We start from the raw sequence: 144,179 nt of genomic DNA on the forward strand, positions 1-144,179 counted from the left end.
CACCCTAATGGGTGGTTTTAAGCACCCTAATGGGTGCTTACAATGTAAAATGCACCCCCACGCCACCCCCCACTATAAACGTGAACCCGAAGCGTGGCGAGCCCGCGAGGGGCGGCGGTACGCGTCCTACGACCTTTTAATACCCCCACTATCCACGTCGGCGTGGAGTTGATTTTATATAGTGTGGCGAGTACAGCGAGCCACCGAGCCCGAAGCGTGGCGAGCGCAGCATGCCCCACAAGGGGACGCGTATACCTGTGAAGTTATACGCGTCCCCTCGCGGGGCTCGCTGCGCTCGCCACGCTTCGGGCTCGGTGGCTCGCTGCGCTCGCCACACTTTATAAAATCAACTTCGGGTTCACGTTTATAGTGGGGGGTGACGTGGGGGTGCATTCAACATTGTAAGCACCCATTAGGGTGCATTTAACATTGTAAGCACCCATTAGGGTGCTTATACAATTTTTAATCGCATCCCATCGCATTGTATGGCATTGTATGCCATATACAATGTCATACAATTTTAAAATTGTATGCCATTGTACAACATCGCGCGATATCGCATCGCATACCATCGTATGCCTTATGGTATGCAATGCGATGGGCGCCGCTATAATACACAAGTACCGAAACAAGTACCGAAATGTATATCTGCACATTTTACCCAAAATGTTTTAAAAGGATATACATAAACAGTGGTGTAGCTAGGTGCCATGGTGCCCGAAGCAAGGGCATGTATGGCGCCACCCCCCCCCCCCCCCGATTTGTAGTAGGCGGGGCAAAGGGGCGTGGTCTAACATTATACCACACACCGTAATGCCCATTGCACATTTTGTAATTTTGTAATACCCATTACACATAAGGCCACATGTCGTAATGTCAATTACACATAAGGCCACACATGATGCCCATTACATACTATATAACAAACCGTAATGCCCATTACATACTATATAACAAACCGTAATGCCCGTTACGCATTTGATACATAAGTGCCACTTACGTTCATGCTCGATGCCAGAAGCTTCATGCTCGATGCCAGAAGCTTCATGCTCGATGCCAAGGGACTTCATGCTTGTTGCCAAGGGGGACTTAAATTGCTCGTTGCCAGTGCAAGGCACCGGAGCGCCCCAGGGGGGGGGCGCTCCGGTGTTCCCCCTCTCCCCGGCCGCTGTACAGGGGGGTGGGGGGGTGCCGGTGATTCCGGGAGGGGGGGTGTGACGCTCCTGTGCACACCCGCCCCCTGGCTGCTGTACAGGGGGGGGGTTGCCAGTAATTGCGGCAGGTGGTCGCCGCGGCGTTCCAGGGGGGGAGTGGGACACTGTATACAGGGAGGGGTTGCCGGAGATTCCGGCGGCTGGCTGCCTCAGCGTTCTGGGGGGGGAAAGCTCCGGTCTTGCCGCTGCACGCGGGTGTGTGTGTGTGCCAGTCATTGCGGCCACTCACCTCTCTGCTCCCTGCTCTACGGTGCCACTCACCTCTCTGCTCCCTACTGGCGCCCTCCAGTGGCCCGCACCCAAGGCAATTGCCTAGAGCTGCCTAGTGGTGGCGCCGGCCCTGCTCATTGCCAAGGGGGACTTAGATTGCTTGTTGCCAAGGGGGCTTAAATTGCTTCTTACCAAGGGGAACTTTAATTGCTCGTTGCCCAGGGGGACTTCAATTGCTCATTGCCAAGGGGGCTTAAATTGCTCGTTGCTAAGGGGGACTTAAATTGCTCATTGCCAAGGGGGACTTAAATTGCTCTTTGCCAAGGAGGAATGCAACCCGCTTCCCCGCCCAGCTGTCCCTCTCCCCGCTGTATACAACGTTTGTAGTGGGAAAGCGCTAAACTGCTTGTGTTTGGTGATATCAGTGTTATACGGAAACAAATATGAGATTTGCAGAGTAATTAGGTAAAAATATATAAATTTATTAAATCAAAATAAAATGAAATGGAATGTTGTGGGATGAACACCAGACTCTAGTGTTGTGGAGGGGATGGGGATTGAGTCCTGATTACCCTAGGGGTAAATGGGTACCTTGAGCGGTGGTAATTGGTGTTGTAATTACACCTATATGGGGTCCCCAAGTGGGGAAACTTGGGGACCCCATATAGGTGTAATTACAACACCAATTACCACCGCTCAAGGTACCCATTTACCCCTAGGGTAATCAGGACTCAATCCCCATCCCCTCCACAACACTAGAGTCTGGTGTTCATCCAACAACATTCCATTTAATTTTATTTTGATTTAATAAATTTATATATTTTTACCTAATTACTCTGCAAATCTCATTTTTTTTTTTCGTATAACACTGATATCACCAAACACAAGCAGGTTAGCGCTTTCCCACTACAGACGTTGTATACTATTTCTGAAAAAGGGACTGGGATACCCTTAAGGGAAAAGCAGCACCTGTGTATAGTTTAGGAACATACACAGGCAGAGCGCAGTGTTAAAACCCTCACCTACGAATTCGCTGTGCCCGGCTGAGCCAGAGCTCAAGCAGCCAATGCTGCTTCTGATTGGCTGCTGGACCGCAAACGCCTGGGGGGGCGTTGAGCCGGCAGCAGAGTGCGCGGCTCTGGCGCCCTGTGATATTTCGGCACCCTAGCTACACTGCTGTACATAAACTGTATTACTTCAGTTGCATTGTGCCTCATTGTGTCTGGATAAAGAGTGCTCCCAGTAAGAGTCTTGTATCCTTTTTTTTTGTTTCACTAATAAGCAGGGGCGGATTTAGGGATGAGGGCGCCCCTAGGCACAACAATAATGTTTACTAAGTAGGACAGTTTATAGGGGCAGTGTCTGCATGTCCTATCCATTTACACTCTATTTAAGATGGAATATAGGGTACTTGTGAGTTATCCGGGCGCCCGATGTGGAAATTGAATGTCAGTACAATAAGCATACGATGCGACGCGATGCAACGTGATTTCCCTTGAAATTTCATCGTATCCAAAATCGCGTCGCATCGTATGCTATTGTATGGCATACAATGGCACGCGATGCGACGCGACGCGATTTTAACACATCCTGCCCAATTTCAAACCCGCCCTCTGCCACATCTGACACAAATTCACTCTGAGTTTTGACAGGAGAAAAGAAGTGATTTGCAGTGTTGGTGTGTCTCAGAGTTTTTGTGAGGTGAAATTTCTGAAATTTGCCCCATATTGCCCCATTTTGCCCCTTACACCCTATTTCCCAGTATGGCTTTGCCAGACAGTATCTTCAGCCTCCCCAAAACAGCCTCCCCAAAACTGAAGAGGATACAGTTAAAGGTACTTGTTTCCTAGCACGGCCACAATCTTATGGATCGTGTACCTTTAAGTTAAGGTACACGATCCATAAGATGGACCCGATTTCCTTTGAAATCAGGTCCATTTTGCCGGCTAGGAGACAATATCAGGGGCATCGCGTCGGTCGGGACCATTAACATTGGTCCCGACGCGACCGACGCGATGCCCCCGATATTTCCATAGGCTTCAATGTTAAAAAATATTTTAACATTGAAATCGTGTCGGGAAAGGTAAAATATCGGGGGCATCGTGTCGGTCGGGACCATTAACATTGGTCCCGACGCGATGCCCCCGATTTTTCCATAGGCTTCAATGTTAAAATATTTTTTAACATTGAAACCGTGAAAAAATGTTAAAAAATGTGAAATGGGCCAATATGACCCATTTCACATTATAGATGTCCCCGTCGTCACCCCACGATAGATGCCAACCCGAAGCGTGGCGAGCGCAGCGAGCCCGCGAGGGGCGGCGGTGCGCGTCCTCCGACCTTTTCATTCCCCTACTATCCACGTCGGCGTGGAGTTGAGAATAGAATAGTGTGGCGAGCGCAGCGAGCCACCGAGCCCGAAGCGCGGCGAGCGCAGCGAGCCCCGCGAGGGGACGCGTATAACTTCACAGGTATACGCGTCCCCTCGCGGGGCTCGCTGCGCTCGCCACGCTTCGGGCTCGGTGGCTCGCTGCGCTCGCCACACTATTCTATTCTCCACGCCGACGTGGATAGTAGGGGAATGAAAAGGTCGGAGGACGCGCACCGCCGCCCCTCGCGGGCTCGCTGCGCTCGCCACGCTTCGGGTTGGCGTCTATCGTGGGGTGGGGTTTACGCCGTTACATTTGGGGGGGTTGGGAATATTTTACATTGAATCCAATGTAAAATCGGGTCCCGGGACCCGATTTACATTTCATTAAAAAAAAAAATCGGGTCCAAAATCGGTCGGTCGCGTCGATCGCATCGCATGCGACCAAATCGCATGCGATGCGATCGACCCGACTGGATACAGTCACTTGAGAGTGAATCACAGATACAATTTTGTGGACCCGGAGACTGGAGCACACACCCAAAATATCGAAAGACTATGGGGATGTGCAAAGTGGCGGAACAAACGCCATCGGGGCACAGCCCGCCATCACCTGGACTCTTATATGCAAGAGTTTGTGTGGCGAAAGTGCCTGGCCGGTGACAGCCCATTTAACCGCATTCTACATGCACTCAGTTTGTTGGCTAAATAATTACGGCAATTAATTATTGTATGCTATGTGTTGTTGTTGTTATAATTTACTTGGCTAAATAATTACGGTGATTAATTATTGTATGCTATGTGTTGTTGTTATTATAATTTATTTCTGATATATGCTAATTACAGTTATTCCTTCAATTCTGTTGTCCTTAATGTGTCAGATATGAATGATATTGATGAATGATATTGGATGTTCACAACCAAGCCACTATCAACGTGAACCCGAAGCGTGGCGAGCGCAGCGAGCCCGCGAGGGGCGGCGGTATGTGTCCTCCGACCTTTTCATGCCATACTATCCACTAGGGCGTGGAGTTGAGAATAGAATAGTGTGGCGAGCGCAGCGAGCCACCGAGGCCCGAAGCGTGGCGAGCGCAGCGAGCCCCGCGAGGGGACACGGATACCTGTGAAGCCCACGAAGGGATGCGCTTACCTGTGAAGGTATCCGCGTCCCCTCGCGGGGCTCGCTGCGCTCGCCACGCTTCGGGCCTCGGTGGCTCGCTGCGCTCGCCACACTATTCTATTCTCAACTCCACGCCCTAGTGGATAGTAGGGCATGAAAAGGTCGGAGGACGCGTACCGCCGTCCCTCGCGGGCTCGCTGCGCTCGCCACGCTTCGGGTTGGCGTCAATAGTGGAGTGGCGTTAACAATGGGGATGGGATTTAAGTTTTGACACTTTTTGGGGGTTTTGCCCATTTTTTCATTGAAATGAATGTAAAATCGGGTCTCAGAGACCATTTTAAATTGATTCCAATCTTAAAATCGGGTACACTGCTAAAATCGGGTGCTGATCTCGTCGCGTCGCATCGCATGCCATGTGGTTAACACGCGATGCGACGCGATCCGATCCGATGGTACCCGATCTAAAATCGGGCGCCCAGATAACTCACAAGTACCGAATATAGTACAGTACAGTGGATATTTTGCAGTTATTGGTTCATTTTGGGCTGACAGTACTATCACAGGCATCCAAGTGCCGCCCCCAAACATGTGCCGCCCCTAGGCCGGTGCCTCACGTGCCTAATGGGAAATTCGGCTCTGCTAATAAGTGCTCCCAGAGAACAGCAACCCCCAAACTCCGGCTTCATGTCAATCAATTTGCGTACAGACAGCGATAAAAAGATACTTTTGTAGAGAAAAAAAATGCCCTTCAAAAATACATTACTTCCCTGGTTTGGGTTAAGGTTGAAACGCGTTGGTGGACCCAGCACAAGGGGAGCAGCAGTCCTCATCAAGTGGGACTTTAGGACTGACCAGGAGAACAAAAAACGGGGCCCCGTTTTTTTTCCTATAACCATCTGGACCGCTGGAGATCCTGAACCCATGAGATGAGTACCCTAGCTCCTTTTTTATTGTATACTATCACCCATTTGTAATAAAGGATCAACTTTATATATATATATATATATATATATATATATATATATATATATATACATATATATATATATATATATATATATATATATATATATCTGTAGTGGAGATCTACATTTATTCCGATCAACAGGAGAATTTAAGAACTCTTGATATGCACCTTTCCACACCACTAGTGTGAGTACCCTGAAAGAGGAAACCCCCCGAATTTATATCTGTGTTCACTAGCTATATTATTGAAGTGGTGAAACATTATCTATAAAGTCATCAGAATTACACAAGGCTGTAGCCAATCACTTTAAAATACATACACAGTAATGGGGCATACACAGGGGGCGATTGTAGCCCTATCTAAGCGATCTGACTAGATTGCTCCGTGTGTAGCCCCCCAGTGATGGTGATGCGCGGTCCTGCACGTCACCATCGCCAAGCTAGATTTATACTGCATGCAGTATACATCTAGTCTTTGCCAGTGTTCTTCTCACCAGAGAACACTGGCCATGCCAGATCGCTCAATGCACATCGCTTGTCAGGGGCGGATTGGGAATTAAAACCAGCCCGGGAAATATCTTGAAGCAGCCCCAATGAGGGGACGGATGATCTGTTGCGCGCCGAAGGCGCGCCCAATTTTTTGGGGGTGTGGCCTAGCAAACTGGGGGTGTGGCCTATTTCAACGAGGCCACGCCCCATTTTCGCCGCTGTGGGGGGCATGGCTAGTGGCTCTCTGAGCTGCTGGTTATGTCCCCAGCACCTCAGGCTGCAGAATAGGCGCATGGGAGGGGGGACGCAGGGTGGCGTAGAATTCTGGGAGGGGAGATGCAGGGTGGCTGAGGACGAAGGGAGGGAGGACGCAGATTGTGAGGGGGGCATGGTGGCACAGGATGCAGGGTAGGATGGGGAACGCAGAGTGACAGAGGATGCAGGGAGGGGAGTCGCAAAGTGGTGGAGGATGCAAGGAGGGGAGTCACAAAGTGGTGGAGGATGCAGGGAGGGGCGACGCAGAGTGGCTGTATATGAACACCACACACACACTGTATACGCGCACATCCCTCCCACACATGTACTGTAAATGCACACATCCCCCACACACACACACACACACACACTATATACACACATATATACTGTATATGCACACATCCTCCCACACACATATTGTAAATGCACACATCCCCCACACACACATATATATATATACTGTATATGAACACCACACTCTATACACACACATCGCCCCCCACACACACATACTATATACACACACATATACTGTATATGAACACCCATACACACACACACACACACACACACACACACACACACACACTGTATACGCACACATCCCCCACACACACACATACTATATACACACATATATACTGTATATGAACACCACACTGTATACGCACACATCCCCCCACACATACTGTAAATGCACACACACACCCCCCCAACACACACACATACACGTTGCATATAAACATATTTCCCCTCCCTCCCCCTGAAAAATACTACTCGCACATGTGCATTCAGCTCGCCTCCAAGATCCGGGTCGGCGGCTCCCTGCTCTCTTGGGGGCGGCAGGGCCAGGCTGTTGACCTGGTGCGTGGCATGGGTAATGAAGCCACGCCCACCACCAATCTTTGTCCTATCCTGCGGAGGCTCTCTCTAACACTGGGCCTGGTCCGCAGACTCCGCACGGCACAGCAGAATCCAGCGGTGACTGAGCGGTGCTGCAGCTATTGCAGACTTGCAGTGCTGCCAGCTAGCAGGAGCACTGTTAAGGCCCATACACACTAGAAGATTTTAATTTCAAAAGACTTTGCCAAAATCTCTGACAGATATACCTTTCACCAAAGTAGTGCGTACACACTGAGCTATTTTCACCAAAGAGCATGAGATTTTCAGGAGGCGAAAGACTTTGCTGAAAATCTTTCATATTAAAGGCTATTTACATAATGGGCGGGGTTTGAATTCCAATGGTGGGAGCAAGGGCCATCTAATAATTCAGTGCCAGGGCCGCCACTAGGAATTTTGCGGTTCGGGACTGATTTTCAGTCTGGGCCCCCCCAGTACCTTTGCCGGCATCTGTGATGAGGGAGAGGGGAGTGCGGTGGGATGCTGGGGGGAGGAGTACGGTGGAACACGGATGGGTTAGTGGTTCCGCTGCTGAGCTTTACGCCAGCGTCTGACATCAGGCGAAGGCGTCTCTGCTGCTGCATATGCCACACACTGTGGTGCCCATTACACATTATTACACATTATTTGACACACATGATGCACATTACACATTATTTGACACACTGTAATGCCCATTACATATTATACGGCACAGGACAGACAGGGGGGGCGGCAAAGATGGACAGATAGAACAACATAGATAGAAAGATGGACGAGGGGAGGGGGAGCACAGATGGATGGAGGGGCAGCATAGACAGAGGGAAGAGTTGGGGGGGGTCAAAGACAAACAGATGCTGGGATGCTCACCATTACTTTCTCTCCTTCATCACACAATGGCAGCGGCTCCTCCTCTCTGTGCGGAGCATTTCTGTCCAGCAAAGGCGTCAGCAGTGGGTCCTCTCCCTTTTCTCCCCCCTTCATGGTGAGGCTCTGCTCTGGGCAGCAGTGTCCTCATGATTCGGCTCTGGGCTGCGGCTAGTCAGTCCCCGTCCTCTCCCCCCCCCCCCCCCAGCTCCGGGCTCGATGACAGGAGCAGAGATAAGGTTAATAACCAGTGCCCTGGCTGCAATCGTGTGGGGGGGTGCAACCCCGGCAACCCCCGTGCGCACGCCTATGCGCTGGGATGGAGACATGCACTGCTATTTAAAATTCACATCTCCCGCTGGACCGCGCTGGCCAATGGGCGCTCGCGGTCCAGCAGCCCCCAGTTGCTTGGCTGCTGGACCGCAAGCGCCTATTGGCTAGCGCGGTCCAGCGGGAGATGTGAATTTTAAATAGCACCGTGTCTCCCGGACACCGCGGGGAGCCGGGAGCTAGCGGGGCAGATGGCGCGGTATAGAGAGCGCAGGGGAGTGGGCGAGCTGGCGGTGCCGGCACAGCTCCGGCGCCATGATAGTCTCCTGCGCCAGGAGCTGGTGCTCCACCGGCACCGCCCTCGCTACGCCTCTGGTGGGCAGGGATGCCAGTGATATATACATTGCTAACATGTGCCAGCAATGTATATATTACCAGCTAATCAATATACATTGGTGGGCAGGGATACCAGTGATATATACATTGCTGGCATGTGCCAGCAATGTATATATTACCAGATAATCAATATACATTGGTGGGCAGTGGTACCAGAAATATATACATTGCTGTGTCAGCAATGTATATATTACCAGCAAATCAATCATCATTGTGCTGCTGCGGGCAGGGGAGCCGGAGAACGGGCAGGCGGTGGACACTGGCAAGCTTTTTCTCCCTGCTCTGTGAAAACACAGAGCACGGGGAGGGAGAAGGGGGGCGGGAGCTGCGGTTTTGACAGGGGACCCGGAGATGCTGCAGACATCGGGCGGCTGTAAGCATATGGAGGAGCCGGGGGAGCCGGGAAGGGACGCTATGTGCTGCCACTGCTGCGGAAGGGGGCGGGCTGACGGTGGCGGCTTTTACCTCCCTGCTCCGTGCGGCGGTATATGGACGGAGCAGGGGGAGAGAGTGAGCTGCTGCACTTCAGGGGGAGGGAGAAGGGGACGGAGTGGGGGCGGTCCGCCGGGCTAAGTGGTAGTCTTTCAGCCCGGCGGCCGTGCGTTAGGACTCGGAAGCACTGCTGGCGGCCGGACTCCTAAGTAACCAGGCCGGCCGGCAGACATGACCAGCCGGCCCGACAGAGGGTGGATTGGGCCGGCCCAGCGGGATTTCTCCCGGTATCCCGGTGGCCCAATCCGCCCCTGTCGCTTGTGCATTGCATGTGTGCCAGTGATGTGTGCTACACTACATCGCTCAGCATGGAGGCTCCGTCGCCTTATGTATATGCAGCATCAGGCTATGTGCTGTCATCATTAGGGAATCTTTTTGGATTCTGAATTTAAATACCCTTACCCCAGAGGGAATGAACGAGGGATATGAAATTACACCTTTCCTGAGATGATTATGACTGTATTGTTTTTTATGGATATATTTGATCTGTATGAATTTTGTTTTTTTTAATATTTGGAATTTAGTATTGTATTTTTCATGTTTTTTTAACATATATATTTTTATGTATATTTTATGAATTTGGTTCATATGTTTCACGTTATGATATTGTGAAATGTAAAGAATCTGTACCATTGTATTATTGTGCTATATAGAAATAGCTGATATTTTAATGTAAAGCCATCAGGAAACTATATAATGGTTTATACTATGTTCAGATAGAGGACAAAGATAAAAAGTAAAAGACCCGTTCATTTAGGATGAGATCTAACCTGATAGGTACTAAGAGTTGTCCGTCAAAATGACGAGCAGCTTAACCAACGAAACAGAAGTTGGTAAAATCACTGTGGGAAATGCCGCTGTGATTGGATTGTTCTCCTGCCTGTCAGAGAGTGGTGCATTATGATTGGATGCACCAGGCCTCTTAGATCGTCCGTAGGCCACGCCCTCTGATGAAGTGTTCCACGAAACGCGTTAGTGCGTGGCTACGGTGACGCTCGCTGTCTGTGGTCCAGGCGTCCTTCAGCTGTCTGTTCCCGCAAAGGGTCTCGGCGCGCTGTCACTCCGTGAGGGGAAAGCAGCGTGGGCTGTAAGTGTCCTGTCGGTGCCCCGGACTAGCGTTGGACCTGCCTGGCCTGGTAACAATATATGTTTGAACCCTGTGGTATCCAGCCCACACTGATGTAGTTTTCGGTACGAGCAACCTTTGGCTTGATATGTTTTGCTGTGTGCTTTTAAGAAATAAATTGTTTTATGCACTATGGAGCGCCCCCCTTTCTATCCTATGTTCACAGACATCTTCTATTCCTGAGGATCCTGGGAATCTCTATCAGAGGGAGCTGCAGTCCGAATACATTGGGACATTTAAAGAAAGTGCTGTATATCCAATTGTTATATATATATATATAATATTATTATTATTTATATACATTTGGTCTACCTATAATACTTTAACTGACCCGGCATATACTGGGTCACCTAAGAGTCCATCTCCGTGCTTTGCTCCGCCCCTCTGGAAACCCCCTTCTGAAAATCCTGCGTTTGCCCCTGCACCAAGGCCCTACTGAGGCGTAAAGCAGAACTCCTAATGCTGGAAATGCAGGTACCCCTTGACCGAGCAAAGGAGGAGGAGCAGATTGTATGTGCACATTTGGTCCCTGGTCAAAGTATGTATATGTGTGTCAGTGTGCCCCAGGTCACTGCACAATGTATGTATGTGTCAGTGTTTTTCCCCAGAACCCTGTGCAATGTTTGTGTGTTGGTGTGCCCCTGGTCCCTGTGTAATATATGTGTGTGTGTCATTCTGTGTGCCCCAGTTCCCTGTGCAATGTACAGATGGAGCTGAGCTTATTAAATCTCCAGGTGCGCCCGAGCATTCTGTCTTGGTGCGCCATTCTCTGCGAATGGGATGCACATGCATGTTGTGCCACATTCACAGCAATTGGATGCACATACATGTGCATGAAAGCGGAGAGCTCTGGCATGGCGGAGGGTTGATTAAGCGTGTCTCCATCTGTATGTGTGTGTCTGTGTGCCCCTGCTCACTGTGCAATGTGTGTGTGTGTGTGTGTGTGTCATTGTGCCTTTGGTCCCTGTGGAGAGGGCCCCATAGCAAGATTTTGCTATGAGATCCACATGGTTCTAGTTATGCCCCTAGTGGGGGTTATTCAGACCTCATTGCGGCAGGGTGCTTTAGCAGAACCCTTTAGCTGCCTCTGAGACAGAGTGAAAAACTGCCCTGCGCAAGTCTGCAAAGGGCTTGCAATAATCACACTGATTGGCGGCCATCCATACGCAACTCACTCACAATCAAATAATTTTCCCAGTCTGTGCGTAACCAAGAACCTATTCTAACTGGGATATGGTCATTAGGTCTACACCAACTAGGTCGACACCACTAGGTCGACAGGCAGCAAGGTTGACATGGGTTTAGGTCGACATGGGTCAAGGTCGACATGGGTCTAGGTCGACATGTAATTAGGTTGACACAAGCATTAGGCCAACATGGGCTAGGTCAACAGTCAAAAGGTCAACATGGGGTTTTTCACTGTTTTTTGGTTTGACATGTGCCGACAGGCGGTATTTCATGCCCTACCATCCACTAGGGCGTGGTGGGAGAATAAAATAGCGTAGCGAGGTCTGTGCCCTAAGCATCGCTTCAAACTGTGTCCATGTCAGCATTCTGGTAAAAAACAGTAAAAAAAACCATGTCGACCTTCTGACTGTCGACCTTGCCCATGTCGACCTAATGCATGTGTTGACCTAATGTCCTGTCGACCTAGACCCATGTCCACCTAGACGGGTGTGGATTGTATTGTTGACCAGACTTAGGTCGACAGTCATTCGGTCAACACCGTTGGGTTCGACAGGCAACAAGGTCAACAGGGTTCTAGGTCGACATCAGTGAAGGTCGACAGGTGTCTAGGTCGACATGGGGCAAGGTCATCATGGTTTTAGGTCAACAAATGTGTTAGATCGACATGGGTTAGGTTGACAGGTCGCAAGGTCGATTTCGACCTTGTGACCTGTCGACCTAACCCATGTCGACCTAGACCCATGTCCACCTAGACGGGTGTGGATCTTATTGTTGACCAGACTTAGGTCGACAGTCATTAGGTTGACACCGTTAGGTCGACAGGCAACAAGTTCAACAGGGTTCTGGGTCGACATGGGGCAAGGTCAACATGGTTTTAGGTTAACAAATGTGTTAGATCGACATGGGTTAGGTCGACAGGTCGCAAGGTCGATGTCGACCTTGTGACCTGTCGACCTAACCCATGTCGAACTAACGCATTTGTCGATCTAAAACCATGTTGACCTTGTCCCATGTCGACCTAGACACCTGTCGACCTTTATCCATGTCGACCAAGAGCCCTGTCGACCTTGTTGCCTGTCGACCCAACGGTGTCGACCTAATGACTGTTGACCTAAGTCGGGTCGACAATACGACTGTATCCCCCTCAGTGTTCTGACTCTGACTATATAGCTGCTACGTTTAACTTTCTTGTCCTAGAAAAGGTATAAATCCACTAAAAGCTGCGACAGGCTTCAATCTCCACTAGGTGTCGCGCTTGTACATCATTATAGTCAGGAACATCGGGTGTATAAGCGCCTCCTAGCGGACAAGAAGAGAAGGGGCTTAGGGAATGACGTGGGCAGTACATGTAACGCCCCTTTTTAACCAGTATGGCCCAGAAGGCATTGCGTAAACATTACGTCATTACACCGTAGAATTGCAATTACGTCACTACGTACAGCACACGTTGAGGTTTATGACTAAAAATTAGACTAGGGACTGATTTATGACTGACGCTACCACCAGCCAATCAGATGATAGATTGTAGTATACCTTAGCCAATAGGCAGAGTAGTGTGATAGCCTTGGCCGCGGCATTGGCTTGTGTGTGGAAGTCTCACCGACTGAGCGCACGGATCATACACACTCTCCGCCAATCAGGTTGATCCTTACACAGTTGCTCCCAGCGAGCTCCGAGTCTCTTGCTGCTGCCGGCTGTTATGCTGTGTCTCCGCACTGTGTCCCTGTGATGATGAGGATGGTAGTGTCTGTCATGTCCTTGTGTTTCCTCACCTCTTCCGCCTTCATCTAGCGACTGGTGAGAGCTGCCCCCCTCCGAGTCGGCACCCACAGCTCCGTGCCCTCAGCCTGCCACATAGGCTACCACTGCCCGTGCCATACTGTGGCTTGTGTGTGAGGCTGACGTGCCACATAGCAGCGGCTGCCCAGGGGCGCCGGGGATAACAATACACTGCTGCTGCTATGTGCTGTGCATGTATGTGGCCCCTCACTCGCACAGGTCCTGCAGGTTTCATCCAGTGTCCTATACAGTCATAAACTCCTCTGCAGAACACTTTATTCGTCCCTAAAGGGTATATTGTGCAAAGTGCCAACTGCGGCTACAGGGCTCACGGCTACAGGGCTCACAGCCATAGGGCGTGTGCAGTTTTATTTTTAAACACAAATGTCCTCAACCTATTATGTAAGAAGAATGTAACAACGCCAGTGATAGCTGTGAATGACTCTCCGGTACAATGTACAGCTCTATAAAAATGTATAACTATATGGTGCTATTTAAAGAAGGGCTGACCTATGTGGAAGGAGATCTGGTCCCATACCACCAGCACTGTGCCCAGTGTAATACAAAAGGTCATATGTCATCACATTCTCCAGACTGAGAACACCCAGTCTGATTCTCCAACTCGGCCCTGCCTGACACGACACCACGCAGTTCATGTTTTCCAGCAGGTCACCTGTGGATTTTTGAAATGTGACAGTTGGTGATGCACAGTGCCACTGCCGGGTGTCCTGTGTTGGGTCCTAAGAACTGAGCTCGAGAACCCCTTGCTCTAATGTTATCTATTTCTTTGTAGTATGTATAGACCACAGGTTCTCAAACTCGGTCCTCAGGACCCCACACACTGTGCATGTTTTGCAAATCACAAGTGACATAATTAGCTCCACCTGTGGATTTCTTAAAATGTGTCAATGAGTAATGAATGTACCTGTGTACCTGCTGGGTGACCTGGAAAATGCAAACTGAGGACCGTGTTTGAGAGCCCCTGGTGTAGAGACTATGGGGCAGATGTATTAAGCCTGGAGAAGAGATAAACTGGAGATAAAGTGGAGAAAAAGTGGAAGGAGATAACGCACCAGCCAATCAACTTCCAACTGTCATATTTCAAACACTGCTGATTGGCTGGTGCATTATCTCCTTAGACTTTTTCTCCACTTTATCTCCAGTTTATCTCTTCGCCAGGCTTAATACATCTGCCCCTTTGGCCCTTATTCAGATCTGATCGCAGTAAAAATTTGTTCTCAAAATGGGCAAAATCATGTGCACTGCAGGTGGGGCAGATGTAACATATGCAGAGAGAGTTAAATTTGGGTGGGGTGTGTTGAAACTGAAATTTTAATTTAAAGTGTAAATATAATGCAGCTGGTATTTACAATGCACAGAAACAAAATAACTCACACAATAACTATCTATACATGTTACATCTGCCCCACCTGCAGTGCACATGGTTTTGAATCTGAATAAGGGCCTATGTCTGTACATAGTATGTGTATACTAATGTGAGCTGTAACGCTAGACTCCACCAAGTCAGAGTTTGAAATGATTTATAATGAAGGTGGTAACAACTGATCAGGCCTGTCATAAGTAGTACAGATCATATTGGTTGCTGTGGATGACACCTTTTCTACATGGGTCCCTAACAAACACTTTTGACAAATGTTGACAATGAGCCACCCTTTTTGAAACCAACATGGCTGATGATAGTATTTGTTTTTTTTTTCCCAGTAACAGCCACACATTTGTACAACTACTCAAATAGAATAAACCCCAGTAACTGGACAAAAGAGAGAGAAATATGAGCAACTCAATATTAAATGAACTATACAGATCTCATATACAGTACTTACCGAAAGCACTTATGTAACCTAAAAATATTTTATTATACGTTTTTTTTGGTAAACTCTACAATACATTGATTTCATATTATTTTTATGTAAGTAATGGAGCGAGAATAAATAGCACTGCTCGTTACATCTTTCTGTGTTATTTGTAAGTAATGTAATTATTAAAAGTTGATTGCTATTTGTTTTGCAGCTGTGCATTATACTGATCTCTTTTTGTATCCTTTGTAGGGTCACTTTGCAATCATGGAAATTTAAAGAAAAGAAACGTCCGCAGAGTGGGGGGTGAGGCCCTCCCTCTGGCCTTGCTGCCTCCTCTCAGTGCTGGACCCATGGCATGGACTTAGAGGAATATATTGCACATATCTATTTTTGTATACACTTTGGGTTGGGGAGGGAATAAACTTGTTATATTTGTATAAATATATATATTATTACAGTGCCAAAGAATCATTATTTTTTTTTTTTTATCCACCAAGAAGAAAATATTGCCATATATGTCTAGCCTGTCTGAGCTCTGTTCTTGGAATTTGGATTCTCTACTTTTAGTAATTTTTCAAGTAGGTTTACACCACCTTTGGAAACGGCAAGAATGGATCTGGTTTGGCCAGAATGCACTATGCGGTGCCGCTCTCTCCAGCATGCTTTAGATGTCATATCGGTGGTGACCAGGGGAAGCGAGCAGCAGATCCAGGCATTTCTCTCTACTTATTGCTGCAACGCTACCACATTGAAGGATGACCTTGGGCGCAATGTTGTGCATATTGCTGCATCCTGTGGCAAAAAGAGGGTCGTGGACTGGTTAGCTGCAAAAGGTGTTGACTTGTCAATCAAAGACAAAGAATCTGGGTGGACAGCTTTGCACAGGAGCATCTTCTATGGGCGCATAGATTGTGCTTTGTCCCTCTTAAAGGTAAGACTGAAAAGTATTTTAATAATAAATGTACAAATGTTCTACATTATCATCACACTTGTCCATATGTATTTTCTAAAAATTATGATTTCAGACTTCAAACCTATGGAAATGTATATTACAGTATTTATATGGTAAAAATAGTATATACTGGAGTTTCTGAATAACTGCTCCTTAGATATTTAAGGTCTGTGACCTCATCAATTTTTATATTTTCATTACAATAGTGTTTAAACCCATTGCCATAATTGTCCAGAGATTAAGATCCATTAAAATGGTGTTTAAAGAGATCTGCAATGTTAAAAGATACTGGCATAGCTTTTTCTGCCCCTTGCCAGTTTGATCCCAGCAGTGATACGGTTGATGTGCCGCTTTCATGAAATCCTAGTAATGGAAATGGGAATTTCATGGAGGAGGAACATTAACCACCCACTGTTTGTTCATAAAGGGCCATCTAAATTTGAGAAGTGCATTGCTGGAAAATGACAGGCAATGGAGCTAAGGTAAATTGCATGTACTGTATTTAGTACAAATTTCGTCTAATATGTATTTATTAGAATATTCCGACAGGCTTGTGCAGCCCACACGAGGCCTGGCATGCATGTGCCACTGTGGTGGCATGATTTCTTATGTCACCTCATCTGTGGGACACTGACAATTGTGGGTTTAGAAGAGAGGCTGGAGGCAGGCACCAAGGGGGGGGGACTGGGGACTGTTGGTCCATACCGACAGCCGGGACCCTGACCCATTTTCGTTTTGCTCAACTGCAAATTGCCAGGTGGGATTCAATTTCCCGCATGCCAGTCGGTCCAGGTAAATGCCCGTGGATTGTCGAGATCGAGCCGTGTTTGCAACAATTCATGGGCGTTCTCGCAAAACTGTCGCAACAGCTTTTTTTTTATACACTTTTTATTGAGTTTTCAATGTATTTTTCCATCAAGAACATTTGTATAAGATTACAATTAGCAATCACTGAGTTACTATTCCAAAAGCAAAATTAGGAGTTGTTCCTGAAGGAGGCATTTACACCGATACCATTACACTCTATACCTGTAAAGCCTTAAATCTATAAACTAAAACAATCAAGCTTACATGAAGACACGCAGACTGGGAAAAGGTGGGAGGGGAAGGTAAGGGTAAGGACTTGCTATGATTAGTCTTTCTGGGCAGCAATGCATACAGTATGGTGCTCAAATTATTCTTACTGTGTAAAGTTCTAATATGAATAGAAATATAAAATGGATAAGATAGGTGGAGGTACAGTATGCCGATTTAGAGGGACTCTTGGTTAACCTCGCACTTGGGGATAAAGTCCCATTCTCTTACTGATTGGAGTCCTGAAAATTAAAAATTGGTAGGGGGAGTGTATGGGATCTGCGTCAGGGCTAAATGGCATAATTACTGTATACATTGTTGGCCCTAGAGGTGTCTAGAGTTAGAGTATATCACGTGTTAATCGAGAATCAGTAAAGGGTTAGATCTATGCCAGAGACGCTTCTCAAAAAAGTCCATAATACACTGTCTTGAAGATTCGTCCAGTGAGCGGATAAACATGTCCCATCTATTATGGAAGGAGTCTGAGTTTGGCCAACAGCTTTAAAAGTCGGGGTCATTCTGACGGTGGGCATCTTCAAAGCTGTCGGACAAGACCGCATCGAATAGGTGCTCGCCGCTATTTCCCCCTGTCGGAAATAGCGGCTGGGATTGAATACCCCCTTTACTATGTAGTGTTGGAGCAGTGGTGATTTATGTTATATATTCAATAATAATTCTCTATTACAGACAGCTGCAACTCCTAATCATTTCTGATATAAAAGGTTGAGTTACTGCACTGTCACCAACCCTGCTGTCAAAACACCGACAGCCGGGTTCCCGACGGCTGTCGGCTATTTTCCCTCAAGGGGCTTTGTTGCGCTCGCCATGCTGTCTGGGTCCGGCCATTTGGGATCCCGACGTCGGGCTAATGACTGTCGGGATTCCGCTGCTCCCTCCCTCCTGCCTTCGGGTCTTGGGTCGCCTTTTCATCGCTGAAGAAAAGGAGACACTGAGCAATATGATTGCTGGCAATCTATTGCTAGCAATAGATCGTCAGCAATCATATTGCCCCGTGTGTGCACACCTTTAGTGTTCATTCTAGCACCTGCTATCTTAAAAAATCCATGCAGTTCCTCTTCCCTGCCTGGGGTGTCGCTGTCTGCTGCGGTGTTTCTAGCACAGGTCTGGTTTGCATATCAGTGCAGATATACAGACCACACTGTGCTAGAAGCACTACAGCAGACAGCGACACCCCAAGCAGAGAAGAGGAACTGCATGGATTTTCAAAGATAGTGGGTGCTAGAATGAACACTACTGACTGATCCACAAGACAATTGGATAAGCTACAAGTTACACGCTTACTAATTGGATGCTCGATATATCTGCCATTTAAATTTCCCTTCTCCGTTTTGATATCATTGTCAGTAGTTCCTTTGGCAGTAAAATGTGTGGGTTGGTGAGTCGCATGTTCATACATGCAGATGCACCAATATATTTGCATCCTACATTGGCAGTGCCAATGCAATAATGTGTATGAACGACTACCCAGCCTAACTTTATAAATACCCCACAAAATGTTTCCACTTGTTACATTACATTGTGCTAGTCCGATAAGTATGGGTGCCAAGCTGGGAAATGTCATTATTTACCTTGTTTTTTTTTCCTTTAAGCATGGCAGTAATCCTCATTTCCAGGATAAAGATGGTTTCACTGCACTGGACCTCATAATGAAAGACCGTCCTTCCCACATTGTGTTCCAAACTAGCGGTAAGAGCATTATTGTTTTCTGTTTAATCTGAAAAGGACCATAGCACTGATGAGTGTTTATCATTTGTATAATTAGAAGTCCTGTATGTGATTTCAGAGGGTTTTTATGCATTTTTGGTGTCTAAGGGGGGTATTCAATGTCAGGGTCACGGCAGTCGAGCTTGCTCGACCGCCGTGACCCAGTCCCGTTCTCGGTCAGCTCGACCGAGAACACGCAGGCGGGATTCAATGTCCCGCCTGCCGGGGAGCGAAAAGGGGGCGTGGCCGCGAGTTGCGGCCGGGAAGAGGCAAGCTGCAGCCGGCAGCTCGTCACTTCCCGGCTGTTCTCGGCAGAACGAGCCTAACAGCTAGTGATGTCCGGCTCGTTCTGCCGAGATACCCTGCTCAATGCTGTCGGGGAAGACAGCATTGAATAGGGCCCGGCAGGCATCTCCCCAATGGGAGGTGCTCGCCAGAGATTGAATATCCCCCTTTGGCCTTGTACCCCTGGTGGCTGTCTTGTGTGTCATACTAGTATTTTTAACCAATGACCCATAACCACTTGCAGTACTACTTGCCTGAGCTTTCCACCAGTGTTGCAGTTTTATAAATGCTGTATACTTCAGTGTTGTGGTTTTTTGTTTGTATTCCTCATTAGGGGAAACACTATTTGTGTGTTGTTGTTTTTTTTACTGTAATTCATTCTGGGGTTTTTTGACTACAATGTCACTGATATATTTGAGCATGTAAATAGATACTGCAACACTACAGAGACTATGGGACACACTGTCTGTGTTTTATTGTGGCCCAGATGTACACCTTTCTTTTGGTCATTGTGATTGAGTCGCCTAGTACTGCATATGATTTGGAAGAGGTGTGTTCACTGGTGTCTTCACATTCATGGCTAAATGTAATAGCCTCTGAGTTCAGCGACCTTACGAGACTCTGACCGTAAAGGGGCAATCAATTACAAGACATTGTTTTGCTTTGTAAATGACTGCCCCTTTAAAAAAACAAAAAACGTCAGAGTTCAGCCAGCATCCCGCAAGGCCACCGAACTTGGAGGCTATTACATTTGGGCATCAGTGTTAGAACATGGTGTATTATAAATTAAATGTTGGAAACCAAATGGTTCCCTGAAATATGCAATGAACACAGTTGTTTAGTGTTCATTGTAGCACCGTGCACCTGTGCCTCTTTTCTGCCTGGGGTGTCGCTCTCTGCTCTGGTGCTTTGAACACTCTGGGGTCTTTATCTCAGTGCTGAAATACAGGATAGAATGAACACTGTAGTTACTAATAGCTTGAAACAGTGCATGCACCAGATGGGGCGAACAGTGGTCATGGTAACTGTTCTGTTGGGGTATGTATTCGGCTTTGTTTACATGCACTACTATGTTGACCTCAGACTGCAGACATAGGGAGACTGACAAGCATGTCATGTTTTCACATACAGGAAAAAAAAGGAGGGGAGGGGGTGACTAGCACAGACTCTTATTTACATATTCCACATTTGAATAACCAACATACTTGCTATAAGAGGACCTGCCACGTCCTACCGGTATCTCTAGTTGGTGGTGCTCCCACGAGTCATAAACAGTTACAATCACACACAAGGAGAAAAAAAGATGACTCTCTTTGTTGGGGCACAACTTGTAAATTCTATTCTACTATATTATTATGTATTGAATTGGGAACCTATACTCCTGTCACAACTCAAGTCACTGCATCATGAGTAATATTATTGCGGGGATTATTTTTTTGAGATTTTTTTAATCTCACTTATATGTATATATAATTTTTGCATTAAAAAAATCTCAAAAAAATAATCCCCACAATAATATTACTCATGATGCAGTGACTTGAGTTGTGACAGGAGTATAGGTTCCCAATTCAATACATAATAATATAGTAGAATAGAATTTACAAGTTGTGCCCCAACAAAGAGAGTCATCTTTTTTTCTCCTTGTGTGTGATTGTAACTGTTTATGACTCGTGGGAGCACCACCAACTAGAGATACCGGTAGGACGTGGCAGGTCCTCTTATAGCAAGTATGTTGGTTATTCAAATGTGGAATATGTAAATAAGAGTCTGTGCTAGTCACCCCCTCCCCTCCTTTTTTTCCTGTATGTGAAAACATGACATGCTTGTCAGTCTCCCTATGTCTGCAGTCTGAAGTCAACATAGTAGTGCATGTAAACAAAGCCGAATACATACCCCAACAGAACAGTTACCATGACCACTGTTCGCCCCATCTGGTGCATGCACTGTTTCAAGCTATTAGTAACTACAGTGTTCATTCTATCCTGTATTTCAGCACTGAGATAAAGACCCCAGAGTGTTCAAAGCACACTGCCAGACACAAGCAGAAAGCAGACACAAGATAAGTGACAATAGCTGATCTCTTGGTTCTCAAACCATTCCTACTTTCCGGCCGTGTGTCGCTAGGACAGTGAACGGACCGAATGAGGGGGTGGTTATAATTGAGACCAAATATGGAGATCAGTGGAAGAAAGATAAACAGGGATCTGCTGTTGAAACCCAGATCCAGTATCACCCCAGTTAGTATAACCAGCGCAGGAGATCAATCTGTCACTGGGCACAATGAGAGTCCCTTAAATATAAAGATGATGATTCCTTCAATAGGGAATTTTCCCATAGACCAAAAAAAGATTCTCTTTCTACCACTATAGCAGGGGTTCCCAATCTTTTTTGAATCACGGCACCCTAGAGTATAATAATTTTTTCACGGCACCCCTAAGCCAAAAATGTTTTAATTAGATTGGGTTTATATGCGATTCTTAGGGTCAGTTATGTGGTAAAGGGCAGGATTTGCTTCTGTTTGTACACATTTTATGATTATAAGCAAAACCAGTGCTGGTGGCTGGCAAATAATAAACCATTAATAATTTTACTTGGTCCTAGACCACCAACCCAGGGCACCCCTGCATGTGTCCCGAGGCCCAGGGAGCCACGGTGCACAGTTTGGGAACCACTGCACTATTGTGAAAATTTATACTTTGTAAGTCTGACTCCTATTCCCCATAGTTAGCCAGTGTATAGATGGTTAATCCCTTAGTCATAGTCTCAAATTTTAAAGAATGCAACCCTATACAAATACAGGGTTCACAGTTACTGATTAATATGTGGATGTTTGGAAACAAATTGCTTCAACAAATAGGTGCTTATTTACTTAATCACAGCTTCTAATGAAAGGATTATACAGCCCTATGCAGATACAAAGATCACATATTATTTAGCCAAGAAATTTCGAGTGTTAGGAATACCCACCAGTGGTGAACAAGCTCGGGCGAAACGCGCGTCCAGATACAGGTCTGACGATCATGGATGGGTAACATAGGTGCTGGAATGAGGAATCATGGAGCACGTACATGCTAAGTAGCTGTATAAGTTGGCTATCCCTAAGCACCTATTTGTTGAAGCAATTTGTTTTGCAGAGAATCTTTTTTTGGTCTATAGGAAAATTCCCTATTGAAGGGATCTTCATCATCTTTATATTTAAGGGATTCTCATTGTGCCCAGTGACAGATTGATCTCCTGCGCTGGTTATACTAACAGGGGTGATACTGGATCTGGGTTTCAACAGCAGATCCTTGTTTATCTTCCTTCCACTGATCTCCATATTTGGTCTCAATTATAACCACCCCCTCATTCGGTCCGTTCACTGTCCTAGGGACACACGGCCAGAAAGTAGGAATGGTTTGAGAACCAAGAGATCAGCTATTGTCACTTATCTTGTGTCTGCTTTCCTATCTCCAAGGAATCTCTCTTAGCTCCGTAATTATCTATAGAGCACCTGATTATTATGTGTAAATGCGTCAAAAAATTACCACAGGACCATGTGCTGTGGTAACCCATCCATGACTGTCACCTGATACTAATAACTATATTTCGCTGAAATTTAAAAAATTTCATTATATGTTTATATTTTTTTCTATATAGAAAAAAAGATTTGTGCACTTTGTCACTGTAAATAAATTACAGCCTGGTTACCTCAATGCCTCATGGGAGATTATCCAGATTTTGAGACCATTTTAGATCAAGGCTGATACATTCACTAATTTTAGTACTAACTTTTCACTTATATGTATATATAATTTTTGCATTAATAAAATCTCAAAAAAATAATCCCCGCAATAATATTACTCTCATGATGTAGTGACTTGAGTTGTGACCTGAGTATAGGTTCCCAATTCAATACATAATAATATAGTAGAATATAATTGACAAGTTGTGCCCCAACAAAGAGAGTCATCTTTTTTTCTCCTTGGGTGTGAAAGCATTTCATGTGTGTCAGCAGTATAACTGTAAACATGATAATTCATTATGTATGTTATTTTACTGCTGACTTATGTGACTTGTCAATATCCTAGCCAAAATAGTCCCCTGCATTTTGTGGTCTATTTTGTGCTGGTCTTACTGTATGTATGCTAAAGTTATGGCTGTTAGGACTTAAGTCTGCATAACATGTAATATCTTAACATTTATTATGGTACTTGTGTAATATCTAGGCGCCCGATTTTTTGATCGGGTCGGAAAAATCACGTCGATCGCATCGCATGCAACCAAATCGCATGCGATGCGATCGACGCGATTATTCCATAGGATTCAATTTTAAATGGTCCTGTTGATACCCCCACTATCCAAGTTGGCATAGAGTTGATTATATATAGCGTGGCGAGCACAGCGAGCCATCGAGCCCGAAGCGTGGCGAGCGGACGCAGAATACATTTTCAGTAATCCGCGTCCCCTCACGGGGCTCGCCACGCTTCAGGCTCGGTGGTTTGCTGCGCTCGCCACGCTATATAAAATCAACTCTATGCCCACTTGGATACTGGGGGCATCAACAGGACCATTTAACATTGAATCCTATGGAATAATCACGTCGATCGCATCGCATGCAATTTGGTTGCATGCGATGCGATGGACGCGATTTTCCCGAAAAATCGCGTCCATCGCATCTGATTGTATGCCTTAAGTTAAGGCATACAATCAATCGCATAGGGCGCCCAGATATTACACAAGTACATTTTTATTATTTTAGTATTCAAATATTTTTGACTAAAAAACATCCGAAGAGTTAGTTTTGAGTTTTCTTCCATTGGCCTCCTTTTACTCTGTATACTAGTATATGTTATAATGTAGTAATATGGATCACTATAGGATGGTATGTAACAAAGGCTGTTGGTGTAACAAACTGTCTTAAACATGTTTAACTCCTGTAAATAACACGTATTCAGAAAAATGTTTAAACAATTTATAACAAAAACACATTAAAAGGATACCCCTTTTCCACTGCCTTCAGAAATCATGGGGGTGATTCATGTTGGTTTGCAAAGCACGTTTGGTTTACTAATGGATAAAACCATGTGAACTGCAGATGTGGCAAATGTATCGTACAGAGCGAGTTAGATTTGGGGGAGTTATTTTGTTTCTGTGCAGGGTAAATACTGGCTGCTTTATTTTTACACTGCTATATAGATATCAGGTTACACACACCTCACCCAAATCTAACTCTCTGCATGTGTTACATCTGCCCCACCTGCAGTGCATATGGTTTTGTCCATTAGCAAACCAAACTTGCTTTGCAGCTTACTGAGCCAACCTGAAGCGGGGCCTTAATCGGGTATCAAATAAGTGGCACTGAAAACACAGTTTTCCTCACCACTTTGGTAAATTGTAGCATCCGATTATAAGTAAAATGTGCAGGGTTGAAAGAAATAATTAAAGATGCTTCAATTAACTCTGCAGACTTTGGTGTAAATATAAAGTAGCTTTGGATGTAGATTTACATTAGGCAACTATAATGTTTGTTATTTACCAATTTATTAGTTGTTTTTAGAGACATACTCTAATTTGTATTTTTTATGTGCTATTTTGTTTCAAGTGTGGAATTGAAATGCAGAATTCCTATTAATAGAAGCAGTGATTTCAATGTACTGTATATACATGTCAATGCATGGCTCCATTGGACTGTAATACTTTTTATTTTCTAGTGAACTTCATTATAATTCTTGTATAAAGGTGGTGCACATACAGTATGTAATGCAAATGATTCAATTACCCTCTTTTTTTTTTTTTTTTGTACACATGTATTCTATGTTATCTTACCAGCTAGAAGTCCCTATACCAGAGCAGAACTACTTTGTTACACGCATTAGGAAGTGCTCTATGTTTGTGCTAGGACTAATTTGGATATTGTTTACATTTATTTTATTTGCTTTAGACCCCACCGAACTTTACACTTGGGGAAATAATATTAATTTCACCTTGGGACATGGCAGCCAACAAAGCAAGCATCATCCTGAATTGGTGGATATGTTTCCTCGTTCCGGCATATATATAAAACAGGTAATGCTGCTTCTACGGGAACCCCAACATTATCATGTGCACCTATTTGTGAGTAAGCAGGCTTGCATTTTGTAGGTTCCGAAAGAAAATTCGGTACTTGTGTAATATCACGGCGCCCAGCTATGCTACGTTTTCAACGTAGCCCAACGGCTGCCGCGGCAGCCCTGCGTAGTCAGCGTACACAGCGCCCCTGTGCTGACCTGGATAGTGGGGGTATGAAAAGGTCGGGAGGACGCATAACACGTCCCCTCGCCACGCTTCGGGCTGGCGTGGATAGTGGGGGTGTTTCAGGAACACATTCACACCTGTCATGTCAGCCAGGTTTAAATGGTCAATGGTGCCCACACAATGTAATAAGTGCTGACTGACTACGCTAACTACGTAAGCTGCGGCTGGACGCGAATGGGTGGGAACACGATGCTGATACTAGCAGGGACGCCTGACTGTCTACGCTGACTACGTAAGCTCTGGCTAGGTGCAAAAGGGAGGGAACACTACACTACGCTGACTGCGCTGGGCGCGTGAACACTACGCTGATTCTGACAGCGCCGCTACGCTAACTGCATAACGGACGCCGTGCTAATACACAAGTACTGAAAATTCACTTTTTAAAAAATTGTGTCATTTGCTGCTGTGTTATCATTTAAATGCAAAATGATGATTTATTTTTTTGGTAACATTTCAAGAACCTTGGACCAGATGTATTGCAGTAGAATTTCAGCCAAACTTGTAGGATTTTTAAAGGGGCAATTATTTACAAGGCATGGTTTTGCCTCGTAAATGATTGCCCCATTTAAAAAACCTCAGAGTTTGGACAGCAGCCCGCAGGGACTCGCATTGCAATACATCCGGCCCTTAAGCTGGCCCCATACATTAGAACGATTTCAGGGCTCGTACGATGCATTGTGTGTATTGTTGTGCACATCGTGAGGTGCTTTGGTAAGATTACAATCCGATGCACGTGCCCGCGGATTATGAAGTGGATCTTGTGATCTTATGTGCTGCACACTAGATCTGAAGAGGCTACAAACGACCAGTATGCTGGGAGTTGCAGATCTTCATTGTTTTCTATTAGATTTTGTTTATAAACAAAATTGAATCAAAATTGAATGGTTTTCTGCTGCATTCAATCCTGATGTGCAGATCCGCAGCATCGAAATCAAACAGAACAAATAGACTGTGCAGGAAACACTATATAGTACAGATCTGTACTATATTGTCTAAATTGAATGTGTACACTGTGTGGTGCAATTCAATCCCGATTGAATAGGCAATGAATCGCACCATGAGTACACTACTTAAGATCTATCGTGTGTCTGGGAAGCTGCCAGAGTTCAAGGGAAATTGTGTCTGCAATCTGAAAGATTTCAAATCATCCTGATGTATGGCCACCTTTAGTGTTGATGGACTTGTCATTTTTCACCCATTGGGATATCTCTTCCAAAGCCTGAGTGCATGTGCTGGGACACTTACCATACTATCCCTTTAAACTGGTACACTCATCAATTACACAAGTACTATGGTTGATTTTAAACCAGGTGAAATGCAGGCTTGAATTACTCAAGCCACAGCACCTATGTAATTTGTGTCCTGGTCTAAAGGTATAGTATGGTAAGCTTATCTAGATAGCATTTGATATCAGAGGATATATAGCCAATATTGCCATTGTTTCGTTTATTGCCTACTGTCTTTCCCTGCCCTCAAGAGCTCTGGATAGATAGACAATGGTTTCTCCAGTGCTAGTTATTTTTTTCAAACTTAGATAATTGTGGCAAGCTATAACATAAAGATTGATAACTTCAAACGGTACTTATGTAATATCTGGGCTCCCGTTTTTCTTATGAGACCGTGTCCCCTCGCGGGGCTCGCTGCGCTCGCCACGCTTCGGGCACGGTGGCTCGCTGCGCTCGCCACACTATATAAAATCAACTCCATGCGTAGTTGGATAGTAGGGGTATGAAAAAATGGGGTGCATTTAACATGGGAGCCCAGATAATACATAAGTACCCTTCAAACTTTCTTGCTTGTTTTTCTCTAACTGATTGCTGTTTATTTTTCTGCACTGTGTCATTTGAGTACACTGGTAATTAGTTATAGAACACACTATGCAGTTAGCAGAGCTGATTTTGATTCCACTATGAGCTCTGCTTTCTTTGTAAAATGTGATGATGTGTATCATCACATGTCATGTTGAGAGCTGTTAATATTTGTGTGCGACTAGGAGCCATACTTTTTTGCCCAAAACAATGCCAAAAATGATGCTTTAAAGGTACAATATTTATGTGAAAATGATTCTAGTCAGGGGATATTTAGTTTGGAGAATCTCTTTAGAGTAATGGGGCCCATACATCAGCAATCACAATTTATGGATTTCCAGATACAGGGATTTTTTAGCCAGATAAATGGATTTTACAATCTATCTGACTTTGCCCAAACATTACAGATTTATTTCAGTGATCGGCAGATTTTTCCATCTAAAGATTGCATCTTCATATCTGGAAATTGCCCAATCGATTGTCATTTCAGCTGTTCATAATGTAAATAGATGAAGAAGACGAATTGGGAATGCCCACACATATAAAAAAGATCGGTACTCTTTACTTAGCACGGCGCCCATCGCGGGCATTGAATGCACTACAAAATCGGGTGCGACGCGACCGACGCAATGGCCGCGATTTCCCATAGGGAACAATGTTAAAAGTCTCAATGGACGCGATTTTACTGTTCAATGCCTCAATGGACCCGATTTTTCCATAGGAAACAATGTTGAATGGGCCACAGAGCCCAAATAGGCCCCCTGAAGTGTGAAATGGCCCCCACAATTGTTAACGCCACCCCACGATCAACGTGAACCCGAAGCGTACGCTTCCTCCGACCTTTTCATACCCCCACTATCCACGTCGGCGTGGAGTTGAGAATAGAATAGTGTGGCGAGCGGACGCGGATACCTTCACAGGTAAACGCGTCCCTTCGCGGGCTTCACAGGTATCCGCGTCCCCTCGCCGGGCTCGCCACGCTTCGGGCTCGGTGGCTCGCTGCGCTCGCCACACTATTTTATTCTCAACTCCACGCCGACGTGGATAGTGGGGGTATGAAAAGGTCGGAGGACGCGTACCGCCGCCCCTCACGGGCTCGCTGCGCTCGCCACTCTTCGGGTTCACGTTGATCGTGGGGTGGCGTTAACAATTGTGGGTCCCATTTCACACTTCAGGTGGCCTATTTGGGCTCTGTGGCCCATTTAACATTGTTTCCTATGGAAAAATCGGCTCCATTGAGGCATTGAACAGTAAAATCGCGTCCATTGAGACTTTTAACATTGTTCCCTATGGGAAATCGCGGGCATCGCATCGCACCCGATTTTTTAGTGCATCCGATGACCGCGATCAGAATCGTGGGCGCCGTGCTAAGTAAAGAGTACCAAAAGATCTGCAGATAATACCAGATTATTAAACATGTTTAAAAACCTGATTAAGCAATCGATTGGCGATTTTGATTGGGATTGCCAAAAGGGGGAGCCCACACATCTAAAATTAATTGTGGCAATAATCTCCATATCTGAAAATTGTCACAATTAATTGCTGATGTATGGGGCCCTTTAAAGCTGGCCATATACTGTACATCTACAGATCGATTGTCAGATTGAGCTGGTTGAAACAAAATCCAGGTAATGGATGAGAGCAGATGACCGTTGACCATTTGCTTTGAAATGCTGGAAAACTGCCATTCAGATATTACCAGGTGTTTGTTCCAACCAGCCCAATCTGACAATCGATCTGTAGATGTATGGCCACCTTAAGTCATTGTACCATTTTTTTGTATCGGCTACTGTATCTAGGTTATTCATTTTCAGCTTTTAATATACTGATTAATTTTATTTACACCATGCTATTTTATAATTCATCCCTTTCCTCTGGGAATGGTTTTCGTCAGTAAAGGCATGGTGACATTAAATAATTTTGTTATGTAAAAATTAAGTGACACTGTTTTTCATTCTCCCTAGGTGGTTCTCTGTAAATTTCATTCTGTGTTCCTGTCTCAGAAAGGCCAGGTGTACACTTGTGGTCATGGACAGGGGGGAAGGCTTGGTCATGGCGATGAACTCACATGTCTGGTATGTCTGCACTGTGACTCACTGTACTGCGTTAGGTTGTATTCTGCATGTGGGACTGAGCAGCCATTATAGGCAGATATTGAGCCATGATTGCATTCCTTGTGATTTTATGTCCTTATTAAACTAGAATTGATTTGTCTCTTCTAAGTGTACATTGTTCATTGTGCTTCAAAGCTGTACTATAAGGAAACACTTTCTGTTACACACAGATGTCCAGTGGTATTTTGGTTGGGAAATCTTTATATAATGTCATTTTACCCAGAAGGGCCTTTTCAATACCCTTATTTTGTCCCTTCTAGTTCAAAACATGCAGCAAGAGGCTGTTGAAAGTTGGGGTACAATTACGACACTGCATATGTTTTTAATAAAACGAGTTAATGAACTAAGCACTAAATGTAACAGCTGTGATAGAGTTGTCAGTGTAACAGACAGGACTGGACAGGAGGATCTGCGATATGTGGTGACAGCGGCAACTGATGATGATGAGACAGGCCACTCTCATACAGAAGAGCGCAATTTAGTTATTTATCACTCCGGATCTCCCATCTAAAGTTATAGGAGATCACAGGGCAATATTCAATTTTTCTTCATAATCCTGCTGCTCTCATTAGTGTACAGCTAAATCTGACTAAACTAATGGGCACAATGCAAGAAGTCGGGTTAGAGCTCTCAAACAGGTCACTTTTCACTTATTTTAGCTTGCCACCCTCAGAGTTTGGGGTAGTGAGCTGAAGTGCCTGAACCAACTACTAATCTCCCCCCGACGGGCAACTGTTCAATTGTTCCATCTGGTATGCGCCACTGCTAATAATTGAATTGCGCCCATTATGTACCGTCCTCCTCAGTGATGAATTCAGTTTACTTGTGTTTATTCTCGCATCCTCACCAGCCAATTTGCTGCCGCAGTCTAGGAAACTTGCATATTTGAATGTTAAAGATATAAGGCTATTTTAGTGAAATTTTACTAAATACAGTTTTAATTCTTCAAAGGTTCCAAGACTGGTGGAAGGTTTGGCTGCTCATTTATGTAGTCAAGTGGCTGCTGCAAAGGACCATACCGTAGTACTGACTGAGGATGGCTATGTTTACACCTTTGGTTTAAATACATTTCACCAATTGGGCATCCTACCATCCCCCTCAAACTGCAGTAGCCCAAAGCAGGTATGTGTATGTTAGATTGGTGAAGGGAAACTGCTTGTGTTTCGGGTTTTTCCCCCCTTTCCCCTGGCACCCTGCCCTCCTGTGATCCTTTAGGGATCACTAGGTTTTGTTTATCCACATGTTTTATAATGATGAATGTTTGATTGTATTACGCATTTCCTAAAGGTACTGTTTTTAAAAGCTTTTTTAAAATTCCTGACTCAATACACATTGAAGTCCATAATGCTAATGACGGAAATATCACTTACAAATGTATAATACTGTGCACAGCTGCTAATCCTCCTAGGAGTGCGGTTCCCAGCATGTTTGTTAAAAGGTCAGCTGAGACCAAAGTGGAGTTAATTGTCCTTGGTCACAATATCATTGGCATTTGAGGTAACTTGTCCACTGCCCTGGACGCAGACTAGAATTGCACAAAATGAAACCGATTCAAGGCACGTTGATAGTACTGTTGCATCTTTAAGTAGCTGGATATTCAGGATAGCAGGGCGACATCACCATGGCAAGCAAAAGTGGGAACATAGGCCCTGATTCTAATTGACTTGGTAAGCTGCAAAGCTAGCAGCTTACAGAGTCCCAGAGGGCCTGTCCTGCCACCTGTCAAATCGCCACCACCATATGCCATCCCCTCACAACCATGCATGTCCCGGTGGCTGAGAAATTATTAGATTGTTGCCAAACCATCAAATGATTTCTTCAGTCCACTCAAATATAGGTCAGTGGAGACTGGTTTATATTTGTGGCCATTCCACCGAAGACAGGGCGGGCGGCTGACGTCATGCAACTATATAAGTTGCCGAGTCCGTTCGCCCAAACATTATGTGCATCTGTGCAAAAATAACGTTGCTCCCCCGTGCGGGAGTCTATTAACTAGAATGACCCCCATAGTTCATTGCATTTACAAAATATTCAATCTTGTGGTGTTCTTTGCAGCTGTTTTCTTCATTTTACTTTTCCTTTGCTGGACTTTTTTATAGATTATTTTTTTTTTTTATTGTGGTAGGACTGACTTTATAAGCCCTTTTGTTGTGTCTTCTTGTTTGAACAAATTATGCTGTATTACTGCCAGCTGAGATTACTTTATCCAATTTGGAGTCTGTGTTAACTAGGTAATTGTTAATTATGTTCTGATACATTTTTAAGAGAGAGTGCTTTCTTTTGTAAAAACTGACTAAGTGCTGTTTAAATGACTGTAGCTGCTGGTGTACAGTAGGCTGCAGATCCTGTCACACTTATCTCCTGTGACCTTTTGGTCAGGAAAAGCTGAGAGACTTTGGTTTGCTGCCAAAAAAAAGTTCTTTAGCTGCACAGCAAGCAAGCTCCTGCTAATACATGATAGGCATACTCTCTTCATAATTCTATGTTTAAAATGCCCCAAAATCCTGCAGAGCGGTATAGTCCATTTTAAATCCAACGGGGTACACGTAGCGCAACATCTAAGAAGAGGTGGTAAGTGCTAAATGCACTATAATCAGGGCTATTTCACACTAAAAAAAAAAAAAAGGAAATAATAAAAAAGTAGCACTAATGACCGATTTTGAGAAGACAAAAAAAATCTAAAGAAAGTGCTCTGGTTTAGGTATAGACAAATGCCAGTCTTGTTGTGTTTGGTATCGGCCAGTACCTATTAGATGGATTATTAAGATGTATATGACTCCTTGTTACTACATGTTGTTTATTGTGTCTATAAATATAATATTTAAAATTTATCTAAAGACTGGCATTTGTCTATACACTTTTTTTTTTCATCTTTTTTTTTTTCGTCTTTGACACTTACAACCAACTTCTACATGTACAGTCTGAAAGCAGATAATGTACAGTATTTGCAAACATCTGAGGATTTTGCTATTGCCATCTTGTTGTATTGGATGAAAAATGATTTGGATGTATTACTAAACAATCACACTTTTGTGGCTTATCATTTTGCGGGAAAAAAAAGTATATGAGGTTCACAGTGGTGGAACAGGATAGAGAGGGCCTTGGTTGTGGGGTCTTTCTTTTTTAGATGCACTTTTATGCAGACATATAAAAAACTACACATAGATGAAATTATACTGCTCTAGGACCTTACAGGCAGCACATGTGTACTCTTTATTCAAATATCACTTAATAGGGAGTCAATCCAACTTTGAGCAAGTTTGGTTGATAAAACTTGCATACAGATGTGTCCACATACATCAATCCTACATGCGATACCTTGTACATAACGCATGAGCTCCCTGTGACTTGGATGTGTCCTCTTGTGCGGCTGTATCTGCATAAGAAATGGAACATTGCTGATATCAGGTGGCGTACACTGTGAGATATCTGCAGTGCCAGATAAAAAAATGTCTGTCTGACAGGCAATTTTATCGGTACTTGTGTAGTTTCACTGCGGCAGTTACGTAGTCAGTGTAGCGTCCCTGTCAGAATCAGCGTAGTGTTCCCGCGGGCAGCATAGTCAGTGTCCCTGTCCATATAAGCGTAGTGTTCCCGCCCATTCGCGGCTAGCCGGAGCTTACGTAGTTGGCGTAGTCAGTCAGCGTTACGCAGTTAGCCTAGTCAGTCAGCGCTTATTACATTGTGTGGGAACCATTGACCATTTTAACTTGCCTGATATGACAGGTGTGAATGTGTTCCTGAAACACCCCCACTATCCACGTCTGCCCGAAGCATGGTGTGCATACGCGGTACGCATCCTCCCAACCTGTTCATACACCCACTATCCACGTCGGAGTGGAGTTGATTTTATAAAGTGTGGCGAGCGCAGCGAGGTGTGCGGACGCGGAATACACGTCAAGTAATCAGTGTTCCCTCACGGGGCTCGTTGCGCTTGCCACGCTTCAGGCTCAGTGGCTCACTGCACTCGCCACACTTTATAAAATCATCTCCACACCGACGTGGATAGTGGGGCTATGAACAGGTCGGGAGGACGCATACCGCATCCCCTCGTGGGGCTCGCCACACTTCGGCCAGACGTGGATAGTGGGGGTTTCAAATGGAGGCATTTGCTGGTTTGTAAAATGGAGCACTGGCAAATATGTCCTTTATTGTGCATGAGTTGCACTTGCGCACCGCAACCCCCCTTTGTGCAGGAGACGCATGCGCTACCGAACCCCTAACCCTGTCCGTCTCCCTGAAGAGGACACAGGCAGGGTTGACGTACCCTGACGCAAGAATTACTAAGACGCACAAGCGTCTGAGATGCTTGTGCATCTCAGACAGATGGAACGCCTCTCCGCCGGCTCCCGCTTGATCCCCTCTCCACCAGTGTCTGCCAGTGCAGGGGATCTGGCGGTTACCGGCGCTGTGTGAGGCTTGCCAGGGATGCCGGGGACAGAGCTGCAGCTCCCGGGGACAGTACGGTGACTAGCTGCCTGACAGGGACACTACGCAGCCTGATGGGGACACTACGCTGACTACACTAGGCAGCCTTTGGGCTACGCTGAAATCGTAGTGTCGCCGTAGCCTGTCGCCGTAAAACTACACAAGTACAATTTAATCTTACTGTACCATACTCTGTGTGCCCTGACGACAAGTAAAACGGTTTCGCGATTCAAAAATTCCAATGTGTACGCACAATGTTGCTTCCGATGAATGCTCCCTAGAGTCGTCAGCGACATCCTCCTTTGTCTGCGCTTGCAGGATGATGAAGGATATAGTTTAGAATGCAGCACGGCTCCCATGTCACCCCACACCTTGTTTAATGTGTACCCATCTTTGGGTTAAATGGCTTGTCACTAACATCTGCACCTGTACCATCACAGTAAAATGCTAAGCAGATCTTGGTACTTGTGTACTAGCACGGCACCCCGATAATTAGTCGCCCGATTTTTTAATCACATCGCATGCCATACATCAGATCGCATGCGATGCGATTTTAACGAATATATTTGATATTAAATTGTATAAGCACCCTAATGGGTGCTTACAATGCTTGATTGCACCCCCACGCCACCCCCCAAGTATAAACGTGACCCCGAAGCGTGGCGAGCGTAGCGAGCCAGCGAGGGGTGGCGGTACGCGTCCTAAGACCTTTTCGTACCCCCACTATCCACGTCGGCGTGGAGTTGATTTTATAAAGTGTGGCGAGCGGACGCGGATACCTGTGAAGCCCGCGAGGGGAAGCGGATACCTGTAAAGGTATCCGCGTCCCCTCGCGGGGCTAACTGCGCTTCGGGCTCGGTGGCTTGCTGCGCTCGCCACACTTTATAAAATCAACTCCACGCCGACGTGGATAGTGGGGGTATGAAACGATCGTAGGACGCGTACCGCTGCCCCTCGCGGGCTCGCTGCACTCGCCACGCTTCGGGTTCACGTTTATACTTGGGGGGTGGCGTGGGGGTGCATTTAAGCATTGTAAGCACCCATTAGGGTGCTTATACAATTTATAATCGCATCCCATCGAATTGTATGGCATTGTACATCGGCCGATATCGCGTTGCATCGCATGCGATATGGTCAGCGATGCGATGGGCGCCGTGATAGTACACAAGTACCCATATCTAATTTATTATTTATTTATTTATTACCAGTTTCTTATATATCGCATACATATTCCGCAGCACTTTACAGAGAATATTTCAACATTCACATCAGTCCCTGCCCCAGTGGAGCTTACAATCTATACTCCCTACCACGTATACACGCGCGCACACACAGACATTCTGGGGTTAATTTGTTGGGAGCCAATTCGCCTACCAGTATATTTTTGGATTGTGGGAGGAAACCAGAGCACCCGGAGGAAACCCACCACTGTGCTGGGAGGCAGTAATAGTAACCATTATACCATCTGTACTGCCCTATACTCCGCTACAATCACCAGAACAGGCTTTAAAAGAAATGAAAACATGAAATTGACAATAATGTATTGGTATAAATTGAAGCCAAAAATTGCATTTTCTGTAGTTACTTAGACAAAGCAATAAAGAAACAATGAATACAGATCACAAATTAGGGTACTGCTTATTATTATAACAGATAGCCACATACGTTGTTTTCAGTTCTTGAAAAAGAGTTGGAGGGTTAAGCTGGCCATACAGATGATTGTCATATCTGGCTGGTTGGAACAAAAACCTGGTAGTATCTGAATGATGGTTTTTGGCAGCTTTCCAGCATTTCAAAGCAAATGGTCACCTGTCATTTCCTCTCATCCGTTACCAGGTTTTTGCTCCAACCAACCAGAACTGACAATAAATCAGTAGATGTATGGCCAGCTTAAGGGATCTAAATTGATTATTAATTAAGTAGTTCCATTTAACTATAAACAAAATCTTTCTCTTAACAGGTGCAGGCTAAAACTTTGAAAGGCAAGACTGTAATAGGGGTGGCTGCTGGAAGGTTTCACACTGTGTTGTGGACTAAAGCAGCTGTGTATACAATGGGACTCAATGCTGGTCAATTAGGTACATAATCACATTACCAATCATATTTATTTTCAGAATTCTGAACTAGTTTGGAAGCTTCACTTCTTTATTTCCTGTAGGATATTTGCTAGACCCTAATGGAGAAAAGCATGTCAGCTGTCCTCGGCAGATCTCTGCCCTGCATCATAAAGACATCAGTATATCTCTTGTGTCTGCCAGTGATGGAGCGACAGTCTGTGTCACCGAGAGGGGAGACATTTACCTCCTTACCGAATACCAGTGCAAGAAGCTAGCATCCAAGTAAGACCTTATTCTTTTCCTTCAAGTTTCATATTGTTACTATGTATCCCTGTAACAAACTAGTATATGTTGTTCTTTGAACAGGCAACTAAATTTAAAAAAGGTTCATGTTTCTGGAGGAATTCTAGATCATAAGGCTGATACACAACATCTCAAAGAAAGCGGTGGCCAGCCTGTTTGCTTTCTTGCCTTGGATCAAGCCGGCAGAGTAAGTCTGACTTTTATTTAATGATGAGATAATTTACATGTGATACACATATGCTTAACCCTTTAAATTTATAATAATGGGGGTTGTACCTGCGCACTGAATTCTTGGGCTAGCTGCCGCACTTAACGGATGACTAATCCGTTGGATTTAGTTTCAGAATATATGTTGGTTTTAGTGCTGCGCTCCGCCCTTTCTTACGGTTGTAAGGAATATAATGGAATACAGAATCAAATGACAAATAAACTTTGAATGTTGATTTAAATAAAATGAAGCTTTACTGATTAATAAATGCCGCTAATTGCTAATACAATGATTCAATTAGTCAATTAAGTGAAAAATAAATAAATTAAGTGAAAAATAAAACAAAACAAAAACAAGAGCAAGAAACAAAACCAAAACCACAATCAAAACAATCAGTAAGGATCAGTGACTCGATATTGGAACGGAGTTTGATTCCCACTGCAATGTCCTGCTCGAGATTTCTGTGTGTTATATGCACAATCACAGAAAGATGATTGGATGAAAAAATAGTAGGTATACCAAAACAAAAATCAAAAAACAAACAAAATCAGAGTCGTGAACGTTGGTGTATATCCACGTTACCGGTGGCTTGTGCGCGCCGGGTCGATCCTGATTAAATGATCTGGCTAGTGTTAATGTGTCAGACAACGGCGTCCCGTTAGCTGACAGAGTCTGGTGGTGTACACCGACTGGTGCAGGGAACCCGTAGAGAGGTGAAGCAGGCACAGCCGCGGACCACATCGGTATCCGTGGCAGTGTCCTGCAAACCTCCGAGACAGGGAGACTTCACAGTGAGTGCACCGCAGCACAGGGTGCAGTGTTAACGCGCAGCCCCGTGTGCAAGCGATCCCACTGTAAAGAGTCTCCAGAAGTCCGGGCAACCTGTGACAGAAAGCAGACACTTTCCCCCGAAAACCGGGCGCCGCTGACCACCAATGTGAAAGAGGTACCTGAAGACTCAGCATTTAAAGGACTGTGTACACCACCAGACTCTGTCAGCTAACGGGACGCCGTTGTCTGACACATTAACACTAGCCAGATCATTTAATCAGGATCGACCCGGCGCGCACAAGCCACCGGTAACGTGGATATACACCAACGTTCACGACTCTGATTTTGTTTGTTTTTTGTTTTTTGTTGTTTTTTGATTTTTGTTTTGGTATACCTACTATTTTTTCATCCAATCATCTTTCTGTGATTGTGCATATAACACACAGAAATCTCGAGCAGGACATTGCAGTGGGAATCAAACTCCGTTCCAATATCGAGTCACTGATCCTTACTGATTGTTTTGATTGTGGTTTTGGTTTTGTTTCTTGCTCTTGTTTTTGTTTTGTTTTATTTTTCACTTAATTTATTTATTTTTCACTTAATTGACTAATTGAATCATTGTATTAGCAATTAGCGGCATTTATTAATCAGTAAAGCTTCATTTTATTTAAATCAACATTCAAAGTTTATTTGTCATTTGATTCTGTATTCCATTATATTCCTTACAACCGTAAGAAAGGGCGGAGCGCAGCACTAAAACCAACATATATTCTTAACCCTTTAAATGCCAACACCTCTGTGAGAGAGGTGTAAATTATCGACTAAAAAATGCCAGCGTTGCTCACATTTGTTATATAAATTAAAATAAAAAATGTTTTGTAAGAAAAGATTATATTTCCTGTATAAGGTAAACAAATTCACTTGGCATAGGGGATGTCTTGAGTATCCCAGTGGTTGAAATTCGGATTGTTAGAATGCCAACAGTGCAGGATTGGCTGGTTCAAACAACTTATTTTTTTATTCCTATATTATGCTGTAACTACAGCATGACTTATTTAAATAAATGCTATTATAAAGGAATCCCACCTGGTATTATTTCACATTCTAGTTGCTTGTGGTCTTCCATTGAGTGAGCTGAACCAATGCAGTAAATTCACACACAAATACACAGAGAAACACCTCATGGTGTAATCTCCTTTTATGTATATTTCAATTAAATATCTTAGGTTCTAATGAGAGGGCTCTGAGTATACTTTTTATGTTTTAATATGTATAGTCTACCTACATAGATTTAGATGTAATAATAAGCAGTAAAAAAACAGTTTTGAAAGAAAGTAAATCCTATAAAATCCTTATAACGTTGGATTGTTAATTTTAGAAAGCATTTAAACATGGTTGATCAAGTTTTCTGATACATAGCAATGTTTCAAACTATAAATATTAAGGGGTTATTCAGTCCGTGGCAAATTTTTCACAATAGAAAAAATACAGTTTTCGGAATTTTTAGGGAGAATTAGATTTGCCCTATACAAATTCCATGCCGATGTTTCGCGGCTGGTGAAAAATATGGCATGGGCAAAAACCACGTTGACTGGCTAATTGAATGCGGACCGGTGAATTATTGACGTTTTTTCACCTTGCAAAAAATAAGGCAATTAATGAATACCCCCTAAAGCGGGATTACATTTTTTATATATAATGGAAGTGTTAATAGTTGATTTTTATTAATTAACAAAATGCAAAGTAAATGACCAGTAGGTAAATGTAAATCAAATCATTATTTGATGTAACCACCCTTTTCCTTCAAAACTGCATCAATTCTTCTAAGTACATGTGCACAAAGTCAGCGATACAAACTGGTGATAATCATCATTTTCATATGTAAGTTGAAAGCATTTTTACTTTTCAGCACTTTTTCCACACCTGCTTAAAGGTCCATTCACAATGGGAATTTTTGCCCAGCATGTATAGATAACGATGATGGGGAAAATCGTTGGGCTGAAAAACGCTCAGTGCATACAAACTAAGCATTTTTTGCCCGTCTTAGCGATTTTCCCCAGGGTGGACGGCTTTCCATAGAAGTACGCTGTGGAAAGCCATCCACTCCCCTGCTCATCTGCTAGTAATAACAGCAGATAAGCGGCCAAGCCAACAATGATGCGGGAGCATGCATCAGTCTTCACCGCTCATTGCTGCTCCGTACACACTGGGCAGCTTTTGAGCTGAAAGCCGCTCAAATGAGAAAACTGTGCTGCTTTCAGCTCAAAGTCACCCTGTGGGTATGGGCCTTAAGACTTGCAGTATGGAGTGTAATATTTATGAACTTTTTTTTGAAGTCAGCAAAAGGAAATAACTAGATAATAGCTTTTAAAGTCAAAGGTTCCAAATATTGATAGTTTGTCCTGCAGGCAAGTCCTTATGATTTTCTCAAAGTTTCTGTCCTTCCAAAGACAGAACTCCTGTCCTAGCCCAGCTTTCATCCTGGCACTTTGCCATTCCTATAGCTGGATTCACAACAGGCTCTTGATAACATCAGTCAATTGGGGACCTCCCAAGTATGGGATTCTGTGTTCGGTAGATTACAGCTCAGCACAAATATTAGGATCATCATAAGACCAAACCGGTTTGCATTTTCAGCAACATTACTACAAGACTGTGTATCAACACTTATATTGCATTGCATTCTGTGTTTAACTTTAAGCTATTACAAACCGGATACCTTATTATGACTTCTAAGAACAATGTAATATTGCATTAAGAGGGAACAAGAAGGGCTATCACATTGAATTGGTATCTGGAGATATAAAACATAAATATAAATTAAGGTACAGACTGATTTTGGTATTCTCTAAGCTGGACTGTCTTGACAGTGGTCTCTTAGTATACCAGAACATCAGATGTGCATGTGTGTTAATAGCGTGTTTCTTTTTTTATGACGCAAAAAACTGCTGAGTGCATTATTGAGGAATCCGTAGGAGGTATTCCATTGAATAGGGATCTAAATTGTATATACAGGGATTTAAAACATTCCTTTTTTGGCAAACTGAAACAGGATGTTTATATTCCTGTGTATTCAATTGTGGGTTTTTTGGACCGTTTTTCAAGTCCTTTTTTTGCTGATGCGGTTTCATTTTTTTGGTTGAATCTGCATTGGTGAAAATTAACTAAAAACAAGTCAAAACACATGATTCAGTCAAAACACATGAATCGGCAAGTAATTTGCCTAGGAAAAATGCCTAGGAAATTCAACAGCAATTGAATATACCCCATAATCCAAAGACAGACACAAACCACCAAGTGTGTTAATTTACTAGAGTGTGTGTGTGTGTGTATATGTGTACAGTATATATACATTGTGTGTGATTTAAAAAATATATTTTATAAATGTATTTTTACTTATTCTGCTTTCAAGGTATTTTGTTGGAAATCTACCAGTAGTTCCATTAAGCAGTGCCGATGGGTTTATGGGAGACAAGTATTTATGTCTGACTTTGCCCTAAATAAAGATGAAATGCTGTTTGTCACACAAGAAGGAGAAGGATTTAGTGGAAAGTGGATGTCTGAGAAAAAAAATCATGTTGACAAAAAAGGTATTTTCTCTCTTTCTATGCATAATGTAATTATTGTATGTTCTGACCTTTTTTTTATTCTTAAGGCAATCTCAGTCATTTTTTAACCTTCATTCTTTGTAAGGATATTCAATTGCCTATCCCAAGCATGTTTAAATGCTCTCCTATGTATTTTCTCTTGCAGAGAATTCAGGATCAGACTCTGCTCACACCGATTTGCACAGCATGTATGAAAGAATTGGTCTTCAGAAGCTTCCCTTTGTCCATAGGGCTGTTAGTGTAACAACAGATCCTAATGGGTGTAACTTTGCTGTGTTGCAATCCGATCCAAAAACAAGGTAGCACTCATTTTGTTGAAGGTCTCTACGAAGTACAGCAGTGCTATACAAAGCAATGATACAAACAGGGTAGACATAATAATAATAATAAAAGATCTGTCCTGTTTCAAACATAAACATGTAGCGGGTGCCAGGGCCTGCGCCATAACATTACCATTGTTTGGGAGAGGTGATATACCTAGCCTTAGTGCAGGAGCCGACTGATGGTAATGGCTTAATTGGGAGAGATGTGGGACTGGGTGGGGGGGGGGGGGGATTGCAGAAGACAGAGTGTGGGCTTGGCTGGACAGATCATTGGGGGACTACGCAGATCCCGCATATGCTGGATCTCTTTACTAGGATGGGGAGCGGTCCCCTATCGAAAGCAGCTGAGGTAACCCAGCTGATGGCAGGGAGTAATGATGTAAGAGAAGGGAGATCCCTGCTTTTGAGAGCTTACATTCTCAAGAGGAATGGTATAAGTGGTGATAGTGAGGAGACACATAGTGGATAATGGTCGCACAGTGAGAAAAATGGCTAGGTGGGTTCTAATGGAGTGTTTCAATGAATGGAATCAGTCAGGCCACATCATTTAATTTATGTTTTAGTGTGTGAATGGAGAAAGCAGTTTGTGAAATGTACTCCTGTTTTTTGTAGAAACAAATATAATTGTATTCCTGCATGATTTCTATCTTTCAGCCTTTTTGAAGTTCCAGTTGTGTCTTCTTCCATTTTTACTGAAGATTTTAAGAAGCTTCTTGGTGAAGTAGATGAATTGGATAGCATCCATGATGTGACTTTCTTGCTGGGTTCCCAAAGTTTCCCAGCGCATAAGTACATCCTGGCCATGAAATGTGACTTCTTCCGAAGGCTGTTTTTTTCTGGGGACAGTAATCAGATTGACTTTCCAGATATTTACCATAATGGGGAGGATGCCGCGGGATGTGATGTGTTTGTTATTGAGAAAATTCCTCCTGGGCTTTTTACCTACATCTTGCAGTTTGTCTACACGGATACATGTGATATGTTGGTAAAAGGTCACAAACCCAGAGCCATTCAAAACGAGAAAATAGAAGACAATAAAGACAATATCATCTCCGATTTCCAGAAGATTAGTTTCAATGAAGATATGAAAGGAAAGTCTGCCTATGAGGTCTACAGGAACAGCGAGATCTGTGCAGATAATGAAAAGAAGAAAAGCAAGGCAAAGCCTCCCAAGAAACCCAAATATGTTAGTGAAGAACCTAGCCCTGTAAAAATGCTGCAGAATCTAGCCAAGAAGTTTGGCCTGAGCAATCTGAGTTCAAGGTGTGTTCAGAGATTTCTTTTTCATTATGCATATTAAGAGAATATCACACCATCTTGCAGTGTTCTGCCATTTAAGTAGAGAAATTCCAAATTCTGAACTTTACATCTAAAGAAAGATGAATGGGTTTTTGTCTTAGGCTAGTAGGAAATTGAGACTGGTCAGTAAACTGTAAGTTGCCTCACTGTTATGGGACCTGTAGCTGATTCAGATACACAGGAGATGTATCAGGCTTTCTAACAAGCTGCCAAGTGGAGACGTTATCCATAGCAAGCACCCAGCTTGCATTTATCAAGTACATTCTGTAGAATGATCGGTAAAAGCTGGGTGAAATTAACAACTTACTTGTCCTCTTCCCCTTTTAAATGTTTGATACATGTCTTCCATGGGTTGCGTCCTGGAGGTTTCAAAACTCTGTGTCGTGAGGCATTGCATAGACGTATTTTTCTAATCAAACATTTACATTGATGGTTTGTATCGGTGAGGTGAGCTACTATTTTCATTTGATGCTGCAACAAAATAACTACAGTATTCTAGGCCAAATAACCAACTTAATGGGCATACACACGGAACGAATGCGGAAGCCTTCCAACATCGTTCACGAGTGTGTGTACACATGGAACAAATTGATAGATAACAAGATTGGTCTATGATCTTTCTACACGCAGGGAAGATCATAGACCATCATTAATGATCGGCGGGTACGTGCTTTGTTAACGTTGCACAGAACAATTTGAACGATTGGTCGTTCCCATTGATCGGGAATGCCCACATTGTCCTTTAAATTGTTCCGTATGTATGCACCTTAACATGATTCACAACATCATTTATATACAAGTTAGGTGAAGGGGCCGCTAAGCTTGAAGTTGATGTAAATAAAATAGGGAAGTTAACATTTCCTGGGTACGAGCAATTTTACAGCCTTTCTGGAAACAGGCAGACTGGGTGTGAACAGTCAGGATTCTGATGGTGAGTATACTGACACCAGAATCCGGACTGTTTAAATTCCCTGGATCCCGACTGATGGCCACCGAGCCCGCAAGAGGCTTCTTTGCGCTCGCCCCACTATTGGAGTACCAGCGGCCAGGATTCCGATGTCTGTATACTGACCATTGGAATTCCGACTGTCTGGCCATCGTGCCACACACAGGCAGTCTGCAGTATACTTTTAAACGATTTGTCCATTTATCTTTATCGTTTGTAATCATTCAGTGTGTATGCACTATAAAGTTCAGATGAAAACAACAATTCCCTTAAACATTAATGTGCAGGATATTCAATTGTTTTTGGGCGACTGCAGCTCTCCTCTAAAGTTACAAAGCTTTTTGTTTGTAACAGTGGTTCTGAGTTTCACGAGTGCCCATTATTTCTTCTCACACTCTCCTGAGGTGGCAAGCAGATGCCTGACCATGGGTGCAGCAAGCATGATTAATAATGGGTGCCTGCAGCACTTGCGCCCATCTGCAGAACAATGGAATATAGCCCATAGGGCGCCCATTAATTACATGTGCCCGAAGACAATTAGTTGATAATGCCAAAAGATGTTTTATATGTAGCATGCTATAATGCTTCCCTTTTGTATTTTATAATGCGTGTCCTGCAGTAAAAACTGTTAATTATACCATATTACAAAGATTCTTAATTATACTCTGCAAAATTACAGTAATATTTTTACAAAGCAAAATAATGGGCAAACCGTATGGTCATCATTTGTTTCAGATAGAAACACAACAAAAATTATTCCAGTTTTAAAAAAATATCTCTTGTTTTATTTGTGATTGGTGGCTGCTTATATCTTATTTGAATGAATTATGTTAATAAATGTGTACTGGTTCCATTACAGATTGGATGGAGTCAGATATGAAAATGGAGCCATTGTTGTTGTCCAGAAGAAGTGTGGGAACAAGCCAAGATTCAGCCAACATAAATAGTATGTACAGGCCATGAGGTCATCAATGTGCCTCATTCTTGTTTCTGGATTCTACTTCAAATGTATTGCTTACCAGTAATGCATAAATCAAGTGTATGATTTTCATATGTGTTCAAGTCATAAAGAAGTTCTCCAGTCAAATTAATATTTCTCGTTATGGGGGGTATCCAATTAGCCCCGATGCTTTGTCTCTTGGAAAAAAGGGCTGATAGCCTGATCTATATCAGCTATACAATTTGGGACCATTTCGGCAATAACACATGGGGTCCTTGTGTTATCACAGATCCACAGCATTATGATTAGGGTGCCTGAGGCATCTGGAGTATAAGCTGCAATAAATTCCGGGCTGTCGGAGCTGTGAATCTATTTGCTGCGGGAGTTTATCGTCCTATATTGGTCATTTTTTCCTATTTGTCTTTATTTATGTGTTTATTCCTGCTCTGATAACATTGCTCCTGTGCCTGCACGGAAACTATCTAATATATTTCCTTGACCACCTCCTGCCACCTTGGGGCTGTGCTCTGTGTACTATCACACTTCATTCACTGTCCATAGAAACTAAAACCAAGGGGTATATTCAATGCCGTTTAGGCGAGCTTTGACGGCAAGCAGTGCCGATAGCTCGCTGTCATAGCCTGCGGTCAGTATTCAACTGACTCACTTGCCATTTCCACCTCGCTGGTTCTTTTCAGTGAGGTGAAAAAACGGCTAGTGCGGCCGTCAAAACATGTTTTTCCTATCCTGGTTAAGATGTATGTGGCAACAATAGTATTCCTGTAAATGTTTTTTTTTTGTACAAAGCACAAATGCAAAAATATTTATATTGATATATTATTAAACCATTAGTTCAGCTTTCCGTGTACAGGGGTAAGCCTGAGTCCAGCCTGATTTAATTTCACAGAAGTTTAACGTAATGTAACATTCTGTGAGTCCTATTGCATTTCAAGTACTTTGCTATTTTTTTACCAACCTTTTTTTTTTAACATATATATTTTACTAGAATTAACTAGCTTTAGATGATTTATGATAGACAAAAGTTCAATATTTATTATTCAACCTTAATCAGGAAACAGAAAAATAAAAAATGTCCTCAAAAAACAGAAATGCCTAATACCCCCTCGTTCTGGTTGTTAAACCTATACCTGGGCTCGTTGAGGTCTTACAGAAAGTCCTTATTGAAGTTTTTGAATGGTGCAGCAAAAGCTGTTATACCGGTACATTGGAGATCTACCCCCCCACGACTAAAGAATGGTTCGCACGGGTGGATCTGTATATGACCATGGAAGACCTGAGAGTACCCCCTGAACGTACCCAGGAGTTTGCGGCGATTTGGCTCCCATGGATGGAGTTTAAGTCCACACAAACTTACCTGGTTAACAACTAAATATAGATGGCTGTACATGTTTGTAAATACCAACCACACAATCCTCTTTATCTCTCTCATTCTTTCCTTTTTCTGGCTGTTCTTTTTTCTACTCTTTTCTTCTGTTTTTATCCCCATAATATTCTTATGGGTTATTTACATTTATCGTAGTTTGTTTAGAGCATGGGTCTTCAATCTATGGCCCTCCAGATGTTGTGAAACTACATGTTCCAACATGCATTGCCACATTTGTTTCCTATAAGAGCATGCCAAAACTGTCAGGGCATGCTGGGACATGTAGTTTCACAACATCTGGAGGGCCACAGGTTGAAGACCTGTGGTTTAGAGTTTGCACTGTGTGAATCAAAGATTGGATATGCTTCAGATATCGACCACTTGAAATCGATATAGTTGGCATCGTATGTTCTTTTATTGTTACACAAGTGATACATCTGAAATGTACTTTTCATTGTGTATTCCATATTGCTTACGATGGATGTGTGTTTGTACTATTTTCAAAGTCAATAAAAAGATATTGAAAAAAAAAAAAAAAAATGTCCTCAAATATCCTGTTCCATCACATGGAATGGCTCTACAATTATGAGCCATCAAAATCAAGTTGCGGAAGGGGAACTGACTAAAGGTTAATGTTAAAATGTGAATATTGTTGTAAATGTATGCTTTAAGCTGCATATACACGGGGCGGCACTGGCCTCCGTACAGATCGCTCAGCAGATCTCGCAGCACTAGCAATGCACCACACAATGCTGTGTGCTGAGGGGGTTTTGTCTGATGTTTATAGGCAAAACCCCAAACTCTTTCCCTGCAAATTATATAGTTTGTGTAAATATTTAGTTAATACATATATTCATCATTTAGGTTTGTTCTGAAATTATATTTCTTGTTACAGCTCCTCACTGTGTGATGTGACTATGAGATCAGAAGATGGAAAAGAATTTCATTGCCATAAATGTGTTCTGTGTGCAAGACTTGGTATGTTTATTTATTAGGAAGCATTCATTTGTTATAGCTATGTTTCCATAAATCCACTCATTTTAACACTGTCCATTTTGTGTTTTTTTTTTTTTTTTTTTTTTGCAGAATACTTTCACAGCATGCTTAGCAGCACTTGGATCGAGGTAAAATAAGTTATATGGTTAACAGCATTTTGTGTACGTTGGTCTACAATTAAAAACAAATTCAGTTAGCCTCCGGTTCTGTTCATTGTGAGTTACCTTGGGGGAAAGACATGTTGTCATTTTTTGCTATTCAATCATAAATACTGAATAGACTAATTAGAAGACCGCAGTTCCCATTCTCAATTGGGATTGTGGTCTGGCCCCTATTTACCAAGCTCAGTAAAGTGCAGGTCCCTCTCCAACCGCCTTTGTCCTCTGCTATAGGTTCTTCAAAAATGACACTTCTACACTTGCCCTATGTCATAAAAGGTAGCGAATGATATCAGGGACAGCGTGTTCTCACAGACACTATCTCTGCACTATCACTGATTTGTCATAATAATAATTACGGGAATACTGCAATATTGATACATAGACCCCTATGGTTTTCTATTGCTAGTGATTAAGGACCTTATTCTGATGGACTCGCAAGGCTGCAAATTTCACAGTTTTTCTAGTCCATCAGATGCCGCCCGCAGTGCGGAACACCCCCCCCCCCCCCCCCCGCACGCCTGCGAATGGATGAGTTACATAATCATCCATTCGCAGGCAGAGATGATCATCGGATGATTTATGCAGCGCTCGCCGTTCAGAGACACCTATATAGTGTAAGAATAAGATCCTAAGTGTTTGATTACATTAAGGTACTGTAAGTGTTTTATCAATAACTATTTTAAAATATTGTCTTAATTTTTCTTTATGGCACTGAATATTTCTCTTCATCCTTCTGTCTTCTAAATGTTCCATGAATGGAATATGTAGTTCACCATTTCAGAAGAATTAATGCTACACATCCATGTTGCTTGCTTGAAGTGATATTTTATCTTAAAATGCATAGACTGGTTATCAGCTTGCTCATAGTCTCCTATTATTCTTTTCATATATCTGGTTTGCAACTTTGAATGCATATAACAAAAATACTTCCCAAACTGTTCATGCTATTTTACTTTTTATTATAGTAACTCCATTGTGTATCTGTTGATTTATTACAGGCAACATGCTGTACAGCTCTAGAAATGCCTGTCCACTCAAATGTGTTACATGTCATTATTGATTATATGTACACAGATGAAGCTCCAGCTGTCAAAGGTGAGTGTGCTGGATTATGTGTAGATGATTATTGAATGCAAATATATCTGATGACAGTTACGTTTCTCAGAGCAAGTAAATCTGCCGCGCCTCTCTGAAGAATATGTCATCCAGTTTGTAGAACCTGTTCTGTGACTGTAGTAAGTTACCTAACTGGCCAGTATCCAGAAAGGATCTCTCTGACTGGTATGTGCAATAAGAAATGATAATTGGGGCAGTAAGAGGTATCCTAGAAGTTGCATGAAATATTCACTAATTATTCATATTTCTAAATGTTTGTGGTTTTCTGCCCTCCACAATATTTTCCTTCATTCCTTTGTGAACTACAAGAAAGAAAAAATGACGTGGTCTGTCATTTTCCAAATATGCTTTCTTTTTCAGTGATGCATTTGTAGACTTTATTTTTTTTTATTTGAGAATCCTATTGTAGTTGATAGGGCTAGTGAAAACCTAGGATACTGCATTGGCAATATGCTATCAGAGTCCTGCTTTACTGCATGGGTCCACAAGACCCTAGGACACCGCATTGCCACTTTGCTATCGGGGTCCTACTGTAGTGCATGGGGCTAGAGAAACCCTAGGACACTGCATTGCCTCTGTGCTATCAGGATCCTACTGTAATGCATGGGGATAGAGAAACCCTAGGACACCGCATTGCCACTTTCCTATTGGGGTCCTAGTGTAGTGCATGAGGCTAGAGAAACTCTAGGACACTGCATTGCCTCTGTGTGATCAGGGTCCTAGTGTAGTGCATGGGGCTAGATAAACCCTAGGAAACTGCATTGCCTCTGTGCTAACAGGGTCCTACTGTAATGCATAGGGCTAGAGAAACCCTAGGACCAGGGCTATTTTTCAGTAGGCTCCAGCAGGATCAGCATCATGTATGGTGAAGCTTGAATAATAAGAATCACATTCATTCAAAAAGTTGTTGTTTGCACAACAAAGCACATTGGTGTATTGCATCTAGTCTTGACAAATCCTTATTAAGCATAATGGACTCTAGTGCGTATATTTTACTATTTTGTTTAAAGTCTTGCTTTTTAAGGATTACAAACAGTCTGGTGAGTGCGCTCTTTGCTTGTCTGACTCAAAGATGTAGTTTACACAGTCCATCACAAGGTGGCAGCAAGTATCTTAGAGAATCCTGTTCCTGATCTGAATACAATATTAAATAAGAGAAAAAGAGATGGATGCCTGTAGTGCAGTAAATGAAATGATCAGCCAGTGGCTGATAGGTACTGTAGTCAGTTAGCCATACCTAATGTACAAATATCCAGACTAAAGCCTCGTACATACTTCACAATTTTTTAAAAGATGTTGCTCAGTAGGGCACTTCTAACCGATATCTTTAAAATAATGTGAAGTGCATAACACATTGTTAATGACTGCCCCTATTAGCTGAACATGCAGGTCAATTTTTGCTTTGTAGCTAACGACTTGCATGTTCAGTGGGGTCACAGTGATGTCACTGAATGATATCTGTAACAATATGGTTCAGTGTGTGTATTTTCAATATTGCTCATCCGCGGATGATACGGTAAACCCATCGGCAGCAGCACAAGTTGTCTAGTGTGTACGCGGCTTTCCTGTCTGTCCAGATATGCAGTATGCAGGATTCTTCCTTATCTTCTTTCAAGGAATTAGAATATTACTGTAGAAACTAATATTTTTTTAAATAGATGCATATAGTTGCCTGGGAATTACATTGGAAGGAGGGGGGGGGGGGGTCCATTCTGGAACAGTAATAAATGCAGGAAGTTCTTTTGGTACTTGTTTCCTAGCACGGCGCCCGTCATAGGTGATCGCATACCTTAACTTAAGGTATGCGATGGACGCGACCGACGCGATTTTTGGGCTATTTTTTTTTAGCCTTTTCCCCGACAAATAAAAAATCGCGTCCACCGCATGCTTTAAGTTAAGGCATGCGATGCGACCGATGCGATGGATGCAATTTTCCATAGGGAACAATGTTAAATGGGCTAATGGACCCGATTTTTTCATTGTATACCCACCCTTATGGGTATTTTACATGACAAATGACCCCCCCCCCCCCCCCCCCCCCCCGAACCCGAACTCTAACTGCATGGTAGATACAGTATAAATAAACTAGTGCGTTATGAAACAGTTTCTGGCTCTCGCCACGCTTCGGGTTGGCGTTAATCGTGGGGTGGCGTTAACAATGGGGGGGCATTAGACCCATCGGGGTGGGTGTACAATGAAAATTGGGGTCTGGGGGGCATTTAACATTGGGCCCAATGTAAAATCGGGTCTCAGGGACCATTTTACATTGGTTCCAATTTAAAAATCGCATCGATCGCATGCAATTTGGTTGCATGCGATTTGATCAACGCGATTTTTTTAGGACCCGATGGATACAATTAAAATCGCAGGCGCCGTGCTAGGAAACAAGTACCATTCTTTTAAAGAAAAATGGGGAACCCCCCCCCAAGCCACTTTAATATTTACTAACATTATTACCTGTTACTGTCCTGAAGAAAATGTAATTGGTGCTCTTATTTGCTTTTAAAAGCCCACCTATTTTTAACAAATGTGTAATAATTATTGCAGGTTTTTATTATAGCAATTTTATTCAGTAGATGAAGATATCAAAAATTCACATGCAAAAAACCCTGAAATTTCAGAAATGAACAGAAGACACATAAATGTGCATGTCGTATATAAAATATACACCGTATAAAGTATTTATCATCAACATTTGTAGTTTTTTATTTTAAGTTAAGTAAACGGAGAAGAGGTAAAAAAGGACAGAAAAAAGGCTGCCTAGCAAACAGGTCTGAATCAGGCCCTTTATCTCTCGCTAAGATTTGGTAAATCTCCCCTGTCATGGGGTACTGTGGTGATGCTCAGGATTTCTCAGTTTAGCCAGCTGTAGTTCGGTCCAGCTTTTGGGCTTTTAACCTCAATAAATAGGCAGCCATAGATCACCTTGATGTAGTATGCTTTTCTTCATAACTATCTTATTGCTTTGGTCTGCCCTCAATCCCAGATCCATAGGATGGGACTGGCAGCATCTTCATAATTGGATTAGAAGTACCTTCCATAGTACCTCGCTCACTACCACTATGGCCCGTATTCAATGCTCTCATGTGAGCTGTGACTGCGAGCAGTGTAGATCGCTCCCATCACAGCTCGCGGGTCAGTGTTCAACTGACCCCCCTGCACACGCTGTTTCCACCTCACTGGGTTTTTACAGCGAGGTGGAAATGGCGTGTGCGGCCCCCAATACAGCGGGGCTCGCGGCTAATGCAGGAAGTTTGGGGGGATCCTCAACGTTTTCTGACAGCGAGGATTCCCCCAGAACGTTGAATAGGGTGAGCGGCCGGCAAGGGTGGCTTGTTTTTTGTGATCCTCGCCGTTAAACCCCCATTGCCGGCCATATTGAATCTGGCCCTATGTTTCTTTTCTGTTGCTTTTGCTTTGGTAGTAGGTCTCTTCTGGGAAGTCCACATGGGTTTTAAGCAGAGCAACTCTGCAAGATGGGACCTGTATATTCTCCTACTTTTATGAGTCAAGTTCTGCTGACGCTGGTCTGAATCCTCTCATATTTTTATGTCACCTCGGGGTAAAGGACTCAAAATCAACAGAGGCTCAAAGTGTATATTTTAATTTTCCACCAAGGAATACATCCCTTGCCCTGGCAAAGCAAGGCCAGCTTATGTTTTCAAGGTTCTTTTTTTTTTTTTTTTTTTTCTTGGCAGTGGTAAACTAAAGGAAATGAGGCTGCAGAAATATTTGGTAAAGGTGGAGTTGGTAGTATATTACAAATATACTGCTTGCTATAAGGTAGATCCAAATGAGATGTATTTGTTTTGGGGATGTGGTATACAGTATTTATATCTGCTATTGCATATTCGCTGGTAGAAAACATTTACCGGTACTCTTGTTTGATGTCATTTTATTTCAATGATTTGTTTTAGGATTTTGGTTTTATTCCTCACTTTCTAAATTTGACTACTGCGTTATTTGCTAACCAAGGTATTTCCACGATAATGTGTCCACAGTTAATCATAAAATAAGACATTGCGTTGTATTTTAGTAATTATGCATACTGTAAGTTTTGCTTTGCCGAATACGTAAACCTGGGTTTGGGTCATTAGGTCCACCCATATTAGCTCGGCACACTATTCTATTCTCCCTCCATGCCCTAGTGGATGATAGGGCATGAAATACGGCCCGTCGGCACATGACAGATAACAAAAACTCATGTCAACCTTTTGACTGTCGGCCTTGCTATTGTCAACCTAATGCTTGTGTTGACCTTCAACCCCTGTTGACCTTTGCCATGTTGACCTACAGATGTAATGCCTCTCAGCCAGCCCAGGGAATCGTATCGGCGAACTCTGTCAGAACAGGGCACGTGAGCGTCTCATGCACAAGCGCCCCCTTCTGCGTGCTGGTGAATGGCGGCGGATGGTGATAGAATTGCTAGGAGCAGCTTTAAGGAGAGCTTATCATCTGTATTTCATGTGTCGACCTAAGCTGTGTCGTCCTTCTGTGGTCGACCCAATACATGTTGGCCTAATGACCGTATACTATAAACTTAGGCCTCAGTGCTTGGTGAGAATGATGTAAAGCAGTGTTAGAATAGTCACTTTTAGTAAATGAAAGCTTAGGTGGCTCCTAAAGGGCAAAGTTGTCTTATTTTTTCTCTCTTAATTGTATATAGTAGAAATAAAGATTACAAAAGTTTCATTGCAGATTGTTATTTTGAATATTAAATTCTACAACTTCTGATTTGTAATTATTTCTTGCTTTTATTTTTTTCAGGATCTTCAAATGTTGAATTTGTCTGCAATGTCCTAGTTATGGCAGACCAGCTGCTTGTTATTCGTTTGAAGGAGATATGTGAAGTCACTCTAACTGAAAGACGTGAGTAGGAGAACAAGTGTTGCTAAGGAGAAGTTATTCCGTTTCTGTTTTTAATCAAGCCCTTTATTGAAAGGAAAACAAGATAGTATGAGGTCTCACATAAAATAACACACATGCAGTAAATTAGCAAGCAAAAGGCTCTTACAATTCTATGTAATTTATGCACCACATAATGCACGGAGCACAGCTAACCGTTCTTATAAATTCTGCAAATAAACACTTAAATAGACAAGGCGGGAAAGAAGTCGCTGTTTATATTGGGCCTAAACCACATTGGAAATAATTGTAACAATCCAGGAGCATATTCTGCATTATAGTAATATGTAACCATGTTATATTCAATATGCCAGTCTCTAGACGCCGAAGCTTGGCTCAACATACTGTACTTTAGTACTAGTTTCTAAAAAAAAATCTCAAAAGTTTAAGGAAGATTATCTAAGGTTAGAGGATGGGATGTGACTTTGGGCTCCTTTATGCATCTGTGCTTTCAAAGGAATCTAATCGGATCCCTCCCAGCATTCCCGCAATGTCCGCGTCCTTCTGCGCATGCACAGATGGAACGCCGGGTAATAAACCTCAAATCCAGGGACCTGCGGTCATCACAAATGACATCTCTTATGGGGAGAGCTTCCCTTTACTATTACTAATATTTGTGTGCATATCCGATCAGTATCAGCGCAGTAAATTATGGGATGTACTGTGCAAGTTGGTACAGCGCAAGTGCAAGCTGGCCCAGAGAGAGAGAGATAAAGACTAATCCTTGGAGAGAGAAAAACTACAAAGCTATCATAGTCTGTCCTTTTACAACAGGGGTGGGGAACCTTTTTCGGGCCAAGGGCCGTTTGTAATAGAGGAAATTCCTTCGGGGGCCATATATAAAAAATCCACTTACAAATTGCCCTGCGGCAGCCGTCCCGCGCTCCGGCGGCTGCCACTGAATAGCACTCCCAGTGTCCGGATTGCACTGCAGATTGAGTCATCTCGCGAGAGATACCAACCTGTCATGAGAACCCCCCTGTACTTGACTCCCGTCCAAGCCACTGGATGGGTGAGTGGGCCATTTAGCCTGTCTACGTGTCCATTTAAGACCTGCGGGCCGGAGGTTCCCCACCACTGTTTTAAAGGCTAGGCTTAAAAAAGTTCAGAAGTGGAGTGGTTGGTACTTTATCTCTTTCCATCTTATCTCTCACTAGCTTTTTGGTAGCTCTCCCCCATAAAAGTCTGTATAGAAGAAAGTGGAGTTAACTGCTCCATGTGTACAATAATAGTGTATCTAGGATCCTCTGTGTGCATCACCAGCCCATTCTATAACTGTGTGTTTCCTTGTACATAAACTTAAGTACATCAGCAGTAATTAATAAAGAATATGGGCAGGGTCACGTAGATTTTGTATGATTCAGTTAAGTACAAGGTCCTGAAGGAGTCATTAGTTAGGACCAGAACCATTATCTAACCCTTTGAGTGCCAAGTGAATTTGTCAAAATTGGTGTGAAAATTGCCAAGCAAACATTTTTATTCATCCATAATGACCTTTAATGTTTACCTTATATAGTAAATATCTTTTCTTATACAACATTTTTTATTCAAATTTATATAACAAATGTGAGAGATGCTGGCATTTTTAGTGGATAATTTGCACAGCGCTCACAGATGTTGGCATTTTTAGAAAATATTTTGCGCATCTCTCTGAGATATTGGCAGACTATTGTGTCAACAGTAGAATATTAAATATTAGTTTAAGTGGAATGTATAATGTAGGAGCAGTATCACATCATCGTAATAATTATTTTATGCAAAAGGATCATTGCAAATCAAGTATCCCACCTTGGTATATAACAGCAGAGACAAATTACACACTTTGGGTTCCCATCCCAACAAAACGCTAAATTGAATATTCCTTGATCTTCATGATGAAGTGCTTTATTGTAAATATAATTTACATTAGTACAGCTTCATAGCAAGGTTGTTATGATGCAAGTGTACAGGAGGAGTGCTCCCTTAGTTGCATCTGTCAACAGATCTGAAGTGAACTTTGTTCCAGGGTATGTAACATTTGCATCTATCATCTGGATATTTAGCGCTGGTTCTTTGTAATAAGGTCTGTTGGGTGTTTTGGAAAAAATGTTAACATAAAGTGCACCTGCACTAGGACCTGGACATAACAAGCTCAGCAAGGTTGGTACTTTAAAAATAGGTAACCAGAGATGGGGTAATCACACTATTAAGGTAAAGTTTTAAAATTAATTAAGTATTTTTTGAGCTCATGAGTATTTGAGTGAAAGTAATATAAACTTTAGTAAAATATTTAAAAGTAGTGCTGGAAGTAAATTACAGATGTGTCCACATACATCTATCCTGTACGCTACACATGAGCACTGAATGACTCGGTAGCAGGGCTGTGGAGTCGGAGGAAATTGCGAGTACCTGGAGTCAGATTCGGCAAACAATGCTCCGACTCCGAAAATTATAATTAATGACTTCTCTACTGTAAGAATAAAGACCAATGCATGCAGTGCATCACGTAACTGCAAAACGAACACGTTAAGTGACCGTGAAAAAGCATGCTTTTCCTGTGCTTCACTATGTGGCACGCAACGCACAATTCGGAGCACCAATACTTATAAATGTATTCTCCCTTGTAGTTTACAACTTATTTCCAACGTTCAATAAGGTTTTCAATACCTTGTTGGTAGAAATCACCTGGTGTAGACTCGAAAAATTCATTCAACCAAGCGCTCCCACCATACGCACAACATCATTTTACGCGGATGAAGATCTTGTTTCATGTGCGGGGTCGTTTGTTTACCTTGGCTAAGCCATTCCTTACGCTGGTTCATATTGATGTACAGGCACCATTTTTCGTCGCCAGTAACGATTCGGTAAAGAAATCGTTTCTTGTGTCCATGAATTGAACAGTGACGAGCAAGCAAACCAGCGGAGATTGTGGCTCGTTGATTTTTGTTGTCGCCACAAAGCATGCGGAGCTCATGCTCCACACTTCTGAACCTTTCCTATTGTTTTTGTTCCCAAAACAACCAAATAATGTGTTTTTTATCTTTGAACTGGTAAAGTTCCTGTTCCTGATGTTTATGCCTACTGCTACTATCCAGCCATTTAATTAATTAATAATTTTTTTTTATAAAACTTTGTTTTCATTGTGTTTGTCATTTGCTTAAACTGTTCAATACAGTAGACTGTTGGCTTCCCAGCCTCTAGTTTTTGTAGTAATAATATGTATGTTGCCTTTCTTTCCTTCAAGGAATGTATCAAATACATTTGCATATTAATACAGAGGAGTCTGAGTCGAGGAGTCGGCGTCAGAAGTACGAGGATTCGGGGTCGGAGTCGGAACATTTATCTCCCGTCTCCACAGCCCTGCTTGGTAGTGCTGAGTGCCTTATTCAGTTACAATCTGTCTTATTCGCAAACCAGTGCGAATAAGATGCACAAGTAGGGGGGTTTCTCCATACAAAATGCTTCATTACTGGAAAACACTGTAATGGAACATTTCATATGCAGATACAGTTGTGGTCACACAGGATAAGGCACTAAGAAGGGAGACTTTGGGTTAGGCACGAAGAGGGCAGGGTTATGGTTAACAGTGGGGAGGGTTAGCATCCTTACCTAGCAGATGTTGAGATTCTACACCAGTGGTGTCAAACTCATGGCCCTCCAGCTGTTGTGGAACTACACGTTGCAGCATGCCCTGCTACAGTTTTAGCAATCCGTTGTATAAAATCTATGACCGTGCATGCTAGGACCTGTAGTTCCACAACAGCTGGAGGGCCATGGGTTTGACACCACCGTCCTACACCTCAGGATGCTGCTGTCAGTCCTCGGATCGCCAACATCCCATATGCGGGATGTGGATCCCGGTGTCAACAATCTGCTTTTATGTCAGGGAGCCCTTCAGTAGTAATATCTGTTTTGACTACCAGGGAGTTGTGTTAAAGAAGAAACACGTGGCAAGTTATTGGAGCAAAAACCACAACGTATGATTGAGGAAGTTACTAAATAATATATTTGCATCCATAATAAACTCACAGGGAGTAAAGGCAAGCTCACCATAACCCAACTGCTAATGCATGAGTCAGTGCAGAGATTTTAGGCCCTTTTAGACATGGGTGATTCACCCTGCATTGAAGCACAAAGCATTAATAAATACCATAATGCAAGTGATTGTAGCTCGTCTGGTGCTTGGTACCCTGCTATGCTGCAGGTCAGGATGAGACTCGGTGATATATAGTGTGTGTATTTTTAGCAATAGGAATTTCTTCTAAATAGGTTTGCGGTAGGAATGAAGTTGTGTGTTGCAGTTGAAAAACTTGCCAAGGAACAAAAATTGTAACAGATATTCTGTATACTACTGAGGCTCCTGCAATGCCACTGTCATCCCAGCAAGGAGAGTGCTGGGAATTGATCATAGCAATGTCCTAAGAATATGACCAAATTTATTGAAGGCAGTCTGACTAGGAATGGGGGTATCCGGTAACTGAAAAAATACAATTGTATTTATTTTCAAACCTCAGTGGATGTGAAATGTAATACAGGTGGTGTCTTTTATATCCACACTTCTTGGGGCCAGTAGTATTTTGGATTTTGACATTAAGTTACATCTTGGGTCCATAGTCTGAAAGGAATGGTGTACAATATTATATAATGTTGCTGATAAAACAAAGTTTGAGTAAATTGAACCATTACAAAGCAAAGGTCTTTTTTTCAGCACTCAAACTAATATAAAAAAATCTGTGACACCTAACAAAGGGAAGAAACTGTATATGATGCATTGATGTGTCCTGCCACTGCAAAGAAGAGGGACCACTGTTAACCAATTTTCCTGGACTCCCCAAGAGCTACCATTTAGTTTTTTAAATTATTCATCAGCTTGGACAAATTCTGGAAGACACAGGAAGAAAGGAGCTTACACCCTTATATACCCTCCTGTCCTTATCCCCTTACTGCCATAGAGCAGTCAAACACAATAAGCAGAGGTGTGCAAGGTCATTTTGCTTAAAACCAAGATTTGAAGATTTGTGTGTTTTTGAAGTCTCTGCAGCCATGATTTGGTGCCACTGGAGAACTGTGTGCTGATGGACTGTGGTAGTGAATCGATGACTGCTGTGCTGTGTCCAATCCAGTCCCCTTAGGCTCATTAGTGTTAACATTGGCCAAGATAGCTACCAGTAAACAAGCGGTTAACTAATTACTATTATTTTATATATATATATATATATATATGTATATATATATATATATATATATCTGCATATATATATATATATATATATATATATATATATATATATATATATATATATATATATCTGCAGCCACGAAGATACTATTTTTCATGTTTTTTAGGATTGCCCTATTATATCTTTTTGGCTTAGTGTTTATCATCATCTCTGAAGTCTTTGGTCTCACACTATTTCCGGACCCCTCTGTGGCTCTATTACACTGGTATCCTAGCTCAGTACCCCAGTCTGCCCATTATGTTTTAGGCCATATTCTACTATCCGCCAGAGCCATTATTGCCCAACAATGGAAATCCCCTTTCATACCCACATTTGACAAAGTGGTCTCTAAAACTAAATTTAATTTTGAAATGGAGACCAAAGGTGTCTCTTACTTCACAGTACTCTCTTCTCCTGCTGTTATGAAATGACTCCCATGGCATGTCTGTATCACAGGGGGAAAGGGAGCTCCATCAACACATACCATGTCGCAGTCTCAGCCTTCTCCTTTTGATTTAAATGAGTCGCCTTCAACAGCCTCTGATGTCTAACATATTCAATGTACTTTGCTTATCTTACCTCCTTTGTCTTTTTCACTACTTTAAATCATCAATACCTCTGTACCACCTGCTCCCTCAATCCCCACTCCCCTTTCTCTTTGTTATCCCCCTTGTTTTATTTTTACCCCCTTGTTATTACTATGAAAATTTGAAATAAAGATTTAATGTTGGGAAGAAAAAAAATGTGTGAGGTGTCTTTTGTGACAAAATGAAAAGACAAAAGTTGGGGATTTTTTTGGGACAACTTGTGTGTCCGATAAAGCTCCAAAGGTTTTTTAACTATAAAACACAGAAATTAGTGGATACATAACCAAAGCTTTAGCTCCACACCTGTGGACTTCCAAACATGAAAATATGTGTGCTTTTAAAATTCCCCAAGCACTTCTCAGCTATGTAGAGTTTTGTGAGCTTCGAGTTTATCTAAGAAAATCTAGAAGAATAAGAATTCCATAAGAATATATGTAGGAGTAATGCAACCATATGTATAATGTGTCTATACATATGGGTTGATAAGACAATAGTAGCCTCCTTATTCTTCAATACACAGAACATGTAGATACTCAGAGGACATTGATGACAATGAAGGGGCATGGAACTGCTGATACAGTCTTTATAACGTACTGTATTTTTACTCTTGTTTTCCTGTGCAAGCAATGCTTATATTGATGGCAGAGAATGATGTGTTTGCCATGAGTGTATTGCCATTACGTAAGCAATCAACTGAGATAGCCAAAGTTACTGCATATTTGAATTATACCTGTTTTGTATATGGAGAACAGCTGGTCAGCTCCATTACTCATGTTACTTACGCATTGTGTGGGTTGTTGGAGAGTAACGCCTCTAAGCAACAGTGACCACACCAAATTAGCCCAGAGCAACGTGTTATCTGGCTGGGAGGAAACATGATAAAAGATGACTTCTAATGTCTCCTGTTTGCTGTGCAGTGCTTGGCAAATATGAACGCAGTGCTCCCAGAGCTAGAGCAATAACCCATATGTACACACTGTTCTATTTGTGATCTTTATGACATTTACAATTGGGGAGCAAAGACCTTTTATTTGTAATGTCAACTGATTAAAGAGCTGCTGTGTGCATACAGTATATATTGCAATAAAGCACACATTTTCTTGGGATTGTGTGGGAATGCAGGTTCCTCTGCTTGGAATCTGTTAATGGGCGATGTGTCTGGACTTTTAACCTTAATTAACAATGACTATGTTTAATAATCTCAGTATATCTTTAGAAATGTTCATTTTATAGAGCTACATATATATTCTCATATCCTTATGCAATTCTTTTGTCTATTATTATAATAATAAATCATTTTATTTATTTATTACCAGTTTCTTATAAAGCGCATACACATTCCGCAGCGCTTTACAGAGAATATTTGAACATTCACATCAGTCCCTGCCTAAGTGGAGCTTACAATCTATATTCCCTACCACATGTACACACACACAGACATTCTAGCGTTAATTTTGTTGGAAGCCAATTAACCTACCTGTATATTTTTGGATTGTGGGAGGTAACCGGAGTAAACCCACGTAAGCACGGGGAGAATATACAAACTCCGCACAGTTATATTGCAATTTTCTCCTAAAAGGAAGGAGTGCTTTTCCATTAGCTTTTACAGCTTTTACATTTTTAAAAAATAAGCTTAGTAGTGTATATTGGTGAAATGGTTAAGTAAATAGCTATTCTATTTTTGAAGGATTCTAGAGTGACCTCTTGCACTGTGCAGGGAAGAGGGTTCCATAGAGTTGTGGCCACAAAGCTTAAAGCTAGACCCCCAGATGAGTTCAGGGAGATTCTATGTACAGTTAGTAGTCCATCATCTACAGATCGTAGTTATCAAGTGGGACAGTAAGGAATCAGAACCTGCTCCAAGTACTTTGGGCCCTGGTCATGAAGGGATTTGTAAGGCAGCCAATCCTGAAAGTTTTTTACCATCCTACAGGTAGCCAGTGGAAGGAGTAGAGAAGGGGGCTGGTTGGTTAATAGCAGGGCAGCTGCATTCTTCTGCTGAGAGATAAAGATAGAGCCCCCCCCCCCCCCCCCCCCCCTAGAGTCAAATCCCACCGTGCAAATTAATATGCTCACTTTGCCAATTAATGTGTACAGCTCCATATCTATTCGCAGCAATGCAAATATGTCCAAAACCCCTTGTAACAGGCTCACCATCTAATGATTTTTACAATGGACACAAGTCAACACAGGCACAGAGTTGGAGGTGCGATAGAGAAAGGCATATCCAGCTTGGAGTTGACGCCACACACCCTCCATTAAAACGCTCAAGCACGACTAGCATTTTTTCAGGAACTCCTAGCATTATCAAAAGGCATGCCTGCAATTTTTTAGCACTGTCCCTAAACGGCCGGTTTCCACCTCCCAGACGCCTAATTCCTGTCAATCACTTTGCGAAGGCTGTGCAAATAGAAATAAAAGCAAGGATGTTAGCAATATCAGATTTTATGTGCAGCACATGAAACCTAGCATCTGTTGCAATAGACCACTGGCGCATGCAATCACCCGTAGACACTGAACGATGTGGAGATTTGTCATTACAAAAATGCAAATCGGCTTGACATTACTCCAGTATGTATCCAGCTTAAGGGGGAAAGTCCTAAGATGTGTGCGTGTATGTATGTGTATATATTTATACTGATATTCTTAAAACCCCATCCACAAGAATATTAAAATTGGGGTAAAATAAGGAATGAAGTGCAAAAAAAGTAATTGGACACATGCTTAGTATCGCATTGGACACCCTCTAGTTTGCAATGTGAAACAGCTCAATTTGGCATTGACTCCTCAACTGATCGGAAGATCAGGATAGATGTCAATCCATACCATCTGGTTAAACTCCTATAGCTCTCTGTTATCTATAGGTACAGGGTCTACACTATGTCCCATAAATGCTCAATTGGTTTCATGTCGGGTGAATGTGGTAGCCACACCATTTGTTGGCACTCTCCAGAATGCTTCTCTAACCAGTTCTTGACAGCTTGGGACCAATGACATGGTGCATTATCCTGCTGGATACATGAAGCCAAGTGATCACCAAGTTTTGCAACATAGGGCGGTATTCAATGAGCCTGATTCGCCAGGTTTTTATGGCGAATTTGTGCTGTTTGGCGAATTTCTGACAAAAACGGTGAATCACCCTATTCAATGACCATATGGCGAATACATTTGAAGGTTTTTTTCGCCATGATTCACCGAGTAGCAATCGCTATCTTTTTATGGTGAAGTGGAATGTGAACTTTTAAAATAAAGTGTTTTGTTTTTTACATTTGGTGTCAAAAAATCAGGAATTTTATTCTGAGGAGGGGCATGCTATTTTTATTCATGTGCTGTAAGCACATGAATATATATTTAATTTTAAAAATAATATTTTTTTTTTAATATTTTTTTTACACAGCATCCAGCAGGTGGCGCCAGAGCGGAGCCGCTCATTACATATTCATATATTCACTGCACGATCATTACGATCCTGTGTAGTGAATATACGCTCGCCTGCTGGCACCCACGGGGGGGCAGCCTGTGCTGCCTGGCACCCGGGGAGCACACCTAACCCCCCACAAAGGTCTGGGCTAGGCAGAGAGACTACCATCTCTCTGCCTGGCACCGTCCTGAGGCTCCCTGCGGCAATCGCCGCAGGAGCTCATATTCGCCAGTCAGGGGCTTGCTGCCCCTGACTCGTTGAATACCGGAGCCCGCCGGCTCCGGAACGTGGCGAATGTGCAGCGAATCCAAAAAAGGATTTGCTGCACCTCGCAGGTATTCACATTGAATACCGCCAAATGTGGTTAATGATCAGTGACGTGTTCAGATGGACCAACAGACCCAACCAGTGCCACTTGAACACACCACACACCATTATGGGAACACATCTGCACTTTTATATAGTATATCTTTTATGTTCTGCCTGCCATACACTTTGCATATCTTACAGAGCTTGCACCCTAGTGACACATTAGTTTGTAGCTAGGCACAGTAAATGTATATGTGTCTAAATTCAACTAAATACAAATATTTAGTTGTATTACAGGTTTTTATTATACATAATACATAATGTAAACACCTCTCTGTGTTTTTTGTTTATTCCTTTCCCCAGTTACTCTGAAGAATGCGGCTGAATTACTGGAATTTGCTGCTTTGTACAATGCCGACCAGTTAAAACTTTCCTGTTTGCAGTTCATAGGGTTGAACATGGCAGCTTTATTGGAAGCAAGGTATGTTTATGTCATTTTTCTTTTTGGTTTTGTATTAATTAAGACACCAGCACACTGTTTGTTATGGTCTATGACAGTGGTTCCCAGTGTGCTGTGGCGCCCTGTTTTGCCTTGGGACACTTGCAATTGCAATTCAAATTGGGCAGTGTAATATGCAAAATCAGTGCTTGTGGTTTCCAATCTTAAAATATGTAGACAAACAGAAGCAAGTTCTGTCTCTCACCAACTTATCTAATGGCGTGTACACACAGGGTGGCCATCGATACCGATTTGATATCTGCAGGTGCCAGCATCGGCCGGGAGGGAGGGACAACACAAGGACCGTGTGCAGGGGAACAGAGGGGGAATGCTGCATTGAGCAGCATGGAACTGCTTTTGATCTGGCACATCAAAGCAGAAATAGACTTGCCTGACAGTCTATTTCTGCTTTCTATCCCAATGCAGGGTTGGTGCAATGATTGTGATGGGTGTCTAGAGGCAGTATGGCTAGCAAGGGATGGGTGTTTGGGTGGCATGGTGTGTTCTGGGTTGTAAATGATGGCAGTTTTGCCCATCAGAGGTGGGTTCTGGTGTAGCTAGTAGGTGGTGCATACTTGGCTTAACCCTGGAGATGGTCTGTCATCTTCTCTTCCACTTTAGTTAATTTCATTAGAGTAATGCAAACAGCCAACATAGTAGGCTCAGCGACCATTTAGCCAGCAATTCTGGCTAATATCGCTGTGTGTACGGTTAAGCTATCCTGGCAGTATTACTGACCTGTCCAATCATCTTCAGTAACACTCAAAATCTACTACTTGAAGTAGTGGTTAGAATAAAGGATTTTGTCCAAAAATGACAACCTATTTAACTTATACAGTATGTGTGTTTCTACATGTGCACAATCAATACACACACACACACACACACACACACACACACACACATTATGTATATACAAGAGATGCAGTGCATGTTAACTTGTCCAGTACCCTCCAAATAGACATCTATATGTCTGTCCCTGATATGTGTATATACAGAACATCATTATAATGTGTTACTTGTTGACATTCTGCAATTAACTTTTTTTTTTCAGGACAAACGTAACTCTTTCTACATTATTATGTTATTTAGTAATCTTTTATCATTTTGTAGGTCTTTGGATGTACTGAGTGATGATGTACTTAAGGACCTGGCAGAATTTTATAGAAGAATGGTACGCATACTTTAGGTGTGAATTTGAGATACTCTTTGGTAAATTTATTAAGATGAGGTTCTATTCAAGATTGGATGTTGATTCTAACTATTATCTACTAAAAGTTGCTAAATTGATAAGTAGATTCCATTGTGCTGTGAAGGACTCTCCAACTCACTTACTGTGGCTTTCTGTTATGTAGTTTCCCAACATATTTCTTACTATCTAACAAGACTGTGTTATAGAATTACTGGTTACTGATATCTGATGGTTCTTCTGCAGGGGAATATAAAGAGAACTAATCTGTCCCAAGGAGATTTAGCTTTAAATACAGTATTTCCTATTGAGTAGTGATCAACTATATGCAGTCCATACTGATGACCTTAAGGTGCCCACACACTAGAATGATATTTGGGCCGATTTACGCTAAATCGCCCGATATTTACCGATAATCAGTCGAAAATCGGCCGATGCTCTCTCCCGTGAAACTTTTGCTAAATCTTCTGATCTTACGTGCTGCACAAAAGATCAGAAGATTTAACAAAAGATCCATAGGAACGCACACGGGATCTTAAGAAAAATCTTTGGTAAAGATGTGCACTTGCCTGAAATCTTTTGTCCCGATCGGACAAAAGATTTGAAGGCTAATTTATGCGCACATCTTATGATCGCAGATCTTTCTAGTGTGTGGGCACCTTTAGAAATGTTAAACTATGACATTATGAAAATGTCACCGTTAGGCATGCCTGAAAACCTTCTGAAAGTCGGCATGGTAAATGTCAGAACGATAACCCTAGCAAGCATGTTCTTTGTCAACATTTGGATCATGATGCCATGGTCACTGTCAACCTAACATACCAACCACTGATGAACAAGTTGGAAATGCTAAACATTTGTATTTTTATGTCTTTAGAGTGCAATTGTTTTAATATGTGCTAGTCTAAACTTTTTTTTTTTAATATATATAAACTGAGATCCCTGCTATGGACAAGAGAATGATCACGCCATACTTGGATGGACCAGATGTTAGCGCCTTAGAATTGGAAGATGGCGACAGTTTCATGTCTCTTGGGGATGACAGTTTCTCTGAACAAACTACTCCGTAAGCCTTTCTTTAAAATTACATCCTGTGCGTTCCGAGTGTTACTAATTGGCATCTGAATATCCACCAATACCACAGGATACTACTATACAGTATATGTAAAAAACTCTTAGAACAGTGTTGACCTTTAACATCGTGTCACCCTACTATATTGCATAGTCTGACATTGTAATACACAATTGCAATTATTTAGCACTCCAGCCTTTTATAATGTGTCAGTGGTGAATGTTTGAGAATGCTGGATGTCATTTTCGGTCATTTTTATAAATCTCGCTATATTGATTCACTCAAATTCTTAAACGTTCTTCCATTTTTAATATGTTGTGCTGCTGTGGTATTGAACCTGGAGACCCTTGCTGTTTAATTGCTAAGAAATATATGGTTTCTACGGTGATGGGTATGCTAGTTGAATTGATTACATTCACAGTGTGATCGTGCTGTAATCAATTTCTGCATTACCTTCAGTCTAACTCCATGACTCAGAGGTACGGTTGCCTGAGACATGGGAATGTTCAGTGTTGACTAAAAGTGACTGTTACAAGCATCTTGGATATACTAGAACACATACAAGAGGCTGCTGCCATTTAAAAAAAAAAGTAATAATAATTTTAATTATTGTATTTAGAGAAACACTTTCCAAGAAAGCTAAAACCAGACCCAAAAAGAAACCAAGGAAGCGATCTGACAGCTCTGGAGGCTATAACCTTTCAGATGTCATTCAGAGCCCTCCATCCACAGGTCTGTGTCTGCAGTTACTTCTGTTTCAGTATGATTTTGTCATTTTTTTAATAGTATTTTTAGATCATATTTTAGTATTATGAATACTATCTACAGCTTTGTCCTCATACATCTATCCTCAATATGCGACGCAGCAGGGAATTCCTGGTGCGAGTTGTGTGCAACTCTAGTAGCAACATGATGTAACTAGGAAGTACCAGTAGACTGATGATTTGATAATTGTGTGCATACAGATTACAACTTAATTTATGTTCGACGAAAGCTGCAGCTGCTGCATTGTAGCACTTCATATACAGTTTGAGGGCCTGATTCAGAGATACACCCTAGCTCAATGGTTAGTACACATCTTCAATAGTGGCCGGTCACTGCATGAGCAGGATGTGTAGCCCTCCATCTGTGAGACCACTTGCAGTGTCTCCCAGCCACCGCTTGATTGATAAGCTACAGTGCTTGAGAGGCAGGCAGAGTGTGTCTGGCCAGCGTTTCTGGAAATGGGTGAGCGTCACCAATATTTTTTTTGAGGGACTAGGGGATAATGCCAGGGTACACGCAATATGGCTGCACACATATTTCATGGCCTTGCAAGCCGCCAGGAACTGGCCAGGATAAGTAAACCTCAGCTTATTCAGCCTTGCCACACCTGCAGCCATCGCAACCGATGGTTACAATGGTGTTCCGAGGCAGTGTCTATGCTTGCTGCAATCTTAGCACAGATGCAAAGCAGGAGATTTTATATACATACTCCATCTGTGTTTGCATTTTGCTGCTCTGATTGCAAAGCACTTGTGTGTGGCTCTGCTTTTCCATCCATCTCTGAATCAGGCCCTGAGTCTGTCACATATCAAATTAATCTCCTGGTACATCCGAGATGTATTTTTTTTTTTAAACGCCCTGTGCTAGTCTCACATGACCTGGCACACCATGATTGGCTGCAGCAATTATGTAGATGGACAGATTTGTTAGTGACTGTAATGATTTGGCACTAAATCATAATAACTTATTATTTCCATTTATTTATTGTGGCCTGTTACCAATGTCTATAGTGTTCAAGCTATGCTTTTATAGCAGCACCCTACTTAACTAGCCTGATTTGTGTTTTTCTAACCCACAGGCCTCAGTGTGCCACAGGTGGGATAGGTTACGGTTGTTAATAGATGCCAAGCGCACAGTGAGGGGATGGCTTGGGGGCATGTCCGGAAATGCTGGGCATGCCCACAAGAATGTTGGTAATAGGGCTGCGCCACGCCTTTGGTGTGAGCACAGATGCCCTCCGGCACCACAGTGCCCTGCCTTAATGCTACATTACTATATATGTGTGGGTACTAATATTCAGAGTTTTTCTCATGCATGTTGTTTGTAGGATTTTTCAAGTCTGAAAAAAACAATTCTGTAGAGTCGCTGCAAGACTTACTGACGTCTGATTCTGAAGGAAGCTTTGTAGGCGCAAGTAGCCCAAGAGACTTACAATCACCTGACTTCATGGCCAACTTCAGCCCAGAAAAAAATGAGGTTTGTCAATGTTCAGTACCAAATTCTAAGTACCTACTATATATGAAAATCAATGATTTACCTTTTTTTTTTTTTTTTTGTGCTCTTTTTTTTCATTCTCAAAAGTTGTCTTTCTTCCTATCCACATGGTGGATGTGTTTTTCTATATATTTAAAAATGCTTTTCATCATATTTACAATACTAATGAATACAGGAATATAACAAAGTAGATAAAAACATTAAATTAACTAGAACCCCTACTTTGCCTAGCTCTGTGTTACTCTTTATACCATCACATAGTTTTAGTGGCTTTATTTCAGCAAGCTATGAGCAACTTCAGGAGGTTTGAAGGAGATATATTTGTGGTTTCACCTGGCCACAGGTGAGAGCTTTTTTATAAATCCATCCCTTAAATATGTACACTAGACCAGCACAAAGTAAACCTGTACATTAAAAGCCATTAAAAATGTTATTTCAATATAAGAACACCCTGAGAGCCATTTTTATGAAAGTGAATCTTAACTGCAGTAAAATGTTGCCTGCTCTCATAATGCTGCTCTTCCTTTACCACTAAGAAGTTGTATATGAAACACGGAAGGCTTGAATTTACAGTCCCACAGTTCCTCGCTTTTGTGCTGAGTGTTTCAAATTTCTGTCACTGATGGAGAATTAACACAGGGTTAAAAGGTACTATTTTTTTCCGAAACAGGTTCTGGTGGGTCTGGGTATGTATGTATGTATGAGTACATACATACATACATACATACATACTGTATATCGTTTAGAAAAGAAGGCACTCAAAAATAACTTTCAAATAAAACTTATTTTATGGAAAGTACATTTTGACCCAGGACAGGTTCGGGAACCTGTCTTGATAAGAGGTTCAAGAACTGAGTTTCTGCAAGGTCCTGCTAAAATAATGGGGATGGCCAAAACTATTTAACACAAAATTAAAAACCTTTCCATATTCCATTGGACGGTACATTGAGTTTGAAGGTGGGAAAACTTTTGCTTACATGGACATAGTCAGCTCTGTACACACCATATTTGGAGTCTGAGCATCAGTGACAGCGTCAAGGGAATTTGATTCCTGGCAACTGTATTATTATTCACAGAGGGGGCATTATGAATTGCACAGTAGGAAAGCTTGGACTTCCTCATCTACCCTCGGATATACTGACTTTTTCTTGAAATTGCAAAATCTGTATCAGATCTCAACTGCCCAGGGTTTGATATGGATGAAAAACCAGCCCTCTAAATTTCTGGAGTCAGCCATAAATAGGGGGCAGGTTTAGGAGAGTGGACCAGGCCTGTGTATTGGTAAGATATGGCTATAGCTGCGGAGATGTTACCATGTTCCCCTTCCAGGAACAAAAAGGGAGCCATTGATATATAGGGTATATGGTCACTATAACTGGGAAATGAGCCCTGGTGGAGTCTGCACCCCAGCTTATGGGTGCAGAAGACAGGTGCAAAGCCACTGTAAAAAGCATACCAAGGAGATGAAGGTGGAGACCTAACATCCCCTATAGAAGCAAAGAGCATCCTATCTGAGCTTAGTATTTCATCTAACTCAGAGATATTCAAACTGTGCGTCCCGACCATCTCAGCATGTTGCTGACCACCAGTTTGCTGACTTCTCTGATCCCAGTCAGTGATCCAAGGACAGTTTAAAATCGGTTGAATTGTCTGTTACTTCAGACTCCATGCATCACTGGCTTAGAGATCAAAGGAGTCATCAGGCAACGCTGCCCCCAACCCAGTGCATTGCCTCTCCTGTAGCACCCAGCAGCAGCTGCTGCTTCCATTATTGCAACCAGCATGCTGCACTCCTAGCAACCCTCATCTACATGCAGATACTGATTGGGGACACACGGTTGGCTGTGAAGGTACTCCCGGAACCTGGGGCATCTTGTGAGAACAGCAGCATGTGCGGACTGCTGACCACAAATGCATGGCAGCCATTCTACGGTAACTTGCTGAGATCATGTAATAATTTTTATTGTCTGACAGGGTCCATGAGCAAACTAGTTTGAGAACCCTTGATCTAACTGATGCAAGTCTCATTTTTTTCCTTATGCCTTATCAATCTGGTTTTGTTTAGTATTATGTATATAAACATCTGTAGCACAATTCATTATTATTTATTTGTGTTGAGAAAAATAATTGTTAAAAAATTCCTTTTTTATTTATTTATTTTTAACAATAGGTAAAAAATAAAGTGTGTGATGCAAGTGTCATCACCTCACCACCTCCAGTGAATGGATCGACTGGTAAAAAGATGTCAAAAGCCACAGTTTCCTCTCCAAAAGCGATCCCCAGCCCTGGAACTGCTCCAGCCACTTCTCCTAACTGGGTTGCAGTGTCTTTCAGGTACATATGTACATTGTAGTATAATAATGGTGTTGGCAGTACTTTTTCTGGTCGTATGCAATGATAGGCCTTACTGACATTATTCATTCTTATAACTAGTCCCAGAAGCAGGAAGAAATATGTTAAATAAATCCAGGAATGAATAAAATAAGCAGATGTAGACTTTTCTCATAATATGAAAGCTAACGTAATTATTTTATCAACTTAGAAAGTACCTGTACAATTTATCGGAGTACCGGAGATAAAACACTTGGAAATAATGCACTTGGTAGCATTTGTCACGATATTGATGTTGAATGATAAAATAATTGTAATAATCATGAGAATTTCAATATAACAGTCGGGCTGCTGTTCTACTTAACCCTTTATCGATATTGTTGCCAAATGGCTACAACTCCATCAGGAATTTTTATAATGTTATCTCGCTGTAAATCTGTCGAATTTGTGGCCATTTGGCAACATCAGACCAACACATTACTATCTGGTGGTGAAACTGGAGTACTGCAGACACACTGAAACATTTTGCACATCACTTGGTATAATTTAGAAAACATCTGGTAATCAAACAAAGCTGTGTATTAACATATAGATAAGGACATATATATTTTTGTTTAACTCTTTGTAAGCAAACAGTGATCCACAGATGATGTCTTGGAGAAACAGGGCAGCAATTTGCTGGTGCCTCTCCTCACAAAGTTGCTCCATCTTTGAATGGTTGTCCAATAGTGGATTTACTTTTTCTTTGACGCAGACAATGCAGTAAAATAAAATGTATTGATCTTCAGCCACACTCCCGAAGCCAGAATTATGCCAAAAAGCATTTGCTTTATGTTGACGTAATATTTTCTTATATGAAAGCGCTTTTGCAGATTATTTCTTTTTAAGAATAAACTTGTTTCTCTGAAATAACACTTTGTATAATGAGATGACATCAGCATTATCTTAAAAAGTGCTACCAGATAGCTTTTGCATCAGTTCACATGACCGCATGGTATTCTTCTGAATTATTCTCTTTTGCAAGAACAATAGGGTTAATGTATTTAATGTTACACTTGGGAACTACACAATATAATGTACTGTTTGGGATGATGTTGTTTTTTTACTGGTTGTACAGTATATGTTGTTAGAGTTTAAAATTGCAGTGGCAAGTCTTCCATTAGTGGACAGAAGAAGCAGGGCATGTTCTTTGCTTGATAAACATTACCGTTTTTCCTTTTGTCATCCAGTCCCATCAGTCCTCCGACTGTGGATCTCAGAACGATCATGGAATTAGAAGAAAGCGTACAAAAATTTGGAGCTACGCCAAAACTGAGCGCTGGGTTAGTGTCTGAAGTGTGGTATAAGGAATGAATAAAACCTTAATGCGTCCTCTCCCATGTCACACATTACACTCTGACACCTCTCGTATAAAGAGTCCATCACTGTGGTGAGAGTTAGTGCTGCCCAAAAGGATTTCAACAAACAAAAGTCCAGAAGCTTCAAAAGGTGATAAAGTGGCCAATCAGCTCCTGCCTGTCATGTTACAGGCTGGATTTGAAAAATGACAGGTAGGAGCTGGTTGTTTAGCACTCTCCACTTTAACACTTTTTAAAGCTTGATATATCTGGATCAAATTCACAAGACGTTACATATGTCTTTATATTTTTTTTCTTAAATGTAACCTATATCACCAACTGCATATAGCTTTCCTTCTATTGATCTATTTAACACTGCATTCAATTTTGGAGGTAAAATGAGTTGCTCTCAGGTCTAAGGTAATGTTAATTTTTTTTTACCTGTAGAGAACTTAGGAGTAACTTACAATTGCAAACTCTTTTAAACGGATCCTTGCAAAATATGTGGCTGTTATGTATGCTGCTAAAAGGGGCGTTTATAAAAGCTTGTAGAGATATACATTTGTGAGATAAAGTTCCAATCAATCAGCTGCTTAATGTTATTTTTTAAACACATCCTGTAATGTACAAAAGGCAGAGAGGATTGTCTAGTACTTTATCTCGGAATATTCTCTCTTTTTGAGCTTTAATAAATACCACCCTCCGCGATCCTTCTGGTAAAGTGCTGAAGCATTAGAGGGAGTCATCTTCCCCAAACTCCTTTTTTAGTGTTCTTTGGTAGTTTTCCTACGACACAAGTAAATTACATGTGCTTCACAAACAGCAAAAATAATCATCTGCTGACAAACCTCTAAAGCACAGGTTCTCAAAGTCGGTCCTCAGGATCCCACACAGTGCAAGCTTTGCAGGTCTCCTCACAGAAAAACATGTGAACTAATTCGCTCCACCTGTGGATCTCTTAAAATGTGTCAGTGAGCAATGAATGCACCTGTCTGGTGTGAGCTGAAACTGTGAACTGTGTGGGGTCGTGTGGACTGGGTTTGAGAATCCCTGTAAGCTGTTACTGTAACTTAGTGGATATATAGCAAAATTTATCTGGTTGTACATATTTAATGCCCCAAAAATTATTTTACAGAGCACAGAAGTCTTCAGTTCTCGGTACAAAGCTTTCTCAGAAGCAGAGGAAAATGATGGCTATGTCCTCTAAGGAGGGTAATGTCAGTGGAGAATCTCCCGCTAATAAGGTTTCTACAGCTACAAATAAGAACACCACACCTAAGTCCTGGTACGCAAACCACTACAGCGGAGGTTTGGAGATCGGATCTCCCAGCTGGTGGCAGTTATTTTGTTATTTTGCTTTGTCACATTTGTCATAACTCATGCATGCACCTGACCATACATACTTGATTAACTAGGATTCACTGCTTTCCTTTCTTCCTGTTTAATTAGTTTTTATTTCAGTTATTTTATCTGTAATATGCTCTCATGGGATGTGATTAAATGACAGTAGTGTGTCAGAGGTTATGTGTTAACAAAAGAGAGAGCATTGTACATACTCGCACTTTATAAGTCACAAAAATCACCCTTCTAGCATGCTAATCCATGCTTACCTTTTTCCCAAACTCCTTTTCATGTCCAGGTATACACACTGTATCATTCCCATGCCAGTAAATGTGCAAAGGGAACTCAGATGATGTCACTAGGAGGCACCATCAGAGCTAATACATTATAATGTCATCTATTCCATTATAATAAAGAGGACTGCTAGGTCCAGCTCTTCTATGCTATAAGCTGCAGCACGATATGGCAGAGCAGTACCTCCGAGTTCCTACAGTATCTTCAGTTTACATGGTGAAAGGAAAGTAAGTAGAGACAGCCACCTCCTCTGTTTCCATCTCCTGAACCAGGCCATATTGTCTGTGCTATCTTGTAGTTATAGTACACAGTGGTGACGGGGAAGGTGTAACAATAAGGCTTGGGTGTCCATAGGTGCAGTTAGTCCTGTTATATTGGTCACAGGGAGCTGTAAGGGCACAAAACCACAGAATGCATGGAAGAAAAATAATTTACAGTGAGAATAAATACACATTTTCCTAGTGAATGTTAAAGTGACATTAGACAGTACTGATGGTGTAGTGGTTAACATTACTGCCTCACAGCGCTGAGGTCATGGGTTTGATCCCCACCATGACCCTCACTGTGAGGAGTTTGTATATTCTCACCCGGCTTGCGTGGGTTTTCTTGGGGTTTTCTCCCACAATCCAAAAATATACTGGCAGGCTAATTGGCTCCCAACAAACATTAACACTAGAATGTCTGTGTGTGTGCGTGTACATGTTGAAGGGAATACAGATTGTAAGCTCCACTGGGGCAGGGACTGATGTGAATGTTCAAATATTCTCTGTAAAGCGCTGTGGAATGTGTGCCTGCTATATGAAAAGCTATTAATAAATAAATTAGAACTCTCACATGTATAATATATATATATATATATATATATATATATTACACATACACATTATTTGTGTATATTGATAGTAAAAGTGTTTGTTTACCTTCTCAGTAGCACTGGCTGGAAACCATTTCAGTAATATTGCATTTAACATCGCCCCCCGGCACAACGTTTGAGCGGCTTGGCAATTTTCCAGCTTCTGAGAAATGTATGCGTCTTGCAGATCATATCTTGGGCAGCTTTAGGCTTCATTCTCCAAACTATTAGAAGCAAACTCCTCCTGTAAAATGAAATTGAATGAACTATTATGTCAAGCAGCTCTTTAGTCTGACATTCTTTTATAAATAGCTTTGATTTTCTGTCTTTTGTACAGATGAGCCAGAATATGTCTTTATAACTGTGCAAATCTGTTTTTTTGGTTGAATTTGTACACGCATTAACAGTCAATTGGTTATTTTGGCAGAAGATGTTTGGTTTCCATTCATAACTTAAGTGCTGTGCAACTTGTGAAAGCCACTGAAATGAAATACTTGCTATGGAAATCTAGCAGTATTTCTGGCATTTACAGGTGCCAGAAGGGTGGAAACATTCTGGCATCTTCTTACAATGGGTAAAGACGAATACCTGGGCTTCCCATTCCAGGAGGTTTTCTTCCATCTTTAGGAGGCTGGTTAGTCAGAGATGAGTAACCTTAGACGGATTTGTAAGACTTCTGTTACAGAGTGCATTTGAGACTTACAGTATAATTCATACTCGGAAGGATTTAACATGTGTTATTTACATGTTTGCCTTCATTTTAAATGTCAAACTATTGTACTAATCAGGACCAAATCTGAATTCAATTATGTTGCCAATCTGTGCCGAATATCTTCATTTTACAGTAAATCAAGATACAGTAGTTTCCCTAAATCCCTATAACCCCTAAATTGCTGAGGCATATATGACCTATGTCTACACACAGATGTGATGCAGCGGACTGTTGCAGTGATAGAAAGCATATGCAGCACCATGGCAAGATCAAGTCCGATCTACAGGAAATAGAACTGACAGCAGCCAATTGAAGTTACTGATGCAACACTGTCAATTTGCCCAGAGAATTTGCTGATATAGGAATGTATGAGCAGCATGCCACTGCAGGTGATTAATCGATGTACTGTACATTTCATCAGGGCTGCTTCTTCTGGAGGAGAACAGAAGTCATTCCGTGAGCTCCTATTTGAAGAACAAAAATCTGTCATCTTGAATCCACTTGGAGATACAGTCAAACAATTCGCTCATGCAGAGGACATGGATCCTCAGAAATTTGCAAGGTGAGAAAGCATAAAAGTACATATTATCAAATGTGTGGTGTTCTTTATAGATATTCTTAGTATTGATGATGGTGACAAACCATCTGTTAATGGCTGATACCGTGGTTCAATAAACTCATGATGATTGAGTGCGGGGACAAGTTTGAAAGCAACTGATTTTTTTTTGTTATCATTATGATGAAGATTATGATATCTCAAGATTCCAGATTCTAAAAGTTGGTCCTCAGGATCCCACACATTGCATGTTTTTCAGGTCTCCTCACAGAATCAAGGAAATAATTAGCTCCACCTGTGGATTTTTTAAAATGTGTCAGTCAGTAATGAGTGCATCTGTCGAGTGGCCTGAAAAATGTGAAATGTGTGGCGTCCTGATTACCGAGTTTGAGAACCACTGCTCTAGATGGATCAGGCAGCATACACGTTTGTCCGATCAATAGTGACAGATGGCACAACTCGATGAACATTTACATGTGCCCGCCTTCCCAGTTGCGCCATCAATCATTGCCGACTCATGCCCATACATAGTGCGATTGCTGTGTGTGATGCGCGCTCCAGCACACATCTCATCGCACAGTTCAAAAAGTATGTGTATGTAGACATATTAAGCTGCTTTGAAACACTACATAGAAAAAAAAATCGATGGATACTCTAATACAGGATTTTATATATCAATATTTGAGAACTGCCTTTGGCGCTTCCCTTTGTGATGACAATATTGTACACCTACGGCAATCCCGTCATCAATTGATTGGAGGGTGATAAGTAGAAATGCCTACCCTGGTGTCTCCCTGTCTCTCTTAGTCACCAGTCTAACCTTGGAAATAGACCCTATGTTCACATAGGGGGTATCTTTAGCAAGTGGGCTGTACTTCTAACCACCAGTTAAACAGATACTGACCTCCACTCTGGGCCCTATATACATATAGGGGTTTCTTTATCTTCCAGATGTCCATAAACTCTTCCCTTCATCACAAACCCCAATCACCACCGTTGATATGGAATAAAACTCACCTCTTAAAGAGGCCCTCCCTATATGCCCCAAAAGGTTTATTTTTGTAGATATCCCACGATTGGAACCATCAATCAGGAGGAGACCTCAATCCATAAAAGTTAATTTTTAATCCAAAAGATGGTTATACAGCAAGTGAAAACAAATATTTAAATTATATCCATAAAAAAGGCACCACGGTAGCCTGGATCCAATCAGTCCTATACCTTATTCGGATAAGGAAAGAAGCGGTACCAGCTAGCAAACAGTAAGGTCCAAGCTGTCTATGATGCCACTTCACTAACCACCAACATATTTTGGGCTAAGCATCCCTTTTTCAAGGTGTGGAGTAGAATATCCCAGGACAGATATACCAGTACTGGTCCATATTGTGGATGGTATAGTTGCTCAAAACATATGCCTATCTAATAAATAAAAAAAGACTATCTAACATATTCCCACTTGGTCTTGTATACATTTCATCGTTGGCCATAAACTGTAACTTATAATAAAGCATAAGAAAGCAACGGCTCCTAGTTTTATTCCAGGCTGTTTTTTTTCTGCCTCAATGAAAGCCATCGGTACTTATGTAGTATCTGGGCTGCCGATTTTGAAATCGGGTCCATCGCATCGCATACGACCATATCGCATGCGATGCGATGGACCCGATTTTTCCATAGGATTCATTGACTGAGTCCATTTTAACATGGAATTCAATGGGAAAAGGGGTCCTTTTCATACCCCTACTATCCAAGTGGGCATGGAGTTGGATATAAACCTGAGGCGAGCGTAGCGAGCCACCGAGGCCGAAGTGTGGCGAGGGGACACAGAATACCGTCCCCTCGCGGGGCTCGCTTCGCTCGCCACGCTTCGGGCTCAGTGGCTCGCTACGCTCGCCACAGGTTTATATCCAACTCCATGCCCACTTGGATAGTAGGGGTATGAAAAGAACCCCTTTTCCCATTGAATTCCATGTTAAAATGGACTCAGTCCATTTTAACATTGAATCCTTTGGAAAAATCGGGTCATCACATCGCATGCAATGCGATATCGCATCGCATCGTACTGATTGTATGCCTTAAGTTAAGGCATACAATCGAAAAATCGGCAGCCCAGATACTACATAAGTACCAAGCCATCCACTAGGTAGCATCCCTAAGGGCGCAACATCACGTCCGTTCATTTTTTTGTACTCTAATATAGGAGCTCAAAGTATAGTCATACTTGAGCACAGGTGACTTAATTAGCACCTTAGCTGGTAATCACAGACCTAGCATCACCCCCATTTGTGCTTGTTGCGCATCTTGTTGCTAAACCTTTAGCATTCATTTGTCTTTGCTCTTGTCACAGCCTCCACTGTTTTTCTGGAAGCTTTCTATTAGGTTTTAAAATATGACAGTTGGGATAACTATCAATTCAGCTACAAAAGTAGTATCAGAGATCAGGCACTGATGTTGGCTAATAATGTTTTTTTTTTGCAATGAGGTTTCTGTTTAGTATCAGGGTGTTCATTGGATCTGTGGAGGCAAGTTTAAGTTCTTTGACATCACACATTTGAAATATAGTTGTTGTTGTACCTGCGCACTGAGTAAATGTTGCGGACTAGCTGCAAACACTTGAGGATCTGACTAGGATCCTTCTAATTGTAGAAACATAAGATAGATTAAATGGTTTGTGTTGCGCTCTATCCTATTGGTCTACTGTGCTCAAAACAAGGGGATGGTATGTTGTACAATATTGATACTGACACAATGATATTCTTAACCCCTTCATGACAGAGCCAGTTTGTGCCTTCATGACAGAGCCCTTTTTTTCAAATCTGACATGTCTCACTTAAGTGGGGATAACTTTTTTTTGCTTTTACTTATCCCAGTGATTTTGAGATTGTTTTCTCGTGACACATTGTACTTCAAGTTAGTGGTAAATTTTGGTCGATACAGTCTGTGTTTTTTTGTGAAAAATACCAAAATATCGTGAAAAAATGGAAAATTTAGCAATATGCAAAATGTCACATTTTCTGCTTGTGAGACAAATAATCATACCACTCAAAATAGTTAATAACTAACAAAGACCATATGTCTACTTTATGTTGCAATCATTATTTCAACTTCCTTTTAATTTTTTTGGACACTAGGAGGCTTCAGATATGACTAGCAAATTCTCAAATTTTCAAGAAAATTTCAAACACTGATTTTTTTAGGGACCAGTTCAGTTCTAATGTGACTTTGAGGGACTTGTATGTGAGACACCCCCATAAATGATGCCATTTCAAAAACTGCACCCCTCACAGTATTCAAAACAGCATTTTGGAAGTTTTTTAACCCTTTAGGTGTTTCACAGGAATTAAAACAAAGTGTAGGTGAAATTTCAAAATTTCTTTTTTTTTGCAGAGTTTCAATTTTAATACATTTTTCTAACGAATACAGTAGATTTTACTAGAGAAATGTGACTAAAAATTGATTCCCCCAATTCTTTTGTTTTCAAAAATATCCTATATGTGGCCCTAGTGTGCACGTTGACCAAACCACAGGCTTCATAATAGAAGGAGCACCTACTTGATTTTGGAGCCTCCTTTTTATGAGATTTTTTTTTAGGCACCATGTAGGTTTCTAGGCACCATAAGTGCTAAAAGTTAGTAACCTCCCCCACAAGTCACCCCATTTTGCAATCTACACCCCTCAGGGAATTCATCTAGGGGTATAGTGTACATTTCAAACCCCCAGGGGTTTCACCAATTTTGGTACAACTGGGATGTGAAAATGGAAAATTACATTTTTTTACACAAACATGCAGTTCTGGCTCAAAATTTTTCATTTTCACAAGGAATGAAGGAGACAAAGCACCCCAAAATCTGTGCCCCAATTTCTCCCGAGTACGGCAATGCCTCACATGTGACCAAAAAATACCAGTTGGGCGCATGGCAGGACTCAGAAGGGAAGGAGTGATTTTTGGATTTGGCAGCACAGATTTTGGTGGAATGAATGGTGGGTGCCATGTTGCATTAGCAAGACTCCCAAAGCACCAATACAGTGGAACCCCCCCACAAGTCACCCCATTTTGCAAAGTACACCCCTCAGGGAATTCATCTAGGGGTATAGTGTACATTTCAAACCCCCAGGGGTTTCACCAATTTTGATACAACTGGGCAGTGAAAATGAAAAATTACATTTTTTTACACAAAAATGCAGTTCTGGCTCAAAATTTTTCATTTTCACAAGGAATGAAGGAGACAAAGCACCCCAAAATCTGTGCCCCAATTTCTCCCGAGTACGGCAATGCCTCACATGTGACCAAAAAATACCAGTTGGGCGCATGGCAGGACTCAGAAGGGAAGGAGTGATTTTTGGATTTGGCAGCACAGATTTTGGTGGAATGAATGGTGGGTGCCATGTTGCATTAGCAAGACTCCCAAAGCACCAATACAGTGGAGTCACCCCATTTTGCAAAGTACACCCCTCAGGGAATTCATCTAGGGGTATAGTGTACATTTCAAACCCCCAGGGGTTTCACCAATTTTGGTACAACTGGGCAGTGAAAATGAAAAATTACATTTTTTTACACAAAAATGCAGTTCTGGCTCAAAATTTTTCATTTTCACAAGGAATGAAGGAGACAAAGCACCCCAAAATCTGTGCCCCAATTTCTCCCGAGTACGGCAATGCCTCACATGTGACCAAAAAATACCAGTTGGGCGCATGGCAGGACTCAGAAGGGAAGGAGTGATTTTTGGATTTTGCAGCACAGATTTTGGTGGAATAAATGGTGGGTGCTATGTTGCACCAATACAGTGGAACCCCCCCACAAGTCACCCCATTTTGCAAAGTACACCCCTCAGGGAATTCATCTAGGGGTATAGTGTTCATTTCAAACCCCCAGGGGTTTCACCAATTTTGGTACAACTGGGCAGTGAAAATGAAAAATTACATTTTTTTACACAAAAATGCAGTTCTGGCTCAAAATTTTTCATTTTCACAAGGAATGAAGGAGACAAAGCACCCCAAAATCTGTGCCCCAATTTCTCCCGAGTACGGCAATGCCTCACATGTGACCAAAAAATACCAGTTGGGCGCATGGCAGGACTCAGAAGGGAAGGAGTGATTTTTGGATTTGGCAGCACAGATTTTGGTGGAATGAATGGTGGGTGCCATGTTGCATTAGCAAGACTCCCAAAGCACCAATACAGTGGAACCCCCCCACAAGTCACCCCATTTTGCAAAGTACACCCCTCACGGAATTCATCTAGGGGTATAGTGTACATTTCAAACCCCCAGGGGTTTCACCAATTTTGATACAACTGGGCAGTGAAAATGAAAAATTACATTTTTTTACACAAAAATGCAGTTCTGGCTCAAAATTTTTCATTTTCACAAGGAATGAAGGAGACAAAGCACCCCAAAATCTGTGCCCCAATTTCTCCCGAGTACGGCAATGCCTCACATGTGACCAAAAAATACCAGTTGGGCGCATGGCAGGACTCAGAAGGGAAGGAGTGATTTTTGGATTTTGCAGCACAGATTTTGGTGGAATAAATGGTGGGTGCTATGTTGCACCAATACAATGGAACCCCCCACAAGTCACCCCATTTTGCAAAGTACACCCCTCAGGGAATTCATCTAGGGGTATAGTGTACATTTCAAACCCCCAGGGGTTTCACCAATTTTGGTACAACTGGGCTGTGAAAATGAAAAATTACATTTTTTTACACAAAAATGTACTTCTGGCTCAACATTTTTCATTTTCACAAGGAATGAAGGAGACAAAGCACCCCAAAATCTGTGCCCCCATTTCTCCCGAGTACGGCAATGCCTCACATGTGACCAAAAAATACCAGTTGGGTGCATGGCAGGACTCAGAAGGGAAGGAGTGATTTTTGGATTTTGGAGCACAGATTTTGGTGGAATGAATGGTGGGTGCTATGTTGCATTACCAATACAGTGGAACCCCCCCACAAGTGACCCCATTTTGCAAACTACACTCCTCAGGGAATTCATCTAGGGGTATAGTGTACATTTCAAACCCCCAGGGGTTTCACCAATTTTGGTACAACTGGGCTGTGAAAATGAAAAAATACATTTTTTTACACAAAAATGTACTTCTGGCTCAAAATTTTTCATTTTCACAAGGAATGAAGGAGACAAAGCACCCCAAAATCTGTGCCCCCATTTCTCCAGAGTACGGCAATGCCTCACATGTGACCAAAAAATACCAGTTGGGTGCATGGCAGGACTCAGAAGGGAAGGAGTGATTTTTGGATTTTGGAGCACAGATTTTGGTGGAATGAATGGTGGGTGCTATGTTGCATTACCAATACAGTGGAACCCCCCCACAAGTGACCCCATTTTGCAAACTACACTCCTCAGGGAATTCATCTAGGGGTATAGTGTACATTTCAAACCCCCAGGGGTTTCACCAATTTTGGTACAACTGGGCTGTGAAAATGAAAAAATACATTTTTTTACACAAAAATGTACTTCTGGCTCAAAATTTTTCATTTTCACAAGGAATGAAGGAGACAAAGCACCCCAAAATCTGTGCCCCCATTTCTCCAGAGTACGGCAATGCCTCACATGTGACCAAAAAATACCAGTTGGGTGCATGATAGGACTCAGAAGGGAAGGAGTGATTTTTGGATTTTGCAGCTCAGATTCTGGTGGAATGAATGGTGGGTGCTATGTGGCATTAGCAAGACCCCCGAAGCACGGTGAAATGATGAACCTAATAATCCATAGATGTGTGGTATATTTTGAAACACTCCTTTATACATAGGCCGGGTTTGTCGGGGCAAGTTTCACAGTGGAAAATAGTTTCCTTTCTTATTCCCTTTTTATAGCAAACTTTGCACCTTTTTTGTGTCCTGCCCTTTCTTGCAGTGGAGGGGATTTCGTTGGGAAAATGCTGCCCTGGTACAATACGGGGGCCAGTACTAGAAGTACTGGGGCCCTCTGCCTGCTGGTTCCCAAATATTAGGCCCTTTATGACTTCCTCTTGAAAGTGCATAAATGTCCCCCTCTGGCCGGTAGAACAGAATAGCACGTAAGCGTTATACAGTGCCATCTGGATGATATACACGGCCAGCTTCTTGTACCAGATACTTGTTTTCCGCAGGGCACTGTACGGCTTCAGTACCTGATCTGAAAGATCCACTCCGCCCATGTACTTATTGTAATCTAGGATACAATTTGGTTTTGAGGTGTGGGTACTGGTACCTCGTACAGGGATGGAGGTGGTACTGTCTCCATGAATTGTTGTCAGTATAAGGACATCCCTCTTGTCCTTATATTTGACCAACAACATATTTTCGGTGCATATTCCCCTGCTTTCACCCCTTCTCATTACTTGGGCAATGTGCGTTTTTGGGAGGCCTCTTTGGTTCTTACGCACAGTACCGCAAGCTGCTGTACCTCTTGAACCAAGGGCCTTAAACAGGGGGATGCTGGTGTAAAAGTTATCCACATAGAGGTGATAACCCTTATCCAGGAAGGGGTGCATTAAATCCCAGACAATTTTTCCACTAACACCTACGAGGGAGGGGGGGCATTCTGGCGGTTCAATTCTTGAATCCTTCCCTTCATATACCCTAAACTTGTGGGTGTACCCTGTGGTGCTATCACACAGCTTATACATTTTTATGCCATACCTTGCCCTCTTACTGGGAAGGTACTGGCGGAATTTAACCCTTCCTTTAAAATGTATAAGGGACTCGTCGATGCTAATACATTTATCAGGGATGTATAGCTCTGCAAATTTGGCACTGAAATGATCAATGACCGGCCTGACTTTGAATAGCCTGTCAAAGGTGGGATCATCTCTGGGTGGGCACTGTGCATTATCGGTGTAATGTATAAATTTATGGATTGCCTCAAAACGAGTCCGAGTCATGGCCATACGGTAAAATGGGGTGCTGTACAGAACATCTGTACTCCAATATTGCCTAATTTGTGGCTTTTTTACTATGCCCATATGAAACACCAGACCCCAAAACGTCATCATCTCTACTGCATCTACAGGGGTCCACCTAGCAAATGATGACGTGGGGTTTTGAGCAATAAACTGCTGGGCATATAAATTAGTTTGGTCCACCATTAAATTTATAAAATCATCAGAGAAAAATAATTTGAAAAAGTCAATTTCTCTGAGACCTGTGGAATCAAATTGGATTCCTGGCATGGCCAAAAACTCAGGAACCTGGGGCTCAAAATTGTCTGGTGGTGGGGTCCATACGAGATCAATTATTGGGGGGGGGGTCTCAGCTGCTCTACGGGGGCGTCTTTGAGGGGGTCCCTCATCACCAGAGGAGGAAGAGGAGCTTAAGACGAATCCTTCAAATTCCCCGCTTGCCTCACTGGCTGTGTCAGAATCAGAAGCAAGCATGGCATATGCCTCCTCCACTGAATACATTCTTCTGGATGACATTTGGGATGACATTTGGGATGACATTTTTATTTTTGTGTTACTGGTAGTGAAATGTTTCAACACGTGTATAGTGTAGGGGGGGTACAAACTTTATTTCAACCCGGGGGGTATGTAGTGTGTTGTGTGTATGTAGTGCAGAACAAAAAAAATACTTTATACAAAAAAAAAAAAATTGAAGGGGTTAAAAAAATAAAATTGAAGGGGTTAAAAAAAAAAAAATTGAAGGGGTTAAAAAAAACAAAAAAAAAGGTCCTGCGCCAAAAATTGAGCACAGATGTTGGTCAGTAACGTCTGTCACTGAACAGCGCTCAAAGGCAACAGGAATTTGATAAAAAAAAAAAAAAAATAGATCAACCCTGTGCCGAAAAAGCTGATCAGTGATGTACGTCACTGATCAGCGCACAGTGGCCACAGGACACCCACAAAATCACAGTGTGTGTAAAAAAAAAATTAAAAAAAGACCACACAGCACCCACAAAAAAAAAAAAAAGGTGATCAGTGATGCGACACTGATTACCAGTGAGGGGCAGCAGGTGCACAACCTTTGGTGCAACTGGCAGCAACTGACAGGTATATATAAAAAAAAAAAAACTCTGCGCCCCCAAAAAGTTGCTGATCACCTCAGATATAGTGATCAGCACAAAAGGCGGGGGTAGCAGACACAAAATATACACTCTCTGTCACTATCTCTCTCTATCTCTCACTATCTATCACTATCTATCACTATCTATCACACTGCAGCAGCAGCACTGACAGTTATATGTATAAAAAAAAACCTGCACCCCCAAAAAGGGGGGGTAGCAGACACAAAATATACACTCTCTATCACTCTCTGTCACTATCTCTCTCTATCTCTCTATCTCTCTATCTCTCACTATCTATCACTATCTATCACTATGACACTGCAGCAGCAGCACTGACAGTTATATATATAAAAAAAAAACCTGCACCCCCAAAAAGGGGGGGTAGCAGACACAAATCTCTCTATCTCTCACTATCTATCACTATCTCTCACTATCTCTCACTATCTATCACTTTGACACTGCAGCAGCAGCGACAGTTATTTATATATAAAAAACCCCTGCACCCCCAAAAAGGGGGGGTAGCAGACACAAAATATAGCTCTCTCTGTCTCTATCTCTCTCTATCTCTCTCTCTCTATCTCTCTATCTCTCTATCACACTGCAGCAGCAGCAGGAAGTCTCAGGAAGTCAGATCCAGGAAGCGTCCAGCACGCTACAAGCAGTGATCAAGTGATCAGGTAAGGTATTTGCAAGGATCAGGTAAGTATTAGCAAGGATCAGGTCAGTATCACGACAAATAGGCACGGTGACCGCTCTGCACGCTACTCCAGACCGGAATGGCGTCTGCAGCGCAGTCACCGTTAGTTTAAATGTCGCGCCTTGGCTGTGATTGGTCCATGGGTCCCACGGACCAATCACAGCCTTGGGGGCAGGTGGGGTGAGGGTGGGGTGAGGTGTCATCGTCACCGATGACCCCCTCATGCCCCCTGACGCCCGGCGGTGATTGACACCTGTGTTACCAAGCGTCTGATTCGCTGGTAACACAGGAAACTGCTATGAATGGCTGTTCACACTGAACAGCCAATCACAGCGATCGCCGACGGGGGGGCGACATCGCAGCCCCCCCTGGGCATGCAGGGACATGTCTGCTGTCAGGGACAGCAGACATCGTCCCTCTGTCACTGCGTCTCGAGACGCAGTGACAGTTTAAAGTCATGACGTATATATACGTCATGTGTCGGGAAGTACTTCCCGGCCATGACGTATATATACGTCAAATGTCGTGAAGGGGTTAAGTGCCTTTACTTCAAAAAATTGGGTGAATGCAAGTAGTAATTCAAAATTCATAAACTGTAATGACAGCCCTAATGTTATCAAATCTTGTAGTACCGTGCTCTAGTCTGTGCACTGGACGCTAAGCTCGTATGCCAGACGGGTAGCAGCAGTCTTCTGTTTTGTCTGGGTGCCGCACGCGTGTGGAGACACTGCATGCACCGACTGCATGCGATTACATGCACTGACTGCTACTGGTCTTCGGTGGCTGCAGAGATTTAGGATAGTCAAGCTCCGTTCCGACCAACAGTGTTGCTGTAGACGCCACCTCACTCACTCTGTCCGGGAATCCTCCTCTCTCTCTCTCTCTCTCTCTCTTGTCGTTCACAACCTCCTACTTAGTCTTCCGCGCGATCGATCTGGCTCCCGTTCAGCTCCAATGGGTTTTTCGGGCTGTCACCTTTCAGGGTGCAAGTTTTTGCTTCCCTGGGGTCTGGTTGGTGGGTGTGTTCAGGGCTGGCTCCACCATTAGGCAGCTTTAGGCAGCTGCCTAGGATGCCAGGATCTGGGGGGTGCCACCAAGTCTGCCTATCAAAAAGGATGTCTATGAGGATCTTTGTTGTACTTAATGCAGGTGGCAACTGTGGAACTTCTAAGACTTCACCTTAATACTTTCCCTTGAGGCATACTTCCCTACTTTGCTGCCCCCTCCTCCTTGTACTCTGTTGTGGATGGCAAAGGGGGGCCTCCAGGGAACTTGCCCACTTTTCTGGGGGCTGGGTGGACCACACAATTTTTGGGAGCCTCCCTGACATTCTGGAATTTTAGCCAAGTATGCCTTAAGGCAGGGCTGCCACTAGAAATTGGGTGGCCCGGGAGTGACCAAAAGGACAGGGCCCCCCTCCCCTTAAAAGAAAATGATCACGCTTGCCACCATGTTCTTTTGGCTCCAGAAATGTGCACCTTTAAAAGGGGCAAAGGGACAGAGACAGCAGGACGACGCGGGGACAGAAATGGCGTAATGATGCAGGGACAGTGAACCTACAGATGGAGCCGGGGTTATCTTTGCAGAATCGCCAGCCGCCATCCCCCGCCAGCCGCCATATGCTCTGCGAAAGGGGACGCGCGCACACGAGATGCGCGCGCGTCCACTTCCGACGGCGCTTTCCCCGGGTCCCCGCTGGCTTGCCGGCGGTCACCTGGGGTCCCCACCGCCTCCCCACACCCCCCCACCACCTCCCCTAACCCTGTCTGTCTCCCTGAAGCGGAGACGGGACAGGGTCCCCGTCGCCCGGAAACTGAGACGCACGCGCGTCTCGGATGGACTGAGCTCCATCTGTACCTGGGGTCCCGCAGTGTTATTTTATTGGAGTTCTGCCCGCGCTCTAAATACCCTATGTGGCCGGAGGGGCTGCCGAGCAAGAGTGTGTCCACACTCCCAAATGTACACGGAATAGGTTGGTTGGCCCTGCGCTCACCTCCTTGGTGTAACCAAATATGTCTCTATGAGGCCCAGTATAATGGATAGATATGAACGTGGGTTGTAACAAAGTGATTTTATTATAAGAAAACAAAGGTGCAGGATGTTTACACATTATCGATATCCATGTTAATCATGGTGACTGAATAGGAACAAAAGGGGAAAAATGATGAATGAAAAAAGGGGAGGAAAAATACGTTTAAATACAATAAGCTCCTGATGCAGTTATCAGAATATATGTCCCAGTGCAGGCAGCTCTCACAGTCCCAGTCTGTGTCTGCTGTCGACTGTGATATCCAATGTGACACCTTAATAGGTGTCAATATGCGTAAGTCAATGGTGTGTCTGTGGCCAGGGGTGGTGGGCTGGGTAGGGTTGCTGTAATGTGCGGTAGTGTAAGGCGTATATGTCACCAGGGGCTGGCGTCCCAATACCCCCGGTGGTGCACTATACCCTTACCTTCCGTTCCACAGTAGCAGTTGCTCTTCCTGGTCCCACGTAGCCGTTCACATGAAAGCCGCTTCTGACTCCTGCAGAACGCCGGCCAGGTCCCCACACTGCTGTGTCCGCCGCGCGGTGCACTTCCGGGTTAGCGATGTGACGCGTCGCCCGGAGGTCACTGGCTGCTGGAGCTGTGTGCGCTCGACTCTCTACCTCCGGGGAGAGGAGACTTAGATGTCGTTGTGGTGTCTGTTCTGAGGTCCAACGCGTTTCAGCCGTCTTGCGGCCTTTTTCAAGGATGTTTTCACTAGGTGCAGCATGTTTCTTTTATAGGCTGAATGTTACCTCCTTCAGGAGGCGTGATTGGTGTATAGTCATGTCACTCATTTATCACGCCCTGTGTATGGTCTGGGTGTTATTCATTGGGAAAAGTCCTGCATGACCGGCTTGAATGAGGAGGGTAATTAACCTCATATATGCCAGCTCCTGTAGAATGTCAGTGTAGTTATAATGTTAGCTATAACTGACTTCAATATTCATCATTATTATGTGGCTATATGTTCCCATTGTTAAAGTCAGTGTTCAGACCCATTGGATGCAGGGTGTTCAGGGTAAATATCCAGTAAAGTTCCCTTTTGTTTAGAACCTGAGTGTGGTCACCACCTCTCCAATTGATGGTGGGTGATTCAATGGCTACAAATGTCAGCCCTCTGGGATTGGAGCTGTGTCTCTCCTTGAAATGTAGAGACACACTGTGCTTCTCATATCCAATTTTTATATTCCGTATGTGCTCATACAGTCTGTTTTTAAATGGCCTAATGGTCCTGCCCACGTATTCAAGTCCACAGGGACATTTTAGCAAATATATGACCCCCTTTGTCTCACAGGATAGGTGTTGTCTGTATTTGTAGGTCATTTTGTTGGTATTGGAAGTCCATGTGTGGTGGCCCTTGGTCGTGGAGGTGGTCAGGTTTTTACAGCCGGAGCACCTCCCGCAATGGAAAAAACCTTTACTGTCTGTTAGCCTGGTTTGGATGATGTTCGTGGGTTTAATGTGGTTTTTGACTAATTTCTGCCTAAGGTCCGGTGCCTTTCTGAATACTAATCGGGGTCTTTCTGTCAAGTGTTCATGTAGTTGGTGGTCCTGTCGTAGTATGTGCCAGTGTTTCTGTAAGATGTGTTTGAGTTGTTTTGATGATTTATTGTATTGTGTGACGAAAGCTATGTCATGGGAGATCTGTTGATGGTCTTTCTGTTTAACCCGTAAAGTGTCTGTTCTGTCCAGTGCCAATATGTCCTCGTAAGCCTTGTCCACTAGGGTCCTATTATATTGTTTGGCCAGGAACTGATCTCTCAGTTCGTTGGCCTGAGTGTGATAGTCACTAGGTCTCGAGCAGTTGCGTTTGATACGCCTGAATTGCCCCTTCGGTATGCCGTCCAGCCATGGTTTGTGGTGACCACTAGTGTATAAAATATAGCTATTGACGTCCACTGTCTTCCTAAAGGTCTTGGTCTGTAGTGCGTTGTCGTCAATGAATATTTCCAGATCAAGGAATTGTACCGAAATCTTGCTGTATTGTGTGGTGAAATGTATGTTTCTGTTGTTGCTGTTGAGGTATTCAGTGAACTGTATCAGTGTGTCAAGAGGTCCCTTCCAAATAAAAATGCAGTCATCAATATAGCGGCGCCATAGGATCAAATGTGGCGACCAGTCACGCTCCCCCCAGATGTAGTCCTCTTCCCATTTGCCCATGAAGAGGTTAGCGTAACTGGGCGCCACCTTTGATCCCATGGCGGTACCCGTGGTCTGTAAGTAGAATGAGCCATTGAACCAGGTGTAGTTGTGGTGTAATATGAAATCTATGGAGTCTATGATGAATTGAATTTGGTCCGTCTCTAACTGTTGTGCTTTGTCCAGGAAGTGTCTAGTGCTCTCTAACCCATGGTCGTGTCGGATGATGGTGTAAAGGGAAGTTACATCACTGGTGGCTAGCCAGTAGTCCTCTTGCCAGTTAATGGTCTGTAGAGTGTTGATTATGTCAGTTGTGTCTCTGATGTGTGATGGTAATGATTTTACAATGTCCTGAAGGAAGGTGTCGGTGTACTGGGAGAGGTTTGAAGTTATGGAATCTATACCGGAAATGATTGGTCTGCCTGGTGGTTTATGTAAGTTTTTGTGTAATTTTGGCAGATAATAGAAAACCGGAATTATGGGGTGTTGTTTTTTGAGGAATGTATACTCTGGTTTGTTTAGTATGCCCTTGTCATAGCCTGTGCGTAGTAATGTGTCTAATTGTTTGTTAAAATCTGTTGTGGGGTCACCAGGTAGAGTTGTGTATGTGTCCTTGTCATCTAGTAGTCTTAAGGACTCTTCAATATAATCAGTCTTATTGAGGACAACTATTCCCCCTCCTTTATCAGCTGGTTTTATGCTTAAGTGATCATTGGTTTCTAGGTCTTTCAGTGCCTGTAGTTCTTTCCTGGTCATGTTATTGTGTGGGTGTTGATTGTCCTGTTTGGTAGTAAGTTGATTAAGATCCTGGGTGACTAAAGATTCAAATGTCTTGATTTGATGGCTTTTAATGTGTGTTGGATTGAATGTGGATTTAGGTCGCAGTTCAGTGTGTTTGTATTTGTCTGGTGTTGTTGGTTGGTTGCGTATGATAGGGTTGGTCATGAAATATTTTTTGAGACAGAGTTTTCGTGTGAATGCCTGTAGGTCACAATAGGTGGTAAATTTATCTGGTTTTTTTGTCGGTGCAAATTTAAGACCCTTGGTTAAAACTAGCTCTTGTTCGTGTGTGAGTACGGTATTACTCAAGTTAAAGATCTGTGTTTTTGTGTTTTGATTCAGTTGTTGTTGGGTGTCAGTTGTTTTTTGGGTTTTTTTGGAGTCCCCTCCTCTGCAACCTCGCCTAACTCTATGTGTCTTTTCTTGCTGGTTTGGGATGTGGTCAAGGTTATGTTGGGAAGGCAGGCCCTCCGGCCCGCCTCCGTATCTAAAAAATTCAATCCCCATTGGTTGTCTGTGGTGTCTGGTATCAGTGTGGCTGAGGTACCAGATGATGGCACCGATGGTGTGTCTGGTGGGTTAGGGTCCTGTGTGGCTTGTGTTTGGTCGTATTGTCGCTGAGTTGTGACCCAACCCTGGTCAAAGGAGAGTCTTGTCAGTTTCTCATATTCTAAGTCATCCTCAATCTCATAAACTGAGAAAGATGTGTTAGTGGAAGCATTAAGGGTGTCGTTTGTTTCTGTGTCCGAGTTGTTATCCACGTCAATGTTGGTTCTGCTGGGTGTGTCCTTTTTATGTATTTTGGACATATATTGCTGGTATGTTAGTCCCGTATCCTTGTATAGGAGAGGGCGATGTGTCTTATTTTTTATTATTTTTGTGTGTCTGAGTAGTGGTTTTCTTGTGTCTGAAGTTTGTCTGTTAGGGGCTTTTGTTCTGCCACCTGACCGAGGTGATTTGGTTAGTTTGGGTTTCAAGTCTCTGTGAACCTTTTTCACCTTGGTAGTGATAAGGTCGTTCTCTTTCTGAGTCAATCTATGTGTGGAGATTTTTTCTATATCTTCATACCCTGGTTCCTTGGTGTATGGTTCTACCAGTTTATATGTCACGTTAATCTGTTCGTTTAGGGAAGTTAGATCCTTGTCATTTTTCTCTATCAGTAGTCTCATAAGGTCATTTGAACATCTACGTAGGATACTATCCCAGTCCTGTTGGAATGATAAATCGTCAGTGTGATGTGTGGAAACTTTCTTGATTCTGAGACCCTTAGGTATTATGTCATGAATCAGGTACCAGTTCAAGAAGTGTGTGTCCCACCATGTTCTGGTCTCTTTTTGAATCAGTTTCTCTAAGTGCCTGTAGTTGCTGAGGAAGTCAGATGGTGTGGGTATCTGCTTTGTGGTATCTAAATTCCTCCCTTCTACCTCTGCCCTATGGGACCTATTCTCTCTGATGTCCAGTATACCCATATGTGTTAGGATTGGTAAATGAGCTGCTGAACAGTTTGGACAAGTAATACAGTTATATTATTGGAGTTCTGCCCGCGCTCTAAATACCCTATGTGGCCGGAGGGGCTGCCGAGCAAGAGTGTGTCCACACTCCCAAATGTACACGGAATAGGTTGGTTGGCCCTGCGCTCACCTCCTTGGTGTAACCAAATATGTCTCTATGAGGCCCAGTATAATGGATAGATATGAACGTGGGTTGTAACAAAGTGATTTTATTATAAGAAAACAAAGGTGCAGGATGTTTACACATTATCGATATCCATGTTAATCATGGTGACTGAATAGGAACAAAAGGGGAAAAATGATGAATGAAAAAAGGGGAGGAAAAATACGTTTAAATACAATAAGCTCCTGATGCAGTTATCAGAATATATGTCCCAGTGCAGGCAGCTCTCACAGTCCCAGTCTGTGTCTGCTGTCGACTGTGATATCCAATGTGACACCTTAATAGGTGTCAATATGCGTAAGTCAATGGTGTGTCTGTGGCCAGGGGTGGTGGGCTGGGTAGGGTTGCTGTAATGTGCGGTAGTGTAAGGCGTATATGTCACCAGGGGCTGGCGTCCCAATACCCCCGGTGGTGCACTATACCCTTACCTTCCGTTCCACAGTAGCAGTTGCTCTTCCTGGTCCCACGTACACCAAGGAACCAGGGTATGAAGATATAGAAAAAATCTCCACACATAGATTGACTCAGAAAGAGAACGACCTTATCACTACCAAGGTGAAAAAGGTTCACAGAGACTTGAAACCCAAACTAACCAAATCACCTCGGTCAGGTGGCAGAACAAAAGCCCCTAACAGACAAACTTCAGACACAAGAAAACCACTACTCAGACACACAAAAATAATAAAAAATAAGACACATCGCCCTCTCCTATACAAGGATACGGGACTAACATACCAGCAATATATGTCCAAAATACATAAAAAGGACACACCCAGCAGAACCAACATTGACGTGGATAACAACTCGGACACAGAAACAAACGACACCCTTAATGCTTCCACTAACACATCTTTCTCAGTTTATGAGATTGAGGATGACTTAGAATATGAGAAACTGACAAGACTCTCCTTTGACCAGGGTTGGGTCACAACTCAGCGACAATACGACCAAACACAAGCCACACAGGACCCTAACCCACCAGACACACCATCGGTGCCATCATCTGGTACCTCAGCCACACTGATACCAGACATCACAGACAACCAATGGGGATTGAAAATTTTTTTAGATACGGAGGCGGGCCGGAGGGCCTGCCTTCCCAACATAACCTTGACCACATCCCAAACCAGCAAGAAAAGACACATAGAGTTAGGCGAGGTTGCAGAGGAGGGGACTCCAAAAAAACCCAAAAAACAACTGACACCCAACAACAACTGAATCAAAACACAAAAACACAGATCTTTAACTTGAGTAATACCGTACTCACACACGAACAAGAGCTAGTTTTAACCAAGGGTCTTAAATTTGCACCGACAAAAAAACCAGATAAATTTACCACCTATTGTGACCTACAGGCATTCACACGAAAACTCTGTCTCAAAAAATATTTCATGACCAACCCTATCATACGCAACCAACCAACAACACCAGACAAATACAAACACACTGAACTGCGACCTAAATCCACATTCAATCCAACACACATTAAAAGCCATCAAATCAAGACATTTGAATCTTTAGTCACCCAGGATCTTAATCAACTTACTACCAAACAGGACAATCAACACCCACACAATAACATGACCAGGAAAGAACTACAGGCACTGAAAGACCTAGAAACCAATGATCACTTAAGCATAAAACCAGCTGATAAAGGAGGGGGAATAGTTGTCCTCAATAAGACTGATTATATTGAAGAGTCCTTAAGACTACTAGATGACAAGGACACATACACAACTCTACCTGGTGACCCCACAACAGATTTTAACAAACAATTAGACACATTACTACGCACAGGCTATGACAAGGGCATACTAAACAAACCAGAGTATACATTCCTCAAAAAACAACACCCCATAATTCCGGTTTTCTATTATCTGCCAAAATTACACAAAAACTTACATAAACCACCAGGCAGACCAATCATTTCCGGTATAGATTCCATAACTTCAAACCTCTCCCAGTACACCGACACCTTCCTTCAGGACATTGTAAAATCATTACCATCACACATCAGAGACACAACTGACATAATCAACACTCTACAGACCATTAACTGGCAAGAGGACTACTGGCTAGCCACCAGTGATGTAACTTCCCTTTACACCATCATCCGACACGACCATGGGTTAGAGAGCACTAGACACTTCCTGGACAAAGCACAACAGTTAGAGACGGACCAAATTCAATTCATCATAGACTCCATAGATTTCATATTACACCACAACTACACCTGGTTCAATGGCTCATTCTACTTACAGACCACGGGTACCGCCATGGGATCAAAGGTGGCGCCCAGTTACGCTAACCTCTTCATGGGCAAATGGGAAGAGGACTACATCTGGGGGGAGCGTGACTGGTCGCCACATTTGATCCTATGGCGCCGCTATATTGATGACTGCATTTTTATTTGGAAGGGACCTCTTGACACACTGATACAGTTCACTGAATACCTCAACAGCAACAACAGAAACATACATTTCACCACACAATACAGCAAGATTTCGGTACAATTCCTTGATCTGGAAATATTCATTGACGACAACGCACTACAGACCAAGACCTTTAGGAAGACAGTGGACGTCAATAGCTATATTTTATACACTAGTGGTCACCACAAACCATGGCTGGACGGCATACCGAAGGGGCAATTCAGGCGTATCAAACGCAACTGCTCGAGACCTAGTGACTATCACACTCAGGCCAACGAACTGAGAGATCAGTTCCTGGCCAAACAATATAATAGGACCCTAGTGGACAAGGCTTACGAGGACATATTGGCACTGGACAGAACAGACACTTTACGGGTTAAACAGAAAGACCATCAACAGATCTCCCATGACATAGCTTTCGTCACACAATACAATAAATCATCAAAACAACTCAAACACATCTTACAGAAACACTGGCACATACTACGACAGGACCACCAACTACATGAACACTTGACAGAAAGACCCCGATTAGTATTCAGAAAGGCACCGGACCTTAGGCAGAAATTAGTCAAAAACCACATTAAACCCACGAACATCATCCAAACCAGGCTAACAGACAGTAAAGGTTTTTTCCATTGCGGGAGGTGCTCCGGCTGTAAAAACCTGACCACCTCCACGACCAAGGGCCACCACACATGGACTTCCAATACCAACAAAATGACCTACAAATACAGACAACACCTATCCTGTGAGACAAAGGGGGTCATATATTTGCTAAAATGTCCCTGTGGACTTGAATACGTGGGCAGGACCATTAGGCCATTTAAAAACAGACTGTATGAGCACATACGGAATATAAAAATTGGATATGAGAAGCACAGTGTGTCTCTACATTTCAAGGAGAGACACAGCTCCAATCCCAGAGGGCTGACATTTGTAGCCATTGAATCACCCACCATCAATTGGAGAGGTGGTGACCACACTCAGGTTCTAAACAAAAGGGAACTTTACTGGATATTTACCCTGAACACCCTGCATCCAATGGGTCTGAACATTGACTTTAACAATGGGAACATATAGCCACATAATAATGATGAATATTGAAGTCAGTTATAGCTAACATTATAACTACACTGACATTCTACAGGAGCTGGCATATATGAGGTTAATTACCCTCCTCATTCAAGCCGGTCATGCAGGACTTTTCCCAATGAATAACACCCAGACCATACACAGGGCGTGATAAATGAGTGACATGACTATACACCAATCACGCCTCCTGAAGGAGGTAACATTCAGCCTATAAAAGAAACATGCTGCACCTAGTGAAAACATCCTTGAAAAAGGCCGCAAGACGGCTGAAACGCGTTGGACCTCAGAACAGACACCACAACGACATCTAAGTCTCCTCTCCCCGGAGGTAGAGAGTCGAGCGCACACAGCTCCAGCAGCCAGTGACCTCCGGGCGACGCGTCACATCGCTAACCCGGAAGTGCACCGCGCGGCGGACACAGCAGTGTGGGGACCTGGCCGGCGTTCTGCAGGAGTCAGAAGCGGCTTTCATGTGAACGGCTACGTGGGACCAGGAAGAGCAACTGCTACTGTGGAACGGAAGGTAAGGGTATAGTGCACCACCGGGGGTATTGGGACGCCAGCCCCTGGTGACATATACGCCTTACACTACCGCACATTACAGCAACCCTACCCAGCCCACCACCCCTGGCCACAGACACACCATTGACTTACGCATATTGACACCTATTAAGGTGTCACATTGGATATCACAGTCGACAGCAGACACAGACTGGGACTGTGAGAGCTGCCTGCACTGGGACATATATTCTGATAACTGCATCAGGAGCTTATTGTATTTAAACGTATTTTTCCTCCCCTTTTTTCATTCATCATTTTTCCCCTTTTGTTCCTATTCAGTCACCATGATTAACATGGATATCGATAATGTGTAAACATCCTGCACCTTTGTTTTCTTATAATAAAATCACTTTGTTACAACCCACGTTCATATCTATCCATTATACTGGGCCTCATAGAGACATATTTGGTTACACCAAGGAGGTGAGCGCAGGGCCAACCAACCTATTCTGGGGTCCCGCAGTGGTTTACAGGTCCTCCAGCAGTGGCAGCGCTCCCGCGGTCATGGGAATGAGAGCCGGCGCCCACTATGTGGGCACACAGTGGGGCTCGGACAGCAGCATGCAGCTGGGATGATAGCCGCAGGGAACCAGTGGCATCGGGAATGACAGCCACTTGGCGGGGACCCGGCAGCAGTGAGGATGAGTGCAGGGTGCACCCCACGTTGGTGTCCGGCAGGGGTCTGGTGGTAGCGCTAAGGACCAGGGCATCATAAAAATAATATAGTGTGTATGTATTTATAATACACACACCACCACACACACATACATATATATACTGTATATACACACATTGAGATAATATATATATATATTATTATCTCAATCTATCAATCAGTTAATGGCTACAAACGGGTTAAACTTAGGAGGCACTCATAGGCAAATGCCGGAGAGGGACTGGGGACGGATGGTGAGGGGGAATGAGCGACCAGGCCCTTCCCACTCTGTGGGCCCGGGACAGTGGTTCATCCAGCACCCCCTTATTGGCCACCCTGCCTTAAGGGGTTGGTATTGATGCTAGTATTGGGGGGGGGGGAGGGGGAGGGCAGTAAGATCAAGTTTTGCCTAGGGTGCTGAGAAGCCTTACACTGGCCCTGGGTGTGTTCTTCAGCGCATTTCAGCTTGTGAGCCTTCTTCTTCAAAACCACCTTGAAGAAGGCTTACGAGCTGAAACGCATTGGTATCTGTGCTGTTTCACTGAAATGAAAATCTGGTAATGCTTGGGAACAAAGCCATTTGCTCCAAAACTCCAGACAATGAACAAATTCATACAGATAAATTTGGTTAAATCAAACAGATTTTTGCCTGTTTACAGTGTTGGAGCAGATTTTAATTTGAACTTGCCAGATTGGACAGATGTCTTTAGGTGTCAATCCAATTTTTGTTGTGATTTTTACCTGTTTGCTACTAAGATGTACAATTGCCTGTGCTATTTAATTTGTTTGTGTCTGTGGTATGTGTATAATATCTTGATCCCCATATGCGGTGTACACACGGTTCAATTTACTTTCTATAAGATTTTCTTTAGATGTCCTTTAGAGTTGGCCTATTCAACTCCCTTTCGATAAAGTCTTGTCTGCACAGTCTATTTTTCTATTCGATATAGACAAAACAGGAGCGTGCATCAAATCGAGAGCGAACGCGGCTAGAAACCGTTTGATTTTGATTTGATTTTGACTATATAAGCAGAATCGAATAGAAAGTTAGTCTAAATCAAACCGTGTGTACACCCCATTACTTCAACTGTGGCATCTTATCTCTGTTCTGTTAATTGCATAATAAAAAGAGTAAACACTAGGGTGTGCTGTTGGTTCAGTTTCAATTGCAGTACCATAGATGCTTTAATGCCTGTGTTTTGGCATTACCACGAATGTTAAGAATTGTTATGACATGTATATTGTTTTTCCTCATTTTTTTTTATATGATCTGTGTGACTTATCAAATACTGTACTGTTTTTGCTTATACAGAGAATTAAATGTTAGCTTGGATGTTGTGGTTTCAGGTGTTACTTTCCACTGTTATTTGTATTTTTAGTTTTTTATATAGGTACCGTACTCTATCTTTCTGTATTGTTGAAAAAACTAATGTAGAGAGGTTGTTAAATATACTGTAAAGTGTACAACTGAATAGCTTTCACCAGCACCTTTATAGTCGATACATGTGTAGGCTTAAGGCCCCCATACATTAGGCCGACTTGTCCTTAGGACAAGTCGGACCCAATTCTCCTGTGAGCCGCCCGGCAGCTCCCCGGGAGGCTCACATACAATCTGGCACTTGATGAGCCAGTTTTCACATGTGATAAATCGCTTGCAATTTATCACATGTAAAACAAATGGGGAGCTGCAGGGCGGTGAGGAGCAGTGGGGGCGGGCGGCGGCAGTAGTGGGGGCCGGCGGCGGCAGTAGTGGGGGCGGGCGGCGGCGAGTGATGCTGACCTGGCTGTCCAGCTGTGATCACAAATAGCAGCGCTGCCGCTGCGGGACGGGACGGGACGCACAGTGGCGGCTATTAGATTTTCAAAATACCTGTCAAATGACCGGCCGTTCTGTGATTGGCTGAGAGCTCTCAGCCAATCACAGAACGTCCGGTCATTTGACAGGGATTTTAAAAATCTAATAGCCGCCACTGTGCGTCCCGTCCCGCAGCGGCAGCGCTGCTATTTGTGATCACAGCTGCCCAGCCAGGTCAGTGTGTCTGCCCGCCGTGCTCCCCCGCCCCCAGGTGTCTGCATGCATATGCCTGACAGGTGGGCAGGCATATGCATAGCATACAGGGAGGTCGGATGATCTTATGTGCTGACCGTCCGACCTCCCTGATCCGGTCCGATGCGCACGGGACCGCGCATCGGATCATACATCACACACCTGCGATTTTGGGGCGATTTCATCCGGTTATCGGCCCAAAGTGCCGAAATCGGATGAAATCGTCCCAAAATCGTATAGTGTATGGGGGCCTTTACCGTACTATCCCTTGAAACCAGGGCGCATATTAATTACACAGGTACTTTAAATGATTAAAACCAGGTGTAATGCAGATTTTAATTAAGCCAGCCACAGAACCTGAGTAATTCATGGGTGTGCCAGTTTAAAGGGATAGTGTATTAAACCTATACATGTGTATTGTGTATCCACCTAGGCTCTGCCGCAGATTGCGCAGAAATGGACATTGAAATAAGGAATATTTATTCCTGTTGTAAAACCCTTTTTTTTTTCATGAAGAAGGCAGCCCACTTATGGAAGATTAGATTGCAGTGTTCATGGCCTATGTTTTGATGTTTGTATGGATACATAGGCTGTTTACTTTAGGGATCTCTGTCTGCCTGTTCCTAAAGCTGTGTCCACACGTGCCGATCTAGCGGCCGCCAATATCTATTCGATATTGATGGCCGCCGGGACCCAGTGGGGTGTTGGCATCGGCTGGCAGGAAGGGAGGGATGGTGCCGCGGGGGCTATGCTGCATTTAGCAGCATATGGCCCTTGTTCCGAGATAGTACAATTCGACTATGCTGCACAGTCTATTTCTATATTTGATTCCGATGGCGTTCATCAGAATCAAATCGTTATGCGATTTTGACTATATAGTCAAAATTAATAGTGCAAATCGCACAATGTGGACACACCATAGCTCCACATACACTTAGGCGTCAATCCAGTTAGTTGTGAGTTGCCTTGTTTCAGCAGTTTTCACGGCAAATTTGCACTGCTCATTACATTTGCAATCCAAATCCAAACTCTCATTACTTGACTTCACTTCAAAGGAAGTTCACATTTCTTGTGCACATCTCCCTGAGGGTGTGAAAAGGAAAAGAAAATGTATTTTAATACCCCTTTCACACCAGAAATGCAGAGACAAACCCGGGAATTACATTCCCAGGACAAGCAGGGACATTCCCGGGTTGGGACCCTTTCACACCAGAAAAGTCCCTGTATTTCCTTGTGTGTGTGAAGGAGGTGGGGAGGAGGCGGGCAGTCTGCGGGATGGCGTCGGCGGAGGTGGTGAGAATACTCACCCCGGTTGCTTATCGTCTGTGCAGGCCGGGGATCCACACAGGCGGTGGCGTAAATGACGGGACAGGCGGCGGATAAAGATGACGCAGCACTCCGTCACCCTCACTGCCGCCGGAGAGCTGCATCATCATCATCCACCGACTGTCCTGTCATTTGCGCCCGCCGCCTGGGTGAATTCCCGGCCAGACAGGACACAGAGGACCGTCAACCCGGGTAAATATACCCTACCCTATTCACACCAGCCAGGTCCCTGGGTTGAACCCGGGAACAACCCTGCTACCTAGCAGGGTTGGATTGCTGGCAAATTATCCCGGTAATTTGTCCCGGGAACCATTCACATCAGCGCTAGTACCCGGGTTGTTCCCGGACTCAACCCGGGAATTTAGGCTGGTGTGAGAGAGGTATAAGTTACAAAATGCAGGGACTTACTTCAGAACCACATGCCAACCCACTTTCAGGACTAATAAGGCATTTGGAAGATTTACATTACCTTAATTGGGCCAATATTTGTAATTTCTGGGGTTAAAAACAATAATATGTCTAAATTTACCACAAAATAACTTTTTTGTTAGAATTTGCATTTTAAATTTCATTAAATGATATAGCGCAGATACAGCCCTAGATCTTTTTTTTTTTATTATTAATTTATTAGATCTGTTCCTTTGTAATTAATCAGCCATTTTGACCACTTTTAAAAGCGTGCAGTACTTTCCTTTTGTCCACTTACATCCTTCTTTATGATTCTGCTAATGATGATGTTGCTTATTTGGGGTCCAGGAAGGTCTCCACAATTTAGCATGCACTTCGTGCACCCTCAATTGCCACAAATTGGCATTTCTAATTTGATCTGTGAATTATCTGGTGTACACATTTGCGCAATGTCTGCAAGTTTTTACATTCACAGACTTGCATCTAATTTAGATTCTGCCCTGAGATGGAAGATCTAAAGCACATAGTGTATTGGTTGCATACATGGCCCCTGCTGCCCTGCACGACCTCGCTGGGTACAAATATAGTCTAATGCGTATCCAGTTTATGTACAAAATTTTGGAGACTGATAAAGCGTAAAGAGATTACGTGTTGGCCAATCAGCTCCTGTAATTTTTCAAACACAGCCTGTAACATGGCAGTTAGGATCTGATTTTGGTACTTTATCTCCCTTCACTTTATCTCTCTATCCAAGGGTTAGTACATAGACCAATTATTGTGTGAAATACAGTATGGTACAGGATGAAACCATAATCCAGATTGTTTCAGCCAGCCTTCAACTCTTTGAATGTTTTAAGGCCCATACACACTGGGCGACTTTGATCTGAAAGCTGCTCAAAACAGCATGTTTGAGTGGCTTTCAGCTCAAAGCCACCCAGTGTGTATGCCCGGCTGTGAGCTCTGCTGCACGCTCCTGCATCATCGCTGGGAAAGCCGCTCATCTGCTGGTACTACCAGTAGATGAGTGGCTTTGAGGACGGCTTTGTATAGCTCTGCGCTATGCAAGGACCCCCCTCCATCGGTGCCGAGCAGTGGGAAAGTGCATACACACTGAGCGGCTTTCCCCCCAGCGATGATCGCAATCATCGCTGTCCATACACGCTGGGCATAGTCTCCCAGTGTGTATGGACCTTTACATGGTGTATTATAGTAGCTGGTCTGTTCTTAAAGAACTCTCTTGTCTTCACTATCGTGAAAAGGTAACAGGGAATAGAATTTTGCCTTTTTAAACATTAACCCTTTGAGTGCGAAGTGAATTTGTCAAAAGTGGTGTGAAAATTGGCAAGCAAACATTTTTATTCATCAAAATGACCTGTAGAAATACCTTCTATATAGGGAATTTAATTGTTTTTTACATAATATTTTTTATTTGAATTTATATAACAAATGTGAGCGATGCTAGGCATTTATAGCGGATATTTTGTACATCTCTTACAGGGATGCTGGCATTTTTAGCAGATATTTTGCGCATCTCTCACAGTGTTGGCACTCAAAGGGTTAATGCTATCCTTCATTGGTGTTAGTATTGTGACCTCTGAAAATGTATCACAGATTTATGACATAGTCTAATCTGGTTTATTTTTTATTGACTTAAATTCCCCAAAAAGTTCATGTAATGGCAATCTATTAGTTTTTATAATTGTATTGTTTTTTCAAATTAGCCGGATTCAATGACATGCGATAAATTACCATAGGGGAAAAGCGTGGTAGCCTCTGTATTTACACCTCAGGCTATTCAATTACAGACCCTTTTTATTCACAATGTAAACTGGTCACTAATACGCATTATCCCAAAGGTACCAGGTTAAGTACACGTAGACAGGGTTAATGTGTTTATGACATCCGCCTACCGTAATTTTTATTTGAGCCTTCCTCAAAGTCAAACAGAAATACAAGTTTCTCACGGGATGCAGTTAAGATCCCGGCGGTCGGGATCCCGGCGTTCAGAATCCCGACCCTGGAATCCCGACCGCCGAAATGCCGACACTTTCTCCCTCCTGGGGTGTCCATGACACCCCTGGAGGAAGAATAAAATAGCGTGCCGAGCGTAGCGAGGCACCGGGCCCGCTGCGTGGCGAGCGCATCGAGCCCGCAAGGGGGGGCGATCCACGTCCCCCCCTTGTCGGCATTTCAGCTGTCGGGATTCTGAACGCCGGGATCCCGACCGCCGGGATTCAATACTGAATCCGTTTCTCACTGGGTTATACAGCGAGGTGGAAATCTCGTGTTCGGCTGCCAAAACAGCAAGGCTTGCGGCTAAATGCAGTGGGCTCCCTGGATTAGCCCGTGAACCTTGCCTGTTTGGGGGAATCCTGGCTGTCCACTGACAGCCAGGATTCCCCCGGATCGTTGAATAGGGTGAGCCGCCGGTGCTGGGGTTAAACAGCGAGGGTGGCTTGTTTTCGGTGGTCCTCGCTGTTTATCCTACAGCCCGATGTCTATAGACCAAAGCTGTTTTGCTACAATATTTTTTTCAGGGGATATTGTCCATCGTTTTCTAAATGTCAAGGGAGTCAATAATGTTGACTATAACTGTGTTAGTTACTGTGTGCAGAATGACTATGTTTCCATAAATCCCTTGCCTTAGAGAGACCTTTGAATATTCTGACCATGTAATAGAACAGTATTGATGCACCATTATTTCCCCACCCTCAGGATGATAATACATTCTAGGATTCATCTTCATCTGTGCACCAGTCCTGTCTGGGATACGGTCGTATTGTCGACCCGACTTAGGTCGACATGGATGAAGGTCGACAGGTGTCTAGGTCAACATGGTTTTAGGTCGACTAATGCGTTAGGTCAACATGGGTCAGGTCGCGAGGTCGATATGGTTTTTTTTCACTGTTTTTTGAGCCGACGTGCTGACAGGCAGGAATTTCATGCCCTACCATCCACTAGGGCATGGTGGGAGAATACAATAGTGTGGCGAGCGCAGCAAAGCTCCTTGCCCGAAGCCTAGCTAGCAATGCGAGGGGCTGCGGTACACTTCCAACTGTTTCCATGTCGACATTCGGGTAAAAAAACAGTGAAAAAAACATGTTTGTCCCATGTTGACCTGGAACCCTGTCGACATTCACCCATGTTGACCTGGAACCCTGTCGACCTAGTTGCCTGTCGACCCAACGGTGTCGACCTAATGACTGTCGACCTAATTCGGGTCGACAATACGATCCACACCCTCCTATCTATTGGTGTAAGATACATCTGGGAACCGACCTATATACACTTCTAGCTGAAGTGTGAATCTTTTCTGTTTTATATAAGCTATATAAACATCCTTTTGTTATAAAAGTTAATATTCTGTCAAATAATAGTAGAAAATCACTAATAAATAGTGCAAATGTTAAAGTTTTAGCTGAAAGCAGAACAGCCCAAACTATCTGGTCTAGCTTGGATATCATCTCCATATGTTGGTTCAGGAAAAGCAAGAATCCAATTTGACAGACCGACTGTATTTTGACTATGCGTTATTAGATATTGCATGATTTATGTACCACTATTATTGTGATACACCAACTGTACTTAATATTAATACCCTACTGGACCCTTTGCGATTTTTGTGCCACTACTATTTGCTCTGTCTTGAATAAAAAATAATAATAAAAAAAACAAGAATACAGGAGGCATTGTAAGGAACAACAGTGTGCTGCAGCTGATATACATTTGCTATACAAACATTTTAAATATAGTACTAAGAGAGACATTCCTGTCATACAAACAGGTGAGCCTCTAAGACACGTGCATAAAATGTGTATTTTGTAAATATTCGTGTTGTAAACTTGGCATGTCATTCCCACTATGAGATTTATACTCATCGGTCAGTGCAATGTAATGCATGACAATGGTGTTTTATAATGTCTTTCTAGAAGTAGGATTGATCTTACCTTTGCAGAGTAATAGCAATGCATATGTATTGTAGCTTTAGGTATGGCCATATCCCCATCCACATATACTGTACATGCATCATATAATCATGATTAGGCTAAATCTGAATATTTTATGCACATGTAAATAAGCCCTTAAGCTGTGTACACACAGGGCGATAGGGGCTGAAATCGCTGGAAATATGGTCGCTGGCGACCATATTGCCAGTGATGGGAGTGTGCCCCAGTGATAAATCGCCGGGTGCGCGCTCCCGTTTTCAGCCCTGCGACCAGCTAATTACCTCTGCGGCACCGCCGCCAGAGGTTCCCTTTCATCAGCGACCATCTCTGGCTGAGCAGTATATCTCCCCCTTGTGTACGGGGCTTTAGTCTTTATTTCATGCTGTTATTTAGATTAATCCCAGATGATCCATCAAACACACACATTTACAAGTCAAACCTAAAGTTCTTCTAGAGAATGGTTTCAGGCAGGAACATAACCAGAGATTTGCAGGCCCCATAGCAAAAGTATGTAAGGGTCCCTATTTAGCAACTGATGGTAATACATGTATATAGCACATATAACTTAGCCTGTTAAGATGCCATAGCAGCTGCATCCCTTGCACCAATGGTAGTTACGCCCTTGGTTTCAGGGTTTTTCGTGGATCTACAGTACATGAGCTTACTACCCATGATGATACATTGCCTAAACACTTAGACCACTGGCGTCAGTGTAGATGAAGCCGCCTCTGCAGCAGGTGCTATTCCATTGGATAAACACATCGTCATTTATACATCTTGAGGGGGGCAGATATATCTACACGTGTGTATATTGTGCTGCATTCTCAGGTGGTCTACAATGGAGTTATATTTCTGTAATTTTGCCGTAGAGAAATCCTGAATAGTTGTCATGAAAGAAGTCCCATTTACAGTACATTGTTGGGTTCCTGTTTTTCAGTAGTTCTCTGCATCCTCCGTAACTTCCAATAATAGAAAAACACAAATGTCTGGGTGCTGTCACACCCTGTTGGCTGGTGTTCTCTGAGCAGGGAGGAGTTGTTACAGTCAGGCAGATTGTGTATTAATAAGTGATGCATCCACTATATTGTGTTCTCTGATTGCATGATGCATCTAATGTACACTGTTTAGTCTGGATTTAGTTCTTCAAATGGAAAGAAATTATTTTTTCCCAAAAAATGGTAACGTGCACCATGTACTGTAATGAATAAGCTGAACAGTCGTTGCTATTTCTATTTCCTTTTAATTGGATTTGTTGAGTGTACATTATATGACTACAAATGTATCATCCTCCCCCTCCCGCCTTTCTTTTTGTCTTATGACCGGTATTGCATTATTAACACTGCTTTATTGTCTGCTTATTCTGTCTCACCAGAAAACAATCTGAAACTGTGACCCATGAATCCAAGTTGAAATGTGATGCACCACAGCAAGAGAGTTCCAAGTAATGCGTGTTTTATGTACAATTATTTTCAATCTAATAAATGATAAACATAGTCACTTTACAAAATGTTCACATAGGTAAAAGCAAATGTAAGATGACAATGGATCAGAGACGCTGTGCCTGTTTGTAGGAAGTAGGCTTTTCATTAGTTGCAGCTGCCATAAATGGAGGTTCTTGGGGAGATATGAACATAGCAGTAGTCTTTTATGTATGACTTTGTTTTGCAAAAGAAAATATATCCATTCGGAGTAAAGGTCCATACACACTGGGCGACTATGCCCAGCGTGTATGGACAGCGATGATCGCGTTCATCACTGCGGGGAGAGCTGCATACACACTAAGAGGCTTTCCCCCTGCCCAGTACCGAGGGAGGGGGGGGGGGGGGACGACTGCGTTGCATAGCGAATCGCTATGCAAAGCCGCCCCGAAAACCGGCTTTCCTGGCGATGTTGCGGGAGTGTGCTCATCGCTGGGCCATACACACTGGGCGGCTTTGAGCTGAAAGCCACTAAAACCTGCTGTTTTGAGCGACTTTCAGCTCAAAGTTGGCCAGTGTGTATGGGCCTTAAGGATACCAATGAAACAGGTTTTGGTTTATTCCTGTTTATATTGGCAGAGGTCTGTACTTCAACACAACCTTCTCAGAGCTACAAAACAATAAATCCGTTTCGCCAGCATTTCATGGACTTCTTACATAAACAGCTTTTCTATATGTATACAGTATTTACGATAAAAGTTGCTTGGACTTTCAACTTCTTTTGGTGACCCTTACCTTTATTCTGGTGTGTATTCGCCATAAATACTGCAACTATCACTTCCATATTTCATTATATCTTATTACTTTGCAGTCCTTGGCTTTTGTCATTAAGCAAAAACAAACCATCCATGGTCCCTGTCACTTTTACCACCATTGTTGAAGAAGAAAAAAAGCAAGAAGCTGCTCTTATTAGAAGCAGAGAAAAGCCTCTGGCCCTTATCCAGGTAATAGAGACATCAGTGCTGGAAGCATGGAGCTTATCGTATGTACATATTTGGGTGTATTCAATGCGGCGACGAGGGGGGTATGTAGAAAGAGGTTGGCTTATTTTTGGCGAGGAAAAGCCATCCTCGCCGTCCAACATCCCTCGCCGTATCCAATTTTTGGGAGAAGTCCCCGTCAGAGGATGGCGGGGATCCCCTTAAACGGCGAGGTTCGCCGCAAATGCAGCGAGTTCCGACGTTTTAATGGGCACACTCACCAAGGAGAGAGTTGAATACTCTGACGGCGTGCTATCGGCACTGCTCTTCATAGCTTGTCGCCAGAGCATTGAATACCGCCCATGATGTGTGTCTGTATATTGTGCTTTTGGCAAGGAATCTGAAAGCTGCCTATCCTTAGCCAGAGCATTAGTGGCTACCTACTGGACTGTAACTAGGGTGATGCGTCTGTGTCGTTGCATTGATTGGGACCCACTATGCTCACACACCGATGCAGCACCCTACTGCTAGGCACTTGCTGTGATGCATGTTATGCTAGGGTTCCACCCAGCTCCTTCTCTGTGTGGGGACTGGGGAGATAATAGAGACAGATAGTCAGGAAGTCGGGTGGGGGGAGCACGCATTTACAGTACTTTGTTGATAGGCAGATTGCAGGCTGTTTTCACATTCTTGTTACTATTGTTTTTTGTTACTTTACTATTGTTTTAACATAAAGTACATTATTAAAACATAATGAATAGAAAATTGGAAGATAACCATCAAAATTGTAAAAATATTGCTAGTATTTTGCATATACATTTAGCCAGAGATAGCCAGGAGAACCTATCCTAAAAGTCCTGCTGGAGTTCTGACAAGGGTTTTTAATCCTTAGGACCCCACACAGTTTATGTTTTCCAAGTCACCTGTGAATCTTTAAAATGTGACAATTGGTCGTACAATTGTGCCCCTCTTATGTGACATGGAAAACGAGAAGTGTTTGAGATCCTGGAGCCGGAATTGGAGTTTCCCTGGCATGGCATTATAAATTTAATTTAAGTAAGTTTTACAAGGGTGTGGTATAGGGGTCTGACAGTCGGGATCCCGACAGTCATTAGCCAGACCCAGACAGCATGGCGAGCGCAACTAAGCCCCTTGCGGGCTCGCCACGCTGCCGGCACGGTGGCTCGCTACGCAAGCCACCTATTATATTCTCCCTCTATGGGGGTTGTGGACCAACAAGAGGGAAAATAACAGGTGGCCGTTGGGAACCCGGCTGTCAGTGTTTTGACAGTCGGGATCCCGACGTCGGGTGAATGCTTGTCGGGATCCCGAATGTCGGGACCCCGTCCTGCACCCGTTTTACAATTCGTGTCTTCCAAGGCCAATCCCCACATGCTTTAAAATTGGTGGACCTCAGCCCAAAACTTTGTACTAGTATCACTGTACACACGCTTGTTTCCCATCCATGTTTTTTATGTAACGCACATAGGCCAGTTTTCATATAGGGGACCTTTTTTTTTCTACTGGCACATTTTATAAAAAATATAATAGTAGCAGCAGTACTCGCATGTAAACAATAAAGGACTGAATATTAAAAGTATGGTCTTCTCTTATACAATTGAATGCTACGTTACAGATGCTTAGCAATCCTTATTTCTTATTAGGGTACTACTGACAAAACTTATCCAATCCAAACATACTTTTTCGTTGCTTGCTGTATGGAAAGTATAAACTATCATTTTATGACTATTATGTACACGGCAATTGTGTTACTATTTCAGGTTACATACTCTTAAAAGGTCTAAAACTCATGTTTTTATCTCCATTTTTTAGATTGAAGAGCGAGCAATTCAGGATCTGTTAGTCCATTATCAAGCACTAGACAACCCTGATGAATATATCACCATTGAGCGGTCAGCACAAGGACCCATGGCAGCACCAGTTTGGAATAAGCATTGATTGCGACAGTGAGCTATTAAAGAGAAAAATAGATTCTATATTTTTATTTTTAGTTTTCTTTATTTTTCCCCATGTGTGTGTGGATGCAAGTAAATGGAAAGAAATGTAAAAGTCACACGTGTGACATATAATAATATGTACAGGTAGTATGTATTAATTTCACATTAATGGCCATACCCAGGTACAGACTTAACTTTTATGTTCTCAAATTTGGCAAGTTTATTATTTATGATCTGTTCAGTATAGACTGTTTGATGTATGGAAAAGAATTGTTACATTTCTGTTTACAGTGAAATGAGCTTATATTGCAAATAAAAGTGTGAATTGATCATTTTAGACTTTGCTCTTTAAATACATTTTTAAATAGTCATGTTGCCATTTCTCCGTACAATTCTGTGGCCATAGAAGTATAAATAGACATTTGCATTTGCCCTTCTTGATAAAAGCCAAAGCATCTGTATTATTAGTGTACTGTAAATATGTCCATCATCTGTAAATATTTGCCACAAAATGAAAAAACCTGCGCAAGACCTGAAGCCCTCGTGCCTTAAAATCAAGCACACAACTAAGCCAAGTTTTATAACCAGCATTAAGTTATCTTCTACTTGATTTACGATTTGTAAAATGTAATGGTATTTATCATTCACATGGATATGGGATCTTGTAGAAGCAGCAAAAAATTAACACTGAATGTATATCTCCTACCCCCTGCCACAAGATGTTTTTGTTTTAGTCCAAACAGGATTTGATGTTTTTTCTCCTTTTGCTTGATACGGCAGTCTTGGAGACTGAAATGCCTAAAGCAGTGTAAGGATGTACCATTGCATTGTGGTACCTCACCTGCTGGGAAAGAACGGGTCAAGTACTGGGGCCTGGTCCTGACAGAGTATACAAGCTCTCGCTCTGTAGGAACTACTCAGGTGGATTGGTATGATCAGTCCTATGACCCCACCACACACATACATACACACGCACACACACTACCACCATACACAGGAATTTTGTCAGAAGTACAAATGTGTTCCCAATCATCTAGCCTCCTTGCACAATAAACAATCCTACTATACTGTGGAATGGTGCCAAGCTTCTTTTTTGCTCCTTTCCCAGTAATATGCATTGTATTCACAAAGTCATGTGAAAAGGATACACAAGCAGTTTATGCTGATTAAAATGATAGACGCCTATATTTTGTGTGCAACTATGAGAGCTCTGTTGCCATCACCCAGGACGTTGCTGCTGTGCGAGCCATAGTTGAGTTGGACACCATTGTGACCAAGGCCCAGTTAGAGAAGGAGCATCTCATCGGGATCTAACTGCATGATATTCATGAAAAGCTTCATCTGAGCTAGGTTTCTGCATGCTGGGTTGCCCAACAGCTAATTTAAGAACAGAAATAGGCTTGAATGACTTCATGCCGCAACATGATGGTCAGGTTTGATGGCAGTTCAGACTCTGTCTTGAAGATCTGTGGTAATGAATCCTTTATCTACAGATTCGACCCCGAGACCAAACAGTTAGTCCAATGGAACCCAGTTCCATCGTGATTGCAGTGTGGCCAAGAAGATGGTTACTGTCCATGTGCAAAAGCTGGCCATGTAGTTACCGAACTACTCATGCACTGTCACTGGGGAATGGTACGCCAACCAATGCCTGCTGTAAGTCTTTATCAGGTGCCTTCCATGAACTTGTACTCGCCCTTCTCCATCATGACAATGTACCTTCCCAGAGGTCCAGTTAAGTGGTGGATGACCAAGCATTGAAGACCTTGGTCATCCACAATCCAATCCAAACCTGAACCGTCTCCAATAATAGCTGCCTTGGTGCCCGCTCAAATGCTGCACGCATTTACATATAGCGGAGGGGGGCGGAGCGGCAATCTGACAGACTTAATCACCAATAATACATCCCCCAAAAAACAGACAGAGACTATGTCCTTATTGACTTTTCGGTTTTAATAACGTTTGTCAAGATTAAACCACACACATCTTAATAGCCTTATATCCCTCACCGTGCGCCCCGGTTCCCCGCCTCTGTCTTTCGGGTCCATTCACGTCACTAGCTCATGACGTGCATTCCGTGGCATGGACTGATGATGTCCCAAAACCTGCAGGAGGATGCCATCAGTCTGTGCTCGGGAACGCAAGTTGCTGGTGATGTGGGTAGACTGTCATAAACTTGAAAACAGTTCTAGGAACTGAAACATTGTTTGCATACCAGTGTTCAAGTCATTTTTTTGTCCGAGTGCTGCACCTACGTCTCCTATATGGATGTATGTATATGTGTGTGTGTATATATATATGTGTGTGTGTGTGTGTATTACGCTTTTACAAGGGTGCCAGCTCAGGTGTTCCGGGTTAACCAGTCCATCCAGCAAATAGTAATAAATAAGAGGACACTCACCGGTCTTGCTTGTAGTTTTTTAAAGTTTTAATCCAACATACCAGTACAACATACTATGCACTTTAGGAGACGGTAGTGGAGGTCTTGAGAAAGGTCTGAAGGCAGACTGAAACATCGTCCCACAGCCTACTGTCATGCACATAGCACTTTATTGTACCATATATATATATATATATATATATATATATATATATATATATATATATATATATAAAGTAAAGCACAGGTATTCAGCTAGTACCTTATACATATCTGGTATTAAATATGTGGTCATCTTTATTTAATATTTGTGCACTGTATTTCAAAAGTACCACTAAGTTCAAAATATATTGCTGTACATGGAAGCTTTGATAGCAGGAGCTGGAGACCCATTTACCTTAGCCACGTGATAACATGCTGACAAACAACAGCGAGGCCCAAGGTCCCCTTATGAAGGTCAGTGCAGTAGGCTAAGGGCAGTGTCTTATTATAATGCTTTCAAGCTGTGTTTGTTGTGTGTGGGTTACTACAGGTCAATCACATACGCAAGCTGTGTGCTCTGTTCTGCTAAGTAGTCTTAAGCAGATCTCTTGGTGATGTAGGTATTCTATTGCTTTTAAACCCATGGTGAAAAAAGACATTCAAAGTGATGTGACGTACCATTTCTTCATGGTAAATGTACTAATCTGGCTAGTGATTTCAGTGCCTGTTATCTCTTGGATTCTTTTTACGTTTACAACTCCCTTAGATGCTGCAGCTCTTATGTAATGAATTTAAAAGGACTGAATGAAGATTATGGGGGGTATTCAATGTCAGGGTCACAGCAGTCGCGCTTGCTCGACCGCCGTGACCCAGTCCCGTTCTCGGTCAGCTCGACCAAGAACACGCAGGCGGGATTCAATGTCCCGCCTGCCGGGGAGCGAAAAGGAGGCGTGGCCGCGAGTTGCGGCTGGGAAGAGGCGAGCTGCAGCCGGCAGCTCGTCACTTCCCGGCTGTTCTCGGCAGAACGAGCCCGACAGCTAGTGATGACGGGCTCGTTCTGCCGAGATACCCTGCTCAATGCTGTCGGGGAAGACAGCATTGAATAGGGCCCGGCGGGCATCTCCCCGATGGGAGGTGCTCGCCGGAGATTGAATATCCCCCTAAGCCATAAATTTAATTTTCTTACCCCATGTGTTTACATTTTGCATAAACAGAGGAGGAAAACTGAATATATTTAGTCTTTTATTTTTATGACTGCCGCTACTGAACTCATCGTGAAGGTGATACTAGTGAGCAAGCATACATCCCAACAGTTTGTCATGCCATGCTGGGAGTCTGCCAGGTCCCTGATAGCTTGCCGAATGCTTCTGAAGTATTCTGCCACCCAAACTCCAAAAGCAAACTTCAGTCAACATGTACCCGAGGGAAGTGCCACTGCTACACTTAGGGCCTAATGTATCAAGCTTCAAAAAGTGATAAAGTGGAGAGTGATAAACAACCAGCCAATCGGCTCGTACCTGCCATGTTACAGGCTGGGCTTGAAAAATTACCCCCCCATTACCTACTGACTCCCTGTCACAATAGCGATCACTTCACTGACCACACATGTGGCGGCAATTCAGTAGTAACTTGCTGGGGTCCTGTAATCATTTTTATTGTCTGATGGGGTCCCAGAACAAAATAGTTTGAGCACCCCTGCTTTAGAGTAACCCATATTTTTGCCGTTTATACAGTACTTTGCTGATGTTTACTGGTTGTAAGGTTGTTTTCTGCTTGTACAATGTTTTTGTTACTAAAGGAAAATGCTACTTTTCAGTGTATTTTTTTATCTACATACAATTTTAAACTGTCGAGTATATCACTTTCTCTCTCCTTATAAAATTTGATCTACAAAATCCTTCGCAAAGTTGTCGTCAATTAAGACTACAAGATTAAACTAAATGGCCAAATGTAAAATTGCCATAATTGGTATAGTGTACTTATCCAGACATATTTCAAAACTGTTGTTTGTACTGCTGTATTACATTGCTTTTCATTTGTGTGGTTTAGTGTACAAAGATTAGCAGTTTAAAGATGAAAACGCCCAGTTTGTTTGCAGTTAACCTAGCATGCCGTTTCTGAAGGTAATACCAAGGCTCAGTTCTCGAAAAATCTGTTTGCATAGAAACCTTCTGTTCAGTAATGAAGGCAGACGTAGGACTTATCTGACGTTGTTAGGTGTATAAGTGTTTGCTCAGGATTTCAGAGCTTCGTACGACATTTCTGTTCTTTAAAGCAGCACTTGTATTTTTTTAATTTAATGCCTGCCAAAGTAAAAAGTATGTCTTCCAGTCGGCTATGTACATATTTATAGATTGGGGTAGTAATAAAACTCCACTGAAGTATAATGATTAATGTATGTGCCATGGGTAGCTCATATTTTGTGTCTGCAGATGTAGGGGAGGAGGGGGGGGGATTCAATCTGTGCTGACATATTCAATTCAGCCACTAACAACAGAATTGGAGGCTGTCAGTTCCGACTTTTTAAAAAGTTGGATCTGGTTTGTAGTAAATGGCCGCGGATTGTCGAATTCACATCCGTTTTTCAACAATCCGCTGCTGTTTTGGACATTTGGTGGACTTTCTAACACTCAACAACCGGAACATTAAATACCTGCTATTGAGTTGCTGTCGATTCAACCAAAAACAGCCCAGGATTCCAACTGTTGGGACTGAGTTTAACAAAATGACACTTGGGTGCTCACTGGCCGTTGATGAAGTACCAGCCACTTTATCACTTCACCGGGCTAAATAAATGTGCCCCTATATTCTTTAGACTTTTTTTTTTAGCTTGGGTAGCAAACCAACGTACAGCCAATAATAACCAGAAAAAAATTACAGTATCTGCCTAAAACAAAGAAAAATAGAACACCATTACCTCTCCATAAGAGATACAACTAGATAAACAAATCCTTATATTTGTAGGGATGGTGCTGGTTGTACTCAATCCACCTGTGTGGAGTACTACATGATTGGTGATTTTTGGTTTGACATGGAGTGGGGGGTAATTGGGGATTCAATCTTTCCCCTTATTTTGGATTTTCGGAAATAAGGGGATTGCATCCTGGCAGTTTTTTGCCATTGGAAACAGCCAGGATTTGTGGCTGCAGACTCAAATCTTCAAAAGCCAAATCTGCATTCACGGAAATGGACGGAACATTTTTGAGTTGGTGGTTGTTTCCGAGGAAAAAGACGTGGATTTGCAAACCTACATCTTTTCCGACTTTCAGATTGATTCCGAAAATCAGGAAAAAAGGAAAAAGATTGAATAGCAGGAATGTGAATCCCATCTTTTCTTTGCGGGAATTCTGCTACTTTGCCTTTTTTTGGTGAAATAGTGGCATTGAATACCCCCCATAGTGGTAGATTAACACCTTGGGCCAAATGTAATAGGGTGAGAGTTTCAGAAAGTGAGAGATTTTGGGAGAGTTTTCCCTTTTTTTTTAAAGCAGCAATCAATTACATAGCAAAATCAACCTGGTTTTGCAGTGTACAGATAGCGCAGGGCTTGTCTTTGCTGGGGATGGCGGAGGACTCGCCACCCGCCATCCCCCGCCCCGCGCCATCTGTATGTCGGAAGGGGACGCGCGTGCACGAGGTGCACGCGCGTCCCGTTCCGACGGAGCTTTTGCCCGGGTCCCCGCCGGCTTCCCCGGGTCCCCGCCGGTCCACACCGCCCCCCCGCAGCCCTGCCCGTCTCCCTGAAGCTGGAGACGGGCAGGACTGCACCCGCCGCGCCGCCTCGCCGCCCGGCTATTGAGACGCTCGTGCGTGGGAGACGCACGAGCGTCTCATTCAGCCAGAGCGCCAGATTGCTGGCGGATCGCCAGGGACACGGTCCTGGCGCTCCGCCAGCAATAATAAGCCCTGCTCCATCTGTAAGTTATGGTGTTTCTCTCCTGAAATATTTCTTCAAAGACCCTAAGAGTGCCGCCTCTTCACATCACTATGTACCCTCCTCCTGGATTGGAGTAATTGAGGAAGGCACCAGGGCAACTACAAGTAAGAAGGGATTGAGTGCCGGTTCCAATGAGGTACCGGAGTGCTTTCTTAAGTTTTGTGTAGAATATTGCCCTCCTGGACAGAGTAAGGAGAAGCGGCACTCCACGGGGTTAATACATAGAATTTTAATCCATCAAAGTGAAATTTATTCAAGATACATCTGGTTGACATTTCAAGACCAACAGGTCTTTTCTTCAAGACGTGTACTGCAAAGTGCAAATTAGTGATGTGCTCATGACTAAAAAGAGAGATGCAAATAATCCTGCCTTTAAATGGCAGAAGTGTGTAGTGCGCCGTGTGTCCCCGGTGTCTGGTGTTCGCTTTCCGGAAGTGCCGGTGATGCCATATGGAATCGGCTTAATTGTCTCGGTTGTTGCTAGGAGACGATTAAGCTGAATCCAGATGATGTCACCGGCACTTCCGGAAATGTGGAGTGCCGCTTCTCCTTACTCGGTCCAGCAGGTAAATATTTTATATATATATATAATATATATACCACACACACACACACACACACACAGTATATGTGTGTGTGGATAAGTCATCTGTTGATGAATTTATGAATACATTAAAAACATATTTCATTTTGCTTGGACCATGTATTAGGTATTTTACAATATTTATGACATCAAGCTAAAAATTACATAAGAGAATCATAAAACAAACCATAACTTAGATACTTCACACGTATTTAACTGAGCAAACCAGTTGTGCTTGTTTATCTTGCTGCTATTACTGTTTATATAATATTATACACACAAGTCAATAGAGGTATGCAATCTTTTCTTGGTCCGCTTAGCGCACTTGTTAAACAAAGTGACAAAGAATTATGTATTTTGATAACAGGCCTTACAAGTGATGAAGGGGAAACCATTGTATGGCACTCTTAACAGTTTGGTATATTAGATCAAAGTGATCCAGAAGAACCACTTACCAATAGACCCCAAAAGTACACCAAGGAAAACAAAGAAAGTGGATAAGGTAAAGATATATTATACTTTCAGTTGTGTAATCCTTTTCATATATATAAATTCAGAATCCGGCCCTAGGAGGAGGGATACCACCCTTTCAAAAGACCCCATCCCCATGCGGGCTGCTTCCAGAAGTTTCCTGGGCTTGTTTTACTTCCCTATCTGCAATAATCCAAATACTTTATGACAGGGTCATGCATCCATAATGCTGTTAAGTCTCAACTTCTTTCCTTGTCCAGTTGCTTGTACTGTTCCTTTTGGTCCACACAACTACAGGTGCAGCATCAGTAGAACATACAGCAAATCATGGCACTCATTGCTTGTTTGTCCTACTTTGCTTCATAAGTGCACTTTGTATGTAGGAGTTATAGAATTTCAAGGCTATTATATACGCTCCACTTGCATGTGATATGCAGCACTTCACCAGCTGATTATGAGGAGTCAAGAACAGAGAACCAACAGAAGCTTCAATAGGTCCTATGGAGCCTCCCAATGCCTAGGTGCTTTTGTGAGCGCTTATATTTCAATGCGGTCTCTGATTGCATGGTCATACAGACATTGAACTTAATTAACATTGTCAAGGATTAGTTTAAGCCAGACACAGCAAGGCCTAAGCCATAATAGGCCTGCATATATATTTTTGTGCAGATTTACTTGGGCCTCTCATAATTACGTACTGTCCTTGTGTCTGTCTTTCCTTCGTGGGCTGCAATAAACAAACAGGAAACAAACATTAGAATTAAACCATTTCCACCAAATTGCATGTGTTACATTTCTTCTGAATACTACTAACACACATGTACTAAGGGCCTCATTCAGCTTTGTTGGCAAAGCAGACAAATGGACAAAACCATGGTGCACTGCAAGTGGGGCAGATATAACGTACAGAGACATTTTAGATTTGGGTGGCGTGTGTTCACACTGAAATCTACATTGCAGTGTAAAAATATAGTTAACATCTGTCTGTTGGATGCACAAGCAGTATTCACTCTACAGAAAAGCAATAGCAATGTATTTGCTCCCCTTGCATTGCAGTATGGTTTGTTCCAGACACAAAATCTGGCCATAATAACAAATATTTTTGCAGCATAATTGTTACATGTTTATGGTGATTTAAAAAGAATAATTACAAAACACTTCCCACGCTGTGGGGGGCATCAGAGTAATGCATGTTCATCCCTTGGATGATCTCTGCTAGTAGTATCCCCCCTCCCTTGTGCCTCATACTCTAGATATATTATTTGAAAGAAATCACCACCAGTACTAAGTGCTACCTCAACCATTTTCCCTGTCACCTTTCTCTTTATATCTGAGCAGCCTTTCCTGCGGTGATGCAGACTCCACTTGAAATTGCCCTCTGCATTTTCAGCCTACACTGATCATAACTGCCTTTTAGTTTTCACAGAAGTCTTTGAAGCCTGGCTCCCAAATGTGGTCCTTGTAATTGGCAACAAAGGAAGAAACTACATTCTCCCCATATCAGAATCTAACATTCCAACCTGATTTTGTTTGAGGCCTGCCTCTTGTCCTTAAAACTCCAGCTCACCATCCGTTCCCGGTTCTCCACCCCTCTCAACCAACATATTACCATGTTCCATATAGTCTGTGTTCAACTATATTACCAAATAAGACAGACAAGACAAACACTAAAAAAGAGAAGCTACACTAACACTACACATTACAGAAGAACACCACAGGTACACACAAATATAAACAAGACTGACAAAAATATATTAACATCAGGCAGAAAGCTTTTGAGACATGATTACAGAAAATAAAACAACTCCAGACTACCCAATGGTAACGCTAAACAACTACTAGCACTATCCTTCTTCCACCAATTACTTCACTAAACACTAATATTGTATAAAGTATTTGGGTACTTGTTTAGTTTCACAGCGGCAGATATTGCATGTGATTTGCATACGATTTGCAGCCGTACCAGACCTATATTGAGGAGCACAGTACAGACTCTATAATTGCGGAGTAGAAGAGGAGCAGAAGTTTCTGTGGGATGTTGAACTTCCTCAGTTGCCTCAGGAAGAATCGCCTCAGCTGCGCTTTTCCAACAATAGTATCAGTGTTGGCCCCCCATTTAAGGACCCGGGAGATTGTGGTTCCTAGAAACTTGAAGTCCACTAGCGACACTACACTGTCAGCAATTGTTAGCGGAGGAACACCAACAGCCTTCTTCCTAAAGTCCACTACCATCTCAACGTTTTTGAGTGGGTTGAGCTCTAGAACGTTGAGATGGTAGTGGACTTTAGGAAGAAGTTCACCGAATGTCAAATGAATGTGTAGCATTCTCCAGCCAATAGAAAAGTACAAATATGTGTTGGTTAGTTTTTGTCAATTTACAATGAATTGCCTCAAATGTACATGTATTTTTAGGGTGCATCACTAAAAAGCAAAATTCTAGACTTCAAATTACAATGAACATCAACGTGTTTTACGTACAATTTTTTTTTTTACTAGATAGGTCAATAAATATTTTTGTTTTTATTTACTGTAAAATATAAATATAACAGGCTAGTAAAGACAACAAACACAATTGTCTTTGAATGCTACAACTAAATCTCTTATGGTGCGTACATACATGGGAGAAAATGACAAACAAAAAATTGTTCCTAAACACATGAAAACAGACATTGATCAGTCAGACAAATTGTTTAAATCATTCTGATATAAAAAATTTGTCAAAACATATATTTTTTTCTCTTTTCCTGCATTTGGGTGGAAATTTTTGATTGTCATATTCTCCCATACATTTACAGGTTTTTGTTCCCACCAGATAGATCAGACAGAAAAATCTGTACGTACCTTCAGATTTACTTTCTGTTCGACCTCTATTCGATCTGTGTCTGGATCTGGATAGTCTTGCCTGCCAAGACTATTTTTCTATTAGATTTCTAATCAATTTTGCTTCTATAAGCACAATTGAATAGAAAAATAGTGCATATCTCAGCGTGTGTACCCTTAGATCCAGACCCAGTTCTTATAGTGGTCTAATAGAAAGTAAACCTCACAGTGTTTATGCACCTTTAAGGAGCATGCACACATGGAAATGAGTGCTTATCGATTTAGGCTAGGCAATTTCCCTTGAACTTCCCGGTGTCTAGATCACCCTTGCACACATACTGTAGCGATGTGTGCTAAGCGATTTGTGCTAAGCTAAAAAAGAAAAACCCTGGTAGGTGATGTATCTACACTCATTATGCATGGTCATATGACCTGTGCCAGCGATAGCAACGCTGGGACCGCACATAGCCATCACTATGGGGTGTACACATGGAGCGATTTGTGCTTTATCTCTAAGCAATCTGGACAGATCACTTAGAAAATAGGCAAAAATTGCCCTGTGTGTATGCCCCAATACTAAAATAACTCTTCCCACTAAATATTAGCCTCTTCTAGACTTCACCTAGATCAGGGGTCTTCAAACTGAAGTTTCTCCCCAGCGCTGCTACAGGTGTCCCCTGCCGCCGCTGAAGTTCTCCATCAGCCCGGCGCTTCAGTAGTTCTAGTGCTAATTACACGTAATGCCCACACCAGTTGTCGACTGTAGTAGTGCTGTATACACGTAACGCCCACACCAGTTGCCGACCGGTAGTGCTGCGTACACATAACGCCCCTCGCCAGTTGTGTACACGTAATGCCCATGCCAGTTTCTGACAGTAGTAGTGCTGTATACACGTAACGCCCACACCAGTTACCGACCGGTAGTGCTGCGTACACATAACGCCCCTCGCCAATTGCCAACAGTAGTGGTGTTGTGTACACGTAACGCCCACGCCAGTTTCTCACAGTAGTAGCGCTAGTGTGTATGGACCTTAACAGTTGCAAAATGGTTTGCTTTAGGGTCTCTGCACAGTTGGGGTCCATATGAAGTGTATAGTGCAGTATTGTTGAATAACTGAAACAGCAGACATTTTTGACACTATTGGTCAGTGGCGTAACTAGATATTTGTAGGCCCCATAGCAAATGTTAGTAAGGGCCCCATGTTACCCCCCAATGGTGAAAAATGTATGTAGCAAATGTTACTTTTACAGGGAAGGTGAGCCCCTTTCAGCTGTGGGCCCCATAGCAGCTGCACTCCCTGCACCTATGGTAGTTACGCCTCTGCTACTAGTTGATGCTAGCGTGTAGCAAATAAAATAGATTTCTTTCATCAATGCGGAGACCTAAACTAGTTGAAGCTTCCATTCTGGCAACGTGCCACTATACACACATGAACTCTGTGACACTGCAAGTCCCTGACACCCTAGCATTCCTTTCCGATTCATCATGATTCTTCGACTGTAATGCACAGATTACTCACTCATTGAATTTAATGCAGCTACTGAGATCTCACACACATTTAGTGGTCGATTTAATATTTACTTTTACTATTGGAAGGTGGGGGGGGGGGGGGGTTAGTAAGCTGCTTTATTTTCTCCACAAATGTATTTCTAAAGCTACTTTGAGCTCTCACACTTTTCCTTCTCTCAGGCACGAGCCCTAATTTTGAGGGACAGCTTCTCTCTAACAAAACATCTCATTGCTCTAAGTGCTGTGATAAGGGGGTCCAGCATTGATTACCTCTGCATCCCAAGGCCCCCTCTGGACAGTTCTATTCATTGCTGCTGTTTCACGTTGCACAGCTTTCTTGCTGGAAGCACAGCACCGTCCACACTCACCAGCCCTGTCTGTGAGGCAGGTCCTGTCTGCCATTGCAACCTCTACATTCTCTATATTTTGGACTCCTATTTTCACCCTCTGCAAAGCTAAGTCCACATCTCCCAGCTGCTCTGTGTTTTTGGCAATTCACAGGTACCTTACTATCGCGGGTTATTAGTATTCTTTATTTATATGATGCCACAAAGGATCCGTAGCACCCCATTACAGAGTGCATAAATAAATGGGCAAAACAGTGACTTACAGCTATATACAGTGCAGGACAAATACAGGATACATACACATAGTGTAGCTGCATCAGCAGAGGACACTGGAAAAAGAATCAGCGTGGCAGAAAATGTAGGATTTGGTGACATAAAAGATGGTTTAAGTAGGAGGAGGAAAATCACATGAGGGAAGAGGGCCCTGCCTGTGAGAGCTTACATTCTAAAGGGGAGGGAGTATAACAGTGATTGTTCACAATCGATCCATCTTTACATTGTTCAAAAATGTCATAGTGTGTCCGATATTCAATTACCTATAATCAATGATCCCCCGGAAACAGCCCCATTTTTATTAGAGATGTGCAGACTCGGATTCCAGAAATCTGAGCCCCCACGGACGTCATCATTCCGAGCCCGGTTCCGAGCAGCGCTCGGAGATTCCCGCCTGACTCGGGTCCGTCCGTGTGGTCAGAACGTCATCTCCTGGCGCCGTATTCCGCGAGGCTTTAAATAGCGACTGCTGAGCCCGCCATCTTCACTCCAGTCTAGTAGTGGGTTGGGAGAGGGTGTGTTGGTGCTGCTGCTGGGGCTTAAACTTGAGCTTGACCTTGAACGCAATATTTTTTATTCGCTGGGGCTGTCTCTCAGTGCTGCTGTGTAGTCTAACTGTGTACTTGTAGTACTACTGTCTCCTCTGTGCGGTCTACCTCTGGTGTGCTGTGCTGTAATTATTTTATTCACTGGGGCTGTCTCCCTCAGTGCTGCTGTGTACTCTGTTTGCAAGGGTGGGCTCTCCCTAGCAAGGAGGACAGTCTAACTGTGTACTTGTAGTACTACTGTCTCCTCTGTGCTTGGGCCTACCTCTGGTGCTGTGCTGTAATATTATATATTATATTAATAATTAGTTATATATATATATAGTCCACTGGTGCTGCTTGCACTGAATCTGCCAGTATTATTTAGTTACTCAGTCCACTGTTGCAACTGGCAGTGCTACTGCCTAAGTGTACCTACCTAGTACATACTAGGCTGCTATATATAATTTCATTAAAAAATAATACTTGTGCTGCGTGGGACTGTAAAAAATAATTCCATGCTGCTGGTGCACTGACGTGTGCCACTGCCAAGCAGTACCTAATAATAAAATTAATTATTATAAATTCTGCTGGTGCACTGCATAAAGCTACTGGTGGTGTGTAACTACCTTTTGTGTTGACCACTGGCAGAGCTACTGCCTACCTACCTAGTAGTTTATTTTCTCTACCTACTAGGCTGCTATATTATTAATACTTAATTAATTGAATTATATATAGTCCACTGGTGCTGCCTGCACTGCATACTGTGAATAGAGGTTGCCAGTATTATTTACTCAGTCCACTGTTGCCACTGGCAGTGTTACTGCCTAAGTGTACCTACCTAGTAGTACAACTACATACTAGGCTGCTATATATAATTTAATTAAAAAATAATACTTGTGCTGCGTGGGACTGTAAAAAATAATTCCATGCTGCTGGTGCACTGACATGTGCCACTGAGTGCCACTGCCAAGCAGTACCTAATAATAAAATTAATTATTATAAATTCTGCTGGAGCACAATACTAGTATTGCTGACATACCTACCTGTCTTGTGCCTAGTACTGCCTTATCTACCTGTCTGGTGCCTAGTACTGCCGTATCTACCTGTCTGGTAGATACGGCAGACACATCGCTAAAGTGAGGGTGCTTTGTTACAACGTGAAGCACTCACATTACAGGCTTCATAGCCTAGCTACAGTAGGTGCAGGACTGTCACATCACACGGCCCTCCCCCCTGGGTGGGCCAGATAAATCTGCATTGGGTTCAATTCCCAAAGTATCTCATTATGTAATGCAATTACACCAAAATAAGGAAGAAACCAATATCCAAAATACCTCTGGTCCCAAGAATTTTGGATATGGGAGACTCAACCTGTAGTCTTAAAATATGCTAAACAGCCAAGCACCAAACAAATTAAAATACCTCATAGTGTAGTAAATTTTTAAATGTAAAAATAAGTATGTCTATGTCAACATAGGTCAACATGGACACTGTATAAGTGTACCACGTCCACTCGCCATGCTTCAGGTTACTATTATAATCTAACTCTATGTCCACTTGAATGGTAAAATATGGAAAAATACCTTTTTTGTAAAAAAAGTGAAAAACTCATATCAACCTTTTTATGTCCACCTTTTTCATGTCGACCGTTGACCATGCCGACCTAAGCTATGTCAATTCATTAAATACATTGACCTATAGCCTGTCGACCAATAGTTGTTAAGCTATTGACTGTCCACCTTAATTGGGTCGAGCTGCCGACCGCATCCCACGACATCTTCCTCACTGCTTTTTCTGCATACTCCCTCTTATTAGGAGGGTCAATGGAGGCATTTTGAAACTTGACACTATTGATAGTTGTGAAAGCAGTGACGTCTGATATATCTGATGGATGGGAAAGATGTGAAGGAATTGTTATGGGTTTATTGAAATTTGGTTTTCGAGGTAGGGGTAGTGGAGGTTTTGTAGGGGAAAGGAGGCATGGGGTCAAAGGAAGCTGGTAAATGTCCATGTTCTTGCAAGAAGTATACCCTGAGCATGCTAGAGGATGGGGCAATATGGCTGGTTTTACTACTCCAGGGTAAGAGCAGCAGATGGCAAATCGTGATGTAGACCGAAAGGATGAACAGCCAGAGGAGAAAGCTGTTGCCCTGTGCTAGAATGCAGTGGTTGAAGGGAGCTTCAACCACTGCATTCTAGCACAGGGCTGCATGGGCTAGGATGCAATCAGCATCCCTGTGGTCAGTATATCCACATCAGCAAATGCCATCAGAAGGCTGTCGCTTGAAACAATGAAGATGCCGGAATTCAGACAGACGGCATAGCGATTGGGGAATATGCAGGGTGAGTTAGGGTCAGGCCGGGATGGGGGACGGGGTTAGGTTTAAGCATTAGCTGGGGGGGTTTATCATTAGGCTGTGGGAGGTTAAGGTTTAGCCACTAGTGGAGAGGGTTAGGGTCAGGAGGTGGGGGGTGAGGGTTAGGCTGCAAGAAGGGAGAGTTAGGGGGCAGGGGGTGGGTATTTATATTTACCTGACCCCAGATGGGATTCCCTCCTTCGGGAGACCGGCGTCCTGATTGCTGGTTATCTGTATGTATAACACTGGGCTAAAATGCTCAAGCCAGAGTGTAGCCAGGCAAGGACAGGCTGGGTTAGTGGTAGACCCGGGTCCCCACTGGGCCTCTCCATAAGGCCCGTGCCTGAATAATTAGTACCCTCAGTTTCTCTTGGTGCCACTGATTGCCATACAATTACTTGTGAGTACTACAGATAATTTGTTTCTATAAGACTCAGTTCCAGTTTAGAATCCTTAACTACTAAAATTAGGAAATATTGACTGCGATGTCTGATCATTTTTCCAGATTTCCTCCAGATTAAATTGTAAAAAAATAAATGTTTTGTTGTTTCTGTCCTTAAGAGTTGCTAAAAGATACATAGATGTTTTTATTTTTGAAAATACTCTTGGCTATATTATGTTAATGAAATGGTTGCTAAAATTTTGTTCCATGAGTGTGGATCCTGCATCTGCCATAGTCACACTCTGCTGTCCTTGCCTCACTACCAACCAGCACTACTTCAGTTTGTATACATTTCATGGTTTTCCCTAATAAAGGGACCATACCATAAAGTTAAATAAAGGGGAAAAAAAACATAAAGTTAAAAGATACCGTATCTTTCTAGCAGGGTGGACAATCCCGGGGCATTAATTTAAAACCCAGGATATAAGATTGAAAAATGCTCAATTCCGGAATTGAGCCACCATAATATTTGAGCATTAATTTAAATAATTTGTAGGCCCACCGCATCATACACACTCCTGGGTGAAATGGCATCTAAAATCATAAGAGAGGGACATACAAGCAATCCAAAACCCCAGATTTGTTTTAGTTTTTTTTTCTTAAATCCGAGTTCCAAACTTGAGGGAAGACTCAACTCTGTCCACTCATATCCCCAATAGAGAGAGAGAGAGATGGGGAAGTTCTGCTTATCTCTAGTTTGTTGTGCTGCATTAATATGCAACGTTTGCTTGTTACAGTCCACTAAAGCCACTGAGCTTTCTGATGGACAAGGGAAACTAAGATTATGGGGCAGATTTAACAATAAGTGATATTCTAGTTATCACTTGTTATTAATCTTAAATGGTTCTCCAACCAATCACCTGCTGTCATTTTTTAAAACACATGACAAGGGCTGATTGGTTGAAGTACCATTTAAGATTAATAACGAGTGTTAACTAGAATATCAATGTTGTTAAATCTGCCACTCCGTTCTTTGCAAGTAAAATGATCAGTGACCTCTCCAGCCATATGCCACCTTTTCTGCAGTACATCAGCATTCATTGCAAATCAGAATCCACTTAAACAGACCTCTAACAATTGTATAATTTCCCCCCCCCCCCCCCTCAAAAGATACACACACACACACACGCCTATCTTGTTTCCGTACAGTATACAGTATATATCCATCCGGTACTTGTTTCCTAGCACGGCACCCATCGCATACCATAGTTAGTGGTGTGCGATGCGATGCGGTATTCATGTTAAATTAACAGGAGTGCTTGTACAATGAAATATCGCAACAAATGGCATGCGATGCAATGCGATTTTTAATTGTACAAGCATGATGGGTGCTTACAATGTTAAATGCACCCCCATTGTCAACGCCACCCCCACTTCTACAATTAAAAATCTAATCGCATTGCAATGCGATTGTATAAGATGTACTACGATCAAAATATTGGGCGCCGTGCTAGGAAACAAGTACCATCCATCCTAATCTGTATTAACTAAATGATATGCTCATCCAGTTACTTAATGCCCCTCTTTTTACCACCTCCCTCCACTGCTTCTGTCATCTCCTTCTACTAAGGTTCTTCAGCATTTTCTAACCAACACTATTTTATCCAGTCTGATTTTATCTGTATGTTTTTATAAGTGTACAGAATATTGTCACATAATAAACAATGGTTATTACATTGATAAAAGGACTTGCATATATTTCATACATGTACTATGGCACATTGCAATTTTAGAGAGTTTGGTTACAGTATTTTAGCCTTGCATATAGGCATAACATAATATGGCATTTGTAAAACCACAATGACTGTCATTTCAACAGCATGCACTGTGACATTTTTAGGTTTTACCATAGGTCTTCAGTTGCTGGTCTCCCACAGCTATTTTTAGTGTGGTCTGTTAGTAGTTATGGTCAGTACTGATGTTGTGTGCAATCAAGATTCCAGAATATACAGTAATGTTATATAGAAGGAAAGATTCATTCAGTCATTCAGCATTCAACATTAAAGAAAGTCAAATATAAGCTTCCGTCTAAACAACACCACATCATAAAAGTGGTTAACATTTTATAAGCCATACTATTGATCCAACACGGTGAAGCATAATACAGGATACTTTTAATAAAATAAAAATAAATATTTAATATAATTAGGCATCTTTTAGAAAGGCATATATATATATATATATATATATATATATATATATATATATATATATATAAAGGAAGCACTTACCCAACCTTGCAGTAAGATAAGAGACAGACCAGCACTCAGTAATAGATGAAAAAAATCCGTGTATTCAAGTTGTATCACAGCATAGTACAATAGGTTAATACAACATCACAGCTGACCCGACAGCTGTTTCAAACTGGACCACACGTCCAGCTCTCATCAGGGGTACTGACAGTTACAAAGGCAGCTACATTTATAGCACAAATAAAGGCGCCAAGTACGCCCAAACTCCAGTACTGGCGCTGTCACTCAGCACCACGGGGTGTGCTGTAGCGTCTAGTTGCTAAGGAACTAAAAGGGGGCGTCTAGCTGCTCAGCGCGTCATAGGGAAATCCCAGTCACGGCTGTGCTGAACTGTCAGTGCGGCTAGATGTATAGTTAACGGCAGACAGTAGCGCTAGCGCTATTGCCGTGCCTCTAGTGAAGGGGGGTGAGTATGGAGTGACCATGTTTCTAAAAAACGGGGGTGGGAACAAGTCCATGATACAAAACTGAAAAGGGAGCTATGTCCGTGCAGTGGCTGTGACAGACTGATGGAGCCGTCACTTTATGCTTATGTGTAACGGTGTCAGCGTGTGAACTGAATGCTGGCACTGTTAAATCCATGTATGAGCACTGTTTAGAATTAATGGCCAAGTAGCTGCTAAGTCCTTGAAGAATGTATCTTGTGTGTCGCTGTATGTGTGCATAATTATAGCGCAATTTGAGGAACAAACACCCAGACACACGTTGGTGTCAACTTTTAGGTGTGTAGATAATGTGCAGCAAGGACATTAGGATGGCTTGAATAAAACAGGTTAATAACCATCCTGACACACGGCGATGTCAGCATAAGCAGGTGTCGACCAATTGAAGCATTATGTAGATATAGTTATTAAATCAGCCCAAGTAGCATAAAGCAGTGTTAGTACATATAATCAACAATGAGGCTATGAAGAAATCTGACACACAGCGGTGTCGGCACATGTTTAAGTCGACTGATAATAGTATGACTTAGATGCATGTATATAGTCATTGATTAAGCCCAAACTGCATATGACAGCGTTAGTCCACAAAAGCTAAAGACAACGTCCAGCTCTCTTGCCCACGGCGGGGGTGGTATGTAACATAGAGTCCAGTTCACATGCCCACAGCGGGGTTAGTATATAACATAGAGTCCAGCTCACAAACCCACGGCGGGGTTAATGTTATGTGTCTGTTGTGCTTTTAAAAGAAAAGAATCACAAGCCATGGCATCAGAGAAGCCTGCCCGACCTGTTCCCAATTCAGTTTATGTACATTATTTTATTGGTATGTGTTTAAGCGCTAGTCAAAAAAAAAAAAAAGGGGTTGGGCATGTATCTTTAGAATGTCAAAAGATGAGTACACTCAGGCACTGTCCGTGAGGTGTCTGCTAGATAAAGCAGCCCATTTTAAAGTCCTCGTTTAGGCCATGAGGGGTGAGGGTATTCAAACGATAAATCCATTTGAGTTCACGCTGTAATAGGAGTTTGTCTCTGTCCCCACCTCGCCTAAGTGGCGGTATGTGGTCAATGAGATGACATTTGAGGTGTCCGATATTGTGTCCTTTTTCAAGGTAATGTCTTGCCACAGGGAGTTGTTTGAGGTCCACGGTCGCATTGGTAGTAGATGAGCTTTTCTTAATGGATGACCTATGTTGTCCAAGTCTCTCTTTAATCATTCTGGTCGTCTTGCCGACATAGATCAGCTTACAAGGACATATTAACGCATAGACTACGTATCTGCTATTGCAGTCTAGTCTGTGATGTAATTTGTATTTCTGTCCAGTTGCTGGGTTTGTGAATTCATTCCCGGTGACCAGAAAGTTGCAATTGGTGCAACCTGAGCATTTGTATACTCCATGTCTGCGAGATAGCCAGGTCGTGGCGTTCTGGGTATTGGGAGATATATCTGTAACCACCAGGAGGTCCTTAAGGTTCTGTCCCCTCCGGTATGCAAACCTGGGGGGTGTCTTCAGTACAGGTTCTAAAACTGGATCACTTGCAATCAGGTGCCAGTGTTCTAGAATTTTTTTCTTTATGTGGCTGGAAACTACCGTATAAGTGCTGCAGAAATTTAACCTGTTGTCCGCTTCAGTCAGAGTCTTGGTTTTGTGTAGGAGTAGATCTTCTCTTCTATGCTCAAGAGCTCTGTGTAGTGCTGTGTCAATGTCCTGTTTGTTGTATCCTCTCTCCAAGAAACGTTTTCCCATCTCTGAAAGAGCTAATGGTAGTTCTTCTGGATTGGAGGTGATGCGGCAGACTCTCAGCATCTGGGAGTAGGGTAAGCCCCTTTTGAGGGGTTCTGGATGGTAGCTGTTGGCATGAAGCAGGGTATTCTTGTCCGTTGTTTTGCTGTACACTCTGGTCTGTAAGCGGTTGTCTTTTAGTGTTATGCTGACGTCCAGGAAACTGATGGTACTGCAGCTAAAGCTGATGGTAAATTTAATTGTCCCAGGGATATTGTTGAGGTGATTGAGGAAGAGGAGTAGATTCTCCTCACCCCCAGTCCACAGTAAAAACAAGTCATCAATGTATCTTACATACAGCTTGATGTATTTGTTGTAGGTTGGGTTCCCACTAATGTGTAGTCTTTCATAAGCCGTCATGAAAAGGTTGGCGTAGGCAGGGGCCATATTGGACCCCATGGCCGTGTCCTGGCGCTGGAGATAGAACCTGTTAAGGAAGAGGAAATAATTCTTATTCAAGATAATTTCCATCAGAAGGGTAAGGTAATCAATGGGTGGTCCAGTGTAGGTGTCACTGTTAGTAATGATTTCACGGCAAGCTGCAATCCCCAAGTCATGGGGGATGTTAGTATACAGGCTTGAGACGTCCAGGGTCACCAGTATTGAGCCAGGTGAGATATCAGTAATTCGGTTCAATTTGCGCAAAAAGTCAGAGGTGTCTTCTATAAAGCTTTCGGTGCTCTTGACCACTGGTTGCAGATAAAAATCCACCAGTTGAGAGATGGGCTGGCATAAAGACCCTCTTGCCGAGATTATAGGTCGTCCAGGGGGAGACACAAGGGATTTATGGACTTTTGGCAGGGTATACAAAATAGGAATGATGGGGTTAGTCTGGGTCAGAAAGTTAGCAGTCTCGCTGTTGATATAATTGTTTGCGACTCCAAGATTAATGATGTTGTCAATCTCTCTTTTGTATTGCCACGTGGGGTCCCGGTCAAGTTGAAGGTAACAGGTTTGGTCGGCTAGTTGGTTGAGTGCTTCTTTTACATAGTAAGAATAGTCCAGTAGTACGATGCCCCCTCCCTTATCCGCCGCCCTGATGATGAGATCCTTATCATCCTTCAGTGTTTTGATTGAGTTCCTTTCCTTCAGGCTAATGTTATGAAATGATACTTTATGTCTTTCCACAATAGGGCAAGTATCCCTTTTTAATACCCTGAGGAAGGTGTTGACTGAGGCGTTGAGTGAAGGGGGGTCGAATTTGCTAGGTTTCTTCAGAGTGCTGGTCCTGGTCTCAGTTGTAGTTTGAGATTGGGGTATAGGGTTTTTCTGGAAAAAGTCCTTCAACCTTAATTGCCTGCCGAACTTATACATATCGACTTGCCAGTCAAATTTGTCCTGGGACACCGTCGGTACAAATGATAGTCCTTTGTTAAGCAGTGTAATCTCAGTTTCAGTTAGTTGATGTTTAGATAAGTTGTATATCACTGAGCCTGTTGGTTTCTGCTGCCCTTTCTTTTGTCTTTTTCGCCCACCCCTACGGGTGGGTAGAGGGGGTTTTTTGGGGGCCTTCTCTGTCTGTCCGATCGGGCCAGGTATTGCGTTTCTTGGGTGGTAGAAGATTGGGCGTCAGAGTCGCTTGCCGATGTGTGGCTTTCAATATCCGTGAAGTGTGTATTAGGTCGTCTGTTGCCTCCCCTGCGGGGTTGGGGGCGATATCTGCGGTTTTCACTTCTGGAGAACCAGGTATAAACCCTGTTCTCCTTGTAGTCGAGTTTAACCTGTTTATATTTGTTCTTTTTAAATTTTAATAAATTTTCCTTATATTTCTCTAACTCCTTTTCCAGTTTGCCCAATAGTTCATTCTCTGGAACTTCTAGTGCTTTGTAAGGTTCCGTCTGCTTCAGGTCTGTAATTTCTCCCTTGATGGTATTGAGGTCAATGCCTGTCTGCTCAATGACCAGGAGCATTAGATCGTGGGAGCATCTATTAAGAATGCTGCACCACTTGAGACAGAATTCATCGTTGTGTCTTCCCAAGGTCGGCTGGTTATGAAGCCTGAAGCCCCTGGGTATCAGCTGCTCTTTGTAGTACTGGGATAAAGTTAATCCATGTAAAAGACTCTGACTGAAGCGGACAACAGGTTAAATTTCTGCAGCACTTATACGGTAGTTTCCAGCCACATAAAGAAAAAAATTCTAGAACACTGGCACCTGATTGCAAGTGATCCAGTTTTAGAACCTGTACTGAAGACACCCCCCAGGTTTGCATACCGGAGGGGACAGAACCTTAAGGACCTCCTGGTGGTTACAGATATATCTCCCAATACCCAGAACGCCACGACCTGGCTATCTCGCAGACATGGAGTATACAAATGCTCAGGTTGCACCAATTGCAACTTTCTGGTCACCGGGAATGAATTCACAAACCCAGCAACTGGACAGAAATACAAATTACATCACAGACTAGACTGCAATAGCAGATACGTAGTCTATGCGTTAATATGTCCTTGTAAGCTGATCTATGTCGGCAAGACGACCAGAATGATTAAAGAGAGACTTGGACAACATAGGTCATCCATTAAGAAAAGCTCATCTACTACCAATGCGACCGTGGACCTCAAACAACTCCCTGTGGCAAGACATTACCTTGAAAAAGGACACAATATCGGACACCTCAAATGTCATCTCATTGACCACATACCGCCACTTAGGCGAGGTGGGGACAGAGACAAACTCCTATTACAGCGTGAACTCAAATGGATTTATCGTTTGAATACCCTCACCCCTCATGGCCTAAACGAGGACTTTAAAATGGGCTGCTTTATCTAGCAGACACCTCACGGACAGTGCCTGAGTGTACTCATCTTTTGACATTCTAAAGATACATGCCCAACCCCTTTTTTTTTTGACTAGCGCTTAAACACATACCAATAAAATAATGTACATAAACTGAATTGGGAACAGGTCGGGCAGGCTTCTCTGATGCCATGGCTTGTGATTCTTTTCTTTTAAAAGCACAACAGACACATAACATTAACCCCGCCGTGGGTTTGTGAGCTGGACTCTATGTTATATACTAACCCCGCTGTGGGCATGTGAACTGGACTCTATGTTACATACCACCCCCGCCGTGGGCAAGAGAGCTGGACGTTGTCTTTAGCTTTTGTGGACTAACGCTGTCATATGCAGTTTGGGCTTAATCAATGACTATATACATGCATCTAAGTCATACTATTATCAGTCGACTTAAACATGTGCCGACACCGCTGTGTGTCAGATTTCTTCATAGCCTCATTGTTGATTATATGTACTAACACTGCTTTATGCTACTTGGGCTGATTTAATAACTATATCTACATAATGCTTCAATTGGTCGACACCTGCTTATGCTGACATCGCCGTGTGTCAGGATGGTTATTAACCTGTTTTATTCAAGCCATCCTAATGTCCTTGCTGCACATTATCTACACACCTAAAAGTTGACACCAACGTGTGTCTGGGTGTTTGTTCCTCAAATTGCGCTATAATTATGCACACATACAGCGACACACAAGATACATTCTTCAAGGACTTAGCAGCTACTTGGCCATTAATTCTAAACAGTGCTCATACATGGATTTAACAGTGCCAGCATTCAGTTCACACGCTGACACCGTTACACATAAGCATAAAGTGACGGCTCCATCAGTCTGTCACAGCCACTGCACGGACATAGCTCCCTTTTCAGTTTTGTATCATGGACTTGTTCCCACCCCCATTTTTTAGAAACATGGTCACTCCATACTCACCCCCCTTCACTAGAGGCACGGCAATAGCGCTAGCGCTACTGTCTGCCGTTAACTATACATCTAGCCGCACTGACAGTTCAGCACAGCCGTGACTGGGATTTCCCTATGACGCGCTGAGCAGCTAGACGCCCCCTTTTAGTTCCTTAGCAACTAGACGCTACAGCACACCCCGTGGTGCTGAGTGACAGCGCCAGTACTGGAGTTCGGGCGTACTTGGCGCCTTTATTTGTGCTATAAATGTAGCTGCCTTTGTAACTGTCAGTACCCCTGATGAGAGCTGGACGTGTGGTCCAGTTTGAAACAGCTGTCGGGTCAGCTGTGATGTTGTATTAACCTATTGTACTATGCTGTGATACAACTTGAATACACGGATTTTTTTCATCTATTACTGAGTGCTGGTCTGTCTCTTATCTTACTGCAAGGTTGGGTAAGTGCTTCCTTTATCTACTAAATTGGACCTTGCACCAAAAAAACGTTACCATATGCTACAGAGTGCCGTTTTGAGAACCCCTTGCTATATATATATATATATATATATATACAGGAGGTGAAGAACGGGCACTCAGGGACTCTCAATCGTGGGTGAAGAAAGGACAAGGTTTTATTCCAAGTCAGTCAACGTTTCGGGATCTCACCCCTGTCATCAGGACATATACGTTCTTCATCTCCTGTATCTACAAGGGGCTGCAAGGTCCCTAATGTTGGCACCGGGGCACGTTACATCCTTGGCTCATGCTAAGTCCTGAGTGCCGGTCCTCACCTCTGGATATATATATATTAATATATATATATATATATATATATATATATATATATCTCTTATATATTTGGCTACATCTGTCACTCAAAGTGTGTCTGGAGCTGTAACGCTGGGTGGAGCCTCTGACTCACATGACAGAGAACCAGCCCAGTGAGCCCACAGACAGTGCCAGACACCCTCTGCCTCTCCATGTTACACATCAAAGACACAGCTACTCACCAGACACACCAGGTGAGCGCCCCACACCTCCATACCTCCCAACATGACCCTCTCCAGGAGGGACAGAATGCTCTGTTTGTGGACTTCCATCTTAATTCATGGTTGTCATCGCCTGTCATTTTAAACAGGGTAATTGATAAGAAAGGTGTTTAATCACAGGTGATGGTAATCCATAAATTAAGAAGAAAGTCCAGAAACAGAGCAATGTGTCATGTTGGGAGGTATGCACCTCCCTCCCTCCCCCCCTCCCCCCCCCCCATTCACGGCATCCCCACGATTAAATGGCACATGCAAAACACTGACATGGCTATGGTCGACAATGAAAAAGGTTGACAAGATTTATTTTTCACTTTTTCAATGTTTTCATATTCATTCTCATGTGTCGACATGGACACCAATGAAGTGCCACACTTAATGTCAACATTTACATGTGTTGACCTTTCTGTGTTGATTTTTTCTTGTGGCGATTTGCGGCACCCCCGCGACCCCCCTCCCGCGATTTGCAGCACACCCCCCGCAATTCGCGGCACCCCCGGTGACTCCCGCGATTCGTGGCCCCACCCAGTGACAACCCCCCCTCCAGCGATTCGCGGCACCCCGCGACCCCCCCTCCCACGATTCGTGGCACCCATACCCCCCCCTCCCGCAATTCACGGCATCCACCCACGACCCCTCCTTCCGTGATTCGCGGACACCCCTCACCTCCTCCCTCCCCCCCACCCCCGCGCGCGATTCACAGCAAACCCCAGGATTAAATGGCACATGCAAAACACTGGCACGGCTATGGTCGACAATGAAAAAGGTTGACATGAGTTTTTGAAGATTTATTTTTCTTTTTTTTAATGTTTTCATATTCATTCTCATGTGTCAACATGGACACCAATGAGGTGTCACACTTATGTCAACATTTACATGTGTTGACCTTTCTATGTTGATTTTTTCTTGTGGCAATTTTTTTCCAGTGACAACTATGTGCACGTCAACCTACACATCATCAACCAATTCTTTGTATAATATATAACACCTGTTCTGTTTTACTGTAGGTGCTTTAAGTCAGATCTTTTACTGCTACTATTACTGTTTATGTAAATGCATTCTGAATGACAGCAACATCCTACCATCCTTCTACAAGAATATATAACCAACTAGGTGATTCATCGTGCCCCGTGCCCCCCCCCCTCCCGCAATTCACGGACCCCCCGCGCACCCCCCCTCCTGCGATTCGCAACCCCCCCTCACGCAATTCACGCCCCCTCCCACGCTTTGCGGACCCCCGCCCTCTCCCGCGATTTGCCGACACCTGAGCCCCCCCTCCCTTGATTCACGGCACCCCCCACACCCCTCCCGCAATTCACGGCACCCCTAAGCCCCTCTTTAGTCCTCCGTATACTCACACACCCCTATCACTACCCAGCTTCCTGCTCTCCTGAACCGTAACTTCCACCACTGGGGAGTCGCTGACGCTGTTTTGCCCACATGCCCCTATCATGCCTCATAGCCCAGCCTCCTGCTCTCATGCACCCGAACTCCCACCCAGTAGGAGGAGACACTGACTAAGGCCACCATCCTGTACTGCCACGCTGGACCCTCACCCACTGGCAGAAGCTGCACAGTATCTCCTACCCTCCTCTTTAGACCCCCTTATGCCCACACACCCCTATCACTACCCAGCCTCCTGTTTTCCTGTGTCGTGACCTCCGCCAGTGGGGAGCCGCTGACTCAGAAACACTCTACTATATTATTGCACACACACCTAAACAACATGCACACACAGCCCCCCCCACACACCCACAAATGTCACTGTACCATCCACACTATCAATGTACATCTTACTCTGTAACCGCTTTTTAATTAAACAAAACAATACACACCCCCTTCCACATCATATGCTCTCTATTTAACACATTTCACCTATAACTCAAGTTGCAATGCAGGCCATCTTTCATACAATTCTAACCATCTTTCTCACAATACAAACGTTCACAAATTAAGGGGGCGCAGCCCCTTACGACGGTGTGAAGAGCGCCCGTAGGGCGCGATGAATCACCTAATATATATATATATATATATATATATATATATATATAGTGGCAGACGCTCAATTAGTTTAGTAAGACCATTCAGGTGCATGAAAGGGAGGAATAATCCTGGGTAAGTAGAAAATGCATTGTTCCCTCCAGCTCAATGAATGGTATTAGCAACTAGTCTTGAACACTACATGATAATAGAATTCAGACATATTGGTTAGATATATTTGCCCAAATGTATGATTTAATGATTTAAGCCCCCAAGCCATCATCAAGTCTTCTCTGTATATTGGGGGTCCCTAGTGCTATATCTAGGTGCAGAGTGCGGTACCCCAAAAACCAGCATAAGCCAGAAAGCCCAGAGCAGCACAGCAGTGAAAATACTATAGTGTTAACTAATATTAATGAGAGGAAGCCAAAGCTATATATATATATATATATATATATATATACACACAGGTAGGGTGGGGATCCGGCTCTCCCTATTAGTTCTCAGCTGCGCTGGGTTCCCGCTCCATGTGTGAAAGATACAAACGGTAGTGGGTGGGAGAAGCACTCCATGCGACTTGGAAAAATACACTCTTATGAGACTGCGTGCAGACAACGTTTCATCGATCTTTTAATGATCAATTTCCTCAGGTCTAAAAGTAATACAATAAAAATGCTTACCTTTATACACCATAGTGAAGTGGCGCCTTCCGGGAACGGGACCTCTCCCCCGGCCGGCTGGCGCTGTGAACTGACGTCACAATGAGTGAGTCATACAATGTGATCCCATCACCATAGTAACATGTAATCAACCAACAAAGCTCTGGTAACTTGCGTCGGAGATACGCATCAAAAGGCATATATACAAACATTGATAAAACATCCATCTAATAGCGGTGTAAGGAGACTGCTACTATAGCATGGTTAGATCACACTTGCATATGCGACCACGTACGTCCGTGCTAGTAACCTCAAGTTGGACTATACAAACATGTAACAGAGCGATGTATTTAGCAGAGCAGTGATAAGTTAGAAAAGAACATTTACACAGAGACATCTCATACATACTGCAGACTAGAAATTGATTAGCAGCGAAGATATCAGTTAAGAAACTACAACTTACAAGAGAACACATGATACCCTTAAAGATACCTTTATGTGTGTATAAAAATTGGAATGAATGTAAGCTTGATGTAAGCTATCCATTGTGTTTGCACATTGTGGTGACCCTTTACGAAGAAATTTACAACACCACCCATAAGGAAGAAAGAAAAAACTTTTTTTCCCCATATTGGACATCATTTTACTTTTGTAAACCTACTACACTATGGCCCTTATTCTGGTTGAAGCGGTAACGGCCGCTTGCGGCCGTTCCGCCGATGTTTTCGGTCTGCGCATGTGCAGAGGGCACTCTGCGCATGTGCAGCCGAAATCGCCGTACACGTATTTTGTCCGCCGCAAAGGGGGTGGATAGGGGCGTGAGGGGCTACGAAGCCTCATTTGCATATGCATACGCCCCGCGTTTCATGGGCGTTCCCATGCAAACGCGGGGCGTACGCATGCTAATGAGGCTATGACGCGTGGGTACAGGGCGGGCATCTGACATCGCCGGATGTCAGCTGCCCGCCCCCATACAAGATTTCACACGGACAAGTGTCCGTGTGGTCTTGTGTTGCGGGACCTGGTGGAGCGTGCGGCCCTGCATTCGATGTTCGGCGACCATCGAATGCAGGGGCTGCTCCCACCATGGAGGAGGCGTATCCCCGTCCACAATCATGCGGATCGCCACATGGCCGCGTACGGACGGCCGTGGCGATCCGTATGGAAGGCGGGGATTCGTCTGGTGCGGTCGGAGCCGCATATGCGGCTCCGGCCGCACCGATCAGAATAAGGGCCTATATTCCCTCTTTTCTTTCTTTGTTTTATATGTCCTTGAGGAAACAAGGAGAGGAAGAAAAAAGAGGGAAAACTAATTTATCCTTTTTATTCATTTATCCTTTTTACTTTGTGGACAGTAAGCGAATAGAGCGCACTTGGAAAAACTATCATATTGTTTTTCTGTGTAATTGTATATCGGGAGGTTTGGCGACCTTTTCTATTGGTGTGTTTTCTAATAGCTGCTCAGGCGCAGTTCTGAGGTTTGTCTTTTATTGTATTTTGCATAACTTCTGGACTGCAGTTACTCTTTCTGTCAGGGGGGCTTCTATATTGAACTCATTTTAGATCAGGTGCCTAGTGAGTGAAGCCTAATCAGCTAAATTGGGACACATGCAAGCTGGCCTTTTAAGTTAAGCACTCATTGCTGGTCATTAATCCAGGGCCGGTGCAAGGCACCGGAGCGCCCCAGGCGAGTCGGGGTGGGGGCGTGCCGGGGGGGGGGGGGGGGGGAAGGTTGGTACCTGTGTAAAAAAACTTCCATCCCCGGCGTCCCTGCTGGGTGCTGGTGCGTGCAGGGGTGTCCGTGCTGCCGGGGGAGCCTGCGGCGCTGTTATTGTGTATAAGCTTGTCGCGCCCGGCGGGGTCCCTACAGTGAATAGAAAATAACTAGCGCTTCCCGCGCCGCCGCGCACATAGCGCTAGTCATTTTCTATTCACTGTAGGGACCCCGCCTGGCGCGACAAGCTTATACACAATAACAGCGCCGCAGGCTCCCCCGGCGGCACGGACACCCCTGCACGCACCAGCACTCAGCAGGGACGCCGGGGACGGAAGTTTTTTTTACACAGGTACCACACTGCTGGGGGTGAGGGGCCCTGCATTAATCCTGTTCTGGAGGAAGTGTTTGCAGTTCCTGTTTGTTACAAGCCTGCTTCTGGTTTTGTGTTTCCCCGGGTTGGGATCGTTTGGTCGAATGCATTATGGTCGAATGTCATTACATCGAATCCATTAGGTCGAATTGCTAAAAGGTCGACATGATTCTAGGTCGACATGGGAAAAGGTCGAAATGATTCTAGGTCGAAAGGTCATTAGTTCGACAGGTCATTAGGTCGACAAGGTCATTAGTTCGACATTGTCTAGGTCGACATTCACAAAGTCGACATGGGGTTTTTCACTGTTTTTTTACCTGAATGTCAACACAGTCGACATGGACACAGTTTAAAGTGCACTGCATCCCCTCGCATCGCTCGCTGCGCTCGCTATGCGTCGGGCACGGTGCCTCGCTACGCTCGGCACACTATTTTATTCTCCCACCACGCCCTAGTGGATGGTAGGGCATGAAATACCGCCTGTCAGCACATGTCGGCTCAAAAAACAGTGAAAAACCCCATGTCGACTTTGTAAATGTCGACCTAGAATGTCGAACTAATGACCTTGTCGACCTAATGACCTGTCGAACTAATGACCTTTCGACCTAGAATCATTTCGACCTTTTCCCATGTCGACCTAGAATCATGTCGACCTTTTAGCAATTCGACCTAATGGATTCGATGTAATGACATTCGACCATAATGCATTCGACCAAATGACCGCATCCCGTTTCCCCAGCCTGCCTTCTTCTCTGTTTGGATCCTGCATCTGCTATAGTCACACTCTGCTGTCCTTGCCTCACTACCAATCAGCACTGCTTCATTTTGTATACATTCTTGTTTTCTTTGTGTCCTAGACTTTCCAGTTATTTGCATTCGCCCAAGTTTGAAATTGCTAGTATCCTGGTCTCCATGTTTTCTGGACTTATTCTGAGATTACCAGTTTCCTGTTTTCTTAAGTGTTTTTCACAATAAGCATTCTGCATTTGTTCACCATCTTTGATACCCGGATACTCTGAATTATTCTGGGAGTAATCATAGCAATTTCGAATTCCATATTTCTCATCTGAAGCCATTAAGACCAAACCAATTTTAAGGCTCCCTCTGTCCATATACAGTGGTCACTTGCTTTCTTAAACAATTTTTATTGTGTTTGCATAGGTACACAGAATGAACAGGCATTCACAATGAGGAGTATTCAATGTTTTTTGAGAGTCTGGCTCACCGCTCACTGTTCTGTGTCCCTGTGATCTCGCTGAAGTGCACTTTTTCTTATTTCCTCATTTCTGACTTCCTCAGTATTCAACTTGTGGCCAGCTCGCCGGCCCCTTTTGCGAACTTAGCATAATAATGCGAGTTCAAATGGGAGTGCTGTAACTGGAGACATCTGTTTTCTCCTGCTCTCCACGTGAGCTGGTCAGACTGGGATATTCCTGAGCAGGGTGTTCATCTCAGCAGCGTGTTCCTCGCATTTGTGGACTTGTATTTTTTTTACAAAGGTTTAGAAAGGTTAATGTTTTGTTCAGTATTTATTTTACAACAAATGGCTGTGTGACTATTTTAATTGGGTTTGTGCAGACGGGTGTATTTTGTTCTGTTTGGCCTTTATCCTTGTGTTGTGCTTTCAGCATTGTTTCTTTGCCCTTTGTTTTTATTTAATTTATTTTATAATTGTTAGCGTGTTTAAAAGCCTGTTTGGGGGTTAGGTGAGGAAGATGAGAGGAAGCATGGGAAATTACTAGGAGCATTCCAAAATGATTTCTTATTGGTTACCATTAAAATAACTTATTAAATTCCAAATAAATTAATATAGAAGAACAGCATTATGGCACTTGCAATAAATACATTAGAGTACATTTTTTTTAATTTATAAGCCATAAAAAACAAAAAAAATAACAACTTTAACAAAGATAACCTTACAGTTCACCTAAAAAAGATGCAGAGGGAAAAATGGAGAACATCTCCAAAAAAAAGAAACCAGCAGGACTCGCAATTTGTGCATTGAATACACTTTTTGAGAGAGACACTAAAATCCCCATTGAACAGACATTGCGAACACCGGGGAGAAGTGCAGGGTGAACTGAGTTAGCTTAGCAAAATATTTTTGGAGAAGCAACAGAGCTGAATACAGGGAAGCACAAAATACAGTAGGAGAGAAAAGTTCACTACTCTCCAAAAAACATGCACACTCACCGTTATTTACGGAGCCATAGGAGCATTGAATACATGCCTCTATCTTAATAGAAAAGGAGAATAGTGTCCAAGCCATATTAAATTACATATAACGTATATGTTTGTCTGTTTTACCCAGTTTGTTCTTTCAGTGTTGTCATCAGTTGTAAAGCACAACCATTATAACTTTATAATGATGGAAAAAACGCTAAGTTCAACTTAATATGGGCCAAGGAACGCATAGTAGCAACCCCATGCATTGTTAGACACTTCTGGTTCCTTGGTATGGAACGCATTATGCGCTCCATGTGTTACTGGGATCCTCCACTGCCATCCAAAACTTTAGCCTAGCAGCAATCCTAACTTATCCGTGTATGATCATATTCACCACGTGAAAGTGGCATATTCCACGTGCCACGTGAAGTGGCATATTCCCAGGGTGGCCTCTGATTATTTCGGATATCGCTATGGAGTGCTGGAACGGATCTGTACAGCCACCCCTGATGAAGTCATGATTTGCCGAAATGCGTTGGGTTTATACTTTTGATCTGATTATTGTACTGCTGACATCTTAAAATTCCACTTTGGTGGTTCACCGCTACTATCAATGAAAATTGGCTGATTGTACTGTGATATGTACTTATAGTGCAATTTTCTTAGCTGTGAAAACTCTATATTAAACATTTCATGAATGTGTTTTGAAATAATTATTTATTAGGCAATAGCGCCCTCTGGACCTACCCTTTTTCATTTCTAAACCTTGAATCCTTCAGAGGTACTGCTCATATTTCACACCAGCACGGGTTGGGGTTCCATCTTTTTTATATATTTTAGATATTGTTTTTTTTTTGTTATATGTTTTATGCCTAAGCTCTTCCTTGGATGTTGGCCTGTGGCATAGGGGGTTATTTTGGTTTACTCTTTATGACAAATTCCTTCTTAGATGGACAAAACCATGTGCACTGCAGGTGGGGGCAGATATAACATGTGCAAATAGAATTAGATTTGGGTGGGGTTTTACTTCGAAGTGAGATCTATATTGCAGTGTGAAAATAAAGCAGCCAGTATTTACCCTGCACAGAAACAAAATAACTCACCCAAATTCTCCTTGCACATTTTACATCTGCCCCCTGCAGTGCACATGGTTTTGTCAGAAATAGTGAACCAAAATAACCCCCATAACACTGTGTTAAAGGTTGTAGAAGTTCTGGGCTATTGGGCCTGGAGGTGCAATGTTATAGAATCTCTTATACAAGTCAGACCCCCAGTCTCCTGAACATGTAGTGTTTTGGAATTGCCTGGAACAGAAGATATGTTCTATTATAGTTCTCATATAACTTTGCAAAGCATTTTAGTTATTACACCTGATTTTAAAGTTTAAAGATTTCAGTTATAAATAGTCACATATTTCAGTCTGTACATTTTTTATGTACAGTCTATTTAAAGAACAAGTTTTGCTGCTTGTAGTATATTGTTTCTGATTTATTAATAATTGAAGGGAAAGCATATGGTATACGAATGGAAAGACTCCCAAGCATTATACTTGGTAAACCTCAATGGAAAGTACACACATTGTAAAGAGGTTAATATCATACTTGTGCTATACAGTCACGATTCTCAAAGTCACTTTAGTTTTCTGAAAGAGGTTTTCAGTACATTATGTACTTTACCTATTCTTGGAAGTGGTAAAGGTGTGTGTTGTATTACACTTACAGTAAGTTATTTGATGAAGCGCTACCACTTATTCGATTTGCATTGCTTGTCATTATTGTTTGCGTAACATATTTGATATCTCATTTTGTGATGTTGGAGCAATATTGTGAAATGTGGTTGATTGTGTAATTTGGAAAAATGTTATACAGTAACTGAAGTGTTCATCGCAACATACTTTTGTAAGCTAAAATAAATGTAGAGCTGAAATTTCAATGTACATCAAAAATGACTAGTGATAATCAAGTTCCCTAGTGATAACTAAATAACAACATTACTTTATGTAGAGAATGTGAAATAATATGCTAATACTGTATTTAGCTGCACCGCTTTCATGCTTTTGCAAAGTTCCAATTTTCTAGAAAGAAAAGTTGAGAAGTATGAGATGGTCTTACACAGTGGTAGCCAGTAAGGGAATGTGACTTGGTGGGCAGGGCCTTGCAAAAGTCCCCCGTTTGCTTCACTCTGGAGATGCTGGTCTACCCCTAGACATTATGGCTGCACTGCCAGCTCCTTTTAAATAGCAGTATGTCGTCACATTGCAGCACCTGGCTTCTGTCACATTTTCCGGTGATTCTCGCAATGCCGATTTAGGTGTCCCTGGGAATGCAGCACCGGTGCAATGTTCCTAGAGACCTGCGCATGCCCAGTAGACTCTGACACAATGTCAGAGTTTACTGTACCGCCGGAGAGGAGGTGGTCCAATCGGAGCCTGCACACATGCCCCCTCCTGTTTTAAAGCACCCCTGACCACAATGACATGACACCCAGTGACGGCCACCTGCTGTACTGACCTGGATGCCCTGTCTAAAATACGTTAGGAAGTCGTTAACTTTTAAATAACTGTTAATAAAGAATCAAAATAAATAATAGCCAGCAAGTTCTGAAGTTACAGAAAATGTGCGAAAGTAACTTGCAAAACAATACAGTACAGTACAGTAGGCGTGGCTCTGGTCAACTAGATAACTACTACTTTTGGTATACTAGCCCTGTGATGACTTTCTTTATCCAGAGGACCATGTTGTATGTCTCCCCCTACTACTTTACTGCCAGCCCTGATAGTAAATGGAACAAACCTATTCAACCCTCCATTTTAAACAGAATTTTCCAATACCAGCTCAGCTGGAAGCACTGATGGTGGTTGTGCTTATGTGGTAAGGTAGGAGAGGGGACACAGCTGCTATTAGTAAAAAAGGGGAGATAATTATGTACTAGGAATTATAATTATTATTATTATTATTTTATAACTTATAATCCTTTGCTGATTTCTGCTAATTAGGAAGATTTAATATGATCTAAATCTTGAGATATTTATATATCATAGCTCTTTATTTTCACTTATTTTTTATTTTTTATTTCCCATCTATTCATGAATAATGTACACATTTCACAAACCTTACATACCAACAATCGTTCCTTGTACATACAATATGTCTATTCTCTCTATGTAAAAGTATCTGCACTATACAGATACATATTCTGCTGATTATGCCTTATTTCTGTATTCCTAATCCCTTAAGGAGTATGTTTGGTCTTCTTAAAAAAAAAAAAAAAAAAAATGTTTCTTTTTTTCACTTTGTCTTTCTTTAGACTTAAGAGTACAAATAAGTAATTTAGGAACCATACAAAAAACCTAATCTAATCTCCAGACTCCTTCTGGATTCAAACCCACACTACTGTGGACCCACTGGCTTTCTAGGCAGACGCCTTACCATATGAGCCACAGATCTATACCAGTACAAAGACTGTCATTTCTATGTTATTTATCTTTCTAAAGGACAAGTTTTGTCATGAATATAAAAATGTAGTGATGCCATTCCTTATCAGCGAGTATTTCTCCATGCTGTTTTAATATGTCTGATACTTAGATGTTTGAAATATAATGTATCAACTCATTTTAATCTAAGTTGATTTGCAAACTCATTGCCTAAACCTATGCTCCGTTTCTGATACCTTAGCTCTTGATGAGTTAATGACACATCTGAATATACTAATGAAGTCTCCACAAGTAAGAAATCCGATTGGTTACTTAGTCTTTTAAATAATGGAGACTCCTCTCCACTATCATGCTCTCTCTGAAGAAACCGCCGTGTGTAATTTGCGGAGAAACGCGTCAAGGATCCGATATCTGGACATTCATTAACCCAACTACTATCTGCAGAGATTCCCTCATACCCCGGGAGATTGCAAACTAAAGGAACGAAAGCACCTCCTTTTTACCAGCAGCCCACAGCCGGCCATAGAAATCTGCTTAATTGAGAAGCTGGACACGGAGAACCTGCATAAACAACACAGGTCAGTGAGGTTGCTCCCCGCCGTACTACAAACATCAAAGGCTCGCTGTCATCAGCTGGAGCCGGGCGGGTAGAAGCGAACCCACACAGAGGTCCGCGGCGGAGATCACACAAATTGCTGTGTACATTACAAGAGGTACTGTTCCTATTATTATTCCCATTGGTGCAAAACATCTCCTGCAAGCCCTTTTCACAAAATAAGGAATACTCC

The 144,179-nt window shown here is 42.9% G+C and overlaps 1 protein-coding gene across 3 annotated transcripts; it reads left to right on the forward strand.

Moving 5' to 3' along the window:
• The first annotated feature begins 13,418 nt into the window (after nucleotides 1-13,418).
• Nucleotides 13,419-108,747, forward strand: IBTK (inhibitor of Bruton tyrosine kinase). 3 transcript variants are annotated; one of them, XM_083177144.1, is made up of 29 exons: nucleotides 13,420-13,640; nucleotides 15,692-16,373; nucleotides 19,079-19,175; nucleotides 25,402-25,526; nucleotides 29,527-29,637; nucleotides 30,628-30,798; nucleotides 36,065-36,182; nucleotides 36,263-36,443; nucleotides 36,528-36,651; nucleotides 40,856-41,033; nucleotides 41,197-41,350; nucleotides 42,029-42,637; nucleotides 44,479-44,565; nucleotides 46,839-46,921; nucleotides 47,030-47,067; nucleotides 48,099-48,195; nucleotides 52,984-53,085; nucleotides 63,000-63,117; nucleotides 64,249-64,309; nucleotides 65,263-65,390; nucleotides 66,016-66,128; nucleotides 67,489-67,637; nucleotides 69,826-69,989; nucleotides 71,225-71,308; nucleotides 72,459-72,608; nucleotides 74,945-75,085; nucleotides 105,233-105,301; nucleotides 106,150-106,282; nucleotides 108,092-108,747. In XM_083177144.1, exons 2-29 carry the CDS (start codon nucleotides 16,053-16,055, stop codon nucleotides 108,215-108,217), a joined length of 4,032 nt encoding a protein of 1,343 aa, XP_083033270.1. In that variant the 5' UTR covers nucleotides 13,420-13,640; nucleotides 15,692-16,052; the 3' UTR covers nucleotides 108,218-108,747. The 3 variants fall into 3 exon arrangements, with proteins under 3 accessions (XP_083033271.1, XP_083033270.1, XP_083033269.1); XM_083177143.1 differs by having other exon boundaries at nucleotides 13,421-13,640; nucleotides 71,216-71,308; XM_083177145.1 differs by lacking the exon at nucleotides 106,150-106,282 and having other exon boundaries at nucleotides 13,419-13,640; nucleotides 71,216-71,308.
• The last annotated feature ends 35,432 nt before the right edge of the window (nucleotides 108,748-144,179 follow it).

Source organism: Crinia signifera, chromosome 3 (genome assembly GCF_055691185.1).
Source record: "Crinia signifera chromosome 3, ASM5569118v1, whole genome shotgun sequence".
Classification (NCBI taxonomy): domain Eukaryota; kingdom Metazoa; phylum Chordata; class Amphibia; order Anura; family Myobatrachidae; genus Crinia; species Crinia signifera.

Bases quoted from the DNA above. Each gene is read 5' to 3' on its own strand.
- IBTK (XM_083177143.1), top strand. From the start codon at position 16,053: ATGGATCTGGTTTGGCCAGAATGCACTATGCGGTGCCGCTCTCTCCAG. The intron at 42,638-44,478 runs GTGTGTTCAGAG...GTTCCATTACAG, and splicing joins CTGAGCAATCTGAGTTCAAG to ATTGGATGGAGTCAGATATG. The intron at 46,922-47,029 runs GTATGTTTATTT...TTTTTTTTGCAG, and splicing joins TGTTCTGTGTGCAAGACTTG to AATACTTTCACAGCATGCTT.